Source organism: Sesamum indicum, linkage group LG8 (assembly GCF_026168435.1).
Source record: "Sesamum indicum cultivar Baizhima isolate 11 linkage group LG8, ASM2616843v1, whole genome shotgun sequence".
In the NCBI taxonomy this organism is placed as follows: domain Eukaryota; kingdom Viridiplantae; phylum Streptophyta; class Magnoliopsida; order Lamiales; family Pedaliaceae; genus Sesamum; species Sesamum indicum.
This window is the reverse complement of record NC_142664.1, coordinates 1372619-1516797: the sequence shown is the minus strand read 5'-3', so window position 1 is coordinate 1516797 and position 144179 is coordinate 1372619. Positions and strand designations below refer to the sequence as shown.

Genomic DNA, 144179 nt, shown 5'->3' with positions numbered 1-144179 from the left:
ATCTATAATTTCTTTTTCATATGTCCATTAATTAATTTGATACTCGTTCAACTGTTAAGCGACCTATAGGCTTAGCATTTTATTCAATTGTGAATTTTCTACAACTCATTTTTTCTTTTATTCTTCTTAATTTTTCTTAGTAGGCAGTAATTCATCTCACAATTTTCAGTCATTCAAATAATTAAGAATTGGTCATATTTTTTATAATTAGTTCATTAAATTTTTGTGGGAACAATATTTTTGTACTACTTAATAACTAGTGAATTTGCTAGTAACCTAACTATTTTTTTTGACAATCACCAGATACTAAAAGATATAACCATTGGTAGGGGTGGTCAAGATGCGATTTCAAATTTTTAATGCTATTTTCATATCAATTGTGATTAATGATTTTATGAAATAATTTTTTAATTGTCACTTTTAAAGTAAAAATGAAAAGTGCGATTTTGGACAGTTGGACGGTTTTAATACTTATAATAGAAATAAAACATAATAAATAAAAATCAAATAAGTCTTTTTATGTAGAAAGTAAGAAAGACCAACATTATGCATCATAAACCACCAACACACTCTATAACTTTAAATAAATTAAAATATAAGAACACATATAGTAATTCAATAAGGAAACACTTAATCCAACAAAAGTCAATGGTCGGTTTTTAGAGACAACAGAGATCAAAAGCAAAAAGACAAAACAAAGAAGACGGTAAGAGAGAAAAAAAATAGAGGAAAAATGAATGAAAAATTAAGGCAGTTATCAAATGGGCTTAAAAATTTGAACAGATTTAAAGAATTAAACATATTTTTATATTTTTTGTATGAAGTCTTAAATATAAATTTTACGAAAATGAGCTTTGTAATGCAGCTCGATTTTTTATGCTCTAAATTAAAACAAACCAATAATACAATGCAATTTTACTTTAAGTCTAAAATTAGGATTTGAAAAATAAACCATACAAAAATATTCCTGTGATTTGGTTCAGACGGTTCAAACAGTTTCTAATTGGAAGGTGAAGGAGGCTGGAACCCGTTGCATCTTAAATTGATTCAAACTTGCAAATAAAAATTTTAAATTTATAATTAAAAATACAAAACTACAGACTTTATTTTGAGGTACAAAGCCCTTGATAATCTATTTCTGAGTTACTTACAATCATTGCAATTAAATCCACTCAGAATTACCATACCAAAATCTATTCCTTTCCTCAAATTCAAATTCAAATCCTTCGTTCAACTATTGAATATCATTACATTAGCAGTTAGATGCCACTTCACAGATACTTCTTCTGTAGAAATAGGAAAGGAAGCCAAGCAAAATCCATTTGACAAAAGAAACTCTGTCACACCAACCATTAAGTACAAGGCTATTCCAATACAGATAGGAAGAACACATGATCCCTTCTGAATAACCCCTCTTACGATAGTTTTACAAGAGAAACAGTAGGAAGATAGATTATACATGCATATTTTACATTTCAACATCACCATCTTTCTTATTAACATAGCTTTAAAAGAAACAAAAACTAAGCAAAATATAAGATGCTTATCAAGTATCAGACCTACAGTGTTAAGGTCGAAAAGCCCTTTGTATTAGAATCTATCTTTCATTACCAAAATGGACACCATATTCTAGAACATCGACAACTTTAGTTAGAGAAAATCCCGAATGTTCATAGTACGCACCAGACTTCACTGAGAGATCAGTTACACCGGCATGCCAATGGAGCTAAGAAGTGCTTTTGTACTTGTGGCCAAAGGAGGTTAGCTTAGTGAAATGCTGGACAAGAACATGTCGAAGTTAGACTTCGTAAAGATAATAATATAAAATGAGAAAAAGTGCTACCTAACCGTTGACTAAAAATATTGAAATAATGTGTTCTTTTCTCTTCTTTAGATTCTCTGGATAGTTTTGATAGTTAAAGGATGCAGCATGCAGCAAAGCAACATATTCAGCAGTTAGAAAAACCAACTGAACTAAGAAAAAAGGAACCCCTACCATGCCCCCTGAACATGATGTTTCAAACGACAATGTGAATGATTCACTGAATGCAAATAGCATATTAGTCTTCACAAACAAGTGCATCAATGAAATCATAGCAAGCATATACTTCGAGATCGTACAAATGGATCTCATACAGCAGTGGCAAATAAAATCATAGTACTCACCGTTGGTGCATTCCTTGCACTGACTAACCAATTAACATTCTACACTTTCATATCATTCAAAATTCTGTCGACTCATCCTCCTTTTCTACATTGACATTCCCCAAGGTTAGCTCTAATTACAAAGCCTCCCCTTATTGTCTCAGAAATTACAGTTACACCACCCTACGGTAACGGGCTTTGGATACAATATATCTGCCCTTGCTATATTTTGTAATCATATGTATAATAAATGGGGTGTATGCACAATACTGTCAGTTTAAGTACTCAATATGTCTTTTTATTAAGTAAAAAAATTATCATGATCTATAAATAACCTAACCCTTCAATTAGCTTATCACTTTTCTTTTGAATGTAAAATGACTAAACATCATGTTCTATGTATGTGATTCGCTGAACTGAGAACTAGAGTTAATATCGAGGACCATGAAGGGATAAAAAACCTCAATAAATTATTTTTTCTTCTTCAATTCACATAAATGAATCATCTTAAAAATAAGAACAATATATAATATTCACACACATCGACTCATCTATATAAATATTTAAGTCAGAAATGCACCACTTAGACATCAATCTTTTTTTGGTAGATCTTAAGCATCATTTAGTCTCATTAAAATAAAAGAAAATGAAAAGTTATAAAAAAAAAGATAAATTATTCAGTTAACAAATCAAGAAAATAAAAGATTTTGCTAAATTTAAAATACATCTTCAGCAATATAACAATTTTTTAGTTTGATTTTGATCTTTTTTATCTAATTATATAATTGTGATACTAGTGCTTATAAACTCAATTTAGAAAAGAACTTCTCAAAAGGAAAAGTTAAAATGGACTAGGCTTAATGAACTGGGATCCATGGAGGGAGCCTTGGCCAAGGAGAGAGTAGCAAAAAATAATAAATCTCTTTGAAATTCGAGAATGCATTTTGCCTATGATTAAAAACTTTGCTTGTTATAAAGTTGAACCAGAATCTCTTGAAGAATTTAACATTTTGTATAAATTAAGAAGTAATGAGGCAAATGCTAGTTATCATTAAAAAATAATTATAACTATTTAAAGGTTACTGAATGATGAAAAATTCAATTAAATCTTTTGAAGAAAATTATATCAGCTTAAAAAGCATTTTATGATAAATTACAAAACCAACCTCTGAACTTAGGTTTAACAACTAAAACAACCATATAAAACCCCTGACCATTAAAGTATGGAAGTCAAGATGTTTGAATGACTGAGATGCTGAAGAATGCAACTGATGCAACCACCTCTACACAAGCATGAGGTATTCACACACCTTGTTGTGAAGAAGGTTATCTCCAAAAATTAAATGGATAATTTGAATCATTAAGAAAACAATACGAATCTATTTTGGACCGTATATCAAGAGTTTTGACCAGTAGTCAAATCAAAGAAATATGGCAAAGGCATGAAGGATGACGGATTAATTGAGAACTCAGACATACATTTTTCACTTATAATGGATTATTCTTGACTGAGCATAACTTCAAGCAAATCAATGAAATATTAAAATACCAATTAGAGACATTGGGTACTAGAAGAAAATTATCAAGCTCTGGAAAATAACCTATATCTAGTGATCATTTGTTCATTGGATGTGAGCTCAATCTGAAACAAGCACCATCAGATGAAATATACAGAGATATTCTATTTCTTTTGGTTGTTGTGTTAAATAACTGGTTATAATTCTCTATATAAAGTCTTTGCCTCATCCTAGTCTTTTCATTATGTCCAATTAAGGAATATAATGTTCCGAACCTTTTAACTTGGACCCGGGTGGCCGGTTTATTATTGTTACTTTATTCTTTTAGTTAAGTTATTTCATTTCTAGGTTTCCAATCCCTCTTCCATGCCCCCAAAAGGGTAAAACATGCATAGAAGAAGAAACAACCAAAATGTCTCAAAAATTTGTTGTGCTTGCAGGTTGAGGCAATAAATTGGCAGGCACTGTTGAACCTAGCCACGAGATGTCAGGTCCACACAAAACCTCATATACAACTCTGAGCATGACCCTATTAGGTGATCGATAATAGAATTACTACAAAAAGAATGACAAATAAATTGATACTTTTGCTTTTAGAAACAGAAAGGCACAAGCTAAAATGAAACAACAGCAGACGCTTGCTACTCTGCTTAACAATCAGCTTAATTTCAAAACCATCAGGAATCAAAAGAAATTGGAGATTAAAATGGAAAAGTATGAAAAAAGATAAGAAACTCTAAAAAGTAAGAGTGGTCAAACAGTTCTATTGCCATCTCAGACTCTTGGTGTTAATGATTAATGGAACATCAAATAAGATAACTGATTTTGGTGCAAGAAAATTGTCAATTCATTTCTAGGATAATCCTGCATTGATGCACTATTTGCACAGGCAACATGAAACTATCCATGGATATTCGATTCATTACATCAAAAACCAAATATCAGGTGTGGCCAAGGAAAAATTCATTTGTAGGAACCACCAGGTCGCTTAACTATTCTAGGCTGAGAGTATTTATGTGCATAGAGCTAAAGGGACCTTCAATATACTAATGTCGTGAAATTTACTTTCCCTCTTCCAACAGCCTTATTCACTAGTCCTAGTGAAGCTTGAAAAAGAAAAACTGTTGTTGCATGTTAATTAAAGGAAAAACCCATAGAAGAAAAATTGTAGCACCAGTTCATAACCAAAAAAAAGTTATTAGATCATTGATCGTTAATCAAATCCTCAGCTGCATAGCCAACAACTACGATGAGACAAGTAAAAACAAAATAAATGATCAACTCAAGAATTTCAATTTGTTAAGCAAAAAATTCAATAACTTGCATGCTCATACTTGGTTTTCTATCTGCAACCAAGAATGCCAACAGGTATAAACATCAGCATAAAGGTTATAGTCTTTTACAAGAACCAAATCTGACATTCAAACAATATAATTTCCAGCAATCTCATCCATGCCATGGGATGCCAAATCCAATAAATATCCTTGTCCAGACTCCAGTATAAAAGTAATATTTCTTTTTCAAGTTTTTAAATGTTGTAATATAGATCATGTTCCAAAGTTCCACCAGTGAAGAAAGAAGCATTGTGATTGCAAAACTCACAATTATGTAGTAATTCAAAAACGGAATCACAATCTTCCAAAAAATATTTCGTCCAATCTAATATACACCACAATATAAATGAACAGGGAGGGGAACACCATAAAGAACATACAATCTATCCAAGTGAAGGAGCAAAGAAACATACCATCATACACTGGAACTGGGCCGGGTCCCAGTTGAACCGGGACGAGTTAGATCCAGCAGCTCATGATCTCTTGTTATGGGTTCATATCCACCTCCAGATTTCGGCCTTCTGTCGATCGTCACCAGCCCGTAATGCCCTGGATCCTGAACCTGACCCGATCGATGCCCTCTAAACTCTGGTTTAACTTTAAAACTACCTGACCCACCTTTCGCAAGCTCCGATCCAGGATTCTCCTCTCTGCCCACAAATCCAGGCCTGAGATGCGGCGGAACGAACCGATCACACTTCACAGAAGCAGGCGAGGGAGACACAGGAGACGGAGAGGGAGACGAATTTAGCACTGGACCCGACCCGGTGCGGCCTTGTGGACGGAGAGAAATACAGTCCGACCGGGAACCGGTTTGGGGTTGATCTGGGGGCAAGGTAGATGAAACAGAAGAACACTTGTCCTTGTTTTCAGGCTTCCGAGGTACGGAAATTGGTTTGGGTGCCGGCCGGCTCAAAACAAGCATGTGACCATGGATGCGTGAGTTTGATAAAACAGTATTACTCTGATTTGCAAATGATTTAGCGGAGGAATTATTGGTAGAGGGTTGATTCTTCTCGTTCAACTTTTTTTCAAAAATTCCATTGAAGTTGAGGGAGGTGTATTTGTTGCTTCTTGCCATCCACCTGTTCCGCCGCCGCCACCGCCAGACACTCCGCCGTAAGCCACTGTTACAAGGAGGAGAAAAATAAGTTGTCTCTTTTGTTTAAGGTCTGATCTAAAGATCTGAAATCATTTTACAACATTCAATTTTTGGGACAGGCGACCCCATCCAATCGTCTACTTTCACGTGGCAAATCAGTTTTGCTTCTGGGTGACCCTTCACATTCCTAAAATTGAACAAAGAGTAAAAACAATCTACACCACTGATTTTAGATTTAATTATATAAACATATTCAATTTTTTTTTAAATTATAAATACACTTGTAAAGGACTGTTATGTAGAAAAAAATTTTTACCAATGAGTTTCAAAAGTGCATTTTTATATTTTTGTGAAAAATAAAAGTATATATTTTTATTATTCAATCTATTTTCAAAGGTGTTAATGTAATTTAAATATATGTGATATGCAAAACAAGCCCGACTTTCCCTATGGCTAATCAGCCACTTAAAAGTCGGGTCGGGTCGGATCGGCGGGCTTCTGACTTCTACACTGTCTCGATTTTGATTCAATTCCTGTTGGGACCAAAGTTTGAAATCACAGATCATTGGGTTTTCGAAGTTATTAGTATTCGAGTTTCAGTACCAGCGATTCCTAGCTCGAGCACCTATGCCATTTCATAGCCCGATTCCCATTTCGGTTTTGCCTCCTCTGCCGCCAACACTCCCGTGGTTACTCTGGCTTGCTCTTATGGAGAGGGACCTACTCAAATTGTGTTGAAGCAAGAAATCAACTTGCAAGTACAGAGATTAAAGACTGAAGAGAAGAAAGTGCATAAGGCAGTGGTGTATGTAGAAGACATCAGCTGAAGGAAGAAAAGGAAGTTGTTGTTTACATAAAGAAATATTTTTTTTGTAATAGCAACTCTTACTATTCGTTAGTTAGTTATTTTAGGTACTGGTTTCTTCTTCCTTTACATAAAGTTGATATGCGCAGTTGCAAAATAGAGCAGATAACAGTTTTTTTCTTGAATCTTGAATAATCAGTTTCAATGGCTTTCTTGCTCTCTTCTTCTCTGTGCTTTAAGAACATCAACATGGCATCAGAGCCATGAAAACCTTTTGAAGATTTACCTCCTACCTTCCCTCTTTCTTCTATCTCCCTGACACACCAAGAGAAAGAAATTTACACATATCAAAATGGGAGAGAAAAATGCCATTGAAGCAAGCAACAAAATTCCAGAAAACTGGAGATTTCAAGGGAACGATCACCCTGGCATGAGTCTTGTTACAGTCCCATTGAACGAAAATAATTATTTTTCATGGGCAAGATCCATAAGGCTTGCTTTGGGAGCTACACAAAAGGTTGGCTTCATTGATGGATCTTGCCAAGAACCTGCTGAAGACAAAGCAACGACAGAACAATGGAAAAAGAATGATTGGATGATAGTGTCTTGGATTTTGAATTCCATATCCAAGGACATTGTATGCATCTTCTGCTAGAGACTTATAGCTAGAGCTTGAAGCTAGATTTGGTGAGAGCAATGGACCATTGCTCTACCAAATACAAAGAAAGATCACTTCAATATCTCAAGGAAATCTTTTTGTAGTTGTGTATTTTACAAAACTGAAGAAATAATGGGATGAGTTGTCTAGTCTCGACCCACTGCCTCCATGTACATGCGGAACAAGCAAGAAAATGGCTGAAAGGGAAGCATCCAATCAACTTATGCAGTTTCTTATTGGATTAAGTGATGCGTACGATCATGCGAGGAGCCAAATCCTCCTCATGGATGCCTTACCTTCTGTGCGAAAGGCTTACTCGATGATACTGAGAGTGGAGAAGCAGAGGGAAGTTTACTCTTGGACAATTGGCTTAGATAAAGAAGGGATTATGGCTGTGCAAACCGGAGATCCAAGAAAGCAGTTCTTGAACAGAAATTCCAACAAGAGAACAGGACTTCTTGACAAAAGGATGATGATTTGTGACCATTGCAAGAAGACTGGTCATCTAAAAGATACATGTTTTGAGCTTAAAGGATTTCCAGAATGGTATAAGCCCTTACAGATCAAAGAAAGAAAGCTGGAAAAATTCCCAATCTAAAGGCCTTAAATGTTGATCTCAAGAAGGAAGACAGTGGCCTGCAATCATTACTGTTTTCATCAAAATGGAAATACAAAGGGCCCTCCAAACCCCAGACCACAGTCAACATAGCTCCAATTTGGCTGATCTCGAGGATTATGCAGGTACTGCCCTCACCTCTATTGATATTATGAATGAATGCAATAATACATGGATTATTGACAGTGGGGCCTCTGCCCATATATGTGCTAATACAACAACTTTTACATATATGAAACCTGTTAATGATGAAATAATTATCAGGTTACCTCATGAAAATACACAGAAAGTTAACTTTGTGGGAAGTGTTCCACTATCTGATAACATCATCCTCAAGTATGTTCTTTATGTGCCAGCTTTCAAATATAACTTATTGTTTGTCAGTAAACTATGTAGAGATGAAAACTTCCATATAATATTCACCCAAAATGACTGCGTTGTGCATGCCTTTCACAATAATGAAGTAATGGCTGTAGGTAAGCAACAAGGGAGATTATATGTACTTAGTAAAGACTCCTATGTCAAGAACAAGAATCACACTTCAGATATTGTGAATAGTACAGAAGGGCCAGTATTTGCAGACAATTCTCAGGGAATTAAAATGAAGGACATGAAGAACAGCCAACTATGGCACCATAGGCTAGGACATTCTAGCAAAGATGCAATAAGACATTTGCATTTATGCAATCATGAAGCACTAGATGACATGCTATGTGAAATTTGCCCTTTGGCTAAACATCAAATATTTCCTTTTTCAGCTTGTGACTTAAAAACTAATGTTGCTTTTGAATTGGTGCATGTGGATGTTTGGGGGCCATACAGAGAATATTCCTTATCTCATTGTGATTACATGCTCACTATTGTGGATGATTACACTAGGGCTACATGGACTTATATGATGATCCATAAATCACAATCTTGCCAAAAATTGGAACAATTTTACAATATGATCCTCACTCAGTTCAATAGAAAAGTTAAACAAATCAAAACTGATAATGGTACTGAGTTTGTTAATGGCCACTGTAAAAAATTCTTTGAAAGTAAAGGAATCATACACCAAAGAACATGCCCCCACACACCACAACAAAATGAAAAAGTAGAGAGAAAATATCAACACCTACTCCAAGTGGCAAGATCATTGATGTTTTAGGCTAAATTACCTTCAAAATTCTGGACTGAGGCTTTGTTAACTGCTACTTATTTGATCAATAGACTACCTACACAGACATTAAAGTGGAAAACACCTTATGAAGCCCTTTTTAACAAAGTCCCTAACTATGAACACTTAAAGGTCTTTGGTTGTCTCTGTTTTGATATAAATGTCACTCCCTTTAAAAGGAAGTTTGAACCTAGAGCTCTAAGGTGCTTAATCGTAGGCTATCCCAATACAAGGAATTGGAAACTGAAAAGATATACATAAGCAGGGATGTAGTGTTCTATGAACATAATTTTCCCTTTTCTGTTGCTCCAAAACCTATGTCTGTGTGTCCCCTGCCTAAACCTGATCCCACCATTGACTTAGAAGAAGAAAGGGCTGACAATGACATTCAGAAAGATGTAGAAAACACTGCAGAACCCCAAGAGAGTACATAAACTAGAAGGTCCAGTAGGATCAGAACTAAGCCTACTTGGATGAAGGATTTCATCTTTGGAAATACACATGATACTTGTTTACTACTGATGTTGTTTTATCTCACAAGTATGGTTGTTTTTGTGGATAGTCTATCATCTCTTCAGGAACCTAAAAACTTCTCTGAAGCTCAAAAGAAGGCTGAATGGAGAGAAGCTATGCAACAGGAAATCAATGCTCTTGAAAGGAATCAAACCTGAGAAATCTCATCATTGCCTCAAGGAAAGAACACAATGGGCTGTAAGTGGATTTATAAGGTTAAACTTAATGATGGCTCTTTGGAAAGGTGTAAGGCTAGGCTTGTTTCCAAGGGCTACAACCAGGTTGAGGGAGAAGATTACAATGATTGCTTTGCACCTGTGGCAAAGACAGTCACTATAAGACTCTTCCTAGCCTTCCCTGCAGCCAGAAATTGGTCCTTACACCACTTTGATGTTAATAATGCTTTCCTTCATGGCACATCAGATGAAGAAATTTATATGGATGCTCCAGAAGGATATGAGATCCCAATGAACAAAGTCTGCAAGTTAAAGAAGTCATTGTATGGCTTAAAACAAGCATCAAGGTAATGGAATCATGAATTCACAAATAAAATTACTGATTATTGTTTTACACAATCTGAACATGACCATTGCCTTTTCATTAAAAAGAAAAACTTGGAATTCATTGCACTCCTAGAGTATGTTGATGACATTCTTGTCTTAGCATCCACTCAAGAATCACCAATGCATAAGTGTCTTATTACAACAGCTGAAAATCCCCAAGAACCTAGAAACTTTGGAGATGCTATGAAGAATAAAGAATGGATAAAGGCAATGAATGAGGAAATAAAGGCTCTTGAATACAATAAAACATGGGAAATCACTCAACTTCCTAATGACAAAAGAGTAATAGGATGTAAATGGATATACAAATTGAAGCTAAAACCAAATAGAACTATACATAGATACAGGGCTAGACTTGTAGCCCAAGGATATAATCAAATTGAAGGGATTGATTATATAGATAGCTTCTCACCTATAGCCAAAGCAGTAACAATTGGCCATGGCAGCAAAACAACATTGGCATTTACACTAACTAGACATTAATAATGCAGTCCTTCATGGTTTCCTAGATTAAGAAATATATATGAAACCCCCTTAAGGTTATTCAATTCCTAAGAACCATGTATGTAAATTGAAAAGGTCATTATATGGCCTCAAACAAGCATCTCGACAATGGAACCAAGAATTCACATCACAATTAGAAAGATATAGTTTCATTCAATCCAAACTTGACCATTGTCTCTTTACAAAAGCTACTGAAAAGGGATTTTTTTGTCTACTAGTTTATGTAGATGATGTGCTACTCACAGGACCTTGTGAGAAAATCATAGCAGAAATTAAAGGAGACTTATAAAGCCTATTCACCATTAAAGATGTGGGAAAGGCTAGATTTTTTCTTGGCTTGAAAATTTGCAGGTGTGAATCTGGGATTGTCATCTCTCAAAGAAAGTATATTAATAATATTATCTCAAATGCTGGTTTGATCCAAGCAAAGCCTACAAGTACCCCTCTACCAGCTGGTATAAAGTTGAATGCAACATAAGGGGAGCAGCTGACTAATCCAGGATCCTACAGAAGATTGTTAGGGAGATTGCTGTATCTAGACTCACTAGACCTGATATTTATTATGGAACTCAACAATTGAGCTAGTACATGCAATTTCCTTGTAAAGGACATTGGGATGCAGCTCTACATTTGGTCAAATATCTCAAGAGAAGCATCAACAGAGGTCTGTTCTTCAACACACAAGACAGTTTGAGCTCAAGGCCTTTTGTGATGCGGATGGGGCCACTTGCAAAGACACACGTAGGTCCTTAACTGGTTATTGTATTTTCCTTGGAGGCTGTTTGGTATCATGGAAAACCAAGAAGCAAAGCGCTGTCTCAAGATCGTCAGCCGAGAAAGAATATAGAAGCATGGGAACTACCACTTTGTGAGCTCACTTGGATACATAATTTGCTGAAGGATTTTCAAGTTAATGCACCTACTCCAATTGAATTTTTCTGTGACAATCAAGCAACCCTATACATCACTGCTAATCCAATTTTTCATGAAAGGTCTAAGCACATTGAAATAGGTTGCCACTTAGTGAAGGATAAGTATAAACAGGGATTTATTGATCCAAAACATATTCCCACTAAGGATCAACCAACAGACTTGTTTACCAAAGTGTTATCAGGCCCCAAATTTATGTATCTTATGTCCAAGTTGAATCTTATCAATATGGTGACAAGTTCCACTTGAGGAGGGCGTGTAAAGAATGTAGCTTCGTCTCCTTCAATATACATGAAAAACAGAACATTGCACTGCAGAGTTTATGAATGAAAGAATTATTTCCTATTTTCTTGTTTTGAATTGCTACACGCGTTGATTCAATGTGTTCTACTCCACCATAGCTTCAGTTTAAATTCTTACATCGTCGTTGCCCCTCGATTCGAGCAACGGAGGTCGCTGATCTTTTCTCCGAGGGGCTGCCATCGCCAGATCTATAGGAGATTGAAAGTTGGAGGCCGGAAAGCAGAGAGGCGGACGCGAAGACGATGACTCCAATTTGTTTTTTACTTTTTTGTAATTTTTGTTTTATATTAATTTTATATACATCGTTGTTTTTTTTTGGAATTTTTTTATATTTATTTTATATGTATATATAAAATACATCTAAATTTGAATAAAATATTTTTTAAAAATAAAGTAAAACTATTTTAATTTTTCAAAAATTTAAAGTAATAAAATAGAGATTAATTTTCTTAAAAAAAGTATAGTAATTCTAATTTAAATGTTATTGATAAATAATGCAACTTAAAAAATATTTGGCATACTTTTTTAGTATTTTAACAATTAATTAATATATTCTATAAATAAATATAATTTATTGAACAGATGCAAACTAAATAATAATATAATTAGTCGGTAATGTATAATTATTATAATTATTTTTTATTTATAGCCATATGAATATTTAAATTTGAATAGTGAATTGTATATTAATTTTTGTATTGTGATTTGTTAGTATAAATTTTTAAATTTTAAAACTTATATATACATATGTTTTACGTATTTTATATTTAGTTAATATATTTCATAAATAAACATAATTTATTAAAATATATAAAAATTCAATAATAAATTAAATTAATCAATGATATGTCATTTATTAAAATGATGCTCTTTACCAATAAGAGTAGAAAAATATTTGCACAGTTAAATGTCCAATAAAATAAGGTAAAATGGATATTTACTAACTGAAAGTAATAGTAAAAAAATAAAAAATGACGTCAAATCGCATGAGGGACACGTGCTCATCACTCTCCGTTAGAATCTAACGAAGATGAGTTATTTTGTTGCCTTTTAAATAACAAGGGGGATTTTTTCCTATTACTCTAAAATATAAGAGGGTGTTATGCAATATATATATATATATATATATATATAGAGAGAGAGAGAGAGAGAGAGAGAGAGAGAGAGAGAGAGGTGAAGTTGACATTAGTTACATTTTTTCATAAGTACTAAATCCTTACATGAAAATATTGCTGTGTGGGGTAAATTTAAAATTTATGCAATTTGCTTTTCTAAATTAAGTCTTCAAATTCTTAAAAAAAAGGGGTAAGATATAAATCGAGAATTTTTAAAAGGGATATAAGTGTAATTTTAAAATTTATTTAAAAAAAGTATAATTTTGTATTTTTAAAGAAGATTTAAGTGTAACTAACCTTTTTATTTAGTTGAGGCAATAATGTCATATCTCCCCTTTAATTATTCACTGTCTTACTTACTAATTGGCATCAACGATTCTGGAAATCTTCATCATTATGATCAAATTTTTACCAAATCAATCAAAAGATGATATGATTAAGATGGAAAAACATGTGATTCCTGTTGTGTAGAAACATGCCAATCTTGCAACTTTTGAGTGAAGCACAAGCAACACTTGAAGTGAAACATGCCAATCTTGTAACTTTCAACTTAATTTATTGGACTGAACTGAATTGTTTTGAATGTGTATATTATAGTGGCTGCAGATTCATGCTTACACAAATTACATACTACACTAAAGATATGGCATTCCAAATTGGAGAAATGTCAACAGAGCAACTGCTTGATGCTCAAGCCCATGTATGGAACCACTTATTCAGTTTCATAAACTCCATGTCTCTGAAATGTGCAATTGAATTGGGCATACCAGATATCATCCACAACCATGCCAAACCAATGTCTCTTTCTCAATTGGTCGATGCCCTTCCCATTCCTAAGGTAAAATCTCATTTCGTCTACCGTTTGATGCGCTTACTAATTCACTCTGAGTTTTTTGTCAAAGTCGACGTCTCTGATGAAGAAGAAAAAGAGCATTATTGGCTCACACCTGCCTCTCTCCTCCTCTTGCGGAATGCGCCCTTGACGGTGGTACCGCTTGTACCACTCATATTGGATCCCATTTTTACAACGCCCTTTGATTATGTAAGCAAATGGCTTGCAAGCGAACACCATTATTCCTCACCATTTGAAATGAGGCATGGAAGGAAGGTGTTTGAGCATGCAGGGCATGAGTTGGGGGTGAACAAATTGTTGAATGAAGCTATGTCTAGTGATGCGAGGCTCTTGACTCATGTGCTTGTTAGAGATCATAAACAAGTGTTAGAGGGGATCAAATTGTTGGTGGACGTAGGAGGTGGCACCGGGGCAACGGCTAAGGCCATTCTTGATGCATTCCCCGACATGAAGTGCATTGTTCTTGATCTCCCACATGTTGTGGGTGGCTTGGAAGGGACTGACAACTTGAGCTACGCTGCAGGAAACATGTTTGAGACTATCCCCTCTGCTGATGCTGTCTTCCTCAAGGTATCGTCACAATTTCCTCACATTTTGTGCCATTTTTGGCATCTTTATCAATATAGACGGATTACCTAAATTTATTATATTTTATATTTTTGAAAATGGGTAAATTACATCGATACTCCCTGAAATTTGAGGTAATTATATATAAATTCTTATTAGATCAAAAATTACATTTACGCTCCTTTATTACATCAATTCTCAAAATACTCCTAACAAAAAAGTTTGACTATGATTTGACTAATTTTCAGATGAAAATGCCCTTTGAACCAAATTTTAATGTTTTAAAATTTTGAGAGGATTAAATATTATGATTTCACATAATTTGTACTTAAAGGTAATATTTTTTTCCTTTTATGCTAAACTTGAAGTTTCTCTCCATTAAATATTGCGGGGATTATCTTATATATTAGGATGAATTACATCCACATTCCCTGAAATTTAGTATAATTACTAATACATCTTTATTAGATAGAAAATTACATTTACCCTCCTTAAAGTTTGTAAAATATTACAATACTTGCGTAAAAAAATAAAATTATAAAAATACAAAAACACCCTTCATTTATCTGGCACCAAAAAAAAAAGAAAAAAATAATTTTGAAACCGACTAAAAACTCCTTAAATAAAGCTTCATTAAGAGGGTAACTGTAATTTTCTAATCTAACAAAAACATATTTATAATTATACTAAACTTCAAGGGATGTGAATATAAATCATCCTAATATATAAGGTAATCCCCACAATATTTAATGGATAAAAATGACTTGTTTAGCAAACAAATAAAATATTACATTTAAGTACAAAATATGTGAGATCAGAACAATTTATCCCCTCAGTATTTTAAAACATTACAATTTGGTCCAAATGGCATTTTCGTCTGAAAAATTGATCAAATCACAGTCAATTTTTTTATCAAGGGTATTTTAAAAATAACATATAATAAATTCACTGAAGTCCTACAGATGGAGTTACGGAGCAAACCTCAAGGAGGATAATGTAATTTTTTATCTAACAAATATGTATTTGTAATTATATTGGGATGTTGATGTAATTTACCCTTTTGGAAAACTAATGTTAAAAGTTAGTAGCGTACGCCATGTTACAATTTTGTAAAAAAAGACATCATTTTAAAAGTTAAGAGTTAAGTTTTATTTTGAAATGCTTGAAAAACAAACATAGTATTTGGTTTTGATTTTTTGCCCATCTAAAACATGGTAAATACTTGCCTTGATTGTTTTGGAAGTTTTGGTGATATTTTGACATGTTTTGAAACGGTGCCTCATTTGTTTTTGGTCAAAATAAGTTCATACTAATTATAAGCCCTACAACTGAAAAAATTATATACATATACAGACATATATATAAATATATATAAAAGAGACATGATTTGACAATGAATAGTAGTTTTTGTCTCCAACTAAATAACATCAAACATACTATATTTATTTTATATTATATTCAAAAATAAATCTAAACATACACATTGTCTCTATCACACAGTTATTTATGTTTAATTTTCTCAATGTATCATCCCTTCTTAGTGTTTGAAAGTAAGAATAGTTGGTAATTTTAAAGAAGTAAGTTAACTCAAGAAATAAATTTAAAGAAGTAATTTTCTTCTAATTAATATAATAAAGATGGAGCACATAATTATTTTTATTTATCGTGAAGATATCTGTTTTTATTTAGTGGAGATATAACTTAAATCTAGATTCAACAGCGTAAAATTTATATTATAAATTTTTAGAAATTGAAATGAATACTTTTTGATTTAGCACTATGTCTTGAATTATACTTTTAATATAAGCAATTCTTTATGAATTATCTTATAAATATTTATAAAATAAAATTAGTGAAAAATAACAACAAAAAATTGTCATTATCACGAGTAAAAAACTTGCAAGTCAAATTGTTGGAAATAAAGAAAAAATATATTGATATTCATGCAATTTTTTTCTAAGGTATATTAAGTATTGTCTTAAATGTATTTTTGATCATGTAATTCAAATTATTTGGAGTTTTCATCTCTTAATTTTTGAGGGTAGCATTTTGTATCTTAAAAAGTTAAAAAACGAAAACATCAAATGATCTAAGTTATCGGATAAAAAATGCATTTAATCCTTATTTATTTTTGTTTTAGTATTCAAGGTTAAAATGAGCATTACATAAAAATAAAATAGAAAAAAATAAATCTAAAAGATTACTTCAGTGCCAAATTGATAGAATACTAATTGAGTTATTTATAATTATTTAGTTAGTAAAGTAACATTAATGATAAAATTTAGATATCAAAATAAATTTTACTCATACGATAATTAGTTGAATTTGCCCAAACATAGTTTTCTTGAAATAAGACATTCTGTGTACATGCATGCGTATGTAAATCCTTTAAAATCATTAATATCACATCGTAGTCAATTAGCTTGGGGGACAACTTAAGGTCAATCCATAAAAGATCATTACTATGTAGTACGCCTTTGTCCCTTCATGATGAATTTACTTCAAAATTAAATAATGATTAACAAATTCATTTTCATTCATATCATTTGGAGAACAATATTCTTTCTAATGTATACAAGCAAGCAGTGGTTGAATGATTTTCTTTTTAGTAAAATTTTTTAGATGAAATAAAAAAAAGGAACCCAAGGTCAAATATAAGATCTAACAAGCTAAATGTGTATAATTTGTGTATAAGATGATGAAAATATCAAAAAGAATGTCTAAAGAGAAGAAATTGTGTGGACTTTCTGAATGAAAATTATTATTTTTTTTTATCTACCTGGACCCCTTATGAGAAAAATGGGAGGGGGAGGGGGGGATAATGGGAAATTAGGATATGACCGATGTGTCGAATTAGGTGGATGGACCCCAGACTTATTGAAATTGAGACTGAACTCAATGCTGTCCTGTCAATAGGTTGGTAGAAGCTAGACTTGTTGAGCTAGTAATGCTGCGACCCGTTGGTATTGAGTAGGCTTGTAGTGTTTAGGCCTGCTGATTTTGAACAAGCTGGACCTGAGTTTTTAGTAAATTTGGGTTGAATTTTATTTTTGGCCTTTAAACCATAGGTATCAACTGCTATACAGTTGTGATAAATTTGGAAGAAATTCAATTTTACAAAAATATCTGTTTTGTTTTGTCAAGTTTAACTTGAAGAATATTGTTTAAAATCAATATTCATGTGGTACAAAAAAAAACGTGCAGTGGATATTGCATGACTGGAATGATGAAGATTGTGTCAAAATATTGAAGAAATGCAAAGAAGCCATCACTGGCAAGGACATGGGAGACACCAAGGTGATGATTATTGACATGGTTTTGGATATCTACGGAAGAGATGATAAGGCAGTGGAAACTCACCTCTTCTTCGACATAGCAATGATGTCTTATATTAATGGTAAAGAAAGAACCGAAAAAGAATGGGCAAAGCTCTTCTTTGATTCTGGATTCACCAGTTATAAGATTACTAATGCATTTGGTCTGAGGTCTCTCATTGAGGTTTATCCTTGAAACCATGAAAGGAATTATCAATTGAATTATCAAGTATCCTCTCCGAAATATTAGTTCTAAGTGTAAAATATTTTGTACTAATAATGTTATTGGCTTCGAAGTTTAGTCTCCTCCCACACTCCTTGGAATGGTGTATGTTAATAGTTGATTTAAATCAATGAAAATTTGTTGAAAAAAATGGACAATTATAATTTTGTGTATAATTTATTTTCACTAGTATATTCATAAAATCATTTAATCACATTAGCACATAATTTAGACCGAGTTAATTCGATATAGAATGAGTCGATCCTTGCATTTGGATCAAACTTGTCTACATGTCACGACCACGTCCTTCTTGTCATCTTGCAGACCAACCATATCAATGTGAAATATCTTCAAGATCACCTATTATACACCGTATGTAATTTTTGTGGAAACTATGAACACACATCGCTCTTTGTGGTGGCGTAGTATCAAGGAACCCACTTATTTTCACACCTCAATTCATAAAGTTTTAGTGATGCTCCAAAAGCGAATGTAAAGAGAAATATTTTGAGAAAATATTTTAGCAATAGTATTTTGTGGAGAATTATATGTTTTGGTTAATTTACTTGCATTGTTTGACAACATATATGTACCCTCAAACAATTAGAGATAGCTCAATAAATAGTATATATTAACGGAATTATTCTATGATACAAATGTAACATCGCCTCGGTAAATTTCAGTCTCATAAAACATTCAATTAACCATCAAAAGACATCCCTCCCTACTAGTTAACCATGAAAAGATGCGTCTTACTCTGTTTTCTTTCTATAAATAGGTGCCCATTTGACTCACTTGACTACCTAAAACCAACATCACTTTCGAGCTAGCATCAGGAATCCTTTCTTTTGCGAGCTCGATTGTCTTTCTCTAGGTACTTGTTCTCTCCTCAGGCTTCCTCCCCTGATTCAAATTCTAGTTCAAGTTTCTCTTCTGGGTCGTTAGCGACCTCACATCAATCTAAAGAGTTAGAAGCAGGCGTGTCTAGCATTTTCCTTTCGCTTATAGTTGATCCCCCTCAAACGATCTCTCCACCCTGTAGGATCGCTGGTGTTGAATAGTTGGTATAATTATTGGATCTAATGATGTTCCTATTCACGTTAGATATCAGGATATAATGACAAGAAATTGTTGGTCAGGGATAGTTAGTATTGTGAAACTCTCATCCATCGAATGAAACAAAGATACTTTATACCTCATGACTATGAGATTCTAGTCCCTCAATCTTTTGATAGAATGCATCGTCCTCCTCAAGGCTTTTGTCGTTTATCTATTTTACACTTAGAGGCCGATCTTCATTTTTCTTTAGCTTCGTCTGTGGATAACTGATAATTACACAATTTATCATGATTTGATGATGATATTACCTTTCTTTTTGAGCTAAAATATTCTTAATCATGTGCATTTATTGCATTTCCAGCTCAAAAGGTTTGATAAGGAGTAAAGATGACAAATTTGAGCTAAAAATGAAAATTGAAGGCACCCAAAGATGGAAGGAATAATTTCTGACAACTTTGCTAAGCAGACTAAACGTGCCCACGCTCAGTGCTCCAGTCAACGGTGAAGAAAAAAAGGGAAAGATGCAATTTGCATGGAAGAAAAAGGAATGATTTGCTAAAATTTTGGAAAGGATCTCTTGAATATTTGGCTTATATAATAGAATGATTTACTAACTTTTTATGACCGATTATGTACTTAACCACCCCCTATGTCTAGGTTCGTAGGATGCTTTTAGTATAAGAAAGTATATTGAATTAATTGACGACTTCATTTTTGAATTCTTCTTTAGTTTAAATTTCATGGCCAAGTGTTAATGGAATTTCATTTCCTAGTGTGTTCTTCTATTAACATGTCAGGCTAATTTTATTATTTTCTGATTATGGTTAAGGTGATTGCTTGATTCCTAAAATGTTGCGAGATCTAATCCATGCTTACTACGCTTGTTAAGTAAATATTCGTGCTATTCTCTGTGTTCTTAGTACAAATATATGATTTATGAATAATATGGGGAGTTGTTCATTATCAAAAAGGTTTAGAACTTTACAAATTCGTACAATTATTTGTTTAGTTCGATACTCAGTAGCAACATAGCATGATCAATTATATCAAAGTAGTTAGTTATGTTTTGTGGAATTCATGATCTAACTTAAGTGAATTATCCTCGTAGGAATTTGTTAGTTAGAATCACGCATTTCTAATTCTTAATGCTGTTGATGGATTAAATCTTGTGGACGTTCCCAAGGTTGTCCATTGATTAGGGATCTAGCCAACGATTGTACCTTGGCTAACGAAAAGGTAAGAAAATGTGATGTCGTTAAGTCATAATAATGACCATAACTGTTTTTATTTATTTGAACAAGCGTTATATTTGCTTCAATGCTCAACCCACAGAATCAAGAATGAACCTGACCTTAACAAAAAAAGTATTTCCTATATCTACATCTCCTAATTTTATCAACTTTCTAGATTTAATTTATTTTTATTTATTCTCCTTTACAATCACAACCCCGCAATTATTTTACATTTTTTGAAGGAATTAGCTTAAATCCAATCCCAGAGTAATCGACCCTACTCCTATTCTGCCAAGTGTTTGTAGAAATTATTTTTAGTGGTCTTAACACCCATCAAGAACATTCTTCATAGTTAGATATTTGCCTTTTGCAACTCTCTCCCCAAAGTCCATTAGTCATATTCTTCTTTTCATCATAATATCCAGCATCTCGATCTTGGGCCTATTTCTGAAAATTTTTGGTCCTTTTATTCTTTCACGACCTCGAAGAGGTCAGGTGATAGAGGTTTTTTCTGCCTCATTCCTCGAAATGTTTGTTGTTACTTAGAAGAATTGAAATCTAATGTCTGCCCATGGCGGGAGAGCTTCATCACCTCCTCCTGGCCGGGATTATTCATTCCGATGTGACTAGCGTATCTCTAAACCTGATCTTGAGACCTACAGAGGGGGGCTGGATAGCGATCTTATCAATAATGTAACCATATATTTGCACAAGCCTAAGCAACTTCTCATAGAGAAGGTCTTGAAGCATGTAGGACTCTCTCCAGCACCCCTTCCGATTAGGGGTTCCTTAGGTGATTTGCTTTTCATCCATATTTTGATTTCTTTTTTCTATTTTCATAAATTTTGATGTTGCGGCATTCCACATCTATGACAGAGCGAGCTAGTGCGGTTGCTCTCAAGAAAGGGAAAAGAGAAGGTTTCTCTTTGGGTTGTGAGATTGGGAAAACTAAAGGCATCTCTACTGGTCACAAGACTTTTCTCCAATCGCAAGAATATAAGAAGACATTTGACTGAGCTCCCATCTGTTTTAGATAGACCAACTTGACAAGGAATTAGGGACTGACGAGATCCCTCACTTTGCTACCATCCTTTGATGCGAATGACCAACTTCCAAAATGACATGTTTTAATGGGGTCGACGAAAGTTTATAGGTTAATATTAATAGCACTAAATGCAATATAAAATTAAAATTATTAAATACAATGAGACACCATTCGAGGAAGCGTGAGATGATATAGTTTTTACAGAAGATGTTGTACTTAAACAAATATTTGAAAGAGGACCATGAACAATTCAATATTCCTTGCATGGTTTCAAGGATAAATCTCAATGAGAGACCTCATACCAAATGCAGGAGTAATCTTATAGCTAGTGAAGCCAGCATCGAACAAGAGTTTTGCAAACTCCTTCTCTGTTCTTTCTTTACCATTGTAATAACCGAGCACCGCCATGTCGAGCAGGAGATGGGTTTCTCTTACCCCACTGTCTGTTCCGTGAACATCCAGAACCATGTCGATAATGATCACCTTCCCGCCTTCGACCGCGATTGCTTCTTTGCATTTTTTTAATATTTTGACACAATCTTCATCGTTCCAGTCATGCAGTATCCACTACATAGTAAAACTTGCTAAGAAATTCGAATTTATAAGCAAAAGGAAATTATTTAGTTGGATGAGTATGTAATATCATCATGAATATAATTAAATCTTGATTGAATTAAGAAACTACCTTACAAGAGAGAATTATATATATATATATATATATATTTACATACTATTCTCCAAGGATTAGATTTTTATTCAGGATACATGGATAGATATATAATTATTATTATTTTAGAAAAATTTATACTTTTCACTTTTTTTATTTGGGGATCAAAATCCGCTCAAGACATACTAATTAATTTGTTTTTCACTTAATCTCTAACGTCTATAAATGTTCCTGAAAGAATGTGAACTAAAATCAAAATTAATGTAAATAAATACCTTGAGGAAGACAGCATCTGCAGAGGGGATATTCTCAAACATGTCTCCCGCAACATAGGTGAAGTTGTTAGTCCCTTCCAAACCACCCACAACATGTGGGAGATCAAGAACAATACATTTCATGTCGGGGAATGCATCAGCAATAGCCTTAGCCGTCGTCCCGGTGCCACCACCCACGTCCACCAACGATTTGATCCCCTCAAATATTTGTTTGCAGTCTCTAACAAGTACGTGAGTCAAGAGCCTGGAATCACTAGACGTAGCATCATTGTACAAGTTGTTCAGCCCTGGCTGTAGCCCTAAATGCTCAAACAACACCTTCCCATGCACCAGTTCATATGGTGAGGTATGGCGTTGGCTCGCAAGCCATTCACTTAAATGATCCAAGGGTTCCGTCATATTGGGGTCCAATATGAGTTGTACAAGAGGTGCCACGCTCAAGGGTGCATTCCGCAAGAGGAGGAGAGAGGCAGGTGTGAGCCAATAATGCTCTTTTTCTTCTTCATCAGAGACGTCGACTTTGACAAAAAACTCAGAGTGAATTAGTAAGCGCATCAAACGGTAGACGAAATGAGATTTTACCTTAGGGATGGGAAGGGCATCGACCAATTGAGAAAGAGACATTGGTTTGGCATGGTTGTGGATGATATCTGGTATGCCCAATTCAATTGCACATTTCAGAGACATGGAGTTTATGAAACTGAATAAGTGGTTCCATACATGGGCTTGACCATCAAGCAGTTGCTCTGCTGACATTTCTCCAATTTGGAATGCCATATCTCTAAGGATTAAGTACTGTAAAGTTTGCATAATTGGTCTGCCACTCTCTCTTTATATATAGATATATTGGAACATAAGTCGTGTTGCGAGGATCTATATATTGAAACATAAGTCGTTTGTTATCCTTAGAGCATGGTTAATATATGCGTGTCTTAAACGTGACATTTAAAATTTCAAGAAAATGTTAGTCCAATAAATTAGAGGGTTTCTTTCGGGGCTAAAGTTGAAGGTGACAAGATTTCCATTTTCATCTTACTAGTACAATAATAATAGGAGTGATGAAACTTCATTCATTCACATTAATTGTGAATATTTGGGGTGTGGAAATGAAGTTTTATCTGTTTAAAAGTTAGGAAGATTGCAAAATCTAGTCACAATAATTAATTCGTGACCGTTCTGATAAGCGAGGTGCATGTGACTTACATTGACATGAGGTAGACTTTTCATGCTTAATGGGTCGCAATCCATATTTCAGAACACACACCTACTCCAAGATTTTTATATATTTATGTATATTAATAGAAGAATGATTTGAACGTTTTAATTTATATAATAATTCAACTATGAGTTAAACGTTTTAAGTTTAAAATTTTATTTGGATGGAGCAAATAGCACTGATTTGGACATGAAGCATTTAATTTACGCCATTACCATCAATAAAATACGCGATTTCCAACACCAAGATATCAATGACGATTGACGGCGGATGATCAAGAAAGACTTTAATGGATAATCAGCAGAAATTACACAATTAGCCTCCGTGAAGCTACCATTTTTCAATTTAAAGCGGCTCCGTGAAAAATAGTAAAATATGAATATTTTCCTATAATAGTCGAATAGTCCATTAGAAGATTCTCAAACTCAACTCAAGATGAGGGCCCGATAACATGCTTTCCAAATATCAGGTCCACCTTCAAGGCCCAATTGAAGCAGTCCAGGAGAAAGGTGGCAATTCCAAAACTAGGGGTGGCAACGAGTCGAGCTCGAGCTCAAACTGTTTTTTTTTTTAATTTATTTATTATTATTATTATTATTATTATTATAAATTATAAAAATCACTAATTTTTTACATAAATTTATAAGTAATAAAATAAATTGTATAATGCATACTATATTACTGTTGTTGTTATTATTATTATTATTATTATTATTATTATTATATTAAATAATGGGAATCACCAATTTTTTAAATCATGAGATCGAATCATAAAATTTTTACATAGCTATAGTTGAAATTAATATATATTCACAATCTGTAAAATTTATATATTTATTAATATTAATTTTCTTTTTCACTTTTTCTTTGATGTTTAAAAATATTATAATTACATAGAAAATATAATTTTATATGTAAATAGATTAGCACTACAAAAAAAGTGAAATTTGGCACGGAACAGAAGACCGTTCCATATTGAGATACTTGTTGGCACTCATGAGGAACGAAAAGTGGTCGATGATGTCATGATCCTCATTTGTTCTGTGTTGTGGTTTTTGAATGACAAAGCCGTTACCAACGGTATTTCGAAATAACAGTTACAGCTTTTGTTCCTAAAATTGGTCCAACTTGTAACGATAAACAATTGAAACTCTGTTCGGAACACATTATTAAAACTATGGACGGTCTTGAATTGACCGTTCCTATACATGAGACAATTGGTGTCACAAAAATGATAATTGGTAAATCTATTCCAAGATAAGGTACAAAGTGGAATGGTTTTAGTACGCAATTGGTCAAATATTACACAAAATATTCCTAAGTATGAGTTTTACTTAAAACGGGATGTGTTGCAACGATCTTGACTAAATGAGTTTCAAGTTGGAACCATTTCAGTGTATTTTTATTATTGTATTATTAAATCCATTCCAAAGATAGTACATCCAGCTATAGCTTAACTGATAAAAAATCATCCTATTTTGTGGTTCTACGATCGTTACAGATTGTAAATTAACAGCTATTTATGTGTTATGGTAACCGTTTGAAAGACCGTTCGAAATTTTTCTACATATACATGCACCTCTCTTTCCATTTAATCTCACTATATTTTTCCATTCTTCTTATATTTTCTCAATCTCTCTTCAAATTTTCTTGATCTCTCACTATCCAACTAATATATTTATACTCTTCTTTGTCAACCTCTCTCAAATTTTCATTAATATCTGAAATTATTTTGATCAGGTAACAACTTTAACCCTTTATTTGTCAATTGATTATATTTATTGTACTTTTGCTAATTAAATTTAATGTTATAATAATATGTTTATATGTTTGTAAAGATACCAATAGTGTATTCATATTCTTATTTTACATGAGGATTATTTAGACTGAAGAAAATAATTATTATAATTTAAAGTTCAATGTCTCTATAATTAAACATCTGTAAATATTTCTATAAAAATTACTAACTAATTATATATTTTTCTAATAAAAATTATTCATTTTAGGAATGATTATAAGTAGTCGAGACCGATCCAGAACTATTCCAAATAGGGACGGTCTTATGTAAAAACTGTTTCATTTATAATTGTTCCTCATTGTATGCAAATATTGTTAAACTTAAAATTGGAACTGTCAAATAAATAAATCATGCCTGAAAATATTACAACATTCTACAAGAAAAAAGAGGAAAATTCAAAAAATAGGAATTGTCAGAATAAATTGATTATGCCTAGAAGAGTTCGAGACAATTTAAACTTGGCGCCAAATGAAAAGTGGAAGTAAGTTCCGTCTGGAGGGACTAAACTTGTGTTTATTGGGGGGTTTGCTCCCTTTGAAGTGGGTTAATCTGTTCTAAGAAATTCGATTAGGTTGGTTGGATAAGGGATAAACCCTTCTTATTTGCAGGTGAATGTGTATTGCAGGAGTCTCCTTCACCTATGGAGAAACCACATCTGCTAGGAGTCTTTCCTGTAAGGGAGTCCCTTCTTGCTTACTTGGTCCTTCTTCAACTGATATCATTCAAGGTGGCTGCTAATGTTTAGGCTAACTTAGGGCCTCGTTGGAGTGTGGGCTGCCACATGTATACACCATTTAGGTCGAAAATCTTATTGGACCTTAATTATGGTCCAGGCCGTGGGAGGTCTTGGGTCTCACCTTTCTTCTTCCTGGGCTCCTTGTGCTATTTGGGCTTGTCTAGTTAATTTGTGTGCTTGGGCTATCCTAAGCACCCATATAATTTTTGGCTGGGTATCCTAACACACATATCACTAATATTTATATATTTGACACAATCATTTATATTTATATATATATATAAATTTCAGATAACAATCCTCAACTGCATCGCCCTCATCCGTGGAGATCAAAGAGTTAGATTTATCAATAAGATAGAAGATGTATCAGATTATCTTTCGTACGAACCACACGAGTAACAACTAAGTGCATTGTAGTTTTAATTTCTTTTCATTTTTAATTCATAACGCTAAATATTTGATGGGGCTAATTGTTTCCATGAACTACGCCGTTCAAAATCTCGTAGGCCTTAAAAACAAGGACATTACCAAGAAAATAACGCATCTCCTACAAAATCAGTTTATGGAAGGTGGATGCCTTGAGGTATAGAAATGCATGGAAGCTTTGGACGATGGGATTATCACAGTGGCTATGGAGATATTAGACTGTCGGAGAACACCTCTTCGATTTGCTCAAAATCAGTTTGGGAATTATGTTATTCAAGCAGTATTAAAGAAGACTAAGGTTGATTCTTGTATCCATTCCAAGTTCATAAAACATACATATACACCAACAAAATCTTCTAACATTGCAGGCACTAATATGTTTGGTTTATGTGGTTTTAGGAGCGCAGTTTCAATAGTCTTTATAATTCAATTATGAGACGGTTGGAGCCTTGTTGTAAAGCATCACTTGGTCGAACTGCAGGGCGGAATATGATCAACTCAAGATGCATATATAAGTGAATTTTTTTTTTCAATTTCGGAACCAAAGGGGGGATTCCGTTAAAAACTTAACGCCAGCCTTAATTTTTTAACGGAATCCCCCATTCGGTCCTGAAATTGAAAAAAAATCCACATATGGGACTAAATGTACAATTGGCCTGAGTGTGGTACTAAAATTGGACTAAAGTCCACTTATGCAACCAAAAATATAATTTAAAATATATTATTTTAATATATAAAAAATTATATATTGTGTTAATATATATATATATATATATATATATTAGTATCCATATATATATTACTAAATTTAGTTTGCCTGTCCTCCCATATCTCCATCGTTCGATTACCTCTCGACACCAACATACCACCATTGGAAAGCCCATCTAACAACGAGTATTTTAATACCCCACCCACTGCCAATCTCCTAGACATCGGCGAGTCATCTCTATTTTTTTTGTTCAAATCCTAACCAGCACATTGATCTTCTGTCGTCCTTTTCTCCATCGTCCGATCACCTCTCGACATTGGTCTAGGACTATTGAAAAATCCGTCCAATGACGGGTATTTTAACAGCCCACCCACCACCATTTAGCTTTCAGCGAGTTATCTTCATTTTTTCTTTCACCAATCTCCTAACCTGCGCTTCGGTCTTCTACTACTTTTTTGTCTCCATCGAGGCCACCGCGCTTTAGCTCCCAGTTGACCACTTCTGAAAGCCAACTTCAGGCGGTCATTCTGCACCATCACCCACCTTCAATCTCCCCTCCTCTGGTGACGTCTCCTCCTTTTTTCGGTCCATCATTCTACTGTCTTTCAACATCCTCCTTTTTTATTTTTATTTTTTGATTTATTTTTATATATAAATTGAATTATATATTTTATATTATATTTTAAAAATATGTATAATTGAGAAAGTATATAAAAAATTTATAGTTTAAATATAAAAATATATTATAATTGGAGTCACTACGAAAACAATATCTTTTCTAGTGACTAATTTTATATGAGGAAACTAAATTTTGTCATATATAAGGGTAAATTACATTTTTGGTCCCATAAGTGGACCTATTTCTAATTTTAATCCCACACTCAGGCCAATTGCACATTTAGTCCTATATGTGGATTTTTTTTTCAATTTCAGGACCAAATGGGGGATTTTATTAAAAAAATTGAGGTTGGCGTTAAGTTTTTAACGGAATCCCCCCTTTGGTCCTGAAATTGAAAAAAAAAATTCACATATGGGACTAAATGTGCGAATTGGCTTGAGTCGGACTAAAATTGGAAACAGATCCACTTATGAGACCAAAAATATAATTTACCCTTAAATAAACATCAAGTGGCAAGCATGGCAGCTCGACTTTATGACTAGCCGATGTGCCCTACTTATTCCAATTTTTCACTTAGGACCAGCTCAGGTCCTAGTCCGATCGAGCTAAGCTAAATTTAACAATTATAAGTTTATCTAATAAAAGTTTTGAAATGGTCATAAAATTTAAAAACCTCATTATATAGAGTCTTATGTCCTACGAAAATTTTAATGATCCTAAAATTGAAAAAATTCAACGTATTTAGTCTCATAAATCATTTAAAGCGAAAGACAAAATGTATCAAATTCTTTTAATTTAGGACCATCAAAGATTAAATATGACAAGTTTTTTCAATTTTAAGATCATTTTGAAAATTTTATAAAGCAAAGCACTAAATATATTGAACCTCTTCTTCTATAGGATTAAAAGTATAATTTTATCGGATACCACGAGAACAAATTCTCATTTTTTTCATCAATAAAATCTTTGATTTTTGTCTAACTATGTATATAGAAAAGAAAAAAGTGGAAATTTAATTACCTTAGGATAGTTTGAAAATTCATCGGTAATCATGGAACTGATCACCTAATATATATACACAGAGATAGAAACTCAATATAAAGTACGACGATGTGGTTCTTGCTAAAACATTTCTTGATTCATGCCTGTCCGACTTCATCCATCGGGTAATTTCTTCTATTGGAATTCCTAAATAATTTTACATCAACTGGAATAGAAGATCTTTATGCCAAGATGTCTGGTCGTTGCTGCTGTTGCCACAGTTTTAATTGCATGATGCTACTCTTCAAGCTCCTCTCTTCAATCTGTTTGTACAAAAACGAACTGGTAAATTCTCAGGCGTTTTCATTTGACATAATTACGGATATATTCTTCGTTACTTGAAAATTATCAATATATTTCTGATATTTGATGAAATAATATTGATTTTGGATGGAGGCCTACAACTTTAAACTTACCCTTGCCATATTTTGTTTAAGAAAAAATCGTACAAAAACTAGCGGACGAGGTGGATGAAAAAGTTTTAAAGAATTGTGAAAAAATTATCCACTTGGTCCATAAAAAAAATTTAAAAAAATTTTGAAAAATAAATAAGATTGCAATATAAATTTTCAAGGCATTCTGGTCAGTTCATCATAAAAAATGAATGAACAACTTAACCGACACTAACTGATTAGGCTAATGTTCGACAACTGTTAAAATTATGGGAGTATCGGTGGTTTTTCAAATAAAGAGAGGTATTTATAATTATGTCAAACTTTAAAAGAACTCGTTGTAACTTAAATGGCTAAACTCGCAAATCTCGAAAAATTGCACGGTCTTCTCACGAAAAAATAAACGATTTTGTGGTAAAAAAATTGTGAATTCAGAATCTGGTGGGGTTCAATCATTCCACCAAACAAATTAAACATGGTCCATTTACGAAATTGATATTGAAAACTGACCTCCAATGCAGAGATGATCCTGAAAAGCTCCAAGCATTCTTCTAACAACAGCTTCTCTTGTGTGACTACTATTGCTAATTCACCCAATATTCCCACTGTCTTCTCGACCTAAAAGAGAAGCAAATAACTATGTAATAATTCACAAACACACACTCATTGCACCTTTTTCCGGAGATGCTTGCAAATATTTGTGCTTTTTAATTAAAAAGTGATTAATCGTAATAAGAGTAGACAAGTGATTATAATGTAAAAATTGATAGCATTTGATTATATATATATATATATATATATATATATATGAAAAAATGCCATTTATCCCTGTAATATAATAAATGAGCAAAAAAAATCTTGTAAAAAATAAAATAGCAAATTATCCATATATTTCGGAAAATAACGTAAATAACCTTCTATCTAAATCATTGATAGGAGGTAATTTGCTTCATGTTTTAAAATATAGGAGAATAATTTGCTAATTCTTATTTCACAAAGGGTATTTTAGGGGTGTCCAAACCGGTTAACCGAACCCGGTTCGGGATTTTGAAAAATCGAAAATCGAATTGATTTCATCGGTTCGGTTCGGTTTTTCGGTTTAAAAATAAAAAAAAAAAACTATTTTTTTCTTTTTTTTTAAAAAATATATATTTTGATATTTTAAGCTGAAATTGTGATATTTTTTCAATTTTATTCAAAAATACAAATACCAGAATATCAAAATTAAACTCAAATAGTCAATTTTTATTGTATATATATTAATATATACTAATAATATAATATTAATATATATAATATTAAATATAATTATATAATATTAATATGTGTAAAACTATATTTTATTTATTTTATTATTTAAAAGTTCAATTTTTTGGTTCGGTTCGGTCACCGAAACGATGATAAAAAATCAAACTAAAAAACTGAAAATTTTTAAAAGAAAAACCGAAAACTGAAAACCAAAGCGAAAATTTCGATTCAGCCGATTTTTCGATTTTCTGCACACCCCTAGGGTATTTGCCCTGTCACATATATATCACAGGAGTAAATAGCATTTAACCATATATATATAAAGTTATTATGCAAGCGTTTGAGAAAAAGTTGACATTTATAAACTTATTTGCTAATGAGAAATATTTCACTTCAATGAGAAGACTACACATAAGAAATACAATTTTAGAGTGTTTCCTGAATCTACACCGTGACACCAATTTTTTTAAATTACTAAAAATATCCTTATATATTTTCAAGCACTCCTACTCAAACTCTTCTTTTGATCTATATATCTATACAATATTAATATGAAAAATTTAATCATAAACATTAGTTTGTATGACTTTTTGTATCCATAATATTGCAAAATTATTTTATTTTATTCATTTATTTATTCTAAATGTGATGTGTTGTTTATATATTTCATTCTTATTTATAATATATTTTAAAATTATAATTATTCATTATATGAACGCAGAGAGGGTATGCCATAACAGCTAGTACCATTATAAAAGGAAGAGGGCTTATGACTCAAAAGTGATAGTTTTGATACCACTATACCCAAATTATTATAAAACCAAAAATATTATTTAACTTCCGCTAAGTATGCCTAATTTTAATTTTAATCTGATAACTATGTCCATTTTTTTTTAGGTCCATTAACTTACGAAATTGCTTACTTTTAGTCCTCTGGCAGATTTTCGGACAATTTTACCCCTATGAGTACATATGGACTAAAACTGTCTTTCAAAGTTGCATAGGGGTAAAATTGTCCAAAAATCTGTCAGGGGATTAAAAGTAAGCAATTTCGTAAGTTACTGGATCCAAAAAAAATGGACATAGTTATTGGACTAAAATTAAAATTAGACATACTTAGCGGACTAAAATAATACTTTTCCTGAAAAAATATGTATTGACAGTTAATGCAGTAATATTACTAGACAGTTTTGTATATAAAGTTGTAAAGCAACGACAAATTTTAATATAAAAAAATAAATTATGAACTTCAATAAAATAAAAATTTTACTAAAAATTAGATTTTAAATTACCTCAGGAGTGAAAGTAATTAACATCAGGTTGATGGATGCTGCAAGATCTGATGCATGTCTAACTGCAAATGAAGCTAGTTGTTGTTCAACCTGCACCAAATATTTTGCATGTCCTTTAAAGATTTCAAGATTAATTTTCATCATCCAATTCCAAAAATATGAACATCTCATTTATATGAAGAAAAGGTCTAAGAGCCTATAAGCTAATCAACTTACTCGTTGTCGTTTATGTGTGATGCATGCGGATATCATCAATTCTCCGAATAAGGGGTTAAAGATGTGCACATAGCCTTGTTTCCACACAATTGGTGTCGAATGATGTTTGATATCCTATGCTACAAGGTATGATGCCGACGCACTCTCAATATTGGTACAAACAAGGCGTTTGAATGGTTTATGAGTTCCAATATCTCGTCTTTCAAGTTGGACACATTTTCATAATAAAATCATAAAACTAATACGATAGAGCAGACAATACTCATGTACATGCGATGAGACATCAATATTGTGTTTCACAGTGTATCAAATAGTTATTTAGTTCCCATTTATAAATGAAAAATAACCATGCTATATTGTGTACTTGAGAAATATTATCGACATGTGATCTTGACAGGATGAAATGGATAATATAAGATAAAATTATATTTTTAGTCCTATAATTATGAAAATATGACATATTTAGTCCTATATTTTTAGTAATTATAATTTATATCCCCACACATTTGGTCTTAATTTTAATATATTTAATCCAAAGTTCCTGAATTATCAAATTTAATTATCCCTAAAAATTTCTCGACCAACATGTGTTGTCAGAAAAAGACATATCACAAGTACGTATGTTGACACATCTTTTTCCGGCAACACGTTTCGGCCTAGAGAGAATAATCCATGACCAAATATGCGAGGCCATGCACCAAGTACATCAATATTAAGACCAATTCATGAGGGTGGTATGAATTACAGAACTGAATATATAATTCTTAAAAATACAATGTTAATTGTGTCATACTTCAGTCTCCAATAAGACTAAAAATATAATTTTGCCTTAAATATTAATATAGAAAAAAATTTAGGGACCCTTTTGTGATAATAGAAATATTCGAAAAACCCTATGTGAAATTAAAGTATCAATTACCCCCTATGATATAAATAAAATTAAAAAAAAATTCTTTCATACAAAATTGGGCCACACGTACTTTGACTGCGAATTGACTATGAAAATATATTTTTTTTCTTACATTTGTGCCCTTCTCTCACATCTAGTATATATATTTATTAATAATAAAATATTATTTAATTATTTATATAATAAAATATTATTTTAATTAAATTAATTAAAAAATAATTTATATATTAAAAAAAAAAAGAAGCAGCAACGGCGGCGATTTCGCCACCGCTGCTGCAGAGGAGGGGCCAACCCTTCTCACCCAAAACAGCAAGGGCGACTGTCGTATCTCAATCCATTAGGGGTGACGTTGGTCGCCTAGATCTAGGGTGGGCAGAAAGGAGGAGGAGGGTCTTGTAGGGGGTGGGGGGTGGGGATGGGTTATGATAATTATTTTAAAATAATATTTTTTATAAATTATAATTATATATTATAGATTATATATATTATAAATAAAACTATTATATATTAATAAGCTTAGTTTTAGACCGATTGACTAGAAGAGGCATTTTAATCATTGAGTTTAAAAAATAGGCTCAAGTTGATCAGGATGGAGTATGATTATTTATTTATAACATATGAGTGATTTTTTATATTAAAAATATTATATGAAAGTTTTTGATATTTTTACTTATCACATTAGTACAGGAAAGGGTACTCCGAGGACAAAAGTTTGCCGTACCACAAAATACACACACGTGTACGTATGGAACGTGTAACTATGTGTGCTTGTGTATTACATACGTACCTTTGCTCCGTCGACAAGGGGTATCTTACAAACAACAGAATGCAAACAATCTTTTGTAGTGGAAACAGCTGATAAATGTTGTCTTTCAGTATTTCCCCAAATCTCAAGCACCTTAATCTGTAGGATATATGTAATAAATAAGCAATCTATACAAATAATAGAGTAATTATATTGACACTTTTTAAAGTTGCAATTTAATTATACAAAATACTTCTTATTTGTGCGACGTACCTTAGAGTAAAAATTCACAACTGAATAGAGAAATATTGGGCAAAATGCAAGCAACCCTCTTGTGATATTGCAAATGAGCAAATTATCCCCTATGATAAAACAAATAGCGATTTACCTCTCTATATCTTTTAAAATATTTACCTCCCTATGATTTTTAAAATGAAGCAATTTTACCTTTCATTTTAAAAAGTACAGAAGGGTAAATTGTTATAATTTTTCTATATGGGGGTAATGTGCTCATTTTCAATATCATAGGGGGATAAATTGCTATTCACCGGCTTTGTAATCACAGTTACAATCTAAATTGATATATTTTTTATTTTAGTGGGCATGAGGTATTTCTGTAATTAAATCTAATCTTAAGAGATATTAATGTAATTTAGTACAAGATATTGTAAACTTACTTGAGAGTGAAGTATATAGTTCAACTTCATATTCAGCTTCTCCTTTTCTAGCTGCAATCTCTTTTGTACCATTGAATGTTGTAGCTTATTGAGAGCAATCCAAACATGTAAGAACTTGCTCTGTAAAAATGAAATGATGAAATGAGAAAAAAAAAAAAGAGTAAATCATAATTATGTACCGGGCTATTTATTAAATGGACATTAAATTCTTAGAAGTATTTATAATTTTTTAAATAATAAAAAAGTATTTATAATTATGAAAAATATAAGAGAAAATTATTTTAATTATTACCTTAGAAATAAATTCATTTTTTGTGTCACATATTTATTCTATAGAGATCTAAATTGTGTAATTTTAGGGGGTGTGAATTATATAATGTACCCAAAATATCATGATGTAGGTTTCTATTAGTTTATTTATTTAAGAATATTTAAGATATAATTATATATTTGTTTGCTTTGAGAAAAACAAATATTAGTGGTATCAATTTTATCATTAGTTTATATATTTAGGCCTAAGTTTATTTTATTGGATAGGATAGTAACAAAAACTTTTATTTTTCAGAATAATGATATTTAGAAATTTAAAAGTGGTTAGAATTATTGGAAAAATTATAATTTTGGAGTTGGCAATTTTGAACCTGTACAAACTGGTTTTCATAATTTAGTTCTGTAATTTAAAAAAATTAATAATTTTATCTCATTTTTGTCTATATGTGTTGGGTACATGACCTTTACAATTATTAGAATTTTTCGACGATATGAGACTCAAATTATCAAATTAGATTATAAAAATCAATTTGGTCAAAATGAAAAATGCCAATTCCTAATTATAGGATAGAAATTACAATTTTTCCTAAAATTATTTATAAATTGTAGCTTGAAAAAACTTGTGATAAGAGTTGAATTTGAATACTTATGACAATGGGCAATGATCTATGACAATTTTTATGTTGTCTATACAAATTTAAATTATTAAATTTCTGGAAATTTTTATAGTAAATTAATCAAATTTCTTGTACTTTAATATGTATTATTTATTAGCAACAACTTTGACATTTATACTAAATATTTTCTAATAATATTATTTTTTGTACTAATTAATTAGAATATCCAGAAAAAAAAAATTCAAATCAAGACCACAATTTGTACCTTATTTTCAAGCAAAATCCGCATTCACAATCAATATTGTACCTAAATTAAGACTTTTAGAAATTATAATTAAACACCTAACATAACTAATTAAACTGATACTAAAATAAAATACAAAATCAAATATTTCCAGTCACCACATCTAATTAGGCAACATTTAAATATATATATCAACACATAATAATAATAATAATAATAATAATGATGATAATAGCAGTAATAATAATTTTGGTCTTGTAACTATAAATTGGTAGCATTTTTTATCTTGTAATTTACTTTATTTACATATTTAGTTCTGAACATCTCATATTTGATCCCCATTTTCAGCAAATTTAATTTTGTATTGACAAATTTAGTGTTAACGACCTATAGTTACAGAACCAATAATGAGATGTACTTCAATACGAAGGGGACCAAAAAATAACCAATATCAGAAGAGGATTAAATTTGTCAAAAAAATAGCTGAATGTGTAAAGTTGAGTAATTTACATGACCAAAATTAAAGTGCTAGCTACCTATAGTGACAGGATAAAAATTAGAATAAATTACAATGATATCTTCTAAGATTTGACATAATTATAAATACCCCTCATTATTTAAAAATTACAACTAACTCCTAATTTGATGGTAGTCTAATAATTAGCCCATTCCTTTTGTCTCTATTAGGTTTTCATCTATTTTTGTGATAGACTGGCCTAAATGTATTTGTGGACTAAAAATTATAATTTTATTTATTTTTCAAAATTTTTTAATTTTTTTTACTAAATAAGTGGATCTATATATTTTTATATAATTTTTGAAAATTTTCATCCACCCCATATCAAAATTTTTCACAATTTTTTATTTTTGTAAATAAAAAAATATAATAAGTACATAGTTGATAATTTCATACCTCTATCCAAAAATTACATAATTAATTTCATCAAATATTATGGGGTTTATAATTTTTCAAATAATGAGAAATTATTCATAATTATGTTAAATCTTAGGAGAGGTTATTGTAACTTACGCTAAAAAATATTATTTTTCCATAATAATAATAATTAAAAGAGACGAAATTAAAATATTTAGTGGAATATCAGACTCACATACCTCAGCCTGTTTGATGATATTCCCATTTGCAGCATCAGCTCTGGCATTACTGTACCTCCATTGCATCAATCTATTATGCAGCAACCTTAATTGATGAACATTCTCCGCCGAGCCCGGCCCGAGCGGCGATGAAGCAGTACTGGAATAACTTTTCTTCCCTCTCAATAATTCAATCCCCAGACTTAGAATATTTCCAACTCCTTTTCCCCTTGAAGGGCTCGTGGGGGGCTTGGAACTCATCATTTTCCCCATCTTATCCTTGGGCGAGCCCGACCGGCCCGGTGAAGAAGCCCAATTCCCACTACCGTTCTTCACAGTGAAAATCTTTGGAGAGTTGTTATGGTTATCGGATGAAACGGGCTTCTGGTTATGGCATGAATCAGCACTCCATCTCGTGGACCTTGACGCCGAGTCATGCATGAATTTGGAAGCAACTTCGATGCCATGTCTTCTTGAACTGACTGTTGGAGCCATGTACGACGCCGGAGTATCTTTTCTGGCCATCTCAGCGTCCAAACTCCCACCGCCAGAGCATATGTCGCTGTACTCCGACTCCGAGTCTTGTGTCTCAGAATCTGATAACCCTCTGGAAGATGATTTCTTTCTCAATGCATTTTCGTCAACTGAAAACCTTCCAGGGACGACAACGCTATGATCAGCAGGTAAGTTTGAAGATTTAAACGAGTTTAACTTGAACTTCCCTGTGTATCTCATGGATCCTCCCAAAACGGGCTTCTGATTTTCTTTTGAAGCATTACGAATCTTCTTCTCATTCTCAAACCTGCTGAATTCTGAGCAGCTTCTTTGCCTATGCAAGAACAACGGATTTTGATCTGGTTTTTCTTTGGTTTTGCCTTCTTTCAGGTCTTGGAGCCTGTCGTTTCCTAGGTGGTCAGCAAGAGTGGTATCGGGCTTTGTGTTTGAAGACGGGGATTGGCCCGTCGATGAGGGCCAGAGCCCGCGAAAAAAGCCCGTGTTTTGGAAGGTTTTGTGCTTTCTTGAATCAGTGGATGATCTGGGCTTTTGCCTCAGAGGGGAAAGGGTAGTGTTTGGAGATTGATTTCCATAATGATCATGAGTTGAAGATGAAGATGCAGTAGAGGCTGGTGAAAGGAATCTCGAACTTACTTCTCGGGATTTCGCCTTCTTGGGCCTTGTTGAATGATCGAAAACTGCGGTTTCTCCGTGGCTCTGCATCGAAACCACCGCAGACACAGGGAACACACTGTGAGAGAGAGAGAGAGAGAGAGAGAGAGAGAGAGGTTGTAGAGTTTGAAGGGGTGAGGGGTTCCACTGCTGTTGTTGATTTGTTAGGAAAAAAGAAATGGATGAGTAGAACAAATGTTACTTGAGAAGTGGCGGCAAGATAGATACTGAAGCCGGCGAGTTTAAGGATGTATGGTTGATGGGGCTTGAAATGACATAAATATCCTCGTGTGGAAGGGGCGTTTTGTTTGGGGCCGGTTGGGGGTTGGGGGGCAAGGAGGGGTAGTTTCGGGATTTTATGGTTGGTTTTGACTGATTATGAGTTAGTTGATAAAGATGAAAAAAGTGGAGAGAGAGGACTGAGGAGTGTTGTTTGAGGATTGTGTTGTTTAGCTTAGCCGGCATATTAAGTGGGTTTTAATTGGGGTTTAATGGGAATTTGCCACGTGAGTAATCCTTCTTGATTTCAGGTTTTTTTTTTTTTTAAATAATCATCTTGACACACAATATATACTTACATAGACATATAATTAAATAAATGCAACTTAAATGATGAATATGAGTAAAATATATAAATAAATATGATACTATATTGATGGTTAAAATATAATTTAGATCATTTAAATAAATAAGTTATGATATTAATACAAATATTTAAGGGTATAGTTTGTATTTTAAAATTTAATATTACGGTGTCATAAACTAACTATCGTGCGTTAGAATTTGAGTATTTTTTATGTTAAAATGGATTAAGGATTTTATTTTGAGAAAATTAGTTTGAATCTATGCATGCATTTGGTATCTGCCATATGGTATGAATGTAGTAGGTAACGAAATTAAAGAAATTATATATATGACACCATAAATAAATCATATTTTATGATCCATCTTTTTTTATGAACTTATTTTGACTTTTACAAATTATTTAGAAGAAAATTTGGAATACCTATACATAATATATATATATATATGGGGGCAAAATTAATCCCGTAAATTTAGGGGTGGCAAAATTAGGACAGTAATCACAGGTTGGCAATTTTCTATAAGTATTGATTTTGTTGTAATTTTGGTCTTTCCAATCAAAATTGCTCAAAAACGCCGCGGAGAATTCGGGGCTTAGGGTTTCGACATCCACATGAGCGCAACTTAAACATCTAGCAGCTTGCGTGGCGTGGGTAGAAAAAGAGGCCAACTGGGCCCAAGTTACACAACAGCAGCTTGCGTGGCCAGAAACATGGCATAAAATGTTGACGTGGCAAAGCGGGTAAAAAATCGACCTAGGGAAAAAGCCCAACTATAAAAGTCTGTCCCCCAAATCCCAGTAGATTCTCCCAAATCCAAAAAACCCTAAAAGTTCTTTTTTGAACTGAAATCGAGAATTGATTATTGGTTGTGGGGGAAGAAACCCGATTGAAGCAATGCCACTTTGGGATCATGAGTTTAACAATTTTGCTCCTCCTTCGTACGGTAAGTTTTATAAAATATACAAACAGGTTTGTGTTTTAGTATTAAATATAGGGTTATTTATGGTTCCAAAAATGAAAGTGGTCCCTTGTACTTTGTTTGGAAATTATCTCCAACACTATGTTCTATTGTGTTGTTATTGTCTGGAAACCAACAATAGCCGATATTTTTTTTTTCTGTCTGTTTATTCTATTTGGACCACGTGTGTGTTTTTAGTTGTTGTTCTTGTCTAGAAATATGTGTATATTTATTCATTTTTTTGTATGAATTTTTATGAATTTTTTTGTGATTGAAATTTTAATTGTTAATCTGTTTCTGTTTTGTGTTTGTTTTTGTTGCTTTCTTTTTTTTATAGATAATAATGATAGTTTGTTAGCAACTATTACATTATATTTTTGGGGAAATGTGTGTACAAATTTAATTATGAGGAAGTGTATGAAATGTCTATTCCAAAACTGAATGAAATGGCTGGTGAGGTTGGTTATTTTGGTATAGAACATATTTCACAAAGCTTGGAGATGTGTATTACAGAGTAAGTAGTGATGAGATTTTGTTTGATATCTGTGCTGGTATAGCTCTTGAAAGAGAAATTAATATATATGTTGAAGTTGATGGCAATGTTATGGACAGTCAGGTTGGTGAATGTAGTACACAACCTTAGGAGGGTGGGTTACCTGAAAAGGGTGAAAATCTGAAACAATCTGAATCTGAATCTTTTGAAGATAATGATTATAATTTGAAAAATGATGAATTTAGTACTCAAAAAACAGGGTACATTGATGAAGAGACTTTGGAAAAACAAATAGAAAGAGAAGTAGAAGAAATTAATATGAAAGAACAGAATGAGAAAATAAAGATGATGGAGTGGATACCAATGAAGATGCTGAGGAAGACCTGTTTGGGAGTGAGGATGACTTTCAAAGTCAAAAGGAGTCTGATGATGATGAAACAGAAGAGTGAAAAATTATTTTCAATCTTGTGAAACAATATGATCCTACCTTTGAATTATGTATGATCTTCAGCACTCAAACTTAATTTAGAAATGTCATTCACGGTAATGCAATAAAAACAAGGAGACATTTGAAAATCACCAAGAATGACAAAGTCAAAATGTATGTTAGATGTGCTAAGGAAGATTGTAAGTGGAGGATAAATACACACAAAGTGAATGATGAATGCACTTTTCAGATAAGAGAATTTAATTCCAATCATACTTGTGGAAGGTGCTATCATGTTAAAAATAAAGTCAAAGTGGCTTGCAAACAAGAACATTAAAAAATTCAGAAGTGATCTAAAGAGAAAGTGTCAAGGATTTTAGGATTGATGTCATTTAAGATTTAAGAGTCAATGTATAATGAGATCAAGCGTATAGAGCCAAAAGATCTACACTAAAATCAATAGAGGGTGCTCCTGAGGTACAATATTCAATGATGCAAGATTATGCTAATGAATTGCTAAAAAGTAATCCAGGACCCAGAGTGGTGTTAGGCATGGATAATGATCAAAAATTTGAAAAACTTTATTTGTGTTGGTGCCTTGAAAGATGGATTTAATGGGGGGTGCAAACAGGTGGTAGGTGTTGATGAATGTCATCTGAAAGGACCTTTTGGAGGGGGTTTTATTAACAGCAGTAGGCATTGACCCAAACAACAATATTTATCCTGCTGCATATGTTGTTGTTGCAAAAGAAATGAGGTTGACTAGGGAGTGGTTTTTAACCCTGCTGAAATCTGATTTGGGGGTAGTTAGAGATGATCAATGGTGTTTCATCTCTAACAAGCAAAAGGAGTTAGTTCAAGTATTTGAGAAAGTGTTTCCTGCTTCAGATCATAGATTTTGTGTAAGACATCTACACTCTAAGTTGAAGAATGCAGGATTCAGGGCTTTGGCATTTAAAAACTGTTTGTGGAAGGTTGCAAAGGCTACTACCCTTAATGAATTCAGATTGTGTATGTCGTAGATGTCAGTACTTGATAAAACTGCTGCAGAATTGTTTGAGGATAAACCCCATACATAATAGAGTAGATCACACTTCAAAACAAATATTAAGTGTCATGTTTTATTGAATAATTATTGTGAAACATTTAAATCAAACATTTTCTAAGCTTGGGAGAAACCTATTGTCACCATACTTGAATGGATCAGAGAGTATTTAATGAAAATATTGCAAGAGAACAGGGATAGGGCAAACCTGAAATAGAATGGTGTTATATGTCTTAAGATTGTAAGATTGTTGAGAAAAATGTTAAAAAGTCCATAGATTGCATTTCCATAAAAACTGATTCATCCTATTGGCAACTAAACTATTTTGATGGTTCACAACATATAGTAGATTTGGACAAGAGAAGTTGTTCTTGTAGGAAATGGGATTTGAATGGAATCCCATGTAAACATGCTCGCAGTGTCATACTATGTAAAGGTGATGATCCTGTTAATTGTGTGAATGAATGCTATACAGTGGCAGTTTATAAGAGTGTTAATAAGACTGCAATCATGCCTATGGTGGGTAGAGAATTGTGGACTGTTACACAATTCATCCCTCCTTTGCCACCGAACTTTAGTAGGGGGGCTGGTAGGCCTCCAACATCCAGAACGAAGGAACCTGATGAGATAGGGTGGATCCTCTGTGGGGCAACATTGGAGCTGGAAAGGATAGGGTGGATCCTCTTACCGATGCTAGGGAGGCTTATAAGGGGTCTCCATGGTATCTCACACCTTTAACACAAGTTCCCACATACGGCGCCAATTGATGCCTATGATTTTAGCACGGGTTTAAAGTTCTTGGATTTTGAGGTTGGATCTAGGTTAATTGAGTAAAAGCTCTTGAGAAAGAGACCTGCAAAATAAAAGGTTAGCAATCTGATGCTTAAGTTAGTCCTGGATTTAAGAATAGATAAATATATAGACAGATTATATGAGAAACTGTGAGAGAAATGAGAATTTTGTGAGCGAGAATATGAATATCAGAATAGTAATGTAGCAATGGAAGAATTCTTTGAAAGTGGTAGGGGAGAGTCAGTTAAGAGGAGCCCCTTGTATTTATAGAGGAGGAGTCCCTCTATGGCAAGAGTCTTAGGAGGTGCATCTGGTGAGGAAAGCGGGATAAGGCTGCCTCTATGTCCGTTCTTCAGCAGCAAGTCTTCAGGTGAGGGGGGGACTCCTGCCTCGCGAGGAGTACTCTTAGGGTGAGGACTCCGACTTTTGGAGGACACCTTCCTCCCTCGGGCTGGACTTGGAAAGGAGCAGCAGACCTTCAAGCAAGGCCTTCTACTTAGGTCAAGCTCATGAGTTTCATCCTTGGACGGTTTTTGGGGTGGGGGGCTCCTCCTTGGGCTGAGCCTTGTAAGTCTTCCTTCTGGGCTAGTCTTGAGGTGGCAGGCTTCCTTTTTGGGCCAAATGCAATAAATTCTAAGCTACTTCTGTATTGGGCTTGTGGGCCTGACTTGGGTTGTCTCTTCTTAGACCAATCGTATTTGAGACAAACCCATCAAACTCAATCGAGGGTAAATATTAATTTTTATTCAATTTTATTTGGTTATATCAATAAAGTTATTAATTTTTGACTAATGGATAGATTTATTTGTTAAATTGAAGCAAACCTCAGGGGTGTTAGATGTAATTTTTCAAACCACGGATGGTCTACGTGTAAATATATCAAACCTCAGGAGAGGGGAGAGTAATTATCCTAAAAAATAATTAATAGTATAAATTATAGGAATAATTACATTTTTTTCCTCCTAAAATTTAGTGTAATTATACGTAGATCCCCTGTATTTTGAGAAATTACATCTAATAGCCCTGAGGTTTGTTTCATCTAAAAAATCAGTCCCTCCATTAGTCAAAATTCAACAAATTTGCTAATATTAATAAAAACATCTATATTTACCCTCTATTTATTTATTACCGATTTATTGTAGATAAGATAAATAATTTTATGATTAAATTACCCTCACACGTCTTACATGTTAATGCATGTGAGGAGGTACAAGGGTAGTTATTGAAAAAAAAAATATTTGACTTGCATTAAGTAGTAATAAGTAAATCGAGGGTAAACATCAACTTTCATTTAGATTTTTGTAAATATCAGAAATTCAATCAGTTTTAACAAATTTATGGACTTATTTATTAAACAGAAACAAACCTCAAAAGTGTTAGATGTAATTTCTCAAATCACAAAAAGTTTAAATATGATTACATGAAACCTAAGAAAAAGAAATTGTAATTACCCATAAATTATATTGTCATTTCTGGAAATTAGGTACAACACTCAAATTCTTTAAATTATAGGAGGTGTTTCTGTATGTAGAGTAAGGAATATCAATGTATAAAACTTAAGGAATATCAATGTATAAATCTTAACTCATATGTGGTTGCTTTGTGGCCTCTGTTCTCTCAGTATATGAAGGAATGGGAAGAGTAAAAAGGTATAAAAACAAGAGTAAAAAGCCTGTAATCGTTTGAGTTGATTAGAATACACATTTTATGTGACGTGATACGATCATATTTACAAGTATAAAAGCATATTTTTTGAAATTTTATTTATTTAGTGGATATATATAATTCTTTTTAATGGTAATATAATGTTTTTATGATACATGAGAATGCGTTATCATCATATGACCCCATACATATGATTATTATTTATGATCACTGTATCTTTGGGGATACTGAGTTATCGCCATACATATGCTACATTATCAAAAGCAGAAAGTTAGACACAATTGTTGGCACCACCAACTCCAAACACAACGACAATAAAAGTTTTTGCCACTAGTACATATCATTAACTGTAACTTTGATATCGATCACTTAATATTTTATTACTAGTAGATATATATATATATATATATACATATGCTATTTCATCCATTTTTCACCCCCAAAGGAAGAAACAAATATAGATACATATAATAAAAGTTAGAAAGGGAAAAAGAGTTAGTGAGATAACGCTTATTTAACTGAAAAAGAAAACAGAAAAAAGAAAAAGGGGTTGTATTCTTTTGATCAGTTGATTACAATACATAGTATATATGACAAGGATATGGCTACATAATACTAGATAATAAGAAAAATTCTAAGTTACATGTTTCAATATCCCTAGCAACACTATTTCTTCAAGAGACAACAACTCCAGTAATAATTTGAAGCGTAGATTACATTGCCTCCAGTAATATAATTTGAAGCGTACAATACGTTGACACCCTAACGTAAATATACAAACACCCCATGCCATTTGTAAAATCATAAAAACGGCCCTTGAAATTATAGTTATAATTACAAGTACACCCCTATTCACTAGCAAAACACACAGCCTGAGATACATCACACTAACACCTCATTAGGGGGTATACTTGCAGTTTTGCAAAGGAGAAAGAGTATTTATGTATTTAAACTTAACTGTACAGGGTGTCAATGCAATTTACCATGATTTAAATACATTTACTCCGAATAGCAAAATAAGTAAGAAAAAGATAGCAGATAACAATTTTAGACATGATCAAACAATTTCTGTATTAAGCATTCTGATAGTAATACGATGAGAGTTTCTGACAAGACAGTGTCATTCTTCTATACAATAATTTCAACATAAATTATCTTCAAACATTGACAGCTTGGGAGAAATCTACAGACCCTTATGCATAGTCACCTCTTCCATCATCTAAAGCAATCAATCCACTGAACAGAATTACTTCCTCTGATCATCACCATCACAAGGACAACAATGAAAAATACTCACCTTGGTGACGATATCATCCACATGAAGGGAAATGGACTGGTATCAGACTAATCTTTGATAAGCCATCTACGTCCACGAATCTGATAACTACCGTAGGGAATTTGGTCACTACTACTGCTTTCCCCACCACTTTCTGCACTGGTATACCCAGATTTACGGCGGTGCTTCTTTCTCCTGGAACTGCCGGTGTCACTGATGCTCCCATTCAAGAGGGGATCATCTATTCCTCGAATCACGTTGCGTGTTGGTGAAGTCAAACAACTGTCATCCTTGGTTCTCCTTCCCCGCTCGTGCTTCTTTATGTTCTGAGAGATCTTGTGCAGTTTCTGGTTGAACTTCGTGATTCCCTTCTCTACAGGCTCCACAGCTTGAGTGACGGTAAACTTCACGTCGTTCACAATCTGCATTTCAAAGTGTTGAAACTCTAACGTGAAATATACCAGAAAGATGACAGAAAATGAAAAATGAAGCTCAATTGTGGGATAATTAAAATTTTTTATCTGTTATGAAAATAGGTGGTGGTAAATAACTGAATCTGTAGGTATATAAAACCCGAAGTGAGCTGGTTTTGTTCATGCAAGATTCCTTTCTTGCTCTACCAGATAGAAATTGATAAGAGTGGCAAGATAACAGCAGTAGGCAGCTTCAAACCATAAACACTTACTCAACTTGGCTTTACATACTCTATAGTGCATGCAGATATTCACCGAAAACAGATATGCTAATTGTTTGTGCTCAGATGTCGTGCAGGGATAATTCAGGTGAAAGACCAACTTCTGAGCATGTCAAAAGTAACGTCAATCAATCACTGGGCTTCTTATACTTGTAAACACAAACATTAATGATTCAGGATCTAGAGAGGCAGCACAGGTTGATCTTACCAACATAAATTTGAGAATCTTTGATCATTTCACTAAAGGTCAAAATAAGAAGAGAATGAACATATATAAACAGCAATAATAAAACAAACGAGACAAAGAGAATGGACACTAAAGTGCCATTCCTGGACCATACAAGTAGAAATTTTCTGCTAAAACATTTTGTTCAACAAAGAGTTGAAAAACATTCAAGTCCTCTATATGCTTGTTCACAAGTAGAACCATTATTTTAGCATTTAATTCATTCACTTGGCTCAAAAGGATTGACATCTGTTAATAGAGATCATCTCAGTGGACTCAGAAAATTTCTCAATGTTTCTGAACCAACAAATGCATGAGAGCGGCACTTGCTTGAAAGAGGAAAGAACTTACATATTCACCACCACCAATAAAGACGTCCCTAACACTTTCTCGGATAGTCATTCCACTCCTAGCATTATAGTCAGGTTGCGGAAGGCGCAACTTTGTGGGACGTTCACTGTCCCTAACCTCATCAGGATCTAGCGGACCATCAACAGATGCATAATCTCCAAGCACTGCAACGCTTCCAGAAAAATGATCTCCCATTAACTCATAAGGCTTTGCAGGGAAAACATAAAGGTGAACCAAAGAAGCAATTCCCATCTGTCCTGGATGAATAGAGAGACCTTGTAAACTTAAACATTTTACATGAGAAGTTCAGAATAAATAAACTAAAAGATAAGACATAGTGAAATACTCTCATTAATTCACACCAGAAAGCCGTCTTAAGATTTCTCAATACCGTTCAACTCTTTAATGGTGAGAACTTTAAGCGCATGAGATGAGTTTCATACAAGACCAACTAATGATGCAAACCAACTTTGATTTGCTGGAAATTATTATTCCCTTGTCCAGGTTTCTAATAAAGACTGTAACAAAGATTCTAGCCACTCTCCACATTCTTCCATAAACTAAGAGACTCATCTGCATGTCCCCCTCAGAACTTCCCATGTTTATTTAACAGCAGCCCATTAGGCACTGCGTGTTCACCAACCAAATGCTCACAATCATAATTATTAAAAATGCTTAGAACACGTCTTTCAAATTCAACCATGTCTGTTACACAATACAACAAAATTGCTTAATATTAAAATGCACAACAGTCCTAACAAAGTCCTATAGCAGCTGCAAATTATAGTAATAACTCTATGGGTATACCACTGATTTAACAATTTCATGATTTAAGCTATCTTTATAACTTATGGCTTGTAGGTCTATTTCCAGCTCCTTTATCAAAGGTGGGTTGAATCATTACATGAAGTTAGTGAAAGAAATATCCATTTCTTTATATAATTGATAATCTACCTTTTGTCCCTCTATACAATAAGTTTGGGCACCTCATCTTCTCTTTCAGTCCAACTGTACTTGGTGCAGAACGTGTATCTCAATTGAAACAGTGGAACAAATCCAAGCAACTTCACAGTTTAACCATGCTATGAGCAACATGTTTGGACATGTTAAAGATATTAATATTAAGGTGGTCGTTTAATATCGTTCCAAAGCCAGGCCAAACAAGGGGTCCTGGATTCGAATCTTATTGTCACCCATTTTAAAAAAAAAAAAAGTTTCATGTGCAGAGTTTGCACGCTAGGGAGTGTGTTAAAATATTAATATTACATTATTCTCTTTCTACCACTTTAAGCTTTTAAAGGAGGTAGTCGTTTAACAAGACAAGAAGGAAATTTCAACAAATTCTAGTCCGGTTATTATATCAATTTGGCTTAGGGTATTGAACAACTTAAATAGGCTTTGTGAAGCAAAGTTGGGATAATTTAAGACGCTTGTTTCAAGAAGAGTTTCTTTAACCCACCCACATAGCCTACTTGCTATATAAAATCATCCAAAATTTACTCTTCCAGGTTAGAATGTTAATCTGCGTTCTTTCTTTAAGTACTGACAAGCAAGATAAAAATCCTAACAACTCAGAGTCTCCTTGTTTGATTTTGCTTTATGCATACTGTGGAAGCATCAAACTGCTACCTTTGTTCCAAAGGAGTTAAAGTACAAATGACTCTACAGCTTTTACGATCAAAGTAGTTTTGAAATTTTAAGATTCTTATTTCTGAAAGGGATCATTTGTGATAAAGGTACTTCCATTTGTTCTCTACATATCCTTCCAATTTGATCAATAAACAGAAACAGTACCATTAAGAATCTAATCAATAAAAATGTTCATAGACAAAGTAAAACTGAAGTACATTTTCCCCAAATATGAACATTATTTTTCATTCATTGGCAGTTATACTGCATGGGGGGATACTTTGCTGAAGTTACTCTCTGATTGCAAGGGGAAAAGACAAACAAAGCGATTCCATATTTCCATCAGACAAACCAAGTTTCCAACAGCTATTCAGAAAGCCATTAGGAAATCATCTCTTTGAGTTTCTGGTACCAAATCCTGCTGGATGTATTGTCCATGTTATTCTAGCCATAACAGATCTAGAGCACACATTTAAGGTAGGAAAACATGGTTTTCCAGGCTTTTTAAGAAGGATCCCATCTAGACTGTACATATATAAGGTGGAGACAGACAATTGGAATGCATCTCTGGCGTACCCTACTAGTGGTGTACTGAGTTACCAGAGAAACATGCCTTATGACTTACAGATTTCTCCAAGGTAAGTATTCTCAGGAAAAGAGACAAAGTATCGTATCAAAATAGACATGTGTACGGTGGCATCCAATGAGATTTCAGATTTCATGACAAGATCTACAAGTGATTTCTGGTCTTGGAAGAAGAAAACGATATAAGAACAACCATTCTGGTTGTAATAGCTTCAATACTCAGTGGACAAAGATATGACATGTTTCGCACCATTTTCATAGTCAACGTAAATATGAACTGATTATGACACATTATGGACACAGATGAAGGTAGATTTCTTGCTAAAGAAGGGATTTACTCACGACTTATAATATGTCAGCAACATTAAACTGTTCAGTCTCAATTCACTTCATCTTCTCTGAGAGAAGAATGTCATGACTTTGAAAGTTCTTAGATTGAATGAGCATTTTACCCTCAACCTTAACTCCATTCCGTAGCTAATTCATTTATCAATGTTCATCCACCTAAAAGACACCATGTCCTAGCAAAGAATACACTCCGACCTAGAGTGGAAGAGTAAAACTAGGTCAAGAAATTCAAAATGGATCTGATAAGCGGCTATTCAGCTACTATTATTGAGTCCTCAAGAATGTTGCAGCACCATGAAGGTATCTGCTCCTGGTGGAGGCACCTAGTTACTTTAATTAGGGAAGTTAGGCGAGATGCAGTAGTTCTCTTCGGGAAAATCTATTTTCCCGCTGGGAAGTCGGGAACTTTTGAAGTGTCCAATCTATTAGAACTGGTATTGACCCCCAGATGGAACATTTTGAGGACTTGGATAATGGATGGTTTAGGATCGTCGCGTAGATCTCTACTTAAATGGTCCAGCGTTGTTGTGTGGATCTCTCCCATACTAAAACGGATACAACCATGAAACTCAAACACTTTATAGACTAACCCTTTCCTGAATAGATAACACACAAACAAGTTTTCAAAGAAAAGCAGTGCCTAATCAACAAAACATACTTATGCAAAACCCTCTTCTCTCCAATCAACTCTCTCAAAATTCAACGAGATCGAAATTTCAGCTTTTGGATATAATTCATCAACAGTCTATTAGGATGCAATTACAATGTATAAAATGTGTGTCTCCTCTTCCAATAGGTTCAATAATAAAGCAAACCAACTCTCAAATTTCAGTACTAATCTTCCCTGTGGTTCCAGATTTCTAGTGTCTAGAAGACACAACGAACTGCCAAATGTGGAGAAAGATCAATCCACCAAAATAACTTAGCTTTAACAGAACAGTGATTAACTCCCAACTCCAATCTAAGCTACTGTTCATGCTGCATTTTATATCTTAAGTTCAAACACCCCAGACCTGATGAAATTCTAGCATTAGGTTCGCTAGGATTCGGAGCAATAGACAATTCTGCCACCCCATGTCAAACACCAATTTTACAGATTCGTAAAAGATCTGGTTTGAATTAGATAAGGGGTCACTGGGTGAAAACCACAAACTCACAAACCCCATTCCCTGCCTTGGCTATATGAATCTTGCTAAAATTGCAGAGAAGAAAGATCTTCAATTCAAACTCCATGAGCATGAGCCCTCTGAGATTCTAGAATTAGGTCTGAAAGACAATTCTATTACCCCAAATCAATCTTTAGGGTTTCTAGTTTGAATTAGATAAGGGATATAGTGCATAGAAACCAGAATCCCACAAAAACCCTTCGTTACATTACTAAAATGAATAGTGCCGAAATTGCCAGAAATAAGCAGCTACTAACCCAAAGAACCTTCCCTGGCCAATCGTACCAAAATTGCAAAGACGAAGAAGAAGAAGCATCGTGTTTCCGCAGCACACGGAAAGAGAGAGAAAAAGGGAACCTGCCATGGTTGGCAGTACCACATGGGTGAGGGATAACTAAAGCATCTGTTTTTGGGTTTGATAGTGGTGCCATAATTTCTAATTTCAGTCACATGGGTGTCATTAAACATTTGTTTTGCCCAACGATTTAACATGAAGAATGTCCTTTGAGTGAAAGTTTGCATCTCCTCTATGAAGATGCTCTGGAAGATCCTCTTCTACCTTACTTGCTAGTAGAATTGATCTTTTATTGAACTATAGAATCTCAAAGAAGATTAGTTGCTCTTTCCACAAAGATGCTAATCAAAGAAAAGGAAACTTAGGAACGGAGAGGAATAAGCGGAAGAAGAGACTAGAGAGCCTAGCAGCAGGTGTGGTGGATGGTTGACAGAAAAATGAAGTGACCGAAGAAGAAAGAAGATAAAATGATACAGTGAGGTGATGGTCCTCTGCAGCAGCGGCAACAACATAAAAGGAGAAGAAGAATGAAGGAAATATGAAGCTGAAAACAATAAAAGAAAGAGAGGAAAAGGGACAGGTGATGGAAACCAAGAAATGAATAGATTAAGGGCAAAATCAGTCCTATTTCGTAAACAACCAACCTATTCAAGAAACTATCCTGCAGTCCAGACATTAATAAGTTTACGTGTTAACCTCTGACGGTACTATCTGCCAATTATAAATTCCACGCATAAATCCAAAGGTGCCCTATGTTGATAAAATGCTCCGACTTAGTTTTCTTGAACTTATAAACATTTAGGATCTTGATCTTGTATGATACTGGAATTAGTGTTCAAAGGACTCGAACTAAAATCAGATTATAGACCATAACTTGATCTTTCATGTAGCTGGATAGTTTATATTGAGTAGCTGATGAAAGAATTCAATATTCAAATCAGTCAGTCTTGGGGTTAAAGGATTAGTCTTGGTTATGCAGAAAGCCAGATATTAGCCAGAGAGCATATTATTTCAGGGTGCAAGAAACTAGCAGTACGAAACCCTTCCCCCAAATAACACATCCAAAAACATTGAAAAGTATTTACCATTCATGTAGGAGTGAAACTTGCAATATGCACTTATAATACTTTCTACACATCAAAACAAAAAACTGTAGTAAACAAACAGTATAAGAACAGCCACCAGAAGAATAAAATAACTTTTGAAAGCAATTACCTCGATACAAATAATGAAATCCTGAACGGTTGACTTAAACTGCAGTGACTGAGCTATTGGACTTTTGAATAAACCAACGGCATATAGAAGAGCTATAGCAACTCCTTGCCACCAAGTTAAGAACACAATTGACTTGAATGTCAAAAACTTGTACAATGGTTTCATGTGTGCTAATTCATCTTTTGTGATGGCATAGAAATGAACTAAGCAATACAAAGCCCATGACTGACTGAAATTTAAAATCACAGCCATGTATGGATACCTACAAAATAAAGAAGACAGATTGTTAAAGCTTCAATCCTCTCCTTGATTCATTTAGTCTAGTCACTTATAATAACAGCTTCAATCTTGTTCAGTTGTTTAGTATGTGGATGGCAGAAAAATGAACTAAGCATTAGAAAGCCCGTGACTGACTGAAATTTAAACCAAACCATGTACCCAGGACCTACAAAATAAAGAAGACAGACATTGCTAAAGCTATCAAGCTCCATGTATCTATTGATGCTAGATAATGGTAGTAATAACTTACTTGCAGAGAGAGGAGATTAAATCGGAACATTAGTTGAGATTAATTGAACTAAGAGAACAATAGATGAAGGAAACATTAAAACAATGAAAGATAAGATCGCTGATGACTTGTCTGTCCATGCATATATTGCACGTAGGCTATGAACTAAAGGTATACTTATATCACTAAAAAAGACAAAAATGGGAGTCCAAATTCTAAATCACACGTATGCCACGAAAAGATCATTACAGTAGCAAATCATGTAAATTCACTTCTATGCTGCATTAAATAGTTTACATCCAGTAGAAGCATATGTTTCTCCCTCTAGTTTACTGCCATTCAAGCATTTATAATCCAGTGATTAACCCAAATGAAGTTATATTTGTCTATTCCATTCCAAATATCTATATGATGTAACTACCACTGTTTCATGTCAAGTCACCTTCACAATATACATGAAAGCTTCAAGAATTATGCTAAAATCCAAAACAAACTCTAATGACTACTAAACCTACAAATACTCATGGGATGTAACTTACCCACAGTTCAATTTGAAATCTCCTTCACAATATACATGAAAAGCTTCAAGAATTACAGCCGAAATGGCAGTAAATGCTTTGATAATCATCTGCAAGCAAATTTTACAGTTTGTCATGCGGGCATGTTAAAAAGGATGGGAAAAGTTGACAACAAAATCTATTGAAACGTTTACTGTCAAGATGAAAACTTACATATTGAACAATGCCAAATTTGATGACCTGATAAACCCACCGACCCAGTTTCCAAGGCTTCAGGATATAGTTCAATGGAAAGGGATGCTTTACAATTCCCCTCTCGGAGCCATGATCTAGTAGGGGAGTTTTTGCACTTGCACGTCCCTCTCTCTCCATAAATTCAATTGCCCTCTCTTCTCCACCTAATTCACCAAAAGAAAATGCGATCATCTGGTTTCTAAAACATGAATTGGTCAGTTTAGATTAGCATGAAATTTGGGAATATTGATCATATTGACTAGTATCATGCCTTGAGCTCTTCATATTCATGAGCTCAAATGCTTGATTCACATATGTAAGGGTACAAATAAAGACGACTATACGAGAAACTAATCAAAAGGGAGTAAGAAAGAATAAGTTTCATAAATTAAATGCATATTTTTAAATAGTTTGTACACACAATTTAACTCTAAAAAGGACATTCAACAGTCATACCTAAACAAGCAACTAGGTATCTCCCAAAGCAATACATGGCAAAGGATTCATAACAGTCACGAAGGATCCCGATACCAACGCTAATTGCCGGGTTCATCAAAGATATAAACTGCAGAAAAGAACGATGTCTGAGAAGGAAATAAAATAAAGTACAGGTTTTTCATAAGCAACCTTCAGACTGGCAAAACTTATTTAAACCACGAAATCAAGCAGATTGTAAGTGCAATGATTAAAACCATCAATCGAAAAAATGTTCAATCCTTTTATAGACTCCTAGACCAAATGAAAATATGAGATACAGTAAAACAGTTCTTCAAAAAACTGAATCATATGTCAGTCGCAGAAATTGTCTACTTGAGAATCTTATTTCTAAGAAATAACCTCATAAGAAATTGACTTTAGGGAAAGCAAATGAATAGAGTCCGATTATAAAGAAAGCAAATTGAGTACAGTCCACAGAAAACAGAAGAAGTGCACAAGAAGAAACAGACAGCAAAGAAAAGGAAGAACAAGGTGAAGAAATAAGCTAGACAAAACCTTCATCATTCGAAAGACTAGCTTCAATTTCCATATTGAAAGGTCAGATGTGACAGTCTTTATGGATACCTGTTGTGCAATTGAAGATGAAGGAAGAACTTTCAGTTCTTCACATTTGACTCTAATAAGGACCTCAATGTTAAAATGTACAGTTGAACTACCCTCATTAGTTCTGGGAGAAGTTTGAACAGTTTATAAGTGGCACCAATGGACTTTTCGCAACTTGGTTTAACCATCTTCACATATAAAAAACAATTGGGACTTAGCTGCCCGGACACTAGTGCAGCTTAGTTTCCCTTGCAGGTCCTGAGACCATGGGCTCGGACCACATCTTTCCTCAAGTTGAGTGCTGTAAGTAGGAATATAGTATACTAGCGCTTTATACTTAATCTCTATGTTTCTTTTAAGAAACAAACTAGCTTTAGTGGTGCAAAACAATAAAAGATTCTTTGCTCCCACATTATTTCCGAATTATAGAGGCAATATAACAAGCAAAACATTTCCAATTTGGAAATCCAACCAAGATGCTCTATATACTCACACTTCGAAATCACTTTGAATCACATCTTTCAGTGCCCCTATTGGCATAACAATCAGTAGATCATGGATTAGCCCAAGCAGTCTCATGTAGTTTAGCTGGGAGTAAATTAAAGCTTGTACAAACCGTAATAGCAGCACTTTTAGTCTCGAACAAACTCAAAGTCTCTCTCTCTCTCATACACATCATGGAAGGAAATGCATATCTAAAGGTAGATCACTTTATAAATATCTTATGCTTCATCCTAGAAGCTGTTCTAGTTCCCCGTCTTCCATCAACAAACACTTTAAACAAAAACTGAATACCCACTCCTCAAACACAAATTTCACAAATAACAACTACATCCGCAATAAATCATAAGTCTCTTCCCAATCCAGTTTAAACAAAGAAAACAAATAAAATAAAACATCAGAACTTCTTTCGCGAAAAAATAGAACTTACTGATTCAACAGCATAAGTTGGCACCATCAATATCACCCCAATCAGAAACTTTTGTTCCTGCCATCACCAAAAACCAAGCATGACCCAGTAAACCCACCAAAAAAACACATAAAAACAGGAACTGCGAAAGACCCATAACTGACCTCGGGGTTCTTGTACGTGGATAAGTGCTCGAAGAGCAGGTAAACCGAAAGGGTGAGAGAGATGACAACAAAAACCCCGGCGATCAGAACAGCCCATATGGGTGTTGAATACCCGCTGCTCGCCAAATTCAAATAATAATAATAACCTGAATTTATGATTTTCTGCAGCATCAATTCTTCTCAGCTAATTCCAATCCAAGGTTCGATTTTGTTTCCTTTCGGTCGATCGAAGCTCATATGATCCCCTGCTGAATCGTTCTTGATGGAGCGAAGGGGTTGAATCAGAGAGGGTACGACTGGATGATTCGTGGGAGCAATAGAGGCAAATCATCAAAGCAAAAAAGAGGAATAGAGGGACAAAATTATGGGCGTATACCATTTTCGAAATTTAAAAATTCATAAATTTTTAAATAAAAAAATCCTTTTTGTCTTCATTTGAAATCAATAAATAAATAAATAAAGAACAATGGACCTAAGGAAGCTGTGTTTACCACTCACAAAAACTACGTCAATAAATGCTTTATCCAATCTACAGTCATACAATTCGTCCGAGCTAAATTCATTTTCATCCCTATGATATGTGAAAATGTCAAAAATCTTTCTATAAAAGTTTTAATATTAAAATTATTTTTATGTTATGAATAGTCACATAATTTTTTGATTAATTTGAACTTACTCTTTTAAAAACAATAACTAAAATGTCCCTCCTAATCAACCAATCAAACTAGACATATTAATATATAATTATTTTAATTTATAATACATATAATTTATAACTATTAAACTATATTTATAATATATATAATTATAATTTATAAAAAAATATTATTTCAAAACAATAATCATAACCCACCCGATCCCCACCGCCACACGCACACCCACACCCTACCAGCACCTGCTTCGCCCCCTTCCGCAACCCCCGCCACCCCCCATGCCCAACCTCCTCCCCGTCACCCCCACCCAACCCCAATCACCTCCGCCCTCCCCTTCCCAACTCCCACCTATCCACTTTAGGCCTAGGCGACCGACATTGAGGGCGACAGGGGTGAGGAGGGCGCGGCCCATGCCCACCTCTTTTTAATATATAAATTATTTTTTAATTAGTTTAATTATTTTATTATTAATACATATATAATATTATATATATTAGATGTGAGAGAAGGGCAAAAATATTAAAAAAAAAATGTATTTTCATAGTCAAGCAGTCAGAGCGGTGTAGCTCAATTTATGTAAGGAGGGAATTTTTTAACTTTATTTTATATCAAGGGGGATAATTGATACTTTAAATTTCATAGATGATTTTTCGAACATTTCTATTATCACAGGAGCTCCTTGGATTTTTCCCCATTTCGTCTCTTTCAAATTTATTTTTCCTTTTCATTGGAAGGGGAATGTAAATTTTAAAAGCTATAATTTCTTTAAAAAATTATTCTCTAATTTCAAGTAAGAATATAATATTAATAATTTTTAAATAAATTATAAAAATTTATAATTTTGAACTCCATTTTTGAAAGCATGCGTATAATTATAAGTTAATCACGTACTAGTGTTTTTGTACAATAAAAAGAAAACTAACTGGTATTACATAATAGGAAGATCTGGTACTGATGTGGTTGAGATTTTTATGAGAGGATGAGATTGGGAATTTACCCGCGACACAATAACTTACCAGTTAAAAATACAATTTTCGATGGGGTTTCTTGGTAGGTGTGGTCACAATCAATGAATAGTCTTCCCTTTAAAAAATTATATTTTTCGTATTTATAGTGGTGGTGGAATTTATGTAATATGGTAGGATGTATGTATTTATTGTATGAGTTATATATCTAGAAATTACTTTTTTGCCGGACTCCTATTGCTGGGGAACTCGTACCCCCCAATAAACCCCTCCGATTAACAGCTTCAATAACTCTTTCTCTCTCTCTCTTATTGTTGTTCTATTGCTCTAAAATTGTGCTCTTGAACATTAAATTCTCATCTTTATCATAATTTTTTATTGTTACTCATTTTTATTTTCATCTATTCTAAAATTCGGGACTAATTTAAGTATAGGAGTGCTAACCTTTTGTTTGGCAAGGCCTTCTTCTTAGGAATTTTTACTCAAGTGGCCCAGATCCATCTCAAAGATCTAAGGACTCTGGACTCGTGCTAAAATTGCACGCCTCAATTGGCTCCATCTGTGGGAAACTTGAGTTAAAGGCGTAGATATCAAAGAAACCCCCAGCAATCCTGCTAACATGCAGAAGACCATGGAGGTACCCGTAACAATCAGCCTCTGCAGGCTGTTGCAGGGGCCTCCCTAGCGCCAGTAGGAGGGTCCGCCCCAGCTTTCCCGACTCCGTTGCTGTCTCCTAGAGTGACCGAGCCATCGGTTGATCCTCCAAGAAGGAGTACCTCCTCTGAACCACGTCAGGTGAACTTTCTCCAACCTTACTGGGTGCAATCCAGCAAGTTGTCGCAGCCGCCGTACGAGAACATATGACGATCTTAGCTCCTGCTTGACCAGCCTAGCGCTGGAAGCAGGTACTTTTCAAGAAGGAACAAAAGGAACTCCCTTAGGAGAATTCAATAATAGACTCTCCTAATTCTCTCTGTTCTCTCACACACACTCCTACACCTCACACACTACTACTCATGGCTCTTGTCCAACCTCCGTCGTGGATGCAGATGACGATGGTGATCTGGTGCTTGATAGTTTCGTTGGTGATAACACTTCAATGTCTAAGTTAGTCCCAAAATTAAGAATAGACGAATATAACAATAAATTATGACAAAAATGAGAATCCTATATGCAAGAGCACGAAATTAAACAACAAGTAGAGTTAAAAGTTCCTTTCAGCGAATGGGATCTGTTGGGGGGTACTCCCAATATTTATAGGAGAAGAGTTCTTCTATGGCACGAGTCTAAGGAGGTCAATCTAGTGAGGAAGGTCTGTATCTTCGGCGGAAAAAGCGGGATCTGGGGCATAGGGCTCCTTTTTATCCGTCTCAGCAACAAACTCTCGAAAAAGGCGAGCTCTGTATTCATGTGGACTCCTACCTGGTGAGGAGTCCCCCTCAAGCTGCAGTGTCCATCCCCCTATGGGCACCTCACTTCTTCTGGATTGGCTAAGAGGGCCCTCGGATTAGGCTTCCTCACTGGACCGGCTAAAACAGGCTTCCCTGCTGGACTTTGGTGCAGAGAGGGGCAGGCCTGGGTCGAACCAAATTGGCCTTTCCTTTGGGCTGAGCTGGATCGTAGGAGGTTCCCTTCTTGGGCCAAGCATATTGATTTGGACAGACTGCCTCTCTAATGGGCTGGTGGGCCTTTATCTGGGCTTAGTACTTCATCTTGGATCAATTTTCTTTGGGTCGTACCCATCATTCAGCCCCCCCCCCCCCACCTTAAGGATGATGGGTGCCCCCTACATCCTTATAGTAGAAAATCTCATTTCTTTTGGAGGGAGGACCCATCTTCATCCGTAAGGGAGGAAGGTATCCTCTCATTCTCTGAATGGAGAATTCTGGTATTTTGGGATGAGAGGATCCTCCTGTTCATTCGTTCTTTCTGTTCCTGCAGCCTCACCCCTGTTGGAAAATGGAGCACCAGCCTTTTGACAGGGCGATCTGACGGCCATAATGATAGCGAAAAAGGCGCGTTCTCGAGGTAACTGTAGCACGCACGTTCGAGGGCCTCTTCTTCATGTTCTAGGTTGCTCTTTAGTGGTGTGGTTACTAAGGACGTAGGTTAAACGCCCTCTTTAGTAATCTCTTGATTTTCTCTTCTTTTCTCTCACAGTTCTTCTTACAAGCACCAAGGCCTCCATCTTCCTCTATAAGTATTTCCTCCTTTCTTTTTTTTTTTTTTCAGAGTTTCTTAGTTTGTTTATGAAAAAATGTCTTCCTCTAGTGACTCCATACGTTTCCTTAAGGTGATCTTTGGGGGTGATGATCCCTTAGAGGCCACTTCCAAGAGAACGGGCCCTGTTCTGCCACATTTTGGAAGGGTTTTGAGGAGGAGCCTGAGGCAAGCCACTGCTGCTGCTCGTCGCTTGATCGACAAAGACACTGACGAAGAAGAGGGTGGAAAAAATGAAGGGGAGGGTTCTTCCCTGAAAGATGAGAGAGTGAGGCCTTCACTAGTAGGTGTTGAGTCACCTACGTCCTCTTCTGCAGTGAGGCCTTTTGGGTCCCCTCCAAGAGAGATTCATTCAGTAGAGGAAGAGGAGGAGAAGGTCCCTGAGTCGCCTTCAAACTTATGGCCTTCTATCTTACGAACCTCCTCCATAGATCAGCTCATTCGAGAATGTCATGTCCCCCTTGAGTTTATAGTATATACACCATCGCCTGTGAGTCGTCCCTTTCTTCCACCCTTTAATCGTTTATATTTTTTCACAGCCTAGTTAAGGTCAGGTCTTCGCTTCCCCGTTCCTCTGTTTTATTCTGAAGTTTCTCATCTTTTCCAAGTCCTTTTGAATCAGCTAGTTCCAAAGTCTTTTAAGATTTTAGCCGGTTTTTTTATTGTCCTTCATTTCTATCCTATAACCACCCATGTGTTCACTAAATGCTATCACCTTAAGAAGGCTGAGAAAGGGTTCTTCTACTTCGTCCCTCATCCAGGAGTGTCATTTTTGCATCTTCTCCATGCTCCAAAACACTGGATAATTAGCTATTTTTTCGTCCTTCCTCCCCATGTTTGGTCTTTTTCCCGGCAGTGGATCTTTTAGGCTCCTCCCCCTACGAATGTGGGGCCGAGGATTGCAACCTTATCTTCTTTACTAGAAGAACTGAATGCCTCCCCCTAAGATTGTCGGTCCTTAATAGATGAGAGGTTGTTGCGGCATTTTGGACTGGCTCCCTTGTTAGAGCCTTTGGGGGATTCTCTTTTCTTCATATCTTCTTGGGATGTTGATTTATCTTGTTTGTTCTTGTGAAGAGAATATAATGTTCAGATGTGGGACCATGTGTTGTGGGGTCATTCTAGGGGGACCCCTACTCCCAAATCCTCCAAGGGAACCCCTACTTCTAGCGACTCCAAAGGTAAGCGCCCCTGCTTCCTCCTTCTCTCCGGGTCTTGTGGTGGGAAGCTCCTCCAAAAAGCCTCGGACAGGGGCAACCTCTTCTCGCACCTCCTCCATGCCTCCTCCCGCCCCTTCCTCCAGAGAAGATATGGATATTCCTTCACGGCCTTCTTGTGCACCCTCAGTATGTCTTTACAACCGTCACTTGCTTGACCAAGACAAAGGAAAGGCCTCCCTGGTGGCTGATTTGAGGAGGGGGGTTCTATCCCCTTGGGACAGACATCTGCTATCTCGTCTTGCTAGGGAGGAGTTAGGAGGGATGGGGAGCCTTTACCTCTTCAAGGTACCTTCCTACCAAAATTCAGTGTCTGTATTTGTGTATCTTCCACTGACAACTTTTGTTTCTTTGTAGGATGTCTTGGTTTATGAGGAACTTTCTTCCAGATTATAGGGAACCCCTCCTTCTAGTGATGCCCAGAGGCGTAAGTTGGAGGATAGGCTGGAGCGCTTAGGGAATGAGAACGCTAAACTGAGTGATGCCAAGAAGGATATGGTAGGACGTTGCCAACAACTGGAGAGGGAGGTGAGGCAATTGAAGATGGAGGCAGTCAGCCAGGAGAGTGCTCTGAAGAAAGTAGTGATGGACTTTCCACACTCCGAGGAGGGGAAAAACTTCCTGGAAGCTTATTGGGAAAGCCGCTTGAAGGAGTTCAAGGGCTCCGTGGAATACCAGCAGGAGGTAGCGAAGATAGCTGGACCCTTCTTTGAATACGGCTTCTTGGCCTGCAAGGAGCAGTTCCAGGATCAGGGGTATCCCCCTACAGGAGAAGAGCCCTCCTTTCTTGATCTCGCTACTGTTTTGGATAATGCACTCGATCCATTTACTAGGCTCTCCGTCTAGGAAGATGGAGCTCTCCCCCAGACTCGGGTTAATTTCCTTCTTCATCTTCGTTTCTTACCACTTTCAATTTAACAATGGCCTTTGCAAATATTTTGCAGAAGGAGATTTGGATACCATATTGGGGGAAGCTGAGGCAGAGATAAGGAATCCCCCCTACAAAGCCATAATTGATGCCACAGCGGGGGATTTCCAAGGAGAAGGTGCTCCTGAAGAGAAAGGAGAAGAGCCCCGCTCTAACCAGAGATGTAACTCCTCCTGCTGCCTCCTCGTTTGCTGCTGACAACCCTCCAGAGAAAGAGATGGAAGACCTCGCATGTGGGGAAAAAATTGATGTAATGTGCACGTTGGTTTGAGAACAATTTATTTTCTTTGCTTGGCCTGCAACTCCCATTTGAAATGGGGATGAAAAAAAAAATTCTGCTTTCTTAGGATACTTTTGATTCACCCCTGGCCATGTTTTAGGCCAGGGGTCTGGTAATGCACTTTGTCCGGTTCCTACTTTTTATATTTGTTGTTCATCTTGAGGGATAAGGTCATGTTCTTGATGTACTGATATTAAAATGTCCGGTGACGATGATGGGTCTCCCCTTTATGTTTTTAGAGGGGGTTCATCAAAACCTCTTGACATAGGGGGCCTTTCGGGCCTTTTTTTGTAGATGGGGACTGCATGATGTCATTTTTCTGGGAGGTTCTTGGTTTTCACTATAGACAGGTGTCTTCTAAAGATTCAAACAGGGAGGTTCTCTTGGCTTTCTTGGAAAATGAGGGGAGTACCCCTCTGAAATTCCTTGATGTATGAATTCTTTTTTTATAGAATGTATCTTTAAACTTTTCCATAAGTGAGTATTTGAGCAGTATATTAAGAAACATGTATTTACAAAAAGTAATGAAGTATAATATGGATGAGGGCTTAGGACAGGATCTTTAGGGTGTCCCTTTAGTGATGGAAACCTGCATGATCTTTGGGAGGGGCTTACTCCGAAACAAACTTTTATGCCTCATTTTCATAAATGTAATGCATCGTACCTTTTTGAAGAGAGAGCTTTTACGGGCAAGGCTTGTAGGGACATATCCCTTAGGAAGACGGTCTTCGGAGGGGCCCTTATGGAGGGCCTATAGAAGGGTGCCCTTTAGGAGGGCATTTTTTTTGGGGGGGGGGGGGGGTCTTTCGGGAGAACCTATGGGAGGATGCCCTTCAGGAGGACACTTTTAGGAGGGGTCCTTCGGAAGGACTTATTGGAGGATGCCATTCAAGAGGATTTTTTTAAGAGGGGTCCTTCAGGAGGATTCGTTGTAGGGTATCTGATATATGTTGGAGATAACTTTCTTCATGAGTAGTATTTCTTAAGGTTGCGAATATTCCATGGTCGTGCTATAGGACGTCCTTTAGGGTCTTCCAGTTCATAGGCACCTCATCCTATTGCTGTTGTGACCTTGAAGGGCCCTTCCTAGGTGGGATCCAATTTTCCCACTAGTTTTGATGCACCTACCCTTCGTAACACGAGGTCACCTACTTGAAGCCTTTGTATCTTCACCCTTCTGTTATGAGCATTGATCATGGTGCTTTCATAGCTTTAGTTTCAAATGAAAGCTCTTTCCCTCAATTCTTTGATGAGGTCCAAGTTTTCCTTTTGCAACTCCGTGTTGTTTTCTTCTGAGAAATGCAAATCCTGTATGAGGGCACCCCCAACTCCACTGGGATAATTGCTTTAGTCCCGTATACCATGGTGAAGGGACTTTCTCCTGTGGATCCTCTAGGGGTTGTGCAGTGTGCCCATAAGACACTAGTTGGTTCTTCTATCCAATTTCCTTCAACCCGTTCCAGACGTATCTTAATCCCTTGAACAAGTATTCGATTGGTGACCTCTACTTCTCCGTTAGCTTGGGGATGCGCCACTGATGTAAACCTTTGTTTGATATGCAGACCTTTATACCAGTCTTATATTTTATGGACTTGGAATTGTCGGTTGTTATCGGAGATTATCCAAAGCGGCAAATGATGTGCCTCCATATGAATTTCATCACTTCCGTTTCTGTGATGTGGGCGAGTGGCTCAGCTTCCACCCACTTGGTGAAGTAGTCAATGGCTACTAGCAGAAATTTTCTTTGGCTGGGTGCTAGGGGGAATGGTCCCACAATGTCTATTCCTCATTGTGTGAAGGGGCAGGGTGATAACATGGTCCTAAGGGGTTCTGTAGGTTGATGTATAACCAAATAATATTTTTGGCACTTCTCGCATTTGGTCACCAACTGCTTTGTATCATGCTTCATGGAGGGCCAAAAGTACCCCGCCCGCAGTGCTTTGTTGACGAGCATGGGGGTGCCCACATGTGCTCCGTAGCAGCCACTATGTATTTCCCTCAGGATATAGATCACTTCGAGTTGAGATAGATATCTAAGCAAATAATGTGTGAAGGACTTTTTGTAGAGGACTCCTCCCTACAAAAGGAAATGAGAGGTTCGGGCTTTGAGCCTGGCAGCCTCCTACCGAGCACTGGGAAGGAGTCCCTCCTCTAACCATCGGATGACGGGGGTCCTCCAATCGTTCGAGGAGGATACAACTTGGATGCAAATTTGTATTCTCGATTGAGGGAGGTATTGTACGCTGATTCGCCTCGTTCTACAGTCCTCAAAAGCACTAGCTAATTTGGAGAGGTAATCAACCTTTACGTTCTCCTCTCTTGAAATTTGAATGATTTGAAAGCTGTCAAACTCTTTCTTAAGTTATGTTATCTGTTGGAGATATTGGATTATGTTCTCTTCTTTAGCTTCATAAGAACCTTGTATTTGGTTGATGATCAATTGGGAGTCTGAATAGGCTATCACATGCCTGGCTCCTACATCTCGCACCATTCTAAGTCCCGCAACCAGTGCTTCGTATTCAGCCTTGTTGTTGGAGGCTTTGAATCCGAATTTGACAGCGAATTCCATGTCTTCTCCTTAAGGCGAGGTGAGGACTATGCTTGTGCCACTATCCTGAAAGATGGAGGACTCGTCCACGTGTAACAGCCATTTTTTGACTTGGGAGGTATCCTCTTCAAGTGCTCCTGTAGTCTCAGAGATAAAATCAGCCAGGGCTTGAGCTTTGATGGCGATTCTGGGTATGTATGAGATGTTATATTCGCTTAGTTCCACAGCCCATTTCACCAATCCCCCTGAGGTATCTGGTTTGTCTAGCGTTTGTTTTAAGGGTAAGATGGTTTTCACACAGATAGGATGTGAAACAAAATAGGGGCACAACCTCCTAGCAGTGGTAACCAATGCGAGGGCGATCTTTTCTATGGGTGTGTGTCGTTTTTCTGCTCCATTGAGGACCTTGTTGACATAATAAATCGGCATTTATTTTCCTCCCTCTTCGCGAAGCAGCACGTTGTTGATAGCTTGAGGGGTGGTTGATAGATAGACATAAAGGGCATTCCTTGGGGAAGGCTTCACCAGCAGGGGGAACCCTTCTAGATATTGTTTGAGTCTCTCGAATGCTTGTTGGCAGGAATCATCCCACTTGAAATCTTTCGCCTTCCGGAGCGTTTTGAATAAAGGTAGGCTTTTCTGTGCTGATTTAGAAAGGAATCGGCTCAGTGCTGTTATCCTTCCTGTCAAACTTGGTACTTCATTGATGTTGGAGAGGCCTTCATATCTAGGATGGCCTTAATTTTAAGGAGGTTGGCTTCGCTTCCTCCTTGGGTGACCATAAATCCCATAAAACGCCCTCTCTTCACTCCAAATGCACATTTTCTAGAATTGAGTTTCAATGGATACTTTCTTAAGACAATAAATGTCTCCTCTAGGTCTGCCACATGGTCTTATGTTTCTTTGCTCTTTACAAGCATATTGACCACGTAGACTTCCATGTTCCTTCCAAGCTGGGGGTGGAATATTTTGTCCACCAAGCGTTGATAGGTAGCTTCGGCATTCTTCAAGCCAAACGACATGACTACATAGCAGAAGGTCCCGAAACAGATGTAATGAAGCTGACTCTTTTGCGGTCTTTGGGAGCCAGCATTATTTGATGGTACCCTTGTGAGGCATCCATCATGCTTAGGAGTCCACATCCGAACGTAGAATCTACCAGTTGATCGATTCGAGGGAGGGGGTAAAAGTCTTTGAGGCAGGCCTTGTTGAGATCTCTGAAGTCGATGCACATTCGCCATTTCCCTCCGAGCTTAGGTACTAACGCCATGTTCGATAGCCACTCAAGGAATTATATTTCCTCAATGTGGCCAGTTTCCAGTAGTTTGTCTACCTCTGCTTGAATAATCTTGTCCTTCTCAAGCCCAAATGTCTCTTCTTTTGCTTCACTAATTTTATGCGAAGATTGATGTTAAGATGATGTGTTATGACATTAGGATCAATTCCTTCTAAGTCTTATGGTGTCCATGCAAAGATGTCTGGTTGCGGTGTAGGCATTCGATTATGTCCTTGCGTGTGGTTCCTTCTAGTTGAGAACCAATGCGTGTGAATTTTTCGGGATCTCCTGGTACAATCTCAATTCTCATTAGTTCTTCCATTGGTTGGACCTTGGCGAATGCTTCCCCCCCTTCACCATTTTCGGTATTGCCTTTTCGCATTTACTGTGGGGTACTTCCTCATTGTGCCCGCTAAAAGGTGTCCCCTTGTTATACTGGTCACAGGACACCACTTTATCTTGATTGTTGGAAGGTGTCTCCTCAGGATCTTTATCCCTGCTTCACTTTTGTCCTCTACGTATAGTTTCCACATAGCATTTGCATGATTGGAGGGGATCTCCCTGTACTTCTCCTACGCCTACTGATATAGGAAATTTGATTTTCATGTAGTAGGTGGATATCACGGCTTGGAAAGCATTGAGGGTAGGTCCCCGAGGATGACATTATAGGTCGAAGGGTTATCCACCACCTGAAATTTTAGTAGGCAGGTTCTTTGAGTGGTTTCGCTGTCCAAAGTCAGAGGGAGGGAGACCATACCTCTAGGGTGGACTACCTCTCCTACAAACCCGTAAAGGGATGTATTCACCGGCTCCAAGGGGTATCCCCTACCTGCATTTGATTGTATGCCTCTCCAAACAATATGTCCGTAGAACGTCTTGAATCTATGACAATGCGTCCCACTTCGTAGTTAGCTAGTAGCACGGTGATGACTAGAGCGTCGTTGTCGAGGCTTTTAGGACCCGAACGTTCGACCCTCCTAAATTAGATGAGGGGGGCGTCTTCCATGGTGCCAACATCCCAGACTTGTTTTATGATTGTGCCATGCACTTCTCTAATTTGAGCTTTTCTGGTATGACGGGAGTCACCTCTCTGTGGTTCGCCTATGATCATCCGTATGACCCCCTTCCGAGGGGGATTGTTGGCTTGTGTCTCCTTTCAAAGATATTTTTGCGTTCTTCATTGAGTGAAGGTTCCGGGGGACAGACCTTCACCTCTTTTCCTTGAAAGAATCGGTATGTCTAGGGAATGCAATGAAGCGTGAAATAAAAAAAAATTAAAACTAGTTCGAAAGGGTGTTCCCTTTGAAATTTTCAGGCATTTGGTATTTGTCAAAAGCATAATAATAACTATATAAACATGCTAGACATGTGGCTAGAGGATGAAACAAAAAGTATAGAAACATAATATGAAACTTTACCTTTTGTTTCTTTAGAAGAACTGCAACGTGCATTGTTCCCTTTATGTTCCCCCGTTCCATTCACTTGAGAATTCCAATTAGAATTCCTCTAAGTTGTCCACACCACAAAATGGAAAGATATAGTTCTTTTTCTATTGCTAGATAGAACAAAGAACAAGAATTTTCTATTGCTAGATAGAACAAAGAACAAGAAGAAAAACAATTACAAACACAACACAATAGTTTAGTACTTTTGGATTGTTTTATGTTCTAATTTGAAACTAATTCAATATAGAACGAAAAGGAGAATATTTTTTAGAGAAAATTGAGAGCAAATTCGTGGCTTTGGTGGTGGTTATGTTGGATATGTTTGTAGTTTTGTATATCACATACAATTAAACTCAAAATTCAATAGCTACTAAGTTTGCCTCCAAAGCAACCAATACAACCACATGCATATAACCTCCAACCATGATGAAAGAACTCATTCATCATGTTCATCATGGTGAGGAGTTTCAACTCCTTTTTAACTTGTTCTAACCACCCCAGATGGGCTTGGACTTCAAATATGCACCGGGCTTGATTTAATCAAATCAAATCAAGCCTAACAAAAGTCCATTGGACAATAATTAATTAAATTAATTTTAACCCAACTAAGTCCGATAATTCATTTAACCCAATTAAATAAATCTAAGTCCAAATAGCCAAACCTAATAAATTAATCCAATTCATTAATTTTGAGCCATCCATCAAATGGATTGTTAAATAAATGATCCAATAATTTATATATATTATCCTTGAATTAATCTAATCCAATTAAATTAATTCGTTTCTTCTCGAATTAATTCCAAATTAATTTCATCAATTCCATAGTGATTTATGTGTGATTTTTTAAGTTCACCCTTAGCTTTGCAATTAAATTGGCCATTGTGTCCAACAAAATGATTAATTAAATTCAATTTAATTAATTTATTTTCAATTAACCATTAATAAAAAATTTCCGTCACCATAGGTGGCCGTCTAGCAACGGTTCATGGCACTAGAGATTAGGTGAATGTTGGAGTGAACATTTAGGCTCCCGAGTACCATACGGGTACGGTCCTTCCATCATTTATCTCTTGATCTAAGTTTAGGGCATTGAATTGGGCGTAGGTGAATTGCTTTATGAATTATTATATTTTAAAAAATAAATGAAAGTAAATCGCTAATTTTTTTATAAGATAATAATTTATACATTTATAATATCACAGGAATTACTTTCTTTTTTTCTTAAATTCTGAATTTTGCATCGGACTTCAATTAAAGGGTTCCAACACTGTCTCAAACTTTTCATATAGTTCATTGTATTTTTTAGAATTGTATAAAAAAATATAGAGTATTATATTTGTATAATTAATTTATTATATTTGTATAATTAATTAATTGAATATAATTAATTTAATAAAAATAAAATTAAAAAAATAAAAAGTTAATACACTAATTGTGAATTTGTGAATTGAATTCAATCCAATTCACAATTGTGAACTCATGTCGTGGATGACATCCACCACATGAATTGTCATCCCCGACATGAAGTCGCGGATTGATCAATCCGCGATTTGTTAACTCTTTTTTAAAAAAAAAATAATTTTTAAATTGAGTCGCGAATTACATTTCCAGTTCAACATATTTATATTATTATTTAAATAAATAATATTTATATAATTTATTTTTTAGTAATATTTAAATAATTAACTCAAAGTTTCTCTCTTCATATCAAGTCTCTCTTATTTTCTCTCTTGAAACTCCTCTCCATGGATATTTTATGTTATCCTCAAACTAATTAATAGTGCGTTTTGAAATTTTATTTCTTCTATTGGGTCTAACTCTTTCTAGCAAAAGAGTTAGATCCATCTTTCCACAACGCAGTGTGAATTAATTTTAGAGAAATTCTACACTTAAACCCTCTAAGTAATGAAGTATTTGAAATCAATGCATGCAGCCAATTGAAAACAAAAACAAGGTATAGCTTTGTGGTTACGTTTTCTGTTTGTTTTCGTTCATTGTTTGCTATGCAGCCCATATTTCATTTGTATGTTTCTGCATTTTATTTGCACCAAAAGCCCAATTTTGATTTCATTTTCATTCCATTTGTTTTTTATTAATAATTTTTCACACTTTTGCCACGCTACCGGGCCAATATGCTCCCTTTCAGTAAATACCACAGGACAATTACAAGAAAGAAAAGGAAAATAACCTCTACCTCAGCACAAATTCAAGTAAAGATCCAAAGTCGCAGAAATGAATTGCAAAGAGAGACGACAAACCATACATTATACATCTGAACACCATATCAGGTTTAGGAAACAAATGTCATCACTTGGAACTGAGATCCTACTAGCGAACTCAAAATGAATTTTATTTTTCTCAAAAACTCATGATAAGAATTCAAGTAAAATTGCAACAGATTCCTAAAAGCTTAAATCTACAATGCTTCCAGAAGAAGCACAAAGGGCAGGTGGTATTATAACACATGACCAAGTTACATGGCTTCTTCAGGATGAACTGACGGCAACCTGCATTATGATTCAATGATACAAGTCTTCACATGAATCTTTTGCATGCCAACCCCACCAAGCTTCATCCCAACAGAACAGTAAGAGATTCATAAATGTTTCAGCTACAAAGTAAAACTTATCACAGGAAGCAAACTAATAGTTAAAATGAATAGAAATCAAAAACATTTTTCATTTATAGTTGGCATGTAGTGCTGTTATTTAACTCAATCTCGTTGGAATTTTCAAGAGAAGAAGCTGATGACAACACAACGATATTCGAGTTTGTCAGACCCTAAACCCCATGCTCATATTACGGGCAAGAGTATAGTTAAACTCAATCACAAATTTACAAATATCATTGATACTTCTACAACATTTAATCCAAACAAATGTACAATTTTTTAAACGAAAGATGCAAGCTTCAAAACTTTTCTCAATTGCCTCAGTAAATGGATTTTGATCATTTGCAATGTAGATCCACCAAGGAGGTTCCCCCTGCAAAGGCAGGGACTTGGCTTCACTACGCTCATATACTATCCAACGTAGCATCATTGGCGAAGTTGCACCCCTTAAGACATTGAAAATAAACGACTATGATTGAAATCAACTTCTTATGAATTCAACAGAATAAAAAAAAATTAGCAATTTGTATTCACATAGCCTCAGAAATTTCAAGTGTTTTCAGGGGATGTTGTAGCAACCCCAAGTAGGTTTTTCCTGCAAATCAGGGACTTGCGATCAGCTACACCTCAATTAAGTGGATTAGCTCATCACTGACTGCAAAAATATAAAATTGAAAAAACCCTTTTAACAACAGACTTCACAAAGAATCCACAAAAATACAGTTGAGCAGCTCAGAAGTTTAAACAGCTTTATCAATCAAGAATTTTCTGAAGCAGAACTGGCATAATTAAGCTGTAAAAACAATCATCACAGCCACGAATATTTCAAATCCAATTTAATTAACTGAAATAAAATATAAATATACATATTCATATATATAGATATATATGTACATATGTATAAAATAACAAATTGATTTAGACTGTTGGCTCATATCAAGAAATTCAACCATTTTTTTTCTAATTATGCTTCATGGAATATAAATCTCAGAAGCGCGGATAATGCATTAATCACAGCCAAAACAAAATCCTGTATGAAAACAAACCCTCATCTTTAAAAGCTGAAATTTCTTATATATAGCGGATATTTTTAGAGGTAAAACAATGGGAAAAAAGTGAATACCCCCACGTGAAAACCGCATCAAATTTTTGCCTCTATGACTAGCCCTTTTTTCATTAATTAGTGAAATTATCAGAAAAAAAGCTAAAGGTGTGGAAAGGCAAATAAATATGAAAAATACAATAGATTTCCAACATAGTGAAAAAAATATGTGGCCGTCGATTTGACACAGATAAGCCGTGGAAGAAAAGGTACAGTGCGACAAATCTGCAACACTTGACGGCATCGATGTTGCACGAGCATTGGGGCTTCTTTCTTCAGCTATAAATTTTCAGAGGAGCCCGGGAGGCTACGTGCAAATCTCACTCATAGGTACAGAAATTCATGCCCTAAATAAAGTATAAGAGTTGGTATTAGATCTGAACTGGTAGAGCAACGCTGAAACGGAACACAAAAGTTGGGCGATTTTTCAATTAGGGTTTGAGATAGAAGAACTGGCAAAAAGATTGTGTGAGGGTAGGCGACTGACCCTTGCGGTTTTACTGAGATTTTATAGAGATTTCATAGAGAAACCCTAAAGGCAACTGCTTCGAGACCGACTCTTTCGCTAATACAATAAAAATAATATTAATAAATATTTTATCTTATTCACCTCGAATAATTAAATTTTATATATTATTTTCTTAAATTTTTTAATTGCGAATTTAAGTTTAATTATAATATTTCATAATGTCTTACATATTTAAATTTTTTAATCATACATGTGAAAGGAGCAAGCGGATCATCCAAAGAACACACTAGCAGAAGCGAGGGACGAAAAACGTAAAATTAAATGTAAACCAGATGTACCAAAGGGGTGTAACCTTGTTATTTTCGAGCATTTGATGTAGTATGAAAAACAAATATGGGAGACTCGAAATTTTCATACGAGACGATGGTTATAAAAACATAAAAGATGCAAAATCTTAAAGACAAGGTAATCTATGTCGTTTGATTTTCAATCGGCCACTTGTTCACGCAAGATTCCAATGTAAATCCTCCAAAGATAATCCACACCATACCAGAACGAACGAGACATTGATCCATTTGTTAAAAGAGATCAATATCAAAATCTTACCAAGTGAGAAAGGGTAGAGGCAGCAAAAAATGAGAAAGGGAGAGAAGAGGAGTGTGTGTTCTCTACACCATTCACTATGTGTTGTTGAGTATTGTATAATTATTATTTGCAATACATATATATACCTTGTATAGATAATTGAAAATATGTTTAGATACATTCCACTTATCTACGAGATAACTCCTCCATCCATATGGTACGATTCAATCATGCCATATAGAGAGAGTTCTAATTATGGCCAAATTTGGAGTCAACTCTCCTTCCATCAATTGCCTAGTGAGCCTCAAATAATGGATCGAATTTATAAAATAAATTCAAGGCCTGCTGAATTTAATTGCATCCAATTTAATAAAATTTAACTAAATTGAGCCTAATATGTATTTAATCCAATTAAATACATAAGCTTAAAATGTAGCACCCCCTACTCGCTATATCTAATTATTACTATTTCATCCTTTTTTTAATCAGAACTCATTCTATAAGTAATTCTCTTTCAACCCGTAAAATAAATTTTAATTTATCAGCATAATATATATATATATATCACAAAAGGTATTAGATATCACCAAAAGTTTATATTTACCCCCACTAGATGTTCTCATATACATAACCTCAAGGAAAATCATACCACAATTTTAAACACAAATTCCGATAAAAGATCAGAATATTTAACAACCCAACAATCAAAAACTCTGGTTTTAGATGTCACGACTGACCCACCTAATAAAGACAACGGCACCGCTCAAAGTCCAATGTAGCTAATCAGTGTGACCTATCTCCTGAAAAGTACGTGGCAAGGAATGAACTGCGTACTCAATAAGTATAGTTGATCAGTCTATATATATATATATATATATATACACAGACAAAGATTCACGTACATGCAGTCACACCGACAATAGTCATTCGTTATACAGCAACATCAGATATAAGCAGTAATATATACTCACAACTGTAAACCAATCCACGACATAATATTAATTCATTATCATTTATTAGTTAAGGGCCCCACTTACTCTAGTTGGAGTACATCAGTCAATGGTTTCGCCTACCATCAGCATATCATATACAACACAGGATACCCGTTGTGTGAAATCCCCACACTTTTTTACTTCAGCTGTGTAGCAATATCAGCACAGGACATCACAACAAACATGGTACCCCCACACCACCCCAGTGTGTAGCTAACAGTACAGGATATTACCCGCTGCCCCGGAATATCTCGGTACCCTACGCGCCATGGTACCTAGCTTAAATCATATATTTTTCATATCTCATTTTCAATCACATTATCATCAATCACATTTTCATAAACCATTAATTGTGTTCCGAACTAGGTAAGTATCATCTTTTATTTCAACTCACAATCGTCATTCTATTCTTTATAATAATCACTTCCTCAATAACAACTCCCAATTTGATTTCATCAACAATCAATTATATGATTATCACATAATCATATCCCGCATATCTCTACATTACCATCACATATCACATAGTAACAATTTCACCAATATTATGATAATCTAACAAATAATCCACAACTAATTATATAAACAATCAATATACGAAAGCCACGCATAATAATATAAAGCCAAGTCCACGTTCGCATCCAAGAAACCAATATATATAATATATACAATACTACACATATAGATATATATATGTATAAATCCAATTAGCTATACTTACCTTATATCCCAAAATGCTTCGGTTTCACGAGGGAATGCTCAACCCTCTACTTTGTCGTCACGTCCTATAATAAAATATTATACGTATAATCAATATATATATACAATATCATAAAATTCTAAATAAACTATTATATAACATTCGTACATTTTCTACCAATTTTTTAGTATTCCACTTATATTAAAGTCCAAACCCCTATTCCATTTTATTTTAGATAACTATACTTTCTAAACTTCTCAATCATATAATTGATTTATCAACTAATTAAACCCCATATATATATATGTATAACTGTCGTTTTTAATAATATTCGTAAATTACATTACCACTGAAACCTTATTTTCTCTCTTTCATAACATTATATTCTTTAAATATAACTTTTTAAAATATTTCTATGAATTTTCTGTCAATTTATCGTTGCTATACAATTTAATTAAGCAATAATGCATAGAATTACATATTTGGTTAATCATTTCGATGGAATTGTATAAATTAGCTATAGTAATAATTAAATCTAATAAATCTAATAATTTAATTAACCAACTATATCATTTTTATATCAAATGTGATATTTAATACGACACTAATTTAAATAGCTAAAATAATAAAATACTCCGATTAAATAGTATATCGCTCAATATAAACTCTATTTAATAAAAAAACTAAGTAAATAATATAATTATATAAATTAATATAAATTAAAATACAAATCTTACCTCGCTGCGTGTCGCTGAAGAAGAAAAGAGAAATTGCAATTGAAGAATGAAATTTTGATTCCAGACACACATATATATATAGAGGTTGGGCGGTGGGTGATGGCCCACCTCCCTAATCCCTCTTTCCTTCTTTTTTTTTTTTTCTTTTCTTTTCTCTTTTTTTTTTAAATTTAATTTAATTTTTTCTTAAAATACTCATTACGTCCTTCCTAATTTTCTTAATTAATATAATTTGCTTTCAAATATTATAACAAACTCCAATTTAATTCGTTCAAGTTTTATTATATCCCAAATTCAATCTATAATTTATTTACTAATTAAATTTAAATTTCTAATAATTATCAATTAGTCTCCCAATTACGTGAAAAATTCTACGGATGTCACAATTCTCCCCTCCTAATAAAAATTTCGTCCCCGAAATTTAAATAACTTACCCGCTCAATGGAATAAATAGGGATACTTCTCTTTCATATGCTCTTCAACCTCCCAAGTCGCCTCCTTCGGGGAATGATGACTCCATCTCACTTTTACCATTGGTATATTTTTATTTCTTAATTTCTTTATATTTTTATCCAAAATCTCTACAGGTTCCTCCACATATGTTAACTCCTCGGAAATCTCTATCTCCGGCTCACGAATAATGTGGCTAGGATCAGACCGATATCGTCGCAACATCGAAACATGGAAAACATCATGTATTTGTGACAACTCTGCCAGTAACGCTGGTCGATATGCCAATGGTTCGATTCTTTCAATAATTTCATACGGTCATCTGCTACCACGTTCACTTTCCCTTGATAGAAGTCAATAATGCAATCATAATCCTTCAGCAGTTCTATCCATCTTCTTTGTCTCAAATTCAATTCCTTCTGTGTCAAGATATATTTCAAACTTTTATGGTCAGTAGGGATTTGAAATTTTTCTCCGTACAAATAATGTCTCCAGATCTTCAGTGCATGCACAATCGCGGCTAACTCCAAGTCATGTGTGGGATGATTTAACTCATGGTTCCCCAATTGGCGGGATGCATAAGCAATTACCTTTCCGTTTTGCATCAACACACATCCCAAACTCTATTTAGAAGCATTTGTATACACTATATATCCACCGCTACCAGACGGCAACACCAAAATCGGATTGGAGGTCAGTCTCTTTTTCAACTCATCAAAACTTTGTTGGCACTGTTCCGTCCACTGAAATTCTACCCCCTTTCTCAGTAACTTGGTTAGAGGACCGGCAATTATAGAGAAACCCTCAACAAATCTCCTGTAATATCCAGCCAACCCTAAAAAGCTTCGGACTTCAATGGCATTCTTTGACACTCTCTATTCCATAATGGCCTTTGCTTTTGAAGGGTCAGGTATAACCCTATCACCAGATACTACATGCCCGAGGAAAACCACCTGATTTACCCAAAATTCACATTTGCTTAACTTAGCATATAACTCCTTCTCTTTTAAAATCTGTAAGACTATCTTCGAATGTTGCTCATGCTCTTCTCTATCTCTCAACTCTCAAGTATACCAAAATGTCATCTATAAACACAATAACAAAGTGATCCAGATATTCTTAAAATGTACGAGTCATCAATGCCATAAATACCACTGGTGCATTTGTTAACCCAAAAGGCATCACCAGAAACTCATAATGACCATAACGAGTACGGAAAGCTGTCTTCGGTATGTCATTCTCTGCTATCCTCAACTGCCAATAACCAGACCTCAAATCGATCTTTGAAAATGTTGTAGCTCCCTTTAACTGGTCTAGCAGGTCATCAATCCTCAGCAATGGATATTTATTCTTCACTGTTACTTGGTTTAATTGGCGGTAATCGACACATAACCTCATATTCCCATCTTTCTTCTTCACAAACAACACTGGGGCTCCCCACGGTGAAGTACTCTGCCTGATAAACCCTTTCCCCAATAATTTTTCGATTTGCTTTTTAAGCTCTTGTAATTCTACTCGAGCCATTCAATACGGCGCAATAGAAATTGGGGCAACTCCCGGGAGAGTTTCTATTGCAAAATCCACTTCCCTATGCGGTGGTAATCCTGGTAAGTCATCAGGAAATACTTCATGGAAGTCTCTCACTATAGGGATTTCCTCCAACGTGGGATTAACCTTTTCGGTATCTACCACATGGGTCAGATATGCTTCACAACCCTCTAACATAAGATGCAACCTCATCCCACTTTCCTTGCCAGGCCTAGGACTCTTGCTATAGAGGGACTCCTCTATAAATATAAGGGATACCCCTGAATGGATCCCCCTAACACCTTCGGAAAACTCTCTCACTGCTACTCTATCATTCTAAAATTTATGTTCTTGCTTACGAGATTCTTATTTTTCTCACAATTTATCGTTATATTCATTTATTTTTAAATCAAGGATTAATTTGAGTATCGGAGTGTTGACGTGTTGTTTTGCAGGTCCTCTTTCTCAAGAGCTTTCACTCAATTAGCCAAAATTCGATATCAAGATTCAAAGACTTTTGACCCGTACTAAAATCGCACGCATCACTGAAATTTCTTTTGACAGCTTTTCAATTTTTTTTATAATCAATTTTGTTAAGTTATAAATATAGAACGCAAGTGTTAATTTTAACTCATTTTTTTAATTTATATTTTGTCATCTTTTCAAATAATATAAAATATTTCAAGTCCACCACAAATAGAAATGGGGAAGATCAAAAGTCAGGACACTAAAAAAAAGACTTTCCGTGATTCTTAGTACTTTTTTACTATCAATTTCTTTGTTGAGTAAATAAAATATGGAATTTTATGTGTTAAACTTGGTCTCTTTATTTATTTAAGTCATATTTCTATCATCTATAGTCGATTATCTTATTTATAGTTTTGGGTGAGTAGTCGGGGTGGCATCTTATTAGTATGTAACTTTTATTGATTTTTCTTTGAATTTCGTTAGTGTTAATTAATTTAGTTCCGGAGCTCATTAATGTGTGATATATTCACAAATTACAATTATTTAGCTTGGGGAGGTCGTTTTACCAACTTTCCTCTATAAGCAAAATCGACTATAACTTAATACATTTAATCTCTTTTTAAATTCCATTTTACAGTATAAACAAGATTCAATTAATTGACTTGTAACATTCTTATCTACGCGAAACATCAATATACACAAAAAAGCTCCATTCATAAATGTATTGGGATTAAGTTTAATTGTAGGACACATACACATATTATGTTTGAAATGTTGCATCACAAAATCTAGCCTTGTTCCTATCAAGCTCATATCCTTCGTTTCATACTTGTAAACCCATTACTCTCCCAATAGTCTGAAATGCACTTTAATCAAAAGTAACAACTTTGGCTTGAGCCCACAGATTGCTGCCATCCTCTACAAAATAAATACAATAGGATGATTATAAGAAACAAAAGGAAATTGAATCTCTCTCTGAGCACAAATTTCAAGTAAAGAACCAGTCGCAAAAATGAATTGCAAAGAGAGGCACAAACCATACATTATACATTTGAACACTATATCAGGATTAGGAAACAAATGTCATCAGTAGCAACTGATACCCTACCAGCCAAATCAAAATGAATTTTATTTCTTTTCACAAACTCACGGTAAGAATTCAAGTAAAATTGCAACACCAAAATCCATAAAGTTGAATCTACAATGCTTTCAGAAAAGCACAAAGGGCAGGGCATCATAGCACATGATTGAATTACATAGCTTCTTCAGGATGAACAGAAGGCAACCCGAACTATGCTTGAATGATACAAGTCATCACATGAAACTATCACATGCCAACGCCAAGCTTCATCCCAGGAGAACAGTAACAGACATTCATAAATACCAGCTACAAACTAAAACTATCAGAGGTGGAAAACTTCTAGTTAAAAACAATAGAAATCAAAAACATTTTTCATTTACAGTTGGCATGTAGTGCTGTTATTTAACTCCAATCTCGTTGAAATTTTCAAGAGAAGAAGCTGATGACAACACAACAATATATGAGTTTTTCAGACCCTAAATCCCATACTCAAATTGTGGGCAAGAGTATAGTTAAACTCAATCACAATTCAATGACAAAAATTATTGATACTTCTACACTATTTCATCCAAACAAATGTAAAGTTTTGAACCAAATATGCAAGCTTAAAAATCTTTTCTCAATTGCCTCAGTAACTGGATTTTGATCATTTGCAATGTAGATCCACCAAGGAGGTTCCCCCTGCAAAAGCAGGGACTTGGCTTCACTACTGCTCATATACTATCCAACGTAGCATCATTGGCACAATTGCATCCCTAAAGACATTAAAAACAAACTACTGCTATTGAAATCAATTTCTTATGAATTCAACAGGGAAAGAATAAGACAATGAGCAATTTGTATTTATATAGCCTCAGAAATTTCCAATGGTTTCAGGGGATGATGTAGCAACCCCAAGTAGGTTCTCCCTGAAAATCAAGGACTTGGGATCAGCTACACCTCAATTAAGTGGATTACTCATCACTGACTGCAAATGTTAAAATTGAAAAACTCTTGTTAAAACAAAATTTAAAAAAAAATCCAAAGAAAAGTTCAGCAGCTCAGAGGTTTAAACAGCTTTATCAATCAAGAATTTTCTGAAGCAGAACTGGCATAATTGAGCTGTAAAAACAATCATCACAGCCACGAATATTTCAAATCCAATTCAATTAACTGAAATAAAAAATAAATATACATATTCATATATATAGATATATATGTACATATGTATAAAATAACAAATTGATTTAGATTGTTGGCTCATATCAAGAAATTCAACCATTTTTTTTCTAATTATGCTTCATGGAATATAAATCTCAGAAGCGCGGATAATGCATTAATCACAGCCAAAACAAAATCCTGTATGAAAACAAACCCTCATCTTTAAAAGCTGAAATTTCTTATATATAGCGGATATTTTTAGAGGTAAAACAATGGGAAAAAAGTGAATACCCCCACGTGAAAACCGCATCAAATTTTTGCCTCTATGACTAGCCCTTTTTTCATTAATTAGTGAAATTATCAGAAAAAAAGCTAAAGGTGTGGAAAGGCAAATAAATATGAAAATACAATAGATTTCCAACATAGTGAAAAAAATATGGCCGTCGATTTGACACAGATAAGCCGTGGAAGAAAAGGTACAGTGCGACAAATCTGCAACACTTGACGGCATCGATGTTGCACGAGCATTGGGGCTTCTTTCTTCAGCTATAAATTTTCAGAGGAGCCCGGGAGGCTACGTGCAAATCTCACACATAAGTGCAGAAATTCTTGCCCCAAATAAAAAGTAAAATTTGGGTATTAGATCTGAAAGGGCTGATTCATTCATTCATACAAGGCTGAACAAACGCTGAAAGGGAACACAAAAGTTAGGCGATTTTTCAATTAGGGTTTGAGATAGACGAACTGGAAAAGAGATTGTTGTGAGAGAAGGCGACTGACCTTTGGGGTTTTATAGAGATTTCATAGAGAAACCCTAAAGGCAACTGCTCCGAGACTTGACTCCCTCACTAATATAAAAATAATATTAATAAATATTTTATTTTGGGGCAAAATGCATCAAATCCCCGTCACTATGTTTGTTTTCATTTTTAAATTATTATCGAAACAAATCAAAATATACCCAATATTTATCATTATTCAAAAACACCTTATTTAGGTATTTTTTACTGTTTTAGCATAAATACATACATATATATACAATACATACACATAAATATATATAAAAAAAAGACATGATTTGACAATGAATAGTAATTTTTGTTTCCCAAAACACAACATTGAACATATAATACTTATTTTAAATTATCTCAAAAAATAAATTGAAAACATACATATTATATCTAACACACTTATTTATCTTTGTTTTTTTTCTCTCTATCTCCACAAAACACTCAAAAAATGAATCCAAACATTATGCATGTGTTTTAAAAAGTTTGTAAAAAAATCCTATATTTTGTAAAACTCAACTCAATCGCCCCCTATGTTTTGTAAAACTCAACTCAATCGCCCCCTATGTTTTGTAAAACTCAATTCAATCGCTCCCTCTCCTTTAAATCCAACTAACGGTGTTAATTTTTAAAAAAATAACCGTTATACCCTTACTTAATATATATTATTTCTTATTTTAACGACCGTTGGATTTTTTTTAATCAAATATTGTTCGTTAGAAAATCTCAATCGTTAAATTTAAAAAAATACAATGTTTAGATTCAACAAATTATTTAACTTATATTATATATAAATAATTTAAAATTTAAAAAATATATTATTATTATATATTAAAAAAAAATAGAAGCTAACTATGCACCCCACCCCCCAGCTCCCACCCCCTTACCCCCCGCTTCCCCCCACCACCCCACCACCATCTCCGCTACGACGTGCAATTTCTTAAGATCATTAGATCTTCGTAAATGCTTTACCAATTTGAGTAAGGTCGGTCTCATTAGAATCATCTCGAAGAGGCGAGTCTAATGGTTGTGGTCTGAGACCGAGATTTGACTGAACGACAACGAATCAACGATAAACATATTCGACAGTTGTGGCTCGAGCCCAATCTCTCCGATTGATGAAAACTCAAATTGAAGGTATGGAAATGTTCGTCTTGAAAAGAGGATTTGAATGGTACCATTCGCAACCAAAAACCCATCCGGACGGCGACGGAAGTTTCCGGCAAAAAATTGGGCAAAAATTGTCGGTTTTCTTTTTTTTTAATTTTTTAATTAATTGAAAATATTTAAAATAATTATAATAATTAAATATTTTAGCTAATTAAGAATAATTATAATAATATTTATTGTACTTAAAATATATTTTAATTAATTAAAAATAATTTTAGATTTAAAAATTAACAATTATAAAATTATTTGAATTTAAAAATATAATATATTTAATATTTAATAAGTAAAAAATAATTTAATATTTTAATTTAAATTATAAAACAAATACAAAAACAAAACAAAAATAAAAAAGGGTATTTTAGTGAAAAATACCTAAAAAAAAGATTAAAAAAACAGTTAAAAAATACCCCCACATGCATAAAAAACGCATGTAATGCACCTTTCATTAATTACTAACGGAAGGGGTTGTTGCTGAGTTTTACAAAACACAAGGTGGTTTTTAGGAGGATTTTTTTGCAAATTTTTTAAAATATAGGGGGATTTTATACATTTTGTCCTTTTATTTTGTTCACATTGAATAATTAAGTTAATATTTTATTTTCTTGAATTTTTTCATATAATTTTAGTTCTAATATTTAATAATGTCCTACATATTGGAATCTTTTAAACTTGCGTACTTCCATAATATGATAGGATCGTTTAAACAGTAAATACTGAATTAAAAAATATATTATATATGAATGTTAACCACATTTTATTTGGTTTACTATTTACCTTTTATATAAATTCCTCATATACTTATTTTTCATCACAATCGAAAAAGTTCGTATACTATATTTATGTTTATATTATTTTCTCATTCATAATAATTTATGCATATTTTGTGGTTCGAGAAGGATATTTACATTTCAATTTATTTTAAATATCGTTACATCTTTTTTCTATTTACCCTTGTCTTTTATAATGTAAGTTTCTATTCTTATTCTTATTTTATTTTTTCAATAAGTAATATCATTTTAGGTTTAAATACTTTATCAGTCTCTTTTTTAAGATAAATTAATTAATAAAAATAATACATTTAGCTATTTTTTATTTTTGATATTTTTTATAGAATTGGATATATTTAAAAGTTGTTTAAGGATTTTGATTTCATATAATTGTTAGAATGGGCAACCAAAAGTCAATTGGATTGGTTGTTTGCCATTCGCTAATCTTTATCAATAATATTAAATTGATGAGTACAGGAAAAATTCATCAAGTTGGCAATGTGTTTCATTGTGCTTACCACTGATATTGAATAGGGTTTCAATGTCACAATAATGTTAAACCCACGATGTTGGGCTAGCATAGGTTTGGCAGCTATAGAACTAACTCCTGATGGTCTGTTTAAAATATTCCAAGTCAAGGACATCGAGACAGGGTATCGAGGGTCTTATAGAGACTTGCACTAAGTACTGCAACTGTGTTTCGTCGGTAGGAGACTTAGATCGTCTGTGCAATTTTAGTTGGTTAATTGGCAAGATAGTCCATTGATTGAACTGACTCGGGGGAATCGTCATATAGAACCCTATTAAGGCTTGTCGATATGATTGAAATTCCCATTTCCAATAGTATGAGATTAGTCCTCGAACATGAGAAATCATGACAGTTACGAGCATACAAAAACTATTTCTTGAATATGGCGAGTAGTGGCTGTGTCATGAGGTTTGATCATCACAAGCCTTATTTAGTGCAATCGGAGTATGTAGTAAGCACGGTGGATTCCAAGAGAGGATTTGTCTCCTGTCAGCATATGTCAGAGAGTTCTCCTATGCACTATGAGATGGTTTAAACTCTAAAAGTCTTTGGCTAGAGTGATTGATCGATCAAGAGTATATTTTCTAGATCGGATCAGTAGAGTAAACGCGTATTGAGTATCAAGTATAGTTGCATAGTCAAGGATGTGACGCTCAATTTCATGCCCTAGACTAAGGCAGAGAGACGGTTGACAGTAGGACTGTACTCGTGTGGACTCGGAACCTAAATCTTCACGCCATATTTCACCTAGTCTCTAGTGCAATGGACTGTTCATAGACGATTATCCATGATAATGGGCTAATTCCGATTATGAGATAATAAAAAATAATTAATTAAATAAGATTTAATTAATTATATTGGTCACACACGCCCAAGTCTCGCTGAGGGTGAACCTAGAAAGTCACACCGTACCACTATAATAGGATGGAAATAATTCTAGAAGAGTCGGATTAATTTAATTAAATTAATCTTTAGAGAAAATAAATGATTGTTGTAGAGTGGCAACCTCAAGACCCTAATCAACTATTACAAACGATTGGAGTACGAAACTCTTTAATACAAACCGATATTACACAAAATAAATGATAATAAGAAAATAATAAGAACAAATCTTAAGCTTTTACAAATCTGCAGATTACAGCTCAGGGATAGCCAGATCCAGTAGCACTATTCACAAAGAACGTTTCAGCCCACGGTTGCTCCAACTCCAACCCGGAACCACAAAGGTCTTACAGTCCTCTCAATCTCTCGTCACCAAGGTTCACAGAGGGCTTGCTTGTTCACTCAGAACGTTTTCAGAAAGAGAGATAAGAGAGTTCGTCGGTTTTTTGTATCTGGATCAAAATGGAGAGCACCCCTTTTTAAGGGGGTTGAAAGATCGCGTATAAGGAATGCCTCAACATCTTTCCAATAGCCATTGAATTGGCTAAGGAAAGCTGTCATGATATCCGGTGAAGTAGAGGAAACAAATCAAAGAGATTTGTGTGTGTGTGTGTGTGTGTGTGAGAGAGAGAGAGAGAGAGAGAGAGAGAGAGAGAGTGAAGAAAGCTGTCGGCGCTCAATGGAGAAGGAAAAAGGAAAGTGAGATCAAGAGGGATTGCTGAACATATATAAGGGAAAGGAAATGGGTGGGTTTTTACGGTCAAACCAATGGGTCTTATCGGGTTGGAGTAGTGGGCCTCCAATGATGGACTTACTTTGTCAAATGGACTTTAAACCATAATCATAACATGCTCCACCTTGGACCAAAGACTAAAGGTCATTGGTCAGGAGTATTTTATTCATAGGGATCTGGCTATTTCATCATTGCCTAAGGGCCCGCTCCAGTGTACCTGCAAAAGATGTTAATAACAGGATATCTAAAGCACAAAGCATAACACACAACTCGATTAGCACTAAGCACTTTTAACAATTAGCACACAACAATTAATACTAAGTTAATTTTCAAACAAAGGCTATAGCATATTGCCACCGATGCTCATTCACAAAGAATCATCTAGCCACAAAGGGCTCATCAAATCACTTAGGTTCAACCTGTCATATTTCACGAAGACTAAAGCATAGTCACATAGCCACATAGGCACGATTGAACGACCACATAGGCTCAATTAAAACACTTAACCACTTAGGCTCAAGACACAAAGTCTTACGGTATTCACAAGGAACATAGCACTTAGCACAAAGCAATCACAAGAATTATGAATTGATACAAAATCAATAAACTATTAATTCTTCTTCTTCAATCACTAAGTTTGTTTCTTCCTTTTTATTAAACCATTTTGGTCTTTTACAATCTTTTATAAAATGACCCTTTTCGCCACAATTGTAGCATCTCCTATCTTTATCCTTAGCTTCTTCATCGTTATCACTAGAGTCGGAACTATTGTGTTTTTCATTCCTTTCTTTGCTATGTCTTTTATGAAAAGAATTTCTATATCTAGATTTTCCTCTAACAGAATTAACATCATGTTGGTTGCTGCTAGGTCTATTCATTTTTAGGTCAATCTCTTTGCTTTTTAGTCCATTCACAACAGTATCAAGGTTCACGCTATCTCTACCGTATTTAACAGCAGCTTTCACATCAGAATAAGTAGGTATGGCAATCAAAAGCACAATAGGAGAGTACTCATCAATATTTTTATCATCAGTCAACTTTATGTCTTGAACCAGTTTAGTGAAATCATCCAAGTTTTCATCAATGTTTTTAGACAAATCAAGTTTGTATTTAAAAAATTTATCAAGTAAGAACAGTTTACTCGGTAGAGAAGTTTAAGTATAAAGCTCTTCCAACTTTTCCCATAATTCTTTAGCAAAATTTTGTTTACCAATTTTTCTGAGCACAGAATCAGACAGATTCAATATAATCGAAAAATACGCGAACTCATCATTTTTCAATATTTTTTCTTCAGAAATGTTATCAGAATATTTGCCATCTATGGCCTTGAAAACTTTTTGTTGGATCAAAATCCCTTTCATTTTCTGTTGCCAAAGCGAAAAATCACTTTTTCCATCGAAAAGTTGGAGATTATAACCGGCCATTTACAAAAGATTTTGAGAAATCGGCTTTTAACAGAAAATATGAAATTTCAAAAAGGAATTTTAACACACTGAATTTTTTGACACAATTACTGAGTAATAAAATTCATCGCTTTAACTAAAAAAAAAGTAAAATTATATTCTACACACATGTATATATAATAGGTCGTCGACCTCAATCTTCAATCCTCAACCATTAATTTTAAAGATTATTTTCATAATGAAGTAGTAAAATATGCAAGACACGTGCAGGTATTTTAATCATCCAAAATTGCTAAGGTGAGATATATCAATCTCTCACTACCCAAAAGCGTGCCGCGCCTTCCAACGCGTTTAGATCTATTTGTCCGCTCTAGAATCGGAAACATCAAACAAATACAATCACGTGGCATTGTCCGAACGCTGAAAAACCACATTCCCATCCCAACATTTTCTATTTCTATACAGACAGACGTACAAATCTCTCTCACAGAGTACCATATAATTATACATATCCAAACACCAATTGCATTCTTGTTGCAACTACAACTCCCATAATATTCCGTAGCTAATTTTATAACATTGATTAACGATTTAAATTACAAACATTATATTTAAATAATGCTTAATAAGCCTTCAAAGAAATATAATTTAAAAATCATCATAAATCAATACTATCCACCGTAGTTAAACAAAACCAATATGAAAATTCAAGTTTCGACCATAATTAACCAACATTTGCCACGATTTTATCTATTTCTAAAATATTTACAACAGTTTCTTTATTATGGCTATTTTGGTCTCACTCCCCCAAACAACAATTAATACATGATCGCAACTGTAATTAATTTATATTTGCTTTATTTTTAATGTTGATGATATATAATAATTACCCATAACAAAAAAAATCATATTTGATTTGGCAATTTGATAAAAATAACTTATATACACTTTGAGCCAACTTCAATTGTCTTGAGAATTCAAATATCAATGAATACTGCATATATCATCGTGAGAATTATAAAAAATAATTAATTCCAAAATTAATTTAGGGTTAATTAATTAATTTAGTAACAGAACAAATCTCTTTGACCAACGTACATACATCCATTTAAGGCTCATAATAACTACCAAGAATTGAGGAGGGAACAACGCTCTTTATATAGGTTTCTACAGTTACTATAGTAAGAGTTAAAATTGGTGTTTTTGATCCAGAATTCCGACAGCAATTAGTAATTAGAGAAGACAGGAAAGATGAGATTTTTCTGCTACTTCAACAGATTTCTGCATGACCACCCCACTTCAACCAAGCTTTTGCTTCTTTCTTCACTCAGGTTTAATTTTCACCATGATTCCAAATTGTTTTTCATGCATGTTCATTGAAAATAAAATTTTGCATTATTGTTAGAGATCGATGTGGTCTGATCCGCATAAGAATTTTTCGTGTTTTCGTCATGATCATCGCTGTTTCATTTGGATGGATCGGATCTCTTGTATTTTTTTTTTATGAATTCCCATGTTTATTTATATTTTTTTTGTAAACCCTTTAATCTTCTTTTATTTATAGTTAAGTGGTTTTTGGAATTACTGTTTGTTATTTTGATTAATTTCTGGGAAGACTATGCTTAGTATTTTTTATTTTTTTTATTTTTTGGGAGAAAACTACGCTCTGTAATTGAAAATCTGTTTCTTAGGTTGATTTTTTTGTAAGAGAGCCGGCTGTTTTATTTATACAAAATCTCAATTATGGGACGAAAAATACAATTATTTTCTAACCTTTCATGTAAGCTAAAGAAAGGAAACTGCTGATCCACAAGTTCTCTAACATTTATCAGCTTGTTTGGAAACACGTTTTAAATGGACTTACATGCAGACATGAAAGTCTATTTTGAAAACGAAAAATAAAAGTATTGGATTTTTAGCATAAATTACATGTCTAAAAGTCTTTCCTTAGGAAGTGAGAGAATTAGTGGCTCTTTCAAAATATAATTACTGCATTTCGTGAAAGTTCGTAGTTTCTTTTACCAACCATGGTTTGTTAATATCAAAAGGCTAATCAAGAAACGTTATTTAAAAAAATGCGTTTTATTTTTAATTTTTTTTTATGGGCTTTTAGTTAGATCGATGCGAGGCTTTTCAAATACACTTTTACTATTTTTTTTTATAACTGAATTAAGCCCGACCTGAATTTCAATACTTATCCAAAGAAAAATTAAGTTCAAGTTTGATTTGTTAATTTAGCAGATTTAATGTAATTTACCTATTTATGATATTGCAAATGAGCTAGGGTTAGCAACGAGTCGAGCTCGAGCTGCCGAACTCGAGAACCATTTCTCGAGCCGACGAGCAATTTTCATTTGGATTTACACCACCAGAATACAATTAAAGAGCTTCAACAAATATGGAGGAGAAAGACAACCATCTGAAACTGAAATTCGCACAGACATCGGACTTTCATTTAAATTACTACTTATAAAAAAATAATAGCAATTTTTCTTTCTATTTAAGTTGGAAAATTGTTTCATTTTGAAAAAAACAGGGGATAAATTGTTGCATTTTTAAAAATATTGAGAGATAAATTGCTACTTTTTTTTCATATAAGGATAATTTACTTATTTACAATATGACAAGAGGTTGCTTGCACTTTTACCTTAATTTAACAAATCAAGCTCAAGCGAGCTTTTAACCATCAATCTCATCAAATCGAATATCTAATAATTTGAATTAATTCTTCAACTTTCTTCTTGACTGTTTACAGCAGCGGAGGTGTAGTGGCGTATGCAGAAGGGAAAAAGTCAGTTTCTCCACAGGAAATTACACAAAAGAAAAGAGTGGTAGTTCTTGGAACAGGATGGGCTGGTACTAGCTTCCTCAAAGATCTCGACATCTCCACGTACGACGTTCAGGTCGTTTCGCCTAGGAACTATTTTGCGTTCACGCCGTTGCTGCCCAGCGTCACCTGTGGAACGGTCGAGGCACGGAGCATCGTTGAGCCTGTTCGAAACATCATAAAGAAGGTAAATTATGTCAATTCTGTGCAGCTTCAGTACATTGCTCGTTAGTGAGTCTCGATGTTGGCTGGAGTACGATGATGTGACTAAAATTCGGAAAATTTTAAACTTTGGAGGGAAAACGCATGCATTTTGCATGTGGGCCCTGAAAATTGCTGCTTATCGATCTCTCGGGATTAAAATTGTCCCCGCCTCTTAATTTATAGGATTTAAATTTGGAACTTGACCAATTCCATGAATTTCATTTTTAATAAATTTTAGTACTAATAAATTTCAAACTATGTTACACCACAAAAAATGTGGTTCTGCTCACCATTACGTCCATCAACTCATGTTTTCTTGTCACTTTTGTTTTTCAAAAGATCCCCCTTGTCCCTAATTTATGCCAATAATTTAGTTTACTGTCACTATAAAAAATAATATCACTGGCAATAATAGAAGTTTCTAATTAATTAATAATGAAATTTGTTGCTAATTTATGTCAATTAGCAGCGAATTAGCAAGATAAATATTTACTTGATATTTGCAAAAGAAGTTTTGCAATATTAAAATCATGTTATAGCAAGAAATTATGTCATTTTTAGTGCTAATTCTGAAATGACAAGAATTTAAAATTTCTAATTACTAATAAATTTACTCTCCTTTTTAATATTTTGCTAGCTATTGGCATAATTTCTTATAGTGTGTGTTTCCAACTTTCTGATTTTACGGAAATTTTCGACAGAGGAACGGCGAAATCAAGTTCTGGGAGGCGGAATGCCTGAAGATCGATCCAGTGAAAAAAAGCGTCTTGTGCCGCTCCAACATCGATGAAAATTTAGCTGGGAATAATGAGTTCTCTTTGGAATACGATTACTTAGTTATAGCCATTGGAGCTAAAGTGAATACGTTCAACACTCCTGGCGTGATGGAAAACTGCCATTTCCTGAAGGTGATGATGCGTCCTAATTTAAGGAATACATGTATGTAAGAAACAGACAGGGCTTTCTGCTTGATCTAACCTCGTTTGCTCATGCAGGAAGTCGAGGATGCTCAGAGGATCCGTCGGGCTGTAATCGATTGCTTTGAGAAGGCAGTTCTTCCGGGGCTGACTGAGGAAGAGCGAAGAACGAATCTCCATTTCGTGATCGTAGGAGGGGGTCCGACCGGCGTGGAGTTTGCTGCGGAGCTTCATGATTTCGTTCATGAAGATCTGGTGAACATCTATCCCTCGGTTGGAGATTTAGTGAGGATAACTGTCATACAATCTGGGGACCATATTTTGAACACGTAAGCTACTTCTCAGTGGTTATAAGTAAATGAATATTGGCCATGTTTGGATTCATTTTTAAATTGGCTGGTTTTGAAACTGCCTATAAATGAAAGAAAACTTTTGATCCAAATCGAGTTTGGATTAATTTAAATCAATTATATAGTCAGTGCAATAGTGTGATTTGTGTCCAGTTTAAAAAAAATGATCAATTACATGTCAAGTGTATTGCACTTGTTCTGTGATTGGTTCGATTTGGCTAAACTAACTTGATTTCGGTAAGAATTTTTCATAAATAGACGTGAGTATGGGAATCTTGTTTCTTTCGTAGGTTTGATGAAAGGATAAGCTCATTTGCCGAATCGAAGTTTCAGAGAGATGGTATTGAAGTCCTAACAGGACACCGTGTCATGAGCGTGTCAGATCGAATGATTAATATGACAGCAAAATCCACTGGAGAGGATGTTGCCATTCCTCATGGAATGGTTGTGTGGTCAACTGGGGTTGGAACTCGACCAGTTATCCAGGACCTTATGGAACAAATTGACCAGGTATTTTCTTACACCACTGTATTTTACAAGTTATGTGATTGGTTCAATTCCCTTAAACCTGATATTGATATGAATTTTGCCTTTTCTAATCATAAAATCAGTTGGCTCTTTGCTTTCAAAAACCTGCATCCTCTAACTTCGATACCAACTGAATGTTTGAATGTGACAACTGATATTACAAAAAATTCTTACTCAAATCAGATTTGATCGAATCAAAGCAATCACACAATAAGTGTAGCGTATTTGCCATCTAATTTTTTTTTAAACTGTACGCGAATCACACACAATTACAAAATAATTAGTTCAAAACTGAACCAATTTGATTCTAGAATTTTCCGAAATCTACACCAATTAGTTATCTTTTGTATATATTTTTGCAGGGTAATAGGCGTATTCTAGCAACTGATGAATGGTTGCGAGTAAAGGGATGTGCTGATGTATATGCTCTTGGTGATTGTACCACTGTAGATCAGAAAAAGATCGTGGTAATCTATACTATTTAATATTATTATTTTGAAAGTTTATTTTAACTAGCAACTATTATGTGTGGTGCACGTGTAGTACAGTTATTAGGGTAAATTATATTTTTGGTTTTATAAAAAGACCTGTTTTTAGTTTTGATCCCACACTCAGGCCAATTCGCACATTAAGTCCCATATGTGGGTTTTTTTTTTTTTTTCAATTTGAGAACCATTAAGAGATTTTCGTCCAATTGATAATGACAGTTGCTCTCTCTGTTAGTCAATACAATCAAAATAAGGGTAAATTATATTTTTGGTCCCATAAGTGGACCTGTTTTCAAATTTATATCTACGGAATTTAGAGGAATTAGAACAATTATAGATCACTTTTTTCCCAATTTAATTTTTTATGTCCTTTAATTCTCTACCTATTTATACTTTTGTATTATTAATCTCTACTTTTTAATCTTTAATATCATATTCTAATTATTTTGCTCACATATTTGGGTTATTTGGGTACTATGCCACACACTCATATTTTGTATGTCTGGTCTATAGGGGGGAATATATTTCGAAAAATTACACTTCCAAATTCATGATAAATGTTTTGACTACCGTAAAATTATGATAAATTATGGTAAAAATATGAATATTTGCTCTGACTTTGTTTAGACGTGATTAATAGTATTGATTTATTATAATTTTTAAGCTGTAGTGATTTATAATGTAACAAAAACTCAATTTTTATTTTTTTGTTAGTGATTATGCAAAATGAGAAATATTTTCAACTATCATCACAATTTTGCAGGAAGATATCTCGGAGATATTCAGGGCTGCAGACAAAGACAACTCCGGCACCTTAACCATCGAGGAATTCCAAGACGTGATCGAAGATGTGGTCATCCGGTACCCGCAAGTGGAATTGTACCTGAAGAGCAAGCATCTGTTCAGTGTGTCCGACTTGCTCAAAGACATGTACAGTAACAATAGAGAAGAGATAGACATAGAAGAGTTCAAGTCGGCGTTATCGCTTGTGGATAAGCAGACCAAGAGCCTTCCTGCCACTGCTCAAGTAAGTTTGCCTATCCATCGTTGATGACGATCAAGAAACGAGTTTCGGTCACCGTTACGTGCGTCATATATACGTATCTGCTGCAGGTTGCTGCTCAACAAGGTACTTATCTTTCAAGCTGCTTCAACAAGATGGAAAAATGTAAGCAGAATCCTGAGGGCCCTCGCAAGTTCAGGAGTGGCGGTCGTCATGAATTCCGTCCTTTCAGGTATGTATTTCTCCTTGGATCCAATCATGATTCAAAGTTGGGTATGGGTGATAATACTTTTTTTCACATGGATCACGGCATATTGGGATGTTATGGGCGATACAAAACAAATATTTTATATACTTTAAAAATTCAAAAACAATTTAGTAAAATTATAAAAATTATAAGTATCACAAATTACTATTTAATATTAGGCTTAAATGCAATTTTCGTCCCCTAATTTCAGGTCATTCTCGTGTTAGTCCCCTAAGTTACTAGGGTTTTTTTGATCCCGTAAAATTGAAAAAATCTCAATTTTGGTACAAGTTTGGTCGGAAAGTTGAGTCACACGTCGGAAAAAGTCACATGCCTGGCATGTGACTTTTTAAATTGGGGCTTGCATTGTGATTGGCTGAAAATAAAAGGCTTAAAGGCAATTTTCGTCCCCTAACTTCAGGCCATGTCTTCACCACATCATCTTTTCCAGCCAATCACAATGCAAGCCCAATTTAAAAGGTCACATGCCTGGCATGTGGCTTTTTCCGACGAGTGACTCAACTTTCCGACCAAATTTGTACCAAAATTGAGATTTTTTCAGTTTTACGGGACCAAAATGGGACCCTAGTAACTTAGGAGACTAAAACGAGAATAGTTTGAAGTCAGGGGACGAAAATTGCCTTTAATCCTTAATATTACAAATGAAAATATTTATGGTATCTAGCATTGTTAAATTAATCATAAAAGTGCTTAAGAAATTGATACATATATAAAACTAAAATATAAGCACACGAAATATACTGCATCATGTTTGTCTTGACTATATTTATTTCTCAAATCAGTGATAATTGAGTAAAAGTTGTCTAGGAGTGGAGGTTCCATAATAATGACATGAGACTCTTTAGAATGTTTAGTAAGTTCATACAATTTCTCAACGTATATCTTCGAGCTTGATTCCACCAACCAATTTTATATTAAATTCATCTAAGAAATTAATCGACATTATTCGAACAATTTTAAGTGGATACAAACATTCTCTGAATAATTTTCTTTATATCAACCATGTGAGCTCACTAAAGTTCATTTTCCAACACTCTAAATGACCAAACTAAATCACAAAATAACTTGTGCATTGTTCAATTTCAAAGTGTTTTGGAGAGATTTTGTTTTAAAAAAAATGGCCAGGAATTATGTGAAGAAAATTCTTTTTTTGCTGATAAAATCGGATATTGTAGGCGATAATATCGGATATGAGCATTGTATCAATAATAATATCGGATGTTGACATCACATAATACAGTCGATACGTAATAATTTTTGATAATATCTATTATCGATCAATTTTCTTGGTTTGGTCCTTATGTATCGGCCGATATCCGATATTTTGAACCATAATTTCAATAGTTAGGTTTATCTCAGGTTACATGAATAAAATACGAGTTACTCCATCTAAGTATCCAGTGGTTTCCAATAGGGTTAATTGCATTTTACCCTTTGTGGAAAACATCGATCGACGCAAAATTTGAAAACTTGCATTTTACGTACATACCATAAGTTTATTTTTTTGCGATTTTATTCCTATTATTTTTAGCACACCACATTGCATCTTATAACTTCAAAAAATTTAAATTTTTTAGTCCAAAATGTTAGCTCGATTAAATTTATGATAATTCCTATCAAGACCTGACTGAGCTCGTGCAATACATGTGCTCTTTTCGTCAAAAAATTAATAAAATTAAAATTTGAGATTAAAATTACAATTTTTTTTAAAATTATGGAATGCAATATAGTTTAGTGGGACAAAAATCATAAATAAACTAATTTACGCAACGCAAAATACAATATTCCCGTATGGAACCCTTTTGAACCAAAAACGAAGAAAAGATGGCAACAAGTACTCCTAAGTTTTTAACAGAGAAGTTTGTTGATTGAACTGATATATCAATCACATCGTTCTGTTATTCTTGAGATTCTCTTTTAGAGTACATAAATTAATTTGCATCAGAGAAAATATTAGAGTAAATTACACGAATACCTCGTGAGATTAAATTTAATTACATAAATACTTTATATTTTTTATAAGAATTATAGGTACACCTCATGTAGGGTGCTAGTGAAAATATACATCATGGTGTGTTTGTATAAAATTTAGCCATTGAATATGGATTGTACTTGTAATTACAACTACAACATTAAAGAGTGTAATTTTACAAAAAGTTGGGATGTTCACGTAATTAGACTTAACCTCGGGCATGTTAATGTAAATTATATATATTGATATCTTTAATTTGTGATTCTTCATGTGTCTTGAACACCAGGTACCGACATCTTGGGCAATTCGCCCCCCTTGGTGGGGAGCAGGCAGCCGCTGAGTTGCCGGGAGACTGGGTTTCAATGGGCCGTAGCACTCAGTGGCTTTGGTATTCAGTATATGCAAGGTCAATACATACATCTTGGACAAATTATGCATTCTTATCTACTTTACAATGTTCGTCTGAATGATGAAAATAAGTTTACGTACAGTAAGCAAGTGAGCTGGCGGACAAGGTTGCTAGTCATGGGTGATTGGTCGAGGAGATACATTTTCGGGAGAGATTCAAGTCGCATCTGAGAAAAGCTTCTGCTCCATGTTGTCAATTTCTAGCTCTTGAATTTACACTGGTATTCAACTCAGTGTTGTGAGAATTCAACTTAGAATTCACACTGATTTTCATAATTTTAATGTAAGCAATAGGCCTTGATCATTATGTTAACAATAACATCTATTTGTCTATGTAATTGTTGAATCTAAAACCGAAGACGTTTAAACATAGTTTTTAAGGCTATTACATAGTAATTTGGGGTTTGAAAATGTTCACAACTAGACCTTTATGTCTGATAAACAAAAAAGTACGCATCCAACCTTTGAGGCATTGTTTCCTAACAATAGGGTGGGTTTGGGTTCAAATATCGAATACAATCATACCTAAATTTGTTACAAAAATCATTACAATATCAATTAAATCAAAGTCTACTGAGCCATTACAAAAGCAGTTCCAAATTTATTTTTTTTCATGTGACTAGATTGTAACGACCTATAGAGGCTAGTACAAAGACCGTTGCAAATTGTAACGGCTTCCTGTTAAGCCGTTACAAATAGTTTGTAATGCCCCATTTAGCGGCAATAGGACTATTACAAAAGCCATTATAAATTATAAAAGCCGTTTCAAATTAATAAAATGACCATTACAAAAGTCGTTATAAGAACATAATTTGTTTGTAGTGGTGAGTGCTGAAAGAAATTGGGGGGAAAGAAAAAAAGATTGAGAAAGAAAGAAAGAGAGTGAGGGAGAGTGGAAGAAAGAAAGAAAAAGAAGGATTTAGAGTTGTGAGAAAGAAAGGGAAAGAGAGAATGTATATTTTTTAATAAAATTGTTGGTGAAATTTAAAATTATTAAGTTTATATATTTTTTATAAATAAATAATATTAAATATTATTATATAAGTTATAAAAAATAGTAAACATATAGTACTGCATTTTAATTTATTGTTATAGCTATATATTACTAAATAGTTTAGTAGTAATATAATTAGTAATAATATTAAAAACATATATACATCAAATTGTCAAAATACTTGCATATAGTTTTGTATAGTTATTGATATTAATAAAAAAAATAAATATAAATTATTTTTTAAAAGTTGTTGATCTCATTGCATACAGAAAAAAATTAAGAGAATAATTTTTTAAATGAAAGTACAAAATAGTGATTGATCTCCTTATTTGTCTTTAGATTAATTTATTGGAATCACAAAATTTTGACATAAATTTACAAATAATTCATTGCATACTATGTATCTTGATATAAATATAAACCTCACAATTCATATTAAAAAAATATAGTTAAGAGATTATAAATGGATATTAAAATTTAATATAAAAATTATTGTTATTTTAAAAAATTATTAAAACTTATTAAATTATTGATTAAGCTTGTTGATTTCATTATACATATATAATAAAATAATAATAAAAATAATTAAAACTATTCAACCATCATCATCATTATTATCATTATTATTATTATCTTTAGATTAATTCATAGGAATCGCCAAAGTTTGACATAAATTTGTAGGTAATAATATAGATTGCATAATGCATACTATATAATCTTGATATAAATATAAAACTCACAAATAGATATAAAAAATTATAAATTAATTGTTACGACTTGTTAATTTAAAAAAGCATAAGAGATTATATACAAATAGATACTAAAATATAATATAAAATATGTAATTCTCATATTAAACAATTATTCTATGAATATTAGAATTTACAAAATTATTGATTAAGCTTGTTTTTTTTATAAAAATTAAATGTATAAATAAAAGTACCATAGTTTATTATTATCTAAAATAAAATGTATGATATTGATTAATAATTATAATATACGGTCAATTTTAAATATAAAATTGATAAATATTAAACATATAAAAATTTTAAAAATAAAAAAAATATATAAAAAAGTTTAGAGAAAAAAAATACCTCGCGAGTGTATGAATAGAAGAAATATGTTGAGCTCGAACTCGAGTCGAACACAAAATCGAACTTTAAATGCCTCAAAATATTAATTAAAAGTGATTTTGAATTAACTCATCGTAATCCATTGAGATCTTCGGAGGTGTTCGACAAATATATAATATAATCACTTTTAGATCATTCAAACACAATAATATGCCTGTCTGAAAAGTTTTTTTATTTTTGTTTAATAGAAACTATGATTATATACTTATATTAAATTATTAAATTGAGAAAATATATATATATGTTTAATTAGTAAATTGCATTACGAAAAATATATTATAGCTAATTGTCTTGGTTAATAATAAATAATCATAGCGAATATTTATTAACAACGACCACGCCACAGTTATTAACCGTGATTTTTGCGAGAGTGGCTAAAATATTTGTCATGGCTAAATCCATGCCAAATGTTGTTACCATAACTCTTAGCTGCTATAAATATTTTTTTCATTGTGGAAAAACTAATTTTTTGTATTGATTTATTAATATGTGGATAAAAATAGTTATTTACCACAATATTTAGTCATAATCATTAATATTATAGTCGATAGGTTTTTCTTTTCTGGTGCTAATACTACAATAACCTCACATTCAGATTAAATAGTCATCATTACTGACATTAAGTGAGACAAATTCATATATATATATATATATTATATATATATATATATATGGAAAAGAATTATTTTAGTTCGCTAAGTATGCCTAATTTTAGTTTTAGTCCGATAACTATGTCTATTTTTATTTAGGTCCAGTAACTTATGAAATTGCTTACTTTTAGTCCTCTGACAGATTTTTGGACATTTTACCCCTTTGCAACTTTTGAAAGACAGTTTTAGTTCATATGCACTCATAGGGATAAAATTGTCCGAAAATCTGCCAAAGGACTAAAAGTAAGCAATTTCATAAGTTATTGGACCTAAATAAAAATGGACATAGTTATCGGACTAAAATTAAAATTAAACATACTTAACGGATTAAAATAATATTTTTTCCTATATATATATATATAATGGGACTCGAACTCATAAACTGATGGCATACCCAGTCAATCATAATTGTATAAACAAATTATTTGAAATTAAGTACCATGTAAAAAGAATAATCAAAATTTATATCAAGTGTCCAAGATTTGGACCAAACTCATCCTAACCATATAAAAACAAGGGTCCGGGAGCATGCACTTGGATCCAAGAGTTTCTGCAAACGAATAGGAAATAACCCTCCAGAAACCGACACGTGTGCGACTCCTTAACCTTCCTCCCATTCTCACGTAACAATGCAATATAAACTTGTTTCTTCACCCACTTGAATTTTTACTGCATAAATTTGTACAGTAAAGAGAGGAATTTTACTGTGTGAAAATCGACGTACAAGTTAGAGAGAAGAATGAGTGGTTATAGATATTACCAGAAAGCTTCAAAGGCTTATTACAGCCATCCTCATCTGTCCAAGTTACTTGTTGTTTTTACCCTCAGGTTTTAAATTTTTCACTATCTTCTTCTCTTCCTATACGTATTGTTAAGTTACGTATTGTGTATATATACGTATTTTCTGTAACCTTTTAGATTTCAGGTATATACACATACGTATACGTATATATATGTTGATGTTTGGATTAGTTTGTATTTTATGCTTTTGCTCCACTTTGCATGTCGTTTTGTTCAATAATTTGACATTTATATTTGGCTTATGGAACAAATTAAATGTATATTTTTTGGTCAAATCCAATTAGTAGTCCCATGTGAAAATCCAAATATGCACAAAATTCCCGTAAATTAATTAAAAAAAAATGAAAAACCAGTTCACTATTTTGAACAAGTATTTAACATCTTTCGTATTTTTGGTCTAATTATATACAAATTGATGTATTTTTTTCTACAATATTTGACATACTTATAAACGTATTTCTTTTTATTGGTTTTATTTCGTACGTGTAATCTTAGTCTCTATCTATTTTTAATTTTATTTTATTAAAGAATTAAAATTTTGATTTGAAATAGTAAAATAGTTTTGGAATTTCTTTATGTGTAATTTTTTTAAGAAAAAAATTCTTAGATTGTTGCAATTGAAACAAAGAAACCTCGTATATATCATAATTTCTTTGTTTAATTACGTAGGCACCCAATACAATCACGTAATTCTTAAAGTTGAAACAAAAGATCTCTCGTAGAAAATTTTGACGGTAAAATTGTTAGGTTGTACCCCGGAACCTCATGTGTCAGAGTTGTATATATGAATAGTTGAAATGAGTGTGTTTATTTTTTATTTTTTATTTTTTTTGATGGATTTGATATATCTTGTGATTACTGACAAAGTGGTGGTGGAGGGCTACTGGCTGTCTCGGACAACAGCCCGTTGAGCGCTGCATATGCTGATGCGGGTCAGAGGGATATAACGAAGAAGAAAGTGGTGGTTCTGGGAACCGGTTGGGCCGGTACCAGTTTCCTCAAAAGTTTGACGCATCCGTCGTACGAGGTTCAGGTGGTCTCTCCCAGAAACTACTTTGCTTTTACTCCTTTGCTGCCCAGCGTCACCAATGGCACCGTTGAAGCCCGTAGCATTGTCGAGCCCATTCGGAATATTGTCAGAAAGGTACGTATCAAAATTAATTAATTAGTTGATTTGGGAAGCTTAACAAATCATTTTTTTTTAAAAAAAAATTATTTAAATTATTTTCAAATTCGATTCATGTTTGATCTAAATAAAATTTATATAAATTCAATTAAATTAAATCAAAGCACAATTCAAAAATAACGACTCAAACAAACTTCAACAGTGACGTTCTCGACTTGCACTCGAATCATTTACATTCATGTTCATAAGAGTTTGATAAACTGATCAAATCAAATCCAAATAAAAAATTTGGTAATCACTTTTTATTGTTTACTTTTTCAAAATTTTATATTTTTAATCTCAACATGATCAAAACTGTCACATCCCTATAATCACGGGATGCATCTTTCCCGGTATATATATCTAAGAGGCTAAGACACATGAACCCGTTTCATAGCATTATGTATTTTTCCGTTTTACACATAAAACGTGTTTGATCTACAAGAAGGAAAAACCATACATGAATGCCAACAAGCATAAGAAATTTGGCATGATAGATAAATATAGAGTTGGATGTAACATCATTGCCCATCAAGTGTTTGATATATTTCCTAATTAGACTTGTGTTGTTTCCTTTCCTATATATGGCAGAAAAAATTTGATGCTCAGTTTAGGGAAGCTGAATGTTACAAGATCGATACGCAAAACAAGAAAGTACACTGCCGAAGCCAAAAAACCAATTTAGGCGGGGTTGAAGAGTTCACCGTCGATTATGATTATCTCGTCATAGCAATGGGTGCTCGTTCAAATACATTCAATACGCCTGGCGTCCTCGAGCATGCACACTTTCTCAAGGTAACTTTCACCCTTTATGCCTATCCATTTTATTAATTCCTTCAGGGGTATTTAGGTCTTTTACTTTTTCCGCTCAATTTCTTGACTAATAATATTATAAAAGATAGAGGGGTCTATTTTTGCAAAATTTCAGTATAATTATTCCTATTCATACTATTTATTAAGGGTGAGGGTCCTAGAGAAACTAGTTTGGTGTGCATTACGTAAATTACAAAAATGCCCAGTATATTATTAAAACAGAGAGGGATGTTTCTATAACTTGATCCTTGGTAAGTACCAATGGTATAAATACAAGTAGCCCATCTTTTGTTGTGTCAATTGATGCTCTTATCTGAACAGAAATGCAAAATTTGTTCCTGTAGGAAATAGAGGATGCACAGAGAATTCGGAGAACGGTAATCGACTGTTTCGAGAGGGCTAGTCTGCCGAGCGTCAGCGAAGACGAAAGGAAGAGGATTCTGCATTTTGTCGTGGTGGGAGGTGGCCCGACCGGGGTGGAGTTTTCAGCAGAGCTTCACGACTTCGTCAACGAGGATTTAGCCAAACTCTATCCTACTCTCAAGAAACATGTCAAGATCACACTTCTTGAGGCCAGCGATCACATTTTGAACATGTAACAAATGGCCTTGGAATTCTTCCTTAGAGGGTGCTTTGGGCCAGCCTATAAGCTCTTTAAAACATTACATAATATGTTTTGGAGTTTATAAGATTGCAAAATATTTCGTATTTTTTTTGAAATTGAGCTTATAAGTTCATTTAAAAATGTTCAAGAAATTCCAATCTCATTTTCAAAATTTTAACAAATTAGTCCATTTTTTTAAAAACATTTCCAAACCAGGATCTAACATTTTTATAAACTCAAACACATTAAACTAAGCTGAGCCAAATACCCCCTTAGTCTCTTTACTGTATTCCTTTACATTTCTACTTAGTTTGTGAAAATTTGCAGGTTTGACAAAAGGATCACAGCATTTGCTGAGCAGAAGTTCCATAGGGATGGCATTAACTTGAAAGTTGGATCAATGGTTACCAAGGTAACGGCAACTGAAATATCCACTAAGGAAATAGCCACTGGAGAGACGGTGAATACACCATATGGGATGGTGGTCTGGTCGACTGGGATTGGAACTCGGCCTGTTGTAATGGACTTCATGAAGCAAATTGGACAGGTTTGTTTGCCTAGTTTTATCTCCTTGTTTTCTGTTGTATTGGGCTATTCTTTTAGGCTTTTACATAGTATCGCATGCATTTCCGTTTGATGAGCACAGACAAATAGGCGAGTATTAGCAACTGATGAATGGCTACGAGTGGAAGGATCTGACTGCATTTACGCTCTAGGTGATTGCGCCACAATAAATCAACGTAAAGTCATGGTACGCGTCTCTCTCTCTCTTGTTTTCTGTCGATTAATAATTTGATCCACATTTAATCCTCAAGGCTTTTATGATCAGTTTATGTGTTCAAAATGCAAATGGTATATCGAGTTATATAATTATTATGTTCTCCAATCCAGCAATATAAGCCATCTCTATCGAAAGTAGAACTGTAAACTAGAAAACTGAGATTTGGTTGGTTCTAATCTCGGTTGTCTTAGATGACATGCTGGTCTTCAGCTGGAGATAGGATCCACAGCTAGACTTCTATCTAGGGTATTCAGTTGATCTGAAAATACAGCCATTTTAAGTTTGTTGGGGTACCCTCTAGTTAAAACACTATGATTCTTAAGTTAGGCGGGTTTCTAGAATAAATCAGGCAGAGTCGAAGAGTTAGATTTATGAATGCATACATATCAAACATGATGATAATTGCCTACCTGTCGAAGAGTTAGATTATAAATGCATACATATCAAACATGATGATAATTGCTAGATCAAGGATCGTTACGACGGATTGGCGGGCAAGACGAGTCAGGCACCATTCAACCTCGATAAAAAGACGGGGATCTTCATTTTGTTTAGTTGTTTTAGGGCTTTTCAAGGGTCAAATGATCTTTTGAAGGGTCAGTTGAAAAATTAGAAACATACACCTCCAGGAGTTTTATGCTAGTGCCTGTGCTGTTTTAGTCGATCTCGAAACTTGAAATTCCAACTTCTTACCAGGAAGACATCTCGGTGATCTTCAACAAGGCAGATAAGAACAACACGGGGCGTCTCAAAGTCGACGATTTCAAGGAAGTCATCAACGACATCTGCGAAAGATATCCCCAAGTGGAGATCCACCTGAAGAAGAGGCAGCTTAAGGACTTTGTTCATCTCATGAAGCACTCACACGGGGACGACGAATTCAATATTGAGAAATTCAAGTCGTCGCTCTCTGAAGTGGATTCCCAGATGAAAAATCTCCCCGCAACAGCACAGGTGAAACGAATGCATCGATCAGAACTTTTTACGTTTTCATTTTTCCATGAATTATGATTATTTATGCGCTTTCTTTCTCTAAGGTGGCTGCTCAACAAGGCACTTATTTGGCCGACTGCTTCAACCGGATGGAGATCTGCGAGAAGTACCCTGAAGGCCCATTGAGGTTCCGAGGGGCAGGAAGGCATCGGTTCCGTCCATTCAGGTAAGGGACGACTTCTTGTGCTATAGTTGTTTGTTAGCAGAACCGCAACTTTATCTTCTAATACGAACATTACGTTGATATATAAATTTGTGAATACATGATCACAATTACTGTCGTTGGTCGGATTCTGTGCCTTTTTATTTCGAGCTCTTGATGATTGCTTCCGAACATTGAGGCCCGGAATCAGTAAGGTGCATGACGGGCCAATGTTTTAGCTTTTTCATGACAAAATAGTTTCGGAAATCGTGGTAACTTGTCATCTGCTGACTCTATGGTTGAAGGTACAAGCACTTTGGGCAGTTTGCTCCGTTGGGTGGAGAACAAACTGCAGCTCAGCTTCCTGGAGACTGGATTTCAATAGGTCAGAGCACACAGTGGTTGTGGTACTCTGTCTACGCCAGGTATTGATCTAAACGAACAAACCACACGTGCAAAAGAAAAAGAGAGAGATCGTTCATCTTCCTCGTCCAGGAATCGGATAATCTAGTGCCGACCCAATTCGGTCGAATTTAAATCAATTATAGGCAAGTACAATACATTTGTGAGTGATTGGTGTATAGTTTGGGAAAAGTGATCAATCACATAACAAATGTTATACACTTGCTCTATGATTGATTTGATTCTACTAAACTTGGTTCGAACAAAAATTTTCCAAGTAGAATCAATGATTAAGGAGTTCTTTGGAACTATTACACGAGACCATATACGTAAGTATGTGTTTTATTTTACAATAATGCAGCAAGCTGGTCAGCTGGCGTACGAGGATGCTGGTGATCTCGGATTGGGGGAGACGTTTCATATTTGGAAGGGACTCGAGTCGAATTTGAGAAGAGATGATAAATATATCGACGGAAAAATATCAATTAATAGTACATTTTTTTGCAGAAAAACATACATAAATTTCGTTACTATTATGGGCAACATGCCTTTATTTACTTCGCAATAGGGATTTTGTAGCACTCTTTAACAATACTATACATATATTTTTCCTAAATATCACATTTAAAGTAAACCTTATTTTAAATATATAAATAAGCACATAATCCAATCTCTGCTGAGTATATATATACATGTAATCTCATCATCACCACTAACAAATATATCATCTCACCCACAAGATTACATACGTCTATTGGATACCACAATATGAAACTCTTATAATTAGTTAAGTCATTCTCATTTTTAATTCATATTTACACAATCCTAAAAAGTGATTTTTATCTTTATTGACGAATGAGAAATTGCATATTGGCTTGACCTGATTGATAGGTAAGGGTCGGACTTAGCCCTTAGTTGGTAAAGATTTATACCTAAAAAAATATTAGCAGAGGAATGAGCATGCAACTCATTAAGTAAGTAACTGACACAATCTACATATGTACATCAAATGTAGTTCAGATAAGACAAAAACGAGCAACATTTATAGAATATAATCAATTTAACTCCAGCATAACTAACTTTATTATATAACATAACTAACTCATAAAAAGAGAATTAGTTAAACTCCTCTTTTTCTAGTTTGCTTACCAGAAGCTGCTAAAGTGTTCTTTTCCACCAACTCAATTTCACAATTTATTATATAATGTTTAAGTGGATCCCCTTGACATGCCACGAAGGCTCATCAATCTCATTTCGCATCATAACTCTTTCAATTTGTATCATAGCTCTTTTTATATTGCATCATAACTCTTTTTACATCACATCATAGCTCTTTTCTTTTCATTTTACCACATAGATCATTAAACAACATCAAGGGGTATTCATATCATAGTTATACCCAGTTTTCACCACTCCTTTATTTTTGCATATCACTATTCTTGTAAGCAACTAGTACTGTAAAACCACATATCAATACATTTCCTTTTAAAAGTATCAATAACATGAATCACAAACATATATAAAAGTAATACCACAAAAAAAAAAGAATATATATAGATAATATTAATTATTTACATATCTCTATCTTACAACACTTTGATTATCAAATAGACAATTACTCAATCCTCTACTTTATCCCTAAATCGTGTTTGAGTGCTGGTATTCGGGAAGAAAGAGAAAGACGTATAAGATTAGCTTGAAATTACTAATAATTACCAAAATTTATATTATATGTATGGAGGGCAATGGTGAATTCTCCCATATTGCAATTGACAGATGCACATGCACGTGCCCCATCACTAAGTCATCCTCATTTTAGTTTATGTAATTTTTTTTTTCAAATATTGCCAAGTTTTAGGAAACTACAAATTGATCCCTACATTTCAAACTTATACAATTCCATCATAAAAATATTTTATAGAACTCTAATTTATTCCATTTAAATTTTAATATATTCAAATTTCAATCTATAGTTTATTTAGTAATTATTTTAAAACTTTTAATACCTACCAACTAATCCCACAATTATATATCAAGTATCTATGTGGATGTTACAATTCTCCTCTTCTAACTAAAAATTTCGTTCTTGAAATTTAATAGTTTATGTGCTCGAGGAACAACTATAGGTACTTCTTTTTCATATTTTTCTTAACCTCTCAATTTGGTTTCTTTATAGAGCAAAAAACAAACTTTAGTCTCCTTTATAGTTATCTCTTTATACCTCAATTTTTTTCATGTCTATTCGCCCTCTGTAATCTCGTACATGCTAGTATACCTTGAACTCAATTTTTTATTTTATTTTATTAATATTTTTTTTTTTTGCTTATCAGACCTCAAGATTCTTTCCACAGAGATTTCTTAAAGAAACATACATTATGTTTGAATTAGTATTTTGCGTGTTTTGTTTTGATTATTTGAAGATAGAAAGAGAAAAATAGAAATGTGTTTGAGACGGATGGTATGTTTGGATTTGTATTTTGATATAATATAAAATAGTTTAAAATAAGTGGTGTAAGTTTGATGTTGGGATTTGGGAAATAGAAGTTACTGTTCATTGTCAAATCATGTCTTTGAATATATATTTATTAATATAAGTGTGTATGTATATAGTATTTTGTTTGTTAGTGAAATATAGTATATATATTTATGTTAAGTAATTTTCTATATTAAGGAATTCTTTTTTATATTTTAAATAATAATTACAAATTTAACGTATAATTAAATACATTATAGTATTGTCTCCAAAATAATTTTGTTAGACTTTATCTTTGGACTGAAAAAACATAATAAATAAAATTCAAATAAAAATTTTAGAATTAAGTATGTATTATTGAATATTGTCCTTAGTTTTCAAATTTCTCAAATATTTCATTGAAATAGGAAAAAAATTTAGTACAAAAAATTTAAATAGTCTAAGTTGAAAAATATTGTAATTAAGAGTTAAATGCAATATACTAACATGTTGAAAATACATTCGTTGGACTTTTATATTTGAACTGATAAATTTTAATAGATAATTGAAGTAATAAAAAATACGAATTAGGTATATAGTAGTGATATATTGTCCTCAGTATTCCAAACTGCTACAATATTTCCGTTAGGTAGAAAAGTTTTCAATATTTTTACTAAGTAGCATTTAGTAAATATCTTTAATATCAATAGTTTCATAAGTTAATAATTATTTTTTAGTAGTAATTATTGATTAGATTTGACATATATTATATATTAAATAATGTATAATACATATAATAAAAATAATTTTTAAAAAAACAAATAAATCTCATTTGCTTTGGTGTGGAATGGATTTGTTTATATTAAATAAACAAATTATAAATTTAATAGATAAGTACGTGCACTACATCGGTTTGTTGGAAATGAGTTCATTGGCGTTTTTATTGATGGTGAAATATTTACTTGATAAATCGAACAATAAACACTTTGCATGACGCATGCAGTAATGATATATTGTCCAATTTTTTTAAAATTTTCCAAATATTTCATTCAAGTAGAGAATGATGTATTGAGTCCAAAATATTTAAATAGTTAAAGTTGAGTGAATTAGTATTGATTAGTTAAAAACAGAACATAGAGAATATTTTTACTCGTACCATATAAAGCTGTCAATTTCTAGGGAATTTGTTCAAATCTAATTACACATCATATAAGAAATGAATGCGTTTAACAATGACAAAATGCTCGAGTAGTTGTTCCATTTTTACTAATTAAATCAATATTTGATTAGAATTTTCATATTCGACCATTGTATTTCTAAGGACCGTCAAGGCGCCATGGTGGGAATCCTTGTGGTCGGCGTGAGCGCACTGTGATGTCTCCCTCACTGTACGTTTGGGCACCCCGATCAGACTGCATGCCAATCGACGAATGTAATCAATCCATGATCCAATCTCCCCCACTTTCGATCCTACATCGAGATTGCATTGTGTGGCTAATGAGGTACTGCGTGCCAGCGATGGGCCAACATCACCATGCGCTACATGTTCCACTGCATCCCAACTGGTAATGTGTGTGTCTGCGACGATGCGATGGTAGAATTCGATATGACAATGGGTGCATCCTCGCGTCCTCTCACCGGAATAAGCATGGTGTTACTACTCTCATTTTCGGTGCATCGAATAATTTTTTTCTTACTGCCTCTTCATCACACACACACATAATTTTTTTTGACCTGTTATTACTGCCTCTTCATCATACCTCCAATTGAATTATTATTTATTTATAACAGGTCAAATAATTTTTTTTATGACCAATTTATCTTCATACATCTTCGCACATTGATCATAGGAGGAAGTATATCATCACCGTTATAAGGGTAATTTAGTTCGAAAAAATTATTTGACCTGCAATAAGTCAGTAATAAGTCAATTGTGGGTAAATATCAATCGTTCAGTTTTTTTTGTTAAGATCACAAATTTGGTGAATTTTGACGTAGGAGACTTATTTGTTAGATGAAAGCAAACCTCATGGGTGTTAGGTGCAATTTCTCAAACTACAAAAAATTTATGTGTAAGTACACCACACCTCAAGAGAGGGGAGTATAATTATCCTTTTTTACTGTATTGATATTTAAATTTAATATTTTTAAATTGTTTAAGTTTTCCTATATATTAGGACAATTTTCAAATAGACAAATATCTTTAAAATTTATTCAGAATTAATCAATATATTTTACATTTAGTTATAAATTTTAATAAAATTATATAATTAAATCACGTGCAACACACGTAGTTGTATATAAAGTCAATCATCTATATACACGTATTAGTATTTTACGATAATTTATGTTTTTGTTATAACTATTTTATCATAATAAATAAAATTTTTTAGTGATAGTTAGCAAAAATATAAAAATATAAGATATCAATTACAATGTGCAGAAAATAAATGCCTGTACATGGTTATATATTTGTTGTAGAAGAATAAAAATAAATATAAAAAAGTTTCCAATTTTTTTATGAATAAAATTTTGAAGAAAGTCCTTATTTTGAATTAAATTATATAAAAAATGATCATAATAATATATAAATATTAATGAAATATTGTTTGAATAAAATAAAATAATTACGAAAACAGATTATAATAAAATAATGGTATCATCTATTTCAAGTTCTTGCACTATCAACGTCATGAAAATATAGAGGATTATCAATAACTAAGAATTAATGAACTAATTAATCTTATTTACATATATATATATATATATTATACAATACAAAAGAAATATTGTAATTATTATTATTATCTTGGATATTGGTTATGTATTATGAAAACTTTTGTATAAACATATGAAGAATTCTAGCATATTATTATTGTTGTTGTTGCTGGTCTTTTTTTTTTTATTATTATTAATTATTATTGTGGTTGAAAGCTGTCTATGATCTACACAAATATGAAATCAAACTCAATTGCTAAACTGTGATTATTTTTTTTAATGAATTCAAGATCAACTCAATACACTGTTAGCCCTCTAATTATGGTGTGATTTGGGTTAGGTAGATCGATTGAGACGAGCCGTTGATTTCATTGAACACCCCTAATTTTGAGTATTAAGATGTGGGCCTGACATTACTAATGACCCTAATATAGCAAGAGTTTTTGCTTGGTTCTAAATGGACTTCAAGATATGAAAAATCACTCGAAAATATATATATATATATATATATATTCAAATGTTGTTTACTAAATGAAAATGACTTTTCCAAATATATATTCAAATGTTGTTTACTAAATGAAAATGACTTTTCCAAATATATATATATATATATTCAAATGTTGTTTACTAAATGAAATTTCATTGCAAAAGTGCTGCAGACATGAAACAAGGCTCAAGATTCCAAGCATGGGGCTTGATATTGCCACCCATGTAAATTTATACTCATTTAAGCTATCAGCCTAACGTTGAATCACACATCATATCATTATTGTGATTCATAGTTTATATGAGTACAAATTCACACGGATAACACCAAATTACCCCGATAACCCTTCTCCAAATATTACTCTTAAACAATCTTAAAGTAAAGAATAAAGTTGTTCTCACTTTCCTACTGCATATTGAAGCATAGGAGAAAGTTTATTCCTTTCTACCATATCTTTTGACCTCAAATGCATCTCTGTGTAGCATTTAACTTGGTATTTCTACAACACATGAAGCAGGGGCAAGATTCAACTTTCTGAAACATGTAAAGCACAAGTATATGCTTGAATAGATTGAAAACAATTCATAACAAAACAGCTTAAATCCACTTATTCTATTTATCACAACAGGCAAAACCAGAAATATGTAGCAGCTCGGGGGGACATAGTAGAATCTCGGAAAGTAAATTCGATCAAGCTTCTTCTTCTTCTGCAAAGGTGAGGGCTTGGCAAAGAGATGGTTCTTCCACCTCCTCATCATCATTACCAAAGACTGATTTCCTCCCAATCAATTCAACCACCTTCTTAGCAGGTCCAGAGTCTCGGGGGCTTTCGTCAAAGCAACGGGCAATCCTAATTCTTGGAAGCAAATCGGGCACAGCCACAATGGACTGAGGAGACAACTCGTCAGCCTCCACCATGCTACCATGAACAACTATCTCGCTTGGGATCTCCCACCGTTTCTTCACCCGACTTTCAGTGCCTAAGCTCTTGTTCTCAGTTGGATTCACACGTGATTTCCCAATGGATAGCGACCGTTTCTTGTCGCCTCTCTTGCTGTCATCCTTGTCATTCTCTGGCAGTGACCTCTTTCTCATTGCTGTGTTCTGATTATATCTGCTGGCCACAACCCTTCCCGGCCTCAATGGCTTCTTGTTAGTTGCCGGGACAGACTTGTCACCATCTTTGAACAGTTTCTTGGGTTGAATTGCGTTGATAACTGCATCATCTTTTTTCAGAATCTTTCTTGAAGAAATAGTGGTCACGGCCTGCCTGGAGGAGACCTGAGTCTTCGCAGCAACTTTTCTCGATTTCGGGCTTAAACTCGAACTCTTTCCTCTCTCTTTAGCCACCACCACCACCTTCTCTTCATCAATCTCTTGCATCTTGAAAAAACAAGACTTTCTCCTACTCTGAACAGGGGTGATCATCTCCAACTTGCCCGTTTGCCTCGATTTCACAGCCCCAAAAATCTCCGAAGGCCCCAAACTCATTCCTCTACGCCCGCCAGAAGCAATTTCAGCAGGCCCCAAACTAACCCCTCTTCTCTGAACCTTTGTTCTTGCAGTCATGGATGAAATCTCTTCAATTTGTTTCTTACCCTCTCCATCTTTAACACACTGTTTCTCCTCCATAAACTTGGCCGGCACGATTCGTCCTCTCTTCTCCACAACTTTCACACTCCTCCCAGCCTTTTCCAGCCTCAGAGCCTCTAATCTTGAGTTCAACCTCATGATTTCAGACTCTATCTCTTCAATTTCCTCATCAATCTTCTTCTCATCCCGGATTTCCCTCCCACCTTCCACCTTCAAAACTACATTTTCTTGAACACCCTTTTTGGAAAAACCTTTGATTCTTGATTTTTCAACAGCCCCGTCAGTGTTTACAGGCTTGAAGGGCGTGGTTGACGATTTGAGAGAAGAATAAACAGAGGAAACCTGATTCTCCGCCACAACGCCCTGATTCTCTTTACCCGAAACAGAATCAAAAGACGCTTTCGGGTCTCCGAAAATCGACTTCAATGAACCCCAAGACTGTCTGTTTGCCGTCAGATCTTCGGAGTTCTCTCCGTTGTCAAAAGCGGCATTGTTCCATATCTGAAGATCTGCAGAAGAATCCACGCCTTGTGGGAATTGAACAACACTCATGTTTCTGTATGGGGTTTCAGATAATTGCGATGGATGAAGATTCTCTTGCTTTTCTTGAGAGGATTCGATGATAAGGGTTTAGTGTGGAGGGGATCTGTATTAGGGAACAAATTTTTGTAATGTGTTTTTTGAGTTTTTTGACCGTTGGGTTCAAATAAACGTTATTGGCTTCTCCGCTCCATCCTGGCCGTTGGATGCCGAACGGCTATTACAGACGCTCCGATTTGATTTAAAGGTTACATTTAATTGACTTGAGAGGAGGCTCCTCCCCTTATCTTATTTTCACTCGAAATCAACTAATTTTTCAGAAAATTTTAATGAAATTAGCAAATTTAAAGATATACTTCTACTCCATCATTAACTATGCCTAAAACTAATATATTAAGCCCTTTTTGCTTGGTTTGATAAAATTATTTATTATATTTAATCACATATTTGGTTAGTATTATTAGAGGTCGGTATTAATTTAATCACATATTTGGTTAGTATAACGAATCACGTCTATTTAACTTGTATAAGTAATCCTACAAATTAATATTTATTTTTTTGTTAGGAAAATTGCAAAATATCCCCTTGTATTATCCAAAAATTGCTAAAAACTTACCTGTGTTAATTAAATAATTAAAAGATCCTTTGTAATTATAAATCCTGTAAAAAAAATCGTTAAAATTTAATAAAAGGAGAGTTGCTTAAACGCGCAAAAACGAGAGTAATATACCATTTTGACCTATTTTTAGTCTTCGACTATTCTGAATGGACAGAATTACCCCTATTTTATGCCATTATCTCCTCTCTTTTTTTTTTTGATTAATTCTTTACCTTTTTCACATTTTATTAAAAAATATTACAACTATTGAACATTTAGTATTCATGGAATACTTATATGTATGTACAACGTCCTAAATTTTTTTTCTTGATTCATTGATTTGTAGGAGATACTCAAGAGCTTTTTTGTGCATATATTGTCAGCATTTTAGAGAGAAATGGTGGTGCCATATTTTATTGTCCTATTTGTGGTTTTTGTTTCTTGAAGGTTTCAATGTGAAAGAAAAAGAGAAAGAGACAAAAAAGGTCCAGTTGATCATCTGAGGAGGTTGAGGTGGATGAGTTGCATCGTATTGACTGCAGAGTGTTCCTAAAATTGCAAATTTGCAATGTTCATCGTAATGTTTTCTATTCCAACAACAAACTGTTTTTTTTTTTTTTCCAAAAGCCGGCTATGCCTAGATGGGGGGATTTGGCGAACCCTACCTGTTTATTACCTCAGAAAACATTATAAAGTATATAATTCAAAAACAGTAAACAAGGAGTACTTACTCCCTTTACAGTCAAAGAAATTCTAATTTATGTGCACAATCAATGATTAACACTGAAAAACAAAGTCTATCCAACTCTAGAAAACAAATAGAATTTGATCTATAAACATTCTCATCCCTTTTGTACGGTGGTCTGACTTGCTGCGTAGTGCCCCGGCCAATCTCTCCCACAATGCCCGACCAAAAATCAATCTCAAGGGCTAAATCTAATATTCTTGAGTACTGTGGCAGAATCAATCTTTTGCGGGAAGAGCCAGTCCCATGAAGATTAAATCTCCTTTTCTGTCCTTCAGCTTTAAGGTTCCTTGGAGATTGAACTCTAACCAATGTTCGTCAGATTCAAAGCAATGCTATTGTTTCATCAAAGACAAATGCACGTGAAGGGCCAAACTGAAGTAGAATAAGAAGAAAAAAATAATTTTTTAATTATGTTTTGATTGATGTTCACAATATTTTCAAGATTGTTTTTATGTATTTGATGACATCACTTTTATATACTTGTTTATGACTTTTATATCTTTCTTTTTTTACAAAAAAATTAGATATTTTGATTTATGACATTGTTTGATGTTTGTGTTATTTTGATTGGTTATATTTTAATTTTTGTTATCAAAATATATAAGAAGACAATAATTGATATTGGTTGATTTCGATATCTTTTAGCATGTTTTTAAAATGTTTTTTATTTATTTTACTTTACAGTTATGTATAAATAATATTTAGTAAAATATTCAAATATCGTATTTGGTAGAATGGTGGTGCCATCCATTCTTTCATGCAAAGTCACAGTGTTAATGGAACATCAATCTTTCTGCACCTATTTTGCAATATTTGGGCATTATGTCTAATGGGGAATACTCCAAAACTAAAGTATACACATTCAGTATATCACATAGATGGCACAAAGTCTTGAGTAGATTGACAGTTGATCAATGTGTAGTATTACATGGTTGAAACTCAACCAAATAGGAGAACCAGTTATGCATTTTGTGCTGAGAATTGAAAGCTCAAAAAGGCATAAAGATTTTATTATCATGGAGAAAAGTTCAAAACAAACTGGAGGTTGTAAACAAAAGAAGAGAATGACCAACCAGCGAAAGAGGAAGCCTCATTCTTCCACAGTAAAAGGTAACAAACATCTGTACCCATCATCTGAGTATTCTAAATAATAATGATAAACTGAAGTCGGGCGGAGAGGAGTTCCTTCATGCAAACAATGAATTGAAGCACATGTTATTAGCACAAAACTAGATTCATGATCCTTGCATCCCCAGCCTATTGTGCTGCTTCCAACAATTTCTGCAGAGGTTAATGTCTCAAGCATCAGTGGAATAAACAGTTTATTTTGTGAATGATTTTACCATAAGGATTTATGAATGTTACATGCAAATGAGTTAGAGATCATTGTTATATAATTAAACTTATATGGTGCATCACAAAGTGGCAAAGAGGTACTCTTAAGGTGTTTGAAGTCACATTCAACAGAATTTTCTGTAAACAATGTCTTAGTTTTATCCTTGTTTTCAGTTGCAGGTATGTCTATTGCCTCTATTTGTGCCAAACGCATGTCTTCCCCACCCCCTTTTACCACGGAAGGGTGTGTGTTGGTGGTTTTGCTTTTGTTAGGGGCTCATGCTGTTCTCCTGGCGAGGTTAATGGCAACAATAACAATAGAAAACTGCGAGATCATCTGCCGCATTCAGCAGCTACTCTACTAAATAATTGATTAAACACTCTCTCGCATCCAACACTCAGCAGTTACATCCAAACACAACTACAAAGAAAATATAAGGTTCAACAAAACAATGAACCATAAACAAATCTGTCTATTCTTTATTTCAACGATCGGTTAGTTGATAAAGCATCAACTAAAACGTGGATTTTGAGAGGATATTTACTCATTTAAGCAAATATACACAGGTAAATAAGGCCCATGCCCCAACCATGTACTCAAAGATTCACATTATTAGTGACAGCACAATTTGATTGCTTTAGAAATGCATGTATAATGTCATCTTAAAGTTGATGTAGACTGGGGAAATATTTATAATCACAGTAATATAGATATTGACAGGAGAATGAGAAAATCAGTTAGCGGCTCAAACGAAAAATAGGGAATCCATCTATCTTGCATATATAAAAGTTCTGCATAATGAAACCAAATCTGTCGGTAGAAATACAAAACTTATTATTTTAAGAGAATGAAAGAAGTACCTCTTCCTTGTCCTTCTTGCCTCCAGTGAAGAACTTGTACCCTCCAAAGATAACCAAACCCCATCCAGATAAAGAGACAATTACAAACTACAAAAACGAAAATATTTAAAAGTTATAAATTGAAACAATTGTAGCAGCAAACTAAGATTTGACAATGAGATGGCAAATAATGTGCGCCTGGACATAGAGTCAGGCAGCAAGCTCACACCCCAGCAGGCCTCCTTCATAGGCCCTAAGAATTTCCTAGAATTTTAATTAGTATTGAGGCTTTCCCCTAGTAACCAATGATCACTGCAACTTGGTCAATTTAGAAAAACCAAAACACAAATTATCTCTTACACCTAACCCCACCCCAAAAAAAGAAAAAGAAAATGTCTCAACCTTCAGCTGATTTTAAATGGCGAATTTTAAATGGATGCCCCATTGATTCTAAAACTAGCTTTAGCTCACATAATCTATATTAACAAGGATTAAAAGACTTATATCATGAGTTAAAATCATAGACTCTACATGAAATATCAATGTCCAAGTATCTTCCATCATTCCTTGCTACAACTGCAACAGCTGACTTTTTCCATTTTATTGTGATAAGAAGTACTTGATCAATTCTGTTCTCTTGTAACTACATAGATAATCATTCTCATTAACAATTTAGAGAGTGTAAATTTTCTCTGGTTGTAAGCCACTTGAACAAATAATTATAACAAGGTTCCTCGTTCTAATCCAACACCACATGTAGATACAACTTTTACATTCATCTGTCAGAAGCGCTTGATCATTCTACTGTGCTCAGAGAATACATTCCTTAAGTTTAAGAAGTTCTCGGGTTTTGGCATCAGTTTGCCTCTCTGTTGCTCGAAAACTCCTATGGTCAAATATTTAAACAGTGTCTATCATGGAACTAAAGACTTAATATCGAAGCATTAACACCTCAACAAAAATCTAATAAGTACCGATATTTAATCAAATCCAATTCTACATTCCGATTCTTCATAGAATCAGAATAACCTAATTCTGTAACCCAGTGCACAAAATTGCAAGCAAGACTGCCAAATCGCTCATTTTCCATCCATTCTCCCATAAATAGCTCTTTCTTTTAGTTAAACTTTTATTACACAGATCTAAATATCCATATGCGGTAATTTTGGTACACAACCCCTAATCTTAAACTTCAACATTACAAGAAACTAATAGAATCCTTGATAGGAAAAATGTTACTCAACAGAATCCGGCAGAAAAGAATGCACAAAATTTTCAAGGTAACCTCCAAAAATTGAAAGAAAAAAAAAACTACATAAGAACTCACATGCTCTTCCTTCCACTTGGATGGACTCATTGGATCTTGCCAACAATTGACTTTTGGCGGCCCATGGTGATCTAAAATTAAAAATCCATTTTTCAGACATATTAGGAAAAATGAAAAACAGCAATTATAATAACCACCGAAGAATATCAAAAGGGTAAACACATATATCGACAATTAGTAGCCAAATGTTCATAATAATGAATGATCAATCAGAAATGAGGGGTCAAAATCAGTACCGGCGGCGCCCGCGAGTCCGCGGCGGGGAATCAGAGAAGACGCTCGTGCCCCCGATGAGGTTGAGGATGTGAGCCGAGCGAGATTTGCGGCCCTGCGAGCCGTCATAGCGGCCAGTGAAGTAGCCATTGCTCTGTCACGGGGTCGTATTCTACAGACTGAAGATTAAGCGAGTGAGAAGGGAGGCGAGCCAAAATGGTTATGGAGTAGGGGATAATGAAGTTAAAGCCTTAAAGGTGCTGTTGACGACGTCGTATTACCCACTAATCGCAGTATTTTCTGGTTTAACAATGGGTTGGACCTGGAGCTGGTACAGTCGAGTTGACGACGTCGTATTACCCACTAATCGCAATGGGTTGGACCTCGAGGTGGTATAGTGGAATCCAAAGCCCAACTATCTAAACTTTAATTGGATACGATCAAAAAGATTCTTACTCATAAATTTAATAAAATTATTGATTATAAATATTTATTAAGATATTAAAAATATAATTTCTTTTACAATAAAGTAACTATACTTGCAAATATTATGACGAGGCTCGGAAAGGGTATGGGCCGTGTTTTGAACAAGTCTTTGGTCAAGTCTGTAAAATTGGAATACATCCCCAAACTCGATAACAATTTGGGAAAAATTTTAATTTGAATTGAGTTTGGCTAAACTTGAACCGATTATATAACTAATGTAATATATTTATTGTGTAATTTTTTATAATTTTTTTTGTTAGGTATTGTTAATGTTAAATTTTATTAATTATGTGGTACATTAACAAATAAACGTACTTTATTTTAAATATATTTTTCTTTCTCTTTAGAAATTACATAGTTATACTATTTTTGGTTTACTTCATACTAATCAAATAGAAAATATTTAAGTTAGTTGTGACAACAGACCAGAAAAGAACGAATGATTAAATTAAACAGTAAACCATGTTAGGGACATATTTGAAAATATTTATCTAATCAACGAGTAGTAATATAAGATATGGTCCCTTAAAACTCTTCGGTACAAAATAATGTTCCTAATATGATGATTCAGCACAAAACAAACTAAAAAAATCAGTGCCCCAAAAAATAAATCTCGATAACGACGCACTTGTAGGTTTGGCAAACATTATTAAAACTTGTAATTAATTTTAATTTTTTTAATATTTAGACGCTATAAAACGAAACTCCATCACATCAAAATAATGTGCCAAGGCGGGATCATAGAAGCCAAAATAATGAAGCCAATACTTGAATATAAGGGTGGCAAATGAGGCTCGCGAGCCGGCTCGATTTTGAGCTGGAGTTGAGCCAGCTCACGAGCTTTTTCTATTTTTTATATATATTTTTATTTTTGAATTTTTTAAGTATTGAATTTTATATTTTATATTTGATCAATTTTATAATCAAATTGACCATATATTATAATTATAATCAATACCATATATTTTACTTTGGATAATAATAAATTATGGTACTTTTATTTTTACATTTAATCTTTATACAAAAATAAATTTAATCAACAACTTAATAAATTATAATATTTTTTGTAATTAAAATTATTATTTAATATGACATATATAAACTTTATGTTATATTTTAATATATATTTGTATTATGTTATACTTTTTTAAATTGACAAGTAATTAACTTATGATTTTTTTATCTATTTCTAAGTTTTATATTATTATCAAGATACATACTATGAATTTTGCAATTTATTTTATTATTTATAAATTTATGTCAAAATTTAGTGATTCATATGAATTAATCTAAAAATAATGATAATGATGATAATAGTGATGGTTGAATAATTTTAATTATTTTAATTATTATTTTATTATATATAATAAGATCAAAAAATTTAATCAACAATTACGATATCTTAAATCTAGACACCGAATTCACACCAAATTTACATATATATAAGACCGTGTCCATTAGATCATATCAGACGATTTAATTTAAAATCACATGGTCTGATTGTACCATACACCGACTTGAATGATTATTCTTATGTTTCAAGTATGATATCTTGACATCCGCATATCCATTATGTCTAAAATTTTACCAAGTGTATTTTTCTGTAAGTTTGATCATAACTAAATGTCTGATCTGAATTTTGATGGTTCGAATAACCCATGTTGTTCAACAATATAAGATGATAGTTACATCAATGTAATACTAACATTTATAAATATATAAATTTACTGCAAATTGTGAAGATATATTAATCTCAACTATAAAATATTTTTATGTACTTTCAATTGCATTATTTCAGATAATTGATATTTTTTCAATAACTTTAAACTGTTCAAAATGATTTTTTTCTTTTGTACAATTTACTAATTATATTACTACTACACTAATCAATAGTTTATATTTATAACAATAAATTAGAATTTCATACTATATTGTGGTATATTTATTATACAGTATACATTATACAATCTATTTTATTGCTTATAAATTTATGTAAAAAATTGGTGATTCTCATTATTTAATCTACTAATAATAATAATAATAATAATAATAATAATAATAATATAGTATGCATTATACAATCTATTTTATTACTTATAAATTTATGTAAAAAACTGGTGATTTTCATAATTTAATATTATAATAATAATAGTAGTAATAATAATAATAATAATAAACAAAAAAATAAAAAAATAAAAAAAATAAAAAATAAAAAATCAGTTTGAGCTCAAGCTCGTCAAATTGAGCTCGAGCTCGAGCTCGAGCTCGAGCTCAACATATAGGAGTCTCGAGCTTGAGCTCACGCTCGACTCGTTGCCACCCCTACTTGAATAGATTCTTTTAGGGTAAATTCAACGGCCTCTCTTGAGGTTTGGCATATTACGAATACCCCCTTATTGTTTGAAAATTTATAATACTCCCCCTAATTTTAATGACCGTCTAACAATTAGCCCAATCCGTTATGATTTCATTCATTTTTTGTGGTGAACTGATTAAAATATTTTTGTGAATTAAAAATTATAATTTTACTTATTTTTTAAAAAATTCATTATGGACTAAGTAGACAGTTTTTTTTATAATTTTTTTAAATTTTTTGATCCACCCCATTCGATTTTTTATAAATTTTATTTTTTTAAAAAAATAAAAAAAAATACAATAAGGTCAAAGTTGATAATTTCATACTTCCATCCAACTATTACATAATTTCATCAAACATCAGGGGAGTATTTGTAATTTTTCAAACAATTGGGGGTATTCGTAATTATGACAAATTTCAGAGGAAGTAGTTGTAATTTATCCTTTTTTATTTGTATACACTTTTTAATTTTATTAGTTGTTAAAATTAATTAAAAATAAATAAATATTTATTAATATTCTTTAATTATAAAAAAAATTGAAAAGTTATAAAAGTAAAAATAATAACTATTAATTAATTAGTATATATTATTATTATTAGTAAGTATAATATAAACATAGATTAATAAAAATTTTTAAAAAAAAAGGGTGTTTTCAAGTCATTAGTGCTACTAACAATTTGGGCATATTTTTTTTAAAAAAATTAAAAAAAGTGGGGAGTCGTTAGTAACACTAACGACTCATGATAGGGGTAGGAGCCCTGTTGGCAAAAAGACAAAAATGTCCCCTCAATCCTATAAAAACTGTAAAAGGAGGACAAGATTCGTGTGTAAATCTGCGGGTCGGGTCGGCCTACCCGCTCAATCCAACCCGAAAAAGAGACCCAGCTTATAGACTGTTGGATCTTTTGACATATATGCTTCCAGATACTGCCATGTGGAGCCATTCCATATGGTATGGAAAATTATAAATATCACCAATCATAAGCATTTTGGTAAGCGCAATTAATGCTATTTCATCCTTATTAAATTATCCAAATCGAATTCGACCCTACTTTCTAACTTAAGAATCGAAATGCCTTAGTTGGGGATATCCCAATAAGCCTAACGTGTTTTCTGTTATTAGAATCCACTTTAAAGTTAAGGAAAATTGCAACCCGACCTAAGGATCACCCAAGACCACGACCCGACACCTCCATTAGCGACCTGCATCAAATGATCCCCTACCAATAATCTGTTTAAAATTTTTAATCTCTTTTCTAATTTAGAAAATGTGTTGAACATAATTATACATTTGTATCAAACGATTTATTTATTCTTTTTTACTTTTTGATGAAGGAAAAATAAAAATTAAGACAAATATTAGATAACACATGAAAGTAATTGCTTAAAGTCTCATCTGATTCTTTAAATTAATTAAAATAATATTTTTACGAGACCAGATGAATATATTTGCACCCAAACAAATACTTTACTGACCGCATCTACTATTCTATGTTACATATATACATCACATATATAAAGATTAATACATCATCAAATTAATGTAAGAATATATTTTATATACATGACTCGGTCGTGTATATTTCATGAAATGCTAACTTATATATAGCAATTCTGAATAGATTACCTGAAAATCATCATGGCTACGCCCTTACATCTATGTAAGTTTTGTATGATGAGACAACAAAAGGTTAAAGTAAATTGAGCAAGAAAAGGAAATTGTTACAAGAGGTAGGGATTAATGCATAAAAAGATTAACCTAAAAGATTTTGTTCTAACACAAAAGAAAGAAAATCAAAGCTGGGCTAGCAAAGCATGAGACCACAGCGGAAAAGTAAGCAAAACGATGAGAATTATAGCAAGAAGAATCCCAATACAACACCACTTCCTGGAGCCCTTCTGCAACTCCCTGGCTTCCTGGAGCTGCTCCGTCCCCCGCCTCACGAACGAGCTCGCATGCGCAACGTGGCTCTCTATGTCGTTGAGCTGCTGTCCCTGCGCCTCCACCAGCGCTGCCATGTCCAGGAATATCTGGTGGAGCTCCAACAGGTTCTTCTCTATCTCCTTCACGGCGTCGTGCCTTTCTTGAATCTCGGATATGGCGTCCATGATCTGGCCCCGCCCCTGCTCCTGGATCGCCTTCTGCAGGAACGTTTCGCTCTCCCCGCTCGATATCATGCTCTCGATCATGTCGTCGTCCGCTTTCTCTCCCGTCACGGTGAAGTACCGACGTCCCACGGTCTCCTTGTACTCGGCGTTCATCCGGGCTCGTAGCCCCTGGAAGTCGTCCATCAGGTTCTTGAGCTTTTTTCCGAGGCCGCTGACAACGGAGGTCCGAGTACGGTCGGCGGAGGACCCGGGGCCGCAGCCTGGGACTTTGCGTTGCGCAGCATTGGACTTCTCCAGCGCCTCCAGCTTGCCTTTGATGACTTTCACCCGTTTCAAGACCTGAGTGACGTCAGAATCCATCCGGGCCCGGAGCTCCTTCATCGTCTTGGCGTTGTGTGCAGTTTTGCTCTCCTCATTCCTTTCTTGGAGCTGTTTGTAGAGCTTCTCAACGTCGGCCATGTCCTTCTTGACGCCCTCGACATCCTCGAAAAATTTGTCGAGATTAACGCCTTCGGTCCTCGGGGGAACGCCGGCTTCCAGGTCTTCCACGGGGCCCTGGACGACCTTGACGTCCTGGTATTTCTTGAAAGAATGTGAGAATAGGTCATTCATCTTGAATGAACCTCCTTTTTTATTTTCTCTGATGTGAAATGGGGTATTGCCGGCGGCTACGGCACACGGCGGCGGGAGAGCGGTGGAAAGGGAAAGAGGTGGTGTGTTGAATCAAAGCTTGTCTCAACAGCTCTTCTTGCTCTCTCCTGGTGGCAGTTGCATGGTATGTTGGAGGGAGAAGAAAAGGTGAGAAAAGCCAAGACTTCATGAAGAAATAAGATGGATTCATTTGTTTAGTAAAATTTGTGGGGAACTAAATTAGAGGTATTTACACAAAATCAGCCTGTGGATGAACTACATTATAGGAGAACAATAAATTGGTTGGTTCTCTTCTTCTTCCTTTTTCTTTTTCCTTTTGAACTCTTCCTTTCATTTTGTTAATAATTTATTTTTTTAATGTTGGAAACAAAATAAATTTTGATCCAAAGAGAAGATTCAATCAAATGAGTTAACGTAATGGTGATAATTCACTTGTCAATCTTGTATCACATTGTTATTTCGATTATTATATTCTAGAACAAAAACAGTACTTGTGCCCATGGTAAGAAAAAAATAATTATTCATATATTGTAGATGATCAAAATTTAAAATATAGTAAATTAATATATTTTTAAAAGAACTAGTATGGCCCGAGAACATGGCGGAAGCGTTAAATTAAAAAATAATTAAAACGGTTCAAAAGGGGGTTTCCTTTGAAATTCCCGGAGTGCTCGGTGTTTGTGAAAAGTATAATGATAAACATATAAACATGCTAACAAGTGACCAAAGGATGAAATAAAAGTATAGAAACAAAATATGTAACTTTACCTTTTGTTTCTATAGATGAGCAGTAACGTGCGTTGTTTCCCTTTTCGTTTCTTTTCGATTCACTTTAGGATCCAAATTAGAACCCTCTAATTTGTTCACACTACACTAAGGAATAAATATAGTTCTTTTTCTATTGTTAGATAGAACAAAGAACAAGAAGAAAAATAACTCCAAATGAACACTATTATTTGTGCTTTTGGAATATTTTATATTCCAACTTGATCGAATTCAATTTAGAACAAAAATGAGAACGTTTTTGGAGAGAAAAGAGAGCAAATTTCGTGACATAGGTGCTGGTTATACATGATGTGTGTGTAATTTTGTATATTACATACAATTGAATTCAAAATTCAAGAACTATTAAATTTACCTCCAAGACAACCTATATACACACATGTATAAAACCTCCAACCATGATAAAATAATCACTCTATTATGTTCATCATGGTGAGGAGTTTCAATTCCTTTTTAACTTGCTCCAACCTCCCTCAAATGGATTTGGACTTCAAGTATGTACTAGGCTTGATTTAATCAAATTAAATCAAGCCCAACCAAAGTCTATTGGACGATGATTAATTAAATTAAGTTTAGCCCAACAAAGTCCAAATTAAGATTTATTTAATCCAATTAAATGAATCTAAGCCCAAACACTAATTAATTAAGCCAATCAATTAATTAAGCCAAACCTAATAAATTAATCTAATTAATTTAAAGGTATTAAACCCAAAATTAATTAATCTAATTTAATTATTTCTTGAGCCATTCATCAAATTAGATAAATGATCCAATCATTTATATATTCTCCTTGAATTAATTTAATTCAATTAAATTAATTTATTTCTTCTTGAATTAATTCCACCAATTCTATAGTGATTTATGTGTGACTCTTTATATTCACCCTCAGGGAGACTTGGGCAATGTGTCCAACACAAATAATTAATTAAATTTAATTTAATTAATTAGTTTCAATTAATCATTAATGAAAAACGCCTGTTACCATGGGTGGTCGTCTAGCAACGGTCCATGGCACTATAGACTATGTGAATGTTGGCGTGAACATTTAGACTCTCGAGTTTCATACAGGTACATTCCTTCCATCGACCATTCTAGGGTATGGAATTGGGCGTCGGTTCCCATCCTAGACCAGACAACTATGCTGAATACTTGAGATGCATTTACTCTATTGATCGACAATGAAAACCATCGCTATGGCCATAGACTTAGAGAGTCTAAACAATCTCAGAGCGCATAAGAGATATATCCATCATATACTGATAGGGGACGGATTCTATCTTGAAATCCACTGTCCTTAATACATAATACTACTACACTGAACAAGGCTTATAATGACCAATCAAAGACACATTCATCTCTCGCAAGATCTAAGATATAGTCATCATATGCATGCAACTGCCATGATTTCTCAGGTCCAAGGTCTAATACTATACTATCGAAGCCGGGAATTCAAATCATATCGACCAAGCCTCCAAGACATCCATATGACGATCCCCGTGAGTCAGTTCAATCAGCTAACAACCTTGTCAATTAATCCACTAAAATTGCATAGACATCCCATGTCTATCGCCTATGAAACATGACACTCATCCAATGAATGCAATACTTAATGCAAGTCTTTACAGGACTCTCGATGCCCAGTCTCGAGGTCCTCAACTTGGAACGTTTCAGACCAGCCCAAGTTGGTTTCGTAGCTGCCATTCAATGCGCAGCTCATGTAGCACTCCCTACTCGCTATATCTAATTATTACTATTTCATCTTATTTTTAATTAGAACTCATTCTATAAATAATTCCCTTTCAACTCGTAAAATAAATTCTAATTTATCAATATAATATATATCACAAAATATAATATATACCACCAAAAGTTTATATTTACCCTCACTCCTCATGTACATAACCTCAAAGGAAGTAGTACCACAATTTAAAACGCAGACCCCAATAAAAGACCAGAATATTTAACAACCAAACGGCCAAAAACTCCGATTTCAGATGTCACGACTGGCCCACCTAATAAAGACCACGGCACGACTCGAAGTCCGATGTGGCTAGTCAATGACCTATCTTCTGAAAAGTACCTGGCAAGGAATGAGCTGCCTACTCAATAAGTATAGCCAATCAGTCTATATATATACACAGGCAATAATTCACGTACAAGCAGTCACATCGACTAATAGTCATTCTTCATATAGCAACATCAGATATAAGCAGTAATACATACTCACAATTGTAAATCAATCCACGACATGATATTTTACGTTATCATTTATTAGCTAAGAGCCCCACTTACTCTAGTTAGAGTACATTAGTCAATGATTTCGCCAACTATCATCATCTCATCGTCATATCATATACAACATAAGAGATCCGTTGCATGTGATATCCCCACACTCTTTTACTCCAGCTGTGTAGCAATATCAGCACAGGACATCACAACAAACATGGTACCCCCACACCACCCCAGTGTGTAGTTAACAACACAGGATATTCCCCACTGCCCAGAATACCCCGGTACCCTACGGGCCATAGTATCTAGCTTAATTCAGATATTTTTCATATCACATTATCAGTCACATCATCATCAATCACATTTTCATAAACCATTGACTGTGTTCCCAACTAGGTAAGCATTATCTTTTATTTCAATTCACGATCATCATTCTTTTCTTTATAATAATTACTTCCTCAATAATAACTCCCAATTTGATTTCATAAGACAATCAATTATACGATCACGTAATCATACCACTCTCACCTCCAACCATTACAAACACATATGACACATTATAACAATTCCACCGGTATTAGGGTAATCTAACAAATAATCCACAACTAATTATGTAAACAATTGATGGGTGTCGAATCCACCAAAAATAATTCCTACGAACACTTTTGTAGATGTGTGAGTAGGGTCGAATCCACAGAGATTGGTTTTAAATTAATTCCTTCAAAAACGAAAATAATTAGGGGGAGTTTTGATTGGAAGAAGAATAAAACTAAAAGGCTAATAAAATTAGAAGAGATAAATATAAGAGAAGAGTATTCCAGTTAAAGATAGGATCACACTTAATTCCACGGTTGATCATAGATGCAAAGATAACAATTATTCATGATAGATAAATTGGTTATGGCAATTGGTACGACCTAACGACCTCACCTTTCCTTACCTTGTGGATAGTCAAGGAACGTCCGTTGACTAAATCCCTAATCAGTAAACAACCTTGGGAACGTCCTCAAGATTTAATTTACCGACAGCATTAAGAACTAGAAAGGCCCAATTCTAACCAATAAATTCCTACGAGGATTTATTTAAGTTAGATTGTGCATTCCCCACAACATAATCGAAAACTTCTACATAATCAATTATGTTGTGTTACCACTAGTTATCGAACTAAACAAACAATTACGGATTTGAAAGTTCAATTGGCTAGGCAAATATTCTTGACATTAAATCAGATTATTTGTAATAAAAGCACAGAGAACAACAAAAATACCAATATGAATAAAAGTAGAAAGCATAAATTAGATCTCACAACCCGTTGGATTTAAGCGTTCACCAAGTCTTCAACCGGAATGAGAGGTTTAGCTAGACATGCTCAAAGAACGCATGAAAAGCAAAATAATATAAAAACGTAGAGAAATAGAAGAGTTCAAAAGTTGTCTCTTAAAGTGAATTACATCACCTATTTATAATAGCTAGATACCTAGTTCTACTAGGATTAGAAGTAGATTCCTAGTTGAACTAGAAGACTTATAGAGATAAAATTATAATCCTAGTTAAACTCTTCCTTCATCAGAGGTAGTCCAAGCAGTTCCAAACTCTTGCCAGAATTTGAGTTTGAGTCTTGTTTGAATTTCCATTTTGGTGCTTTTCTTCATTTTCCAATTCTTTTGTCCTAATGCTGCAAAATAATATTTAATTAGGAGTATTTGATCACAAAATAGGCTAAAATATTATATGAAATAAGTACAAAATGCGATTCTATCAAATATCCCCCCACTTAACCCTTTGCTCGTCCTCGATGCAAAGAAATAGAGATAAAATAGTTGAAGAAATTCATTCCAAACTTTATGGATCGCAGACGAAAGTAACAAGCAAGAATCTAGTTAAGTGTTCAAAGAATAGTACATCATATGATAAAGACAATTCAACAAGCTTCAAACAAGTTTTCACAAGATGATCTTCATGAAAACAAAGCATGGAAAACAAGTGGACTATGCTCTCATATCTCCCAATCTCTCAAGTATTTTTGGTTGAGTGTTTCGCTCAAATGCTCGCTATGAAAATGCTTCACCATAGGCTTGATTATACACCAAAATCTCCACCACTTATAAATATGCACACACTTGAATCAAGAGGTCTTATATTTTGGTTGTAATGGGGCTTTGGTTTGGGGGTAGGAAGAATAAGGAAAAATGAGGTGAAAATCCAAGGAACTAAATTAGAGCACCAAGTAATAGATGTAGAAATCCAAGCTTTTCAAAATTGATTTATCTCATGCTCTTTCATGTCCCACTTTCCTCGACTTGAACTATGCCTTTCTTTCGAAGAGAGAATTTTCTTTTTCTTCTCCTTTTTTTTTTCTTTTTTTTTTTTTGAAAGTATTTTTTTTTTCTCTCTTTCTTTGTCTATTAAGGCATAGAACAAGATTGTCATGTGACATGTTAGCTCATAAACGTCCTTTACAATAATTGAGATATCCCCCCACTTAATGTCAAAACATATACTTAGAATACATCTTTGTTCTTTGACGCTCTACTAGTCCTTGGAAGGGCCAAACAAGAATAATAAAAAGACGGTAGAGTTTGTTTATACATAGGGTTGCATAACAAGGAATTAAGGCTTATAAGGCTCAAATGGGCTTACTAAGGGGATTTGTATGTAGGTGGTCTTTTTAAGCTAAAGGGGTTTTTATCCTAGTGCCTTTATCATTTTCAAGTGTATGCATAAAGATGTGGCCTCGATATGGTTCAAAGCAAGTTCTAGGAAGACAAAATCATGAAGCATTATCTCTCAAGAAAAGAAAAAATTGTAGATTTTCATGAGTGTATAGGCTCAAAATTCCTCTCTAGGTAGGTTATGTCCACCAATTTTCCACATTCAATTTTCAAATCAAATCACCATTTGCAAAAATAAGTTCTTAACCGTAAGTTGTCAGGAGTCATTAGATGCACATCCTTATCACACATTACCAAATTATTACTTGATTAGCCTAAGTCTTTGATCATAAAGCTAGTGTGAGAACAAGATAAAATAATATTTGCTTCAACAAATATGGAAGGGATAGCAAGCATCAATCAAAATAATTAATCCACCAAGACTCATTTTCTATCAAAACAATCAAAACACCTTCCCCCCACTTAATTCCACATTGTCCCCAATGTGGTAAGCATGCATATCTAGGACGATAAAATAAAAGAAAGGGAGAAAGAGAGCGTCCCTTAGTGATTCGGGAGTAGGTGGTGGAACTGCGGGAGCTCGAGAATTGTGAGACCTTGAATGAGAGGGAGAGTCCCTTGTGGATGCTCATACCTTTTGACCTACAAAAATTGATTGTAGTGGTATCACAACATTCACAAGAAGTTAGATAAGAGAAAAGAAAAATAATAATAATAATTGAGAAAAAGAAAAGGACATGGGTTGCCTCCCAAGAAGTGCCTTTCTTTAGCGTCTTTGGCTAGACGTTGTTGTGCCTCAATTCAAATGAGTTGGACACTCTAAATCCACTTCTTCTATGTAATGCACCCGGTGATGGTGTGGATTTAGGAGAACTTGGCGGTCCATGGATGACTTCTTCCTTGAACTGATTTTGTCATGAAAGACTTTGTTCTTGTAAGTTCTTGGACTCGAGGTGGGGCTTTTGGTAATTGTTGTCTTAAATGCTCCTCCTCCATCGAACACAGCATTTTTTTGCGCCAAAGGATCAATAAAATCAACGAAAAAAATAGAATGCGCATCATTAGAATATTCCATGGCACCACCAATTCTAAAGCTCATAACCTCATTATCAAATTCCATAGAGAGAATTCCAGCATCAACATCAATTTTGGTTTTTGAGGTTTTAAGGAATGGTCTTCCTAGTAAGATGGATGTAGAGTTGGGAGAAATATCCCCCTTCATATCAAGCACATAAAAGTCAGCAGGAAAAACCAATTCATTAACTTGCACAAGAACATCCTCAAGAACTCCTTTGGGGTAAACTACGGAATGATCGGCGAGTTGAAGAACGACCCCCGTTTTTTTCAATGGGCCAACATTCGAAGATTCATAAATGGTAAGAGGCATAATATTGATTGAAGCACCCAAATCACACATTGCTTTTTCTATTCCAATCTTTCCAATTTTACAAGGGATAGAAAACGTACCTGGATCATTGCATTTAGGAGGTAGTTTTCTTTGAAAATTGGCAGATACATTTTCTCCAATACTTACCCTTTCATTATCTCTCAATTTAGATTTGTTGGCGCACAACTCCTTGAGAAACTTTGCATAGCGAGGTATTTGTTTAATTGCATCGAGCAAGGGAATATTTACCTCAACGTTGAGTAATGTTTCAAGGATATCCTTCTCCTCTTCCTCCTCTTTGGACTTGGCAAATCTTTCCGGGAAGGGAGGTTTGGGTATGAACACCTTGGGACTTTCCTCGCTGACTTGGTTGGATTTTTCAATTTCTTTTGGAGGAATTTCCAATGCATCCTCTGTTTTGCCCTGCTGTGCGTGTCCACGCCTAGTGCTATTTTCGAGTTGTAGCTCTTTTTCACTGCACAAGGTAATAGCACTAATATTTTGTTTAGGATTAATAATAGTTTGGGAGGGAAACTTACCTTGAGACTCCAAACGGCTAACGGAGGAGGCCAGTTGGCTCATTTGGGATTTCAAATTTTGTATGCTCAAGCGAGTTTCTTGTTGGAATTGTTGGGTGCTCAAGGCGAGTGTCTTCACGATATCCTCCAAGGGCGTACCATTATTGGGATTGGTTTGAGGTGGTGGTGGTTGTTGGTGTGGACCCCTTTGAAAGTTTTGAGATTGATTGTCATACCTCAAATTTGGGTGTTTACTCCATTCGGGGTTATATGTATTGGAAAATGGATCATATCTCCTTTGTTGTTGCTCGAAAAATCCACCGATGGCGCCAGCATGTTCGGTTGAATCTTCGTGAAGTGTAGGACAAGCGTCGGTGCAATGTCCCGAAGATGTACATATCCCACAAGTCTTGACTTGTTGAATGCCTCCCCCTATAAACTTTTCAACAAGAGAAGTAAGTTTATCTAAACGTTCATCAATAGAAGTACTTACCTCGTTCACCCTTCGTGGGGGGTTGTCGTTTCTACTACCGAATTGTTGATTATTGGCCGCCATGGTTGTGATTAGTCTACGTGCTTCGGTAGGAGTTTTATCATACAAAGCACCTCCACTAGCTGCATCCACCAAGCTTCTGTTTGCCTCGGACAACCCTTCATAAAAATATTGAATTAGAAGATAGTCGGGAATTTGGTGATGAGGGCAACTCTCCACCAATTGCTTGAATCTCCCCCAATATTCATAGAAACTTTCACCGGAGAATTGGCGTATTCCACTTATTTCCTTCCGGATGTTTGTAGTCCTTGAAGCGGGGAAGTAGTTCTCAAGAAATAGTTTCTTGAGCTCGTTCCAATTAACAATAGATCCCGAAGGTAAGGAGTAGAGCCAATCTTTTGCTTTATCTCCCAATGAGAATGGAAAGGCCCTTAACTTGACTTGTTCTTCGGTGACTCCTTGAGGTCTCATACCGGAACACACCACATGAAATTCCTTGAGGTGTTTGTGTGGGTCTTCACCTGCAAGGCCACGAAAAATGGGAAGTAAATGAATTAGGCCAGATTTAAGTTCAAAATCAACATTTAAATTAGGATATTCAATGTAAATTGGTTGTTGATTTAAGTCAAAGGAAGTCATCTCTTTGATTGTTCGTTCTAGATTTTGAGCCATGACTTCGTCTTTAGAGTCGTTAGACGTGGACACGTCTAACTTAGAGTCTGCTGCTGGTTTGGAAGAAGTAGAAGCCTCTTCCTTGTGTTGCTTGGTTTCTTTTCGGAGCCTACGAGCGGTCTTCTCGATCTCTGGGTCAAATTCAAGTTCACCTGTACGAGAAGAGCGTGACATAAAACCAAGTAACAAGAAAAAGAAATTAATTTAAAGACACCAATCCCCGGCAACGGCGCCAAAATTTGATGAGTGTCGAATCCACCAAAAATAATTCCTACGAACACTTTTGTAGATGTGTGAGTAGGGTCGAATCCACAGAGATTGGTTTTAAATTAATTCCTTCAAAAACGAAAATAATTAGGGGGAGTTTTGATTGGAAGAAGAATAAAACTAAAAGGCTAATAAAATTAGAAGAGATAAATATAAGAGAAGAGTATTCCAGTTAAAGATAGGATCACACTTAATTCCACGGTTGATCATAGATGCAAAGATAACAATTATTCATGATAGATAAATTGGTTATGGCAATTGGTACGACCTAACGACCTCACCTTTCCTTACCTTGTGGATAGTCAAGGAACGTCCGTTGACTAAATCCCTAATCAGTAAACAACCTTGGGAACGTCCTCAAGATTTAATTTACCGACAGCATTAAGAACTAGAAAGGCCCAATTCTAACCAATAAATTCCTACGAGGATTTATTTAAGTTAGATTGTGCATTCCCCACAACATAATCGAAAACTTCTACATAATCAATTATGTTGTGTTACCACTAGTTATCGAACTAAACAAACAATTACGGATTTGAAAGTTCAATTGGCTAGGCAAATATTCTTGACATTAAATCAGATTATTTGTAATAAAAGCACAGAGAACAACACAAATACCAATATGAATAAAAGTAGAAAGCATAAATTAGATCTCACAACCCGTTGGATTTAAGCGTTCACCAAGTCTTCAACCGGAATGAGAGGTTTAGCTAGACATGCTCAAAGAACGCATGAAAAGCAAAATAATATAAAAACGTAGAGAAATAGAAGAGTTCAAAAGTTGTCTCTTAAAGTGAATTACATCACCTATTTATAATAGCTAGATACCTAGTTCTACTAGGATTAGAAGTAGATTCCTAGTTGAACTAGAAGACTTATAGAGATAAAATTATAATCCTAGTTAAACTCTTCCTTCATCAGAGGTAGTCCAAGCAGTTCCAAACTCTTGCCAGAATTTGAGTTTGAGTCTTGTTTGAATTTCCATTTTGGTGCTTTTCTTCATTTTCCAATTCTTTTGTCCTAATGCTGCAAAATAATATTTAATTAGGAGTATTTGATCACAAAATAGGCTAAAATATTATATGAAATAAGTACAAAATGCGATTCTATCAACAATCAATATACGAAAGCCACGCATAATAATATAAAGCCAAGTCCATGATTGCATCCAAGTAACCAATATATTTAATATATACAATACTACACACCCATACACACACACACATATATATATATATATCCAATTAACTATACTTACCTTAAATTCCAAAATATTTCGGTTTCACGAGGGACTGCTCAACTCTCTACTTTGTTCTCACGTCTTATAATAGAATATTATACGTATAATCAATATATATATATATATATAGAATATCATAAACTCTAAATAAAATATTATATAATGTTCCTATATTTTTCATCAATCTTTTAGTATTCCACTTATATTAAAGTCCAAACCCTTGTTCCATTTTCTATGAAATAACTACATTTTCCAAGCTACTCAAACATATATTTAATTTATCAACTAATTCATAAGAATTCATTTAATCAAACACCTTATATATTTATAACTATCGTTTTAATAACATCCGTAAATTATATTACCATTAAAACCTCGTTTTCTCCCTTTAATAACACAATATTTCTTAAATATAATTTTTTGAGATATTTCTATGAATTTTCTACCAATTTATCATTGCTATATAATTTAATTAAGCAATAATATATAGAATTACATATTTGTTTAATCATTCCGATGGAATTATGTAAATTAGCTATAGTAATAATTAAATCTAAGAATTCTAATAATTTAATTAACCAACTATATTATTTTTATAGCAAATGTGATATTTATTTCGACACTAATTTAAATAGTCAAAATCATAAAATACTCTGATTAAATAGTTCACCACTCAATGTAAACTATATTTAATAAAAGAGCTAATTAAATAATATAATTATATAAATTAAAATAATAAAACCCGTACCTCTGTGTTGGACAATGTGTGTGTGCGTCGGTGTGTGTTTATGTAAAATGTGTGTTTTAAAATGAAAATGGGTGAAAAGAGAGGCTCCACCACCTCCACTTCAAATTCTCTCTCTCCTCACTCATTAGATATCTCTCTCTCTCTCTATATATATATTATCATTATTATTATTTTATATATTTAATTAAATTTTTTTTAAAATACCAACCACGTCCTTTTAAATTTCTTAATTAATATAGTTTACTTTCAAATATTATAACGAACTCCAATTTAATCCGTTCAAATTTTATTATATCCCAAATTCAATCTATAATTATTTACTAATTAAATTTAAATTTCTATTGAGTACCAATTAGTTTTTCCATTATGTGAAAAGTTCTACGAACGTCACAGCCCAACTACATGGGTTATTCAATTGGTCTGTGAGTATTTATTGTGACGTTAAAACACCGTTCAACATAAATAGTAAGCACAACAAACACATGGTGTCACAGATGAGTGCTTACTATATTTATCAAGTTAATATCACATTCATAAAGATTGCTTAATAGTTCTCAAAATCGCCAATTCAATTGGCATTTTGGTCACTAGTTCTAACAATCTCCCATTTGAACTAAAGCCAATCGCCCATATCCATTAGACCTATCTGAATAAGCAATCTACAATACCAGTCGATCTTACGGGTCTATCATATTTTCTGCCGAAATGACGTGGTCCAACCACATGTCACCTCTTCCTACTATCGCTAAGAATATTCCTTTTGCTTGTACCATTGCCTAGTTGTTGTCCTTCAGGTAACTACTGGTTCTGCCGTGCTAGGCTCCACATTCAACTGTTGTATGTGGATTTTCATCCAAAACACTTTTTGAACAACTGTTAAAGTCACTATACATTTGACTTCCATGGTGAAAACCATGTTGGCATTCGCTTGAAACCATTCCAAGCCACCACATCACCATTAAGCCTTAATGTACATTCAAATTGAGACTAGTCACCATTCACATATAACTGGAAGCTAGTATTGCTATAGCATTTTAAAATTAATTCTCCATTGAATTACATCAAGAACACTTCTTTAATCCTTGTTCAGGTACTAAAGAGTAATCTTGACTGTTATGCAGTGCCTTCTCGATACACTCCCTATATCCATTGTTGTGCTCAAAGCATACACAACATTCGACCTAGTGCATCGGACTACATACCCATGTTGTCACCGACAAAAAGATATAGGGGATGTCAAACATCTTTCTAAGCTCCTCACCAGTCCATGAAGTCGAGTCTTGTACGGCTTAACCCTATGATAAGGGAAGGAATCCAATTCCTTCATGAAGAATTGCGTGAATAATATTTGTGCTTCAGTGTCTCCCAACATCTTCATATCATTCCAAATGAGTAAGACGTTCGCACCTAAAACACTAGGAACACAACTAAGCTCCTGCTGACCTTTTAACCCATTCTCGACCTGAGTCATACCCTGCATGACCTTGTCTAGACGAATATTCCATATACAGGAAGTTTCAAATTTAGCTTCTACTCCATATCGAATCTCATAGCTACAAGCCTTTCATCTAACCCGTTGTTCTATATCGCTTCTCGTTATGTCTTTGGATCATAATTCAATTGGTTGGTCGGACTCAGAAATTTGTATCTATTAGATAACTTAGGTGTTCTAGTCATCCCTCAGGAAGCTGGAATATAATGAGTTAGTGGAAGAATTCGATTACAAATGATATTTTCTATATTTGACTGAGGTGTCTCTCCACTTGATTCGTCAACGAGCAACTCCTTACGTCAATTATCCAATGAAATTCAATTTCTCTTAGGATAACAAATGAACCTGTACAAACGTAGTTTGCCTCCCCCTAGTCTTTTATATATGTAGGATCATCCCATATTACTAAAGTACATTGTGGAAACAGGCTTGCCATGCCACATAGGCTAAGGTAGTTCAGTGAAAGATCAATCGAACCAAGTCTAACAAGGTTCGACCCTTCCTCATTAGAGACACTGTTCAATTGTGGCATTCCAAAGAAGAACTCCACTGAGTGAGAATTCCATTCTCGTCAGATACTTCAAGAACCCTCACTAAATACACACTCGGAGGATTTAATTTTCCAACCAGTTTGGTTCTCCACTTCAAGTCTAATTCTCCGAACCTTCCAAAGGTCCTTAGATTTGTGAACCCCTTTATGGCTTTGTGTATTTAATGACTCATAGATATCTAATTCGATCTAATCCAATAGACCATTGGCAAGCACAATTTTTCCTACAAAGTGCTTCTCGGTCCTCATCTTGCTTAGGTAGGACTTGCAAGCTTGTAGACTCAACTAGTCTATTTCTAGATTCGTTGAATTCACCTACTTCCTTATCGTAACTAGAGAAATGTGACTTACCTTCACATGCTAGATCTGTGAGTTTATCTTGATTATGCATTTTACCATTTGTTTTGACATTCATAATCAATTATGAGATAGTGCTAAAATAATTACATAAAAAACATAGCAGACAAGAGTAACCATTCTTTGTCAAATGAATAACCATCATTGATCAAATCATACAATCCAAATTGTCCAACAATGAAAGAACATAATTTGATCATGCTAGGTTACATAATTATATCCCATCAGCTTTATCATAACATGATCACTAATAGCTAAGACTATCTAGTCCTTTAGCCACAGAAGCAACAACCCTGCCATTGCTAAGTTTCAGGACCATTTGTCTCAGTCTTTTACTCGTTTTCATCACCTGCAAACCATTTGCAGATTTGAACTTTACAGCTGGTATCCAATACCCAAGAAGTGTAGTAGTAGTCATGTTAAGGCTCAATAACAAATTATACCTTGATTATAGAGGACTTTGGGACACTACCTCTTCTATTGAAATCCATAACTACCGCACCGCCTTCTTCTTCCCTTTGCCCATGCCCAACTGGGCAATAGGAGCGCTCTGAGCGCTTGCAATGGCTGATTCTGTCTTACCATTCTTCCTCCTCCAGCGTCCGGCTCCTTTGCCTTTCGCTTCTATAGTTGAAGCTTCCCTTACCAATATCGATGGTACAGACTTTTCAATTGTTGCCTCCTACTGGATCAACATGCTTATCAACTGATGAAGGTCTTTGTCAAGTCCATTCATGTTATAGTTCACGATAAACAGGTCAAAGGATGGAGAAAGAGATTGAAGGATCACATCAATGTACATCTCCTTTTCAAGATCCGCCTTGAGGTCCTTGAGCATCTCCACAGAGGATAGTGTCTTAACCCCATGCTCCTATATAGAAGACCCTTCAATCATCTTGGTACCGAAAAATACTTTTGTCACAGCATATCTAATATGCCAATTTAGAACTGCATAAACCTGGCTCATGCAGAGCATTATCGATTGGGCATCATCATGCCTATCGTACTATTTTTGGGTGTCAGTGGTCATTGATGCCAGTTCGATACTGCTAACCTTCTAGTTGTCCTCATGGCACTTCTTGAACGTCAAACATTCTTCACATGTGGACCCTTCCAATAAGGCCCGAGGAAGAAACCTATTCAGAACATAGGTCTGGTTCTCAAAATCTAGGACAATCCTAAGATTTTGCAGCTAATCATTTTAGTTTATTTCATTAAATTTATTAGTCTCAAAAATTGCAATGAGTGGATTCTTAGACATCTACATAAAATGTATACAAAAATTTAGTAGATTATTATAATATTAAATATCAAGTTTAAGACTTGGTATTCAATCATTAACAAGTACCACTATTTCTTCAAAAAGCCCACCACTCTCAAGTGGGGTTTTCAAAAAATCATTTTCTAGTGGGCTTGGAGTCCACAAACGCAATTCTCCATGCCCCACTTTTATGATTCACATGAAAAAGGCTTTATGGGAAAAAACCTCTACCATTCTCATCCAATTAGATCCCCAAGTTATTTTGCCGGCCTCGTTACGTGATCTCAAGGATTTCAAGCGAATCACGCTACTTAGCATTAAGCCTGACCCATCAATCAAACGAATATCTCAACTGCCGCCTCCTACGACTCGTGAGACAGAAAAATAGGAGTATATTCCATTCGTTCACAACAATAGTGTAGCTTTCTTTTATTCCAAACGTGCCACGACTCGTGAGACCACGAATGGGTGAAAGTAGCATCCACATCACATTATTGTAGATGGAAGGCTTGGATTTAATCAAACCATTTTGAATTTTAATCCATTATAGGCCTAATATTTAACTTGGACCATCCAAATGAGAGTTAAGCTTGTTGTAACCGAGACCTCATCATTAGAAGATTTTGCATGCATCAGTTTTAATCATTGAGTATAAACAGATGCATTCCGAACACATCATACTCCAACACCACATGCAAAAACAAGCCTAACATGCCCCTGTTGGATAATCACAAGCCCAATCCTAAGTGACCCACTTAGCCCGTATTGAGTCTATGGTCAATCTAGGGTGTGGCTCTAACTATTACTAAATAGTAACCCATTATCATTCTAATGGGCCTTCCTCTTTGTTCTTCTTCCGTCTTGAGCTCCATCCAACATGCCTAGGCCTTCCTCTCCTTGGAAGCTTACATTTATTCAAAATAAATGAACCTCACAATACTAACTACACTCGTTACAACTGAAATTGGAAACTCAATCAAAAGTTGGGGGGGAGTAGAAAAGGAGGGAGAAAGCAATTCTTATTATTTTAAGACTAAAAACGAAAGAAGGAATTAAAACTAAGAGGCACGTATGCCTCACCAACATAAAATTAAACCATGCATTCGGCCAATGAGCTTTGTGGTCATCCCTATTGTTTATCCAATAAATAATAATTAACAGATTTGTACAAAATATAAACATGTTAAACAACTAAATACAATCCATGTATTTAACAATTCATACCAAATATCAAATACCAAAAAAACATAATTAAATACCAAAAATAACATACTAATAATGCAATTAAAAAAAAAGGATATCAACCATACATCCAATGTACAAATTCTTTTGTTTGTTTGGAAACAATTTTTAAATTAATTTAAGGCACAATTTAATTTTAGAAAAATCCAATTTAGCTCAAATTAAAATTAGCCAAAATTAATAATTTCAGAAAAAATACAGAAATCAGAAAAATCTAATTTTTTGAAAAAAAGGACACAAAACGGCCCAACCGTTCGCAATAGCAAACGGCCGGCTACTGCGCGCTGCTGACCAGTGACCGACCGGCAGGGCAGCAATGGCTGTACTGCTCCATTTTTTAATTAATCTTCTTTTTTTAATTTCTACAATTAAAATCTGAAATAAAATCTTGCATTTACAGAAAATTCAATTTTCAAAAAATGCATAGATATCCATAATTTAAAAGTAAAATTAATATACATTTTCTAAAGACATAATCATGCTTCAAATCCATAAAACATACTTTTCAAAAGCAAATTAAACACGTTGTTCATGCTCAACATGTTAATCCTAAAGCCACAACACCGAACCTGGCTCTAATACAACTGAAAGAATCGGTACGGCCCGGGAACACAACGAAAGCATGAAATTAAAAATAAAATAATTAAAATAGTTCAAAGGGGTGTTCCCATTCAAATTTTCGAGCGTTCGGTGTCTGTCAAAAGCATAATGATAAACATATAAACATGTTGGACAAAACATGTAACTTTACCTTTTGTTTCTATAGATAAGCAGCAACGTACATTGTTTCCTTTTTCGTTCCTCTTTCATTCACTCTAGGATCCAAATTAGAACTCCTCTAATTTGTCTACACCACACTAAGAAATATATATAGTTCTTTTTCTATTGCTAGATAGAACAAGAATAAGAAGAAAAAAAACTCCAAATTAACACCATTGTTTAGTGCTTTTGGAATGTTTTATGTTCTAACTTGAATCCAATTCAATGTAACATAAAGGAGAACATTTTTGGAGAGAAAATAGAGCAAATTTCTTGGCTTAGGTGCTGGTTATACATGATATGTGTGTAGTTTTGTATATTACATACAATTGAATTCAAAATTCAATAACTACCAAGTTTGCCTCCGAGGCAACCTATACACACACATGCATATAACCTCCAACCATGATGAAATAACCAGTACATTATGTTCATCATGGTGAGGAGTTTCAACTCCGTCTTAACTTGCTCCAACCTCCCTCAAATAGGCTTGGACTTCAAGTATGCACTGAGCATGATTTAATCAAATTAAATCAAGCCCAATCAAAGTCCATTGGATGATAATTGATTAAATTAATTTTAGCCGAACAAAGTCCAAAGATTCATTTAATCTAATTAAATGAATCTAAGCCTAAAATTAATTAATTGATTCAATCAATTAATTAATCTAATTAATTTAAAGATGTTAAGTCTAAAATTAATTAATCTAATTAATTAGTTCTTGAGCCATTCAAAAAATTAAGTAAACTGATCCAGTGATTTATATATTCTTCTTGAATTAATTTAATCAAATTAAATTAATTCATTTCATCTCGAATTAATTCCAAAATTCCACCAATTCCATAGTGATTTGTGTGTGACTCTTTAGGTTCACCTTCAGCTAGACTTGGGCATTATGTCCAACACAAATAATTAATTAAATTAAATTAAACTAATTATTTCTAATTAATCATTAATTAGAAAAGCCCGTTGCCATAGGTGGTCGTCTAGCAATGGAGCATGGCACTAGAGATAAGGTAAATGTTGGCGTGAATATTTAGGTTCTTGAGTTTCATACAGGTACGGTCTTTCCGTCGACCATCTCCCGACCTTGTCTAGAGAATAGAGTTGGGCGTCGGTTCCCATCATAGACCAGGCACTATGTTGAATACCTTAGATACATTTACTTTATTGATCGACAAAGAAAACTATTTCCTATTCGACTAATCGCTATGGCTATAAACTTAGAGTGTCGAAATAATCTCAAAGCGCATAAGAGATATATCCATCATATACTGATAGGGGATGGATTGTATCTTGAAATCCACCCCATTAATACATAATCCATAATGATCACATCAAAAACAGAATCATCTCTCGCCAGATCCAAAATATAGCCATCATATGGAGCTGAGAATTCAAGTCATATCGATCAAGTCTTCAGGATTTCTATATGACGATCCCGCGAGTCAGTTCTATCAGCTAATGACCTTGTCAACTAATTCAGTAAAATTGCATAGACAGCCCATATCTGTCGTTGATGAAACACGACACTCATCAATGAATACAATACTTAATGCAAGTCTCTATAGGACTCTCGATGCCCAGTCTTGAGGTCTTCGACTTGGAACGTTTCAGACCAACCCTCAGAAGTTGGTTTCGCAGCTCCCATCCAATTCGCAACCCAACTATGTAGGTTATTCAATTGGTCCTTGGGCATTTGTTGTGACGTTAAAACACTGTTTAACATAAATAGTAAGCAAAACAAACATATGGTGGCACAGATGAATGCTTACTACATTCATCAAGTTAATATCACATTCATAAAAATTGCTTAATGGTTTCCAGAAGGTTTGCTTTGCTAATTGAACTTTACAAATCTGTGTAATTGTTTGTTCAGTTCAATAATTAGTAGCGATGTAGCATGATTAATTATGTCATAGTAGTCAGTTATGTTATGGGGAATGCATGATCTAACTTAAATGAATTATCATCGTACGAATTTGTTAGTTAGAATCAGGCCCTTCTAATTCTTAATGTTGTTAATGGATTAAATCTTGTGGATGTTCACAGGTTTGTCCATTGATTAGGGATCTGGCCAACAGTTGTACCTTGACTGACAAAAAGGTAAGAAAAGGTGAGGTCGTTAGGTCATACCAATGACCATAACTGATTTATTTGTTTGAACAAATGTTATATTTGCATCGATGATAACCCCACGGAATCAAGCATGAACCCGACCTTAACCGAAAAAGTCTTCTCTCATATCTTCATCTTCTAATTTTAATAGCTTTCTAGTTTAATTTAGTTTTTAATCATTCCCCTTTATAATAATAAACCCCCCAATTATTTATTTTTGAAGAAATCAAGTTAACACCAACCCCTGTGCAATCGACCCTAGTCCCATTTCTACAAAGTGTTAGTAGAAATTATTTTTTCTGGTCTCGACATCCATCAGTTTGATTGTTTATTGACCAAGACCTCATCATATTAGTGTTTTGCATGCATAAATATCAAATATTTGAAGCATGTAAGTAAATGCATCGCATGCAAAGAATCCTAGCATACCCCTAATGGATGATCACGAGCCCAACCTATGCAACCGACTGAGCCTGTAGTGAGTCTATGGACTGTCTAAAACTATTCTACTCCCATTATATTGGAAAGAAACCCTGATTAAAAGTCGGGGGAGTCCATAAGCAGGGAGGAAAGCAAGCCTTATTATTCCAAAACATAAAAAGAGAGAAAGAGAGATAAAATATAAGGGCACATGGGGCCACCCAATAGGAATTAAATATTCATACAATCGGTCAAGGGCTCCGTAATCATCCGATGTCATTCAACTAACATCTGAGCATAAAAATTCTAAATAATCATGCTCGACACATATTACACATTCCATGCATGCATAATAAAAGACATGATATCCAATATCATAGAAAACAATCATATGTAGAAAACACAAGTTTAAAATTACAATTAAATGAATGACCAAAACATGTGTATCCAATGCATAAAAGTAAACCAAATTAACTAACTAATTTAATTTTAGAAAAAAATCTATTTAATCCAAAAATTAAATCAACAAAATTCTAATTTTCAAAGAAAATGCAGAATCCAGAAAATCCAATTAAAAAAAAAATGACAAAAAATGGCCCAGCCTTCAGTCGTCGGCCTGTGGCACACGCAAGTGGTTGCGCTAGGAATAGCTTTTTTTTTTTTTTTTTTTTGTTTAGGAACAATTTTTAGAATCGTTATAGACATGGTTTTTGCAATGGTCCTATTTTTTAGATTTGTAACATTAGCTTTACATTTACTAAAATTTTTCTTAATTTTTATATTCAATAAATGTTAATAAATAATTTAATTAATTTAACAACTCTTAATAAATATTTTTGAATAAATTTAATAAATTTTAAAAAATAATTAAATTAATTTAAGAATTATTTAAATAATTATATTTATAAATTTAATTAATTGAATAAATATGAAATAATGGAATCTAATAAACATTAGGAAACATAAATAATTAAGAAAAAAATATTATATTAATACAAAATATTATCCGACTACAAAATGAAACAAAAATAATTAAAATCTAATTTAAACCCTCCTCGTTAGCAATGTCCATATCGTACTTTTTCAAGGTTGGGGAGTTTGTTGGAGATGGTGTTGAGGCACTAATGGAGGCGGTTGACTACGACGCACCTGTAGTCGAGAAGCTGGCCTGCATCTCCCTTATCATGGCTATCATATCGACCATCATCATCTCCAGACGGCCGATGTGATCCTCAATGGCTGGATTTGGCTGTGCCGGTATCGATGTCGGTGGGGATGGTGATGGTGATGGTGATGGTGATGTGTAGGTCCGATTGGAGACGTGGGTCTTAGAACAAGGCCAAATACACGGCCTTGTTCTCGCCCCCAACTGTAGCCAGTCACAGCTGGTGCTCGGTCATCACCGTCAAAACCTTCGACTCGGTCGGGGTATCGTACTCCTCGACCGTGGATTGAGGTTGATGATCCTCCATCATTTTCTAGAACGTCTCTTACAAAAAAAAAAAAAAATAAAACTTTACACCAAAATTATTTAAATAAATAAAATAAAATAATTAAGCTAGTTACCGCCACCTCAGCTGTCCTTAGGCCGGTCCAACCACCGTTCGCCTTTTTCTTGTAGCATTTGGCAAACAGTTCCATCTGTTTTGGCGGCCGACCAAGCTCTACCTCCTGTAGAAGAATAAAATAGTTAGCATAATATGCAAAAACTAATGATAAACCCTTAAAAAAATTGTACTTACCAACTTTCTCTTGTACATTCCAACGAGGAAGATCGCCCGTGATACGCAGTCGAGGACGTGGTGGTGTTCGCCACCCGGTTTGTCTTATTCTTTGTGAACTTCTTTTGGAAGTCCACGCTGGCCTAGTATGCCTGGAGCTGGAGCCACACCTTGTTGGCCAGCCAAAGTGGCTTAACCAGCTTCCTCTGGGCGAACGGAGAACTTTTTCTAAATGTATTTTTTAGCCAACATGTGGATGACCCAGAACATGGACTGATCGTCACAGTCCCACCAGTAGGTCATCTACAATAAGAAAATTAAAGAAAATATTAGTAAAATTCATTAAACAATTTAGAATATAATATAATACCAAATTAATTTCAAGTACATTACCTTCATGCTCTCGAAGGAGAACAGTTGTTGCTCTAGCATCACCTACCTCAAAGATGCCCAAGGGTAGGGAAAGTGTCCCCGCACGACCGATTGATGCACTCATGAAATTTGCGGTCAGACTTAAAAGGACATGTTAATTAGTGATTTTTCAAATAAAATAACACAAATATATTTATAGACAAATTACCTCGCATCATCGAAGCTAATATACTGACGTGCTCATGTGGGGGACTGCTGCTGGTGGTGGTGGTGGAGCAATCCACAGACTGGGTAGAATCAGCCGCTGGTGCTGCAGACAGCTGTCCAGCTTCCTTAGCTGCGTATCATCTGGAGTCTGCGTGATTGTTGAAGGTCCGACTGTGTCAGGTGGAGGGGATAAATTAGCTTCCTAGCCTGAGAAGCAACAGACGGCACTGCTGGAAGTGGCGGGCCACGACCAAGTGGTATAGGAGGCGTACCACTAGACATAATCTGTATAAATTATAGTAAGTATTAGTTTTTATAATTAATGAAGACATTACCCTAATTCAATAATTATTAAAAAGAATATACTAATTCTTATACATGGAAATATTATCATTAATTTATGATTATTCTACTCATTAATTATTTTAAAAAGGAATAGTTCCTTTGTGCACATACACTAATGGGCCAAGCATTGCTTTAAACTTCTTTAGCCTATCGCCTGAGCATTTTGTTATAGTATTACTCAAGTTTATTCAATTTTTTATATCAACAATGTCTTTTATTGATAGATGAAAATACATAAACCTGATAGTTCTTCTGGCAAAAATTCACTTGATGGACTAAACAAGATTAAAGTAATGCAATGCATGATCTGTTTGTATATAGGCATAAAAAAACTATACATTTTTAAATAATTAATAATTATTGAAAATATTATCCTCATTTGTGGTCATTGTAATTATTATTTAAATGTATTGTAATTTGAAATATTACCCTAATTATTTTATTATTGACATTACTATGTAAATAATAATATTATTGAAAATATCAGCATGAGGTTGTTATTATTGATATTATTATGTAAATAATAATATTATTGAAAATATTAATTAGTCTAAGATTGTGATTATTGATATTGTTATGTAAGTAATATTATTATTGAAAATATTAATTGGTCTGAGGTTGTGATTATTGATATTACTATGTAAATAATATTATTATTGAAAATATTAATTAGTCTAAGGTTGTGATTATTGCTTTTATTATGTAAATAATATTATTGTAGGGAATATTAATTAGTATAAGGTTGTGATATTGATATTATTATATAAATAATATTATTCTAGGGAATATTAATTAGTCTAAGGTTGTGATTATAGATATTATTATGTAAATAAAGTTATTATAGGGAATATTACCCTCATTTTATGATTATTGATATTATTATGTAAACAATGTAATTATTATAATACTTTTCTAATTTTGTGATTATTCATATTTATTGAAATTATTAATTTCCATTATCCTAAAATGTGTACTAAATTCATTAATTTCCTAAATAATTACACAAATTTTACAATAAATTACAATATGATCTAAATTACACAATATTTTCATAAATTACACAATACAACTTCTAATTACCGATGATAATAATAAAAAAAATATAATTCTCTTATAAAGTATGACAAGAACTTAATATTGATAAATATCTTTATACACTTAAAAAAATTAAAAAAGAAATGTTGAATTATGTTGTTTTCAATTTGACACCACTGGTTTAGGAATTTGGACATAGCATTTGATTTATAAAACTAGTAACCTCTCACATGTTAAGTTACAACTTACAAGGTTGAATTTTAATATTTGGTTGTGAATCCGAATAGATCTTATCATATTTAGATCAGAGAAGAGTGTTTTGGAGAAAAGATTAATTGTATGTAAAATACTAAAGCACAAGAACCCAACATGTAATTCAAATTGTATGATGTTTAATTATTTATTCAGAAAATAAAGACGCATCTTAGAAGAAAGTCACATGTTTAGAATGTACTCAACACATGTTTGACAGTGACAATCTTCAAAGCGACACATATCGCAACCTAAACACACACATTGCTCGCAACCCTCACATCTTCGAGCTCTAGGACAACCTCTGCATACTTTTCGACTTTCTCGCTCCTCAGGGTTATTGCAGGTTACCCTGAAAGTTCAAAGAAAACATACGTTAATGATAAGTTATGTTTTTCATCACATTTTCATATACTTTATACAAATTACGTTTTGTAA

The 144179-nt window shown here is 34.1% G+C and overlaps 11 protein-coding genes, 1 long non-coding RNA gene and 10 other non-coding genes across 24 annotated transcripts; 3 read left to right on the top strand and 19 right to left on the bottom strand.

The window, feature by feature from the left end:
- Positions 1 to 1302: 1302 nt before the first annotated feature.
- LOC105167384 (proteophosphoglycan-like protein) lies at positions 1303 to 6077 on the bottom strand. The gene is made up of 2 exons (XM_011087076.3): positions 5410 to 6077; positions 1303 to 1777 (listed from the first exon to the last, which is right to left on the bottom strand). The coding sequence occupies exon 1, from the start codon at positions 6075 to 6077 to the stop codon at positions 5412 to 5414; it is 666 nt and encodes a 221-aa protein (XP_011085378.1). The 3' UTR covers positions 1303 to 1777; positions 5410 to 5411.
- Positions 6078 to 13869: 7792 nt separating this feature from the next.
- LOC105167564 (chavicol O-methyltransferase-like) lies at positions 13870 to 18346 on the top strand. The gene is made up of 2 exons (XM_011087337.3): positions 13870 to 14687; positions 17889 to 18346. Exons 1-2 carry the CDS (start codon positions 13875 to 13877, stop codon positions 18192 to 18194), a joined length of 1119 nt encoding a protein of 372 aa, XP_011085639.2. The 5' UTR covers positions 13870 to 13874; the 3' UTR covers positions 18195 to 18346.
- Positions 18347 to 21704: 3358 nt separating this feature from the next.
- LOC105167383 (chavicol O-methyltransferase) lies at positions 21705 to 23406 on the bottom strand. The gene is made up of 2 exons (XM_011087075.3): positions 22500 to 23406; positions 21705 to 22124 (listed from the first exon to the last, which is right to left on the bottom strand). Exons 1-2 carry the CDS (start codon positions 23307 to 23309, stop codon positions 21828 to 21830), a joined length of 1107 nt encoding a protein of 368 aa, XP_011085377.1. The 5' UTR covers positions 23310 to 23406; the 3' UTR covers positions 21705 to 21827.
- Positions 23407 to 29078: 5672 nt separating this feature from the next.
- LOC105167562 (QWRF motif-containing protein 3) lies at positions 29079 to 38119 on the bottom strand. Its single transcript, XM_088884079.1, has 6 exons — positions 36769 to 38119; positions 34525 to 34644; positions 33890 to 34006; positions 31977 to 32066; positions 29947 to 30054; positions 29079 to 29307 (listed from the first exon to the last, which is right to left on the bottom strand). The coding sequence occupies exons 1-6, from the start codon at positions 37963 to 37965 to the stop codon at positions 29227 to 29229; spliced, it is 1713 nt and encodes a 570-aa protein (XP_088740205.1). The 5' UTR covers positions 37966 to 38119; the 3' UTR covers positions 29079 to 29226.
- Positions 38120 to 44932: 6813 nt separating this feature from the next.
- On the bottom strand, positions 44933 to 55404 carry LAZ1 (organic solute transporter ostalpha protein (DUF300)). Of its 3 annotated transcripts, XM_088883822.1 has the most exons (10): positions 55039 to 55404; positions 54896 to 54952; positions 53917 to 53985; positions 53380 to 53488; positions 52903 to 53087; positions 52711 to 52799; positions 51664 to 51925; positions 46426 to 46677; positions 45176 to 45576; positions 44933 to 45097 (listed from the first exon to the last, which is right to left on the bottom strand). In XM_088883822.1, the coding sequence occupies exons 1-9, from the start codon at positions 55207 to 55209 to the stop codon at positions 45223 to 45225; spliced, it is 1548 nt and encodes a 515-aa protein (XP_088739948.1). In that variant the 5' UTR covers positions 55210 to 55404; the 3' UTR covers positions 44933 to 45097; positions 45176 to 45222. The 3 variants fall into 3 exon arrangements, with proteins under 3 accessions (XP_088739948.1, XP_088739947.1, XP_011085372.1); XM_088883821.1 differs by having other exon boundaries at positions 44933 to 45576; positions 55039 to 55403; XM_011087070.3 differs by lacking the exon at positions 53917 to 53985 and having other exon boundaries at positions 44933 to 45576; positions 55039 to 55402.
- Positions 55405 to 69261: 13857 nt separating this feature from the next.
- On the bottom strand, positions 69262 to 69369 carry LOC148787092 (small nucleolar RNA snoR97). Its single transcript, XR_016067098.1, has one exon. It is a non-coding gene; the product is annotated as a small nucleolar RNA snoR97 (small nucleolar RNA).
- A 349-nt stretch (positions 69370 to 69718) lies between these two features.
- On the bottom strand, positions 69719 to 69837 carry LOC148787091 (small nucleolar RNA Z278). The gene has a single exon (XR_016067104.1). It is a non-coding gene; the product is annotated as a small nucleolar RNA Z278 (small nucleolar RNA).
- A 69-nt stretch (positions 69838 to 69906) lies between these two features.
- On the bottom strand, positions 69907 to 70001 carry LOC148787090 (small nucleolar RNA Z223). The gene has a single exon (XR_016067100.1). It is a non-coding gene; the product is annotated as a small nucleolar RNA Z223 (small nucleolar RNA).
- Positions 70002 to 70108: 107 nt separating this feature from the next.
- LOC148787089 (small nucleolar RNA U36a) lies at positions 70109 to 70201 on the bottom strand. The gene has a single exon (XR_016067079.1). It is a non-coding gene; the product is annotated as a small nucleolar RNA U36a (small nucleolar RNA).
- A 247-nt stretch (positions 70202 to 70448) lies between these two features.
- LOC148787088 (small nucleolar RNA snoR134) lies at positions 70449 to 70600 on the bottom strand. The gene has a single exon (XR_016067118.1). It is a non-coding gene; the product is annotated as a small nucleolar RNA snoR134 (small nucleolar RNA).
- Positions 70601 to 76906: 6306 nt separating this feature from the next.
- LOC110012464 (uncharacterized) lies at positions 76907 to 79240 on the bottom strand. Its single transcript, XR_002287689.2, has 2 exons — positions 78913 to 79240; positions 76907 to 77129 (listed from the first exon to the last, which is right to left on the bottom strand). It is a non-coding gene; the product is annotated as an uncharacterized LOC110012464 (long non-coding RNA).
- LOC148787087 (small nucleolar RNA snoR97) lies at positions 77678 to 77786 on the bottom strand. Its single transcript, XR_016067091.1, has one exon. It is a non-coding gene; the product is annotated as a small nucleolar RNA snoR97 (small nucleolar RNA).
- On the bottom strand, positions 78143 to 78260 carry LOC148787086 (small nucleolar RNA Z278). Its single transcript, XR_016067103.1, has one exon. It is a non-coding gene; the product is annotated as a small nucleolar RNA Z278 (small nucleolar RNA).
- Positions 78326 to 78420, bottom strand: LOC148787085 (small nucleolar RNA Z223). Its single transcript, XR_016067101.1, has one exon. It is a non-coding gene; the product is annotated as a small nucleolar RNA Z223 (small nucleolar RNA).
- On the bottom strand, positions 78528 to 78620 carry LOC148787084 (small nucleolar RNA U36a). Its single transcript, XR_016067078.1, has one exon. It is a non-coding gene; the product is annotated as a small nucleolar RNA U36a (small nucleolar RNA).
- Positions 78865 to 79016, bottom strand: LOC148787083 (small nucleolar RNA snoR134). The gene has a single exon (XR_016067117.1). It is a non-coding gene; the product is annotated as a small nucleolar RNA snoR134 (small nucleolar RNA).
- Positions 79241 to 85955: 6715 nt separating the features above from the next.
- LOC105167380 (external alternative NAD(P)H-ubiquinone oxidoreductase B1, mitochondrial) lies at positions 85956 to 93960 on the top strand. The gene is made up of 10 exons (XM_011087068.3): positions 85956 to 86035; positions 87460 to 87718; positions 88437 to 88643; positions 88731 to 88981; positions 89293 to 89512; positions 89893 to 89997; positions 90782 to 91045; positions 91132 to 91253; positions 93548 to 93667; positions 93753 to 93960. The coding sequence occupies exons 1-10, from the start codon at positions 85956 to 85958 to the stop codon at positions 93838 to 93840; spliced, it is 1716 nt and encodes a 571-aa protein (XP_011085370.1). The 3' UTR covers positions 93841 to 93960.
- A 4149-nt stretch (positions 93961 to 98109) lies between these two features.
- Positions 98110 to 102763, top strand: LOC105167379 (external alternative NAD(P)H-ubiquinone oxidoreductase B4, mitochondrial; the record flags this gene model as incomplete). The annotated part of the gene is made up of 9 exons (XM_011087066.3): positions 98110 to 98391; positions 99004 to 99207; positions 99570 to 99820; positions 100157 to 100376; positions 100476 to 100580; positions 101307 to 101564; positions 101648 to 101769; positions 102051 to 102170; positions 102509 to 102763. Coding segments are annotated over 9 exons (1650 nt in total), but the record flags the coding sequence as incomplete, so codon positions are not given.
- Positions 102764 to 108335: 5572 nt separating this feature from the next.
- On the bottom strand, positions 108336 to 110070 carry LOC105167378 (uncharacterized). The gene has a single exon (XM_011087065.3). The coding sequence runs from the start codon at positions 109947 to 109949 to the stop codon at positions 108495 to 108497; it is 1455 nt and encodes a 484-aa protein (XP_011085367.1). The 5' UTR covers positions 109950 to 110070; the 3' UTR covers positions 108336 to 108494.
- Positions 110071 to 112264: 2194 nt separating this feature from the next.
- Positions 112265 to 115252, bottom strand: LOC105167377 (uncharacterized). Its single transcript, XM_011087064.3, has 4 exons — positions 115022 to 115252; positions 114786 to 114856; positions 113480 to 113566; positions 112265 to 112564 (listed from the first exon to the last, which is right to left on the bottom strand). The coding sequence occupies exons 1-4, from the start codon at positions 115146 to 115148 to the stop codon at positions 112541 to 112543; spliced, it is 309 nt and encodes a 102-aa protein (XP_011085366.1). The 5' UTR covers positions 115149 to 115252; the 3' UTR covers positions 112265 to 112540.
- Positions 115253 to 119423: 4171 nt separating this feature from the next.
- On the bottom strand, positions 119424 to 120773 carry LOC105167375 (syntaxin-125). Its single transcript, XM_011087063.3, has one exon. The coding sequence runs from the start codon at positions 120560 to 120562 to the stop codon at positions 119636 to 119638; it is 927 nt and encodes a 308-aa protein (XP_011085365.1). The 5' UTR covers positions 120563 to 120773; the 3' UTR covers positions 119424 to 119635.
- Positions 120774 to 125377: 4604 nt separating this feature from the next.
- LOC148787082 (uncharacterized) lies at positions 125378 to 129678 on the bottom strand. Its single transcript, XM_088883164.1, has one exon. The coding sequence runs from the start codon at positions 129527 to 129529 to the stop codon at positions 127082 to 127084; it is 2448 nt and encodes an 815-aa protein (XP_088739290.1). The 5' UTR covers positions 129530 to 129678; the 3' UTR covers positions 125378 to 127081.
- Positions 129679 to 144179: the final 14501 nt, after the last annotated feature.

Coding starts and splice junctions, on each gene's coding strand:
- LOC105167384 (XM_011087076.3), bottom strand. CDS start 6,077: ATGGCAAGAAGCAACAAATACACCTCCCTCAACTTCAATGGAATTTTT.
- LOC105167564 (XM_011087337.3), top strand. CDS start 13,875: ATGCTTACACAAATTACATACTACACTAAAGATATGGCATTCCAAATT. Junction 14,688..17,888: donor CTGATGCTGTCTTCCTCAAG/GTATCGTCACAA, acceptor AAAAACGTGCAG/TGGATATTGCATGACTGGAA.
- LOC105167383 (XM_011087075.3), bottom strand. CDS start 23,309: ATGCAAACTTTACAGTACTTAATCCTTAGAGATATGGCATTCCAAATT. Junction 22,125..22,499: donor CAGATGCTGTCTTCCTCAAG/GTATTTATTTAC, acceptor TTTACTATGTAG/TGGATACTGCATGACTGGAA.
- LOC105167562 (XM_088884079.1), bottom strand. CDS start 37,965: ATGCAGAGCCACGGAGAAACCGCAGTTTTCGATCATTCAACAAGGCCC. Junction 34,007..34,524: donor ACTATATACTTCACTCTCAA/GTAAGTTTACAA, acceptor TATATCCTACAG/ATTAAGGTGCTTGAGATTTG. Junction 32,067..33,889: donor CCCTTGTCGACGGAGCAAAG/GTACGTATGTAA, acceptor TATTTGGTGCAG/GTTGAACAACAACTAGCTTC.
- LAZ1 (XM_088883822.1), bottom strand. CDS start 55,209: ATGCTGCAGAAAATCATAAATTCAGGTTATTATTATTATTTGAATTTG. Junction 54,953..55,038: donor CCACGTACAAGAACCCCGAG/GTCAGTTATGGG, acceptor TGGTGATGGCAG/GAACAAAAGTTTCTGATTGG. Junction 53,986..54,895: donor CAACTTATGCTGTTGAATCA/GTAAGTTCTATT, acceptor ATTGCACAACAG/GTATCCATAAAGACTGTCAC.
- LOC105167380 (XM_011087068.3), top strand. CDS start 85,956: ATGAGATTTTTCTGCTACTTCAACAGATTTCTGCATGACCACCCCACT. Junction 87,719..88,436: donor TTCGAAACATCATAAAGAAG/GTAAATTATGTC, acceptor AATTTTCGACAG/AGGAACGGCGAAATCAAGTT. Junction 89,998..90,781: donor TAGATCAGAAAAAGATCGTG/GTAATCTATACT, acceptor ACAATTTTGCAG/GAAGATATCTCGGAGATATT.
- LOC105167378 (XM_011087065.3), bottom strand. CDS start 109,949: ATGAGTGTTGTTCAATTCCCACAAGGCGTGGATTCTTCTGCAGATCTT.
- LOC105167377 (XM_011087064.3), bottom strand. CDS start 115,148: ATGGCTACTTCACTGGCCGCTATGACGGCTCGCAGGGCCGCAAATCTC. Junction 113,567..114,785: donor CCAAGTGGAAGGAAGAGCAT/GTGAGTTCTTAT, acceptor TCGTTTTTGTAG/TTTGTAATTGTCTCTTTATC. Junction 112,565..113,479: donor GCAAGAAGGACAAGGAAGAG/GTACTTCTTTCA, acceptor TAACCTCTGCAG/AAATTGTTGGAAGCAGCACA.
- LOC105167375 (XM_011087063.3), bottom strand. CDS start 120,562: ATGAATGACCTATTCTCACATTCTTTCAAGAAATACCAGGACGTCAAG.
- LOC148787082 (XM_088883164.1), bottom strand. CDS start 129,529: ATGTCACGCTCTTCTCGTACAGGTGAACTTGAATTTGACCCAGAGATC.